At 43.2% G+C, this 144,179-nt stretch overlaps 4 protein-coding genes across 4 annotated transcripts; 2 read left to right on the forward strand and 2 right to left on the reverse strand.

Moving 5' to 3' along the window:
* Positions 1–1,235: 1,235 nt before the first annotated feature.
* LOC107389959 (protocadherin-17) lies at positions 1,236–20,204 on the reverse strand. Its single transcript, XM_015966396.3, has 4 exons — positions 16,633–20,204; positions 15,466–15,524; positions 15,184–15,353; positions 1,236–2,538 (listed from the first exon to the last, which is right to left on the reverse strand). The coding sequence occupies exons 1-4, from the start codon at positions 19,099–19,101 to the stop codon at positions 1,961–1,963; spliced, it is 3,276 nt and encodes a 1,091-aa protein (XP_015821882.1). The 5' UTR covers positions 19,102–20,204; the 3' UTR covers positions 1,236–1,960.
* A 38,407-nt stretch (positions 20,205–58,611) lies between these two features.
* Positions 58,612–63,619, reverse strand: pcdh8 (protocadherin 8). Its single transcript, XM_015966395.3, has 4 exons — positions 60,190–63,619; positions 60,034–60,104; positions 59,707–59,840; positions 58,612–59,179 (listed from the first exon to the last, which is right to left on the reverse strand). The coding sequence occupies exons 1-4, from the start codon at positions 62,554–62,556 to the stop codon at positions 58,857–58,859; spliced, it is 2,895 nt and encodes a 964-aa protein (XP_015821881.1). The 5' UTR covers positions 62,557–63,619; the 3' UTR covers positions 58,612–58,856.
* Positions 63,620–117,899: 54,280 nt separating this feature from the next.
* si:ch211-199f5.1 (protocadherin-8) lies at positions 117,900–122,741 on the forward strand. Its single transcript, XM_015966394.3, has 3 exons — positions 117,900–120,524; positions 120,608–120,806; positions 120,898–122,741. Exons 1-3 carry the CDS (start codon positions 118,062–118,064, stop codon positions 121,209–121,211), a joined length of 2,976 nt encoding a protein of 991 aa, XP_015821880.1. The 5' UTR covers positions 117,900–118,061; the 3' UTR covers positions 121,212–122,741.
* A 5,063-nt stretch (positions 122,742–127,804) lies between these two features.
* Positions 127,805–140,005, forward strand: cnmd (chondromodulin). Its single transcript, XM_015966392.3, has 7 exons — positions 127,805–127,887; positions 128,044–128,178; positions 128,665–128,805; positions 128,919–129,032; positions 129,138–129,291; positions 137,933–138,093; positions 138,640–140,005. The coding sequence occupies exons 1-7, from the start codon at positions 127,837–127,839 to the stop codon at positions 138,865–138,867; spliced, it is 984 nt and encodes a 327-aa protein (XP_015821878.2). The 5' UTR covers positions 127,805–127,836; the 3' UTR covers positions 138,868–140,005.
* The last annotated feature ends 4,174 nt before the right edge of the window (positions 140,006–144,179 follow it).

Genomic DNA, 144,179 nt, shown 5'->3' on the forward strand with positions numbered 1-144,179 from the left:
AGTTATCCAGAGCAGAGTTAGGCTTCAGACGGCAGGTGTTGGAGACTTATTTCTTGATATTTGAACATCACACCTCTGATTGGCTGACAGCAAACACAACTCTATCACTGACTCAGTTTTCTTTGCAATGATGATTTTTAATCTTCAAAAAATACAACAATAATAATTATAACGCAAGCCTGAAGGTGTTCTGCCATTTTGTGGACTTGCTAATGCTAACGGTTAGCTTCTACTAGCAGAGACGTGCTCTGCTCTCTCTTGGATGCTAAATCAACAACAGCCTTCCCCATTACGCGCCATGATGGGTGAGTCTGTTAATGTAAAATTTCAATGTGAAGTAGATCTGACCGGCTTTTCTAATCTGAACATTTCCCTGTCTATTTTCATACTTAGCTTAAGTCACGCCCATCTACTTCCAGACCATGGTTCCCCGGAAAAACGAACGCAAGTCAACAGGGCTAAAACGCTATTTTCTCATTTCCTATGTGCCATGGATTTAACAAGATGTCCGTAAATTTTCCACACAGTCTGATGTCAAGAAAGTACTTGTTTTTGTACAGAGGGAAAAGTTATTTTAGGTGTTGTGTGAAAATAAGAGCAGGACTACAAATACACATTACCAAATTAACGTCATTGAAGCAGACAAGCAGAAAAGCAGAGGGAAATTGGCTGTAAGTTTAGCAAACTTCAAACCCTTTGTCCAGGAGGAAAAAAAACACCATAAATCTTGCAATGTGGTAAGTAGCATCTATGCTCGGACAGGAGATTCTGTGGTGATGTCATTTATGCGACTCTGAGTCATAAAAATTACTAATTTTTACAAACTGATCAATCTTAAAGTACGTGACAGGCATGGTCAAAACACAGCATTACTTTTCATTTCAATTGAAGTACAACATATGTGTGATTCAGGGCGTGAGGCAAAGCGGATTAGAAAATAACTCTTTTAGCCCCCATTTAGCCCACTTGCATTCATTTTTCTGATCTTCTGGGGACCCATGAGCCAACCAGAAAAGAGGGAGATGTTGGCTACATATTTATGGCCAATGCAGGAAATCGGGGTAAAAGTCTTCACGTTCAGCTTTTAAACTCTGAGTGACCAATCATATTTAAAAAATAAGTAAAAAAAAAGTTTCTCAGTGAACTTGGTCTTTAGGACATAAATGCACTTCTCTCACGGACAACATGACAGCTTCAGAAGTTTCCACCACTCAGAAATAACCGCCGTCCATGCGCACAGTGTATACAAATTTAATAAAGTACACAACAAGTACAGTAGCCCACATTACGTGTAAGCACAGCTTATTTTTCACATAAACTGCAGAGGACAACAATAAAATTACAAATACATTCTTAAAAAAAAGTAGTTTTTTTTTCATAGGAACTTTAAATGGTTTTATGAAAAGGGACGCTCCCTGTTGCACCACCATTAACAGTTCATAAGACACTTCACTGTTTGAATGTAACGTCACTGATATGTATTTCGGTTCCCCGCGATATCCAAAGAAATGTTCCTTACACACTAAATGGAGACAGAGAGCTTCACTGTACAAAAGCAGACAGGACTCGTAGCTTAACAGTAGCAATTTGTTCAATAGCCTCACAAAATTGGAGTTTGAAATGTGTAAAATACAGACATCTAAAGTGACAGGTACAGTACACCATGGAAACACTTGAAGTCAGGTAAGCACTGATCCCCCTCCCCCCTTTTCCCTCCCGCTCGGAACCTTCACGGCAGTCAAGGACACATATTTCACCTAAAACACAACAAGTCACGAACTGAAAACGAAGAAAACAAACAAAAGAACATAGAAAGCAGATGGTTTTTGGTTATACAATGTGTGTTTGAACACCTCTGTGGGTCAAAAAGAAAAAAAATCAACTCTTAGTCATCAATCGTGGGTATCATCATCAGACGCCTGGCAGCTGAGAGAGAGAGAGCGCGTGATCGCCTCACCTGTCAGTTACCGGAGTCCCTCGGGTCGAGAGCGCAGTCTGACCCCCCACACTCCTGACTGATGACAGAGCTGTGAATGAGACTGCTTGACAGGGACTTGGGCCTGAGCTCACAGGTCAGGTAGGAGGGCTCCTCCAGCTCGGTGTGCAAAGGGGAGCACTGGCCATCTGGAGGGCCGTAGGCACTGCTGTCTGACGCCCTGTCCCGCTCTTCTTTTGACTCTTGGTTGGCCAAGTCCAGGGGCGTACAGCTCTTGGTGGGACTGCTGGATGCAGATGGACTCTCTTGCAGCGGTGGACTTTGAGCACGCTGCGATTTTAAGTAAGGTTTGACATTGGCCACGAGGACTGTACTGTCCCGCTGTTCTTTTCCAAACGTGGTGAGGGCTTTTCTGCTGCTGCGGCTGATGGTGCCATAAATCTCTGTCTCTACCATGGCATCCATTCCCACAGGGATGAAAAGGTTGGTGCGATTATCTGCGTTGTCTGCTTGGCTTCCTACCCGTAACTTTGGCATCCAGCATCTGTCAGAGTGTCCCAGTGCACGACATTCATCGGTGCAGTGGACTGATTTGTCTTGCTCTGCAAAAACAGTTAAACATTTGTTATTGGAGCCTGCTGGGGTAAGTATAAGCAACTCAGAGGAAAATGGAGATGACATTTTGAAGGATGAGCAGCAATAACGAAACACAGCAAACACAAACTCTAGTAATAATTTCAAAATAAAGATTTATATATATATATATTATATATATATATATATATATATATATATATATATATATATATATATATATATATATATATATACTACAAACCACAGCATATTTGCTGATGTGATTTTTGTCTACCAGCAAGAAATTTCAAAATAAAAGTGCATCCAGATTAAATTTTAGCAATGTTATTTTTATTCTCTTCTCATTATTTATTCAAAAAACACCTCTAATGTGATGCTCTGCAACAACGTTCAATGGAAAAGGTAATTAGACCTTTTTTCTTGTTTTTATGAAAAAAAAGAAAGAAAAGCAAATGAGTGATTTGTCCTACTTATGAAACATGTTCCCTCTGGTATTATCAACAACCTGCGTAGGTGTTCTCTCTCGAAAAAAAGATCATGTGGTACAGAGGAAGTGATGTTTTTCATTTACAATTCCATCAGATGTCGGTTGTGTTAAAAAGCAAGGCTAATCTTAACACCCTAAGATGATTTCTGCCATAAAAAACAGGTGGTGTTCTCTCCAGCTAAGGTGCTATTAGTTAGAATGTTGTTCGTGTTTGTTACTCAAAGTTTAGTTTTCAAGTTCTCTGAGTTTTTCTCAGTTTTATTCCTTCTAATCACCACTGTGTGTTTAATCTGTTTCTTTTTTCAAACAATATTTCTGCAAATGTTTTAGACAGTTTACATGTTACATTTACATCTACATGCTATAAACGATGCATGCACTTTGTAAATACCTAGTGTATGCTGATGCTGCAAAAAAACTCTAAATGATGTCTGCATTGTGCATTTGCCCTGTTGCACCTCTGACTGAACATCCTGTAACAATTTATTGTGCATAAATGCCAGTTAATGCCACAGCACCTCAAACATAAATGCCCCATAAACACCTGTCTGTTTGCCAGCTAGCTAGTGTGAGGAGCAGCGCTCAATATGCATCCTCCTCCAATTGGATGCACATTAGGTGCTGCTCCCTGCTCTTGTGTTATGTAGCCAAGATGATGCTCATTCAGAGTGACAGGTGTACAGCATTACCCACTCCACTTTCTGACGGCTACGAGTGACCACACAGGTACTCACAGCACACTTCATGTAGCAATAAATGCAGTAGTAGAGGTTTGCAATTTGGCATCTGCAGTTTCTTTAGTTTCATTCTTGTCTTTGTGCAATGCAGCATAATAATTTGTCTGCAGGAATCGTGTAGGATGTAGCATTTTTTTTTAATTTTTAGTATTAGTAATTTTGTTTGATTTAGCAGCCTAAATAAGTCAAACTGCATGAAAGGCATTTGATTTGAAAAATATTCTAGCATTCCTTCCATCCCCCATCCATCCACCCATCCATCCAGGCTTTGTACCCATTTATAATGTTGGGGGTGGGGTGATGCTGGAGGCTATCCTAGCTGACATTTGGCGAGAAGCGGGGTATCCTACACCCTGGGCAGGTAGCCAGTTTAACACTAGAATAGAATATCCCCTCAAAATTAGATTTAGAAATGATAATTTATACCACATGCACTCATTAGCCTTGCCCTTATCTTTTTCTGCAATTATTTTAAAAGGAATTTGGTGCATAATCAGGAGCTTTTATTGACTGTTTTAAAATAAATAAATAAATAAATAAGTCATTTTAGGTTATCTGCTGAGGAGGTTGGGTTTACAGAAGCCTGTTGTTTTAAGAGCTGTGTGGGCTTCAGGTGCAGGAAAAATCAACACCAAACAGAACATTTTATCATCAATAAATAAAAAAAAAGTGTTGAAGAAATGGAAAAGAAAACTAAAACAATTAGAAAAATAGTAATTACAATGGTGTGTTGATAATTTGCAAGTATATCATTTTTTAAATGCAGTTTATTTTGAGTAACCACAAGGATTCATCACTTCTAATAATTTTACATCCCTAAAGAGACAGTTCAGATATTTGACTTAGGGTTCTGTGAAAAATTAGAGATCATAAATATCTTAGCTCTTTGAAAAACCTCCTTTTGGAGAAATTTATATTCTGACTGGATTCATGAGCTAACTACTAGTCCAAGCAGAGACAAGACAAAGTGGATGGCTGCTATATTTTGAACGAGTAAAATCTCAGATCATTTTTACAGGTTTATAAGTAATAGTATTCATAGTAGTAAAATATTTAATATAAAATATAAAATAATTAGTTTGTAACAAGGAGTAGGTAGGAGTTTAAACGTATTTACACCCAACACCCACCCCCAAATTTAGCTTATTCTTTTCTAAAAATCATTTTTCACTTTGCAAAAATAAAAACAATGCAATGCCTAAATTGCAAGCAGAACAAACATAAAGCAATCATTCTTTTCAACTAAATAATACATCTAATATATCCTTAATTATCCCAATTTTTTTCAGTTCACAGGAGTAAAAACTAAACAAGAAAGAAAGTAACACATACAGAACACCATACATGCTTTCTTTATATATATATATAGACTGAATTTTCCACAAGGACCCTAACACAGCCTTCCCCGCAACCTGCCTCTGTGGAACCTGTGCAGATTTGACGTGCCCAGCTAACCCCTGAGGAGAAACTGAGATGAAGGTCAGCTTGTCTCTGCCTCTATTGCGGTCAATCTGGCCACATGATCTCGCTCTGTCCTGTTCGGCCAAAAGAATGGTCCCACCAGTAGTTCCAGGGTTACTGGTGGGTGGCTTCTCCAATCACAAACCCCTGTGTTCCATAAACTGTACCGTTTCATTTAATCAAAGAACTTTTCCCACCATTGCCTTAGTAGACTCGGGTTGTGAATGCAGCATGTTGGATCTGACAGTTGTGCAGCAGCTGGATATCCCCACCTTGCTCCTTGCCACGCCCCTACACGTATCCTCTCTGGACGGCAATTCACTGACCACCATCACCCACCAAACTGTTCCCATCAATCTGCTTGTATCCGGTAACCATCGTGAAATCATGCCCTTTTTTGTTTTTCCCTCTCCACAGTCACCTGTTGTCCTGGGCCATGAATGGTTAACTACCCATAACCCACAGATCAATTGAAAGTCAGGAAGTATCATAACTTGGAGTAGTTTCTGTTTATCTCGGTGCATGTTATCTGCTTCCCTCCCTGTTCAGAATCCCAAACCCAAGACCTCAGAGCCTCCTGACCTGTCTAGAGTTCCCCTGAATATCACGATCTCCAGCAGGTCTTCAGCAAGGATCACGCCTCGTCTTTACCACCACACAGACCGTTTGACATGTGCATTGACCTTCTTCCCGATGCCACTTTCCCCTCCAGGCTGTATAATCTCTCCAAACCGGAACAAGAATCTATGTCACTTTACATTTCAGAGTCCCTTGCTGCTGGGATCATCAGGCCATCCACTTCACCTCTGGGAGCCGGATTCTTCTTTGTGTCTAAGAAGGATGGATCTCTGAGCCCATGCATCGATCACCGTGAACTGAACCACATCACAGTCAAAAATAAGTATCCACTTTCCCTACTTTCATCCACCTTCAACCTGGTTAGTGACACTTCTGTATTCACCAAGCTTGATCTCCGTAACACTTACCATTTAGTCGGGATCCGAGAGGGAGACGAATGAAAGACTGCGTTCAAGACCCCTCTCGGACACATAATATTTGGTCATGCCATTCGGACTCACTAATGTCCCTGTTGTTTTCCAGTCCCTGGTTAATTCCATTCTCAGTGATTTCATAAAAAAATTTGTTACAGTGTACCTTGACGACATCCTCATTTTCTCCAGATCCATCCCAGAACACCGTCACCACGTTCGAGCGGTCCTACAATGGCTCCTGGAGAACCGCCTGTATGTCAAGGCCGAGAAGTGCGAGTTTCATTCAACATTAGTCAAGTTCCTCAGGTTTGTTCTGGATAGTGGGTGGTTAAAGGCAGACCCAGACAAAGTAAATGCTGTTAAGGAATGGCCAACTCCTACGACAAGAAAGCAACTACAAAGTTTTTTTGGGTTTCGCTAACTTCCACGGCAGGTTCATCAGGAATTACAGTACCATCGCCACCACCCTCACACAGCTCACATCCATTAAACACTTCTCCTGGACCCCGGAAGCTGACCTGGCTTTCAAGATCCTGAAGGACAGTTTCACCCAAGCACCCATTCTCACTCGACCTGATCCTAGTTCCCAGTTCGCTATGGAGGTGGACGCCTCCGACACCGGTGTGGGTGCAGTGTTATCCCAGTTCTCCTCCTCTAACAAGACGCTGCATCCATGTGCATTTTTCTCCCGTTGTCTTACGCCAACCAAACAAAATTACGACGTGGGAGACCAGGAGTTGCTTGCCATAAAGTAGGCCTTGGAGGAGTGGCGCCATTAGCTCGAGGGCGCCGAACATCCCATCCTCATATGGACGGACCATAAGAACCTGGCGTATTTAAGGGAGGCCAAAAGGCTTAATCCCCGTCAGTCCCACTGGTCCCTATTTTTCTCCCGTTTTAATTTTGCCATTTCTTTCAGACCTGGAACAAGAAACACGAAACCAGATGCCCTTTCCTGTCAATACGCCTCAGACAACGAGGTCAAGCCCACTGCTATTCTTCCTCCCTCCTGCATTGTTGGTGCCATCACTTGGGACATCACAGCTAAGGCTTTGGAGGCCCAACAGATGGATCCCGACCCAGGTACTGGTCTGCCTAACAGAATCTATGTCCCTTCCTCTGTTCGTAGCTCCCTGATTAAATGGGCTCACACTTCCAAGTTCTCCATCTATCATGGACACTCGCCCTCATCCGAAGGTTGTTCTGGTGGCCGATGCTCTACAAGTATATCAAGGAGTACATCAGTGCCTGTTAGGTCTGTGCTAGAAGCAAAGCAAACAATCAGCCACCTCATGGTCTCCTCTGCCCCCTGCCGGTGCCCTCACACCCCTGATCCCATATAGCTTTAGACTTTGTCACCGGTGTACAAATCTCCAAGGGCTTCAACTCCATCCTCACCGTAGTCGACCGTTTCTCCAAGTCCTGCCATCTAGTTCCCCTGCAACACCTACCCACCTCTGCTGAAACTGCCAAACTCCTCATCAAAAATGTGTTCCGCCTACATGGCATTCCCTCAGAGATCCTCTCGGACCATGGCCCGCAGTTCAAATCTCGGGTGTGGAAGGAGTTTGTCACTCATCTGGGGGCCCAGGTCACCCTAAGTTCAGGTTTTCACTCACAGACCAATGGCCAGTGTGAGTGGATGAGCCAAGAGCTGGAGGCCATGCTAAGATGTGTCTGCTCCTCTAATCCCTCTAGATGGAGCGACCAATTGGAATGGATCGAGTACGTTCACAACTCTCATGTCTCCTCTGCTACAGGTCAGTCCCCATTCGAGATCTCTCTAGGCTACCAGCCACCTCTGTTTCCCTCTGACCCCGACCTTCCAGCTATAGCACCCCAGTTCATCTGCTGCGCTCGGCGCACCTGGACCCAGACCTGGGCAGCCCTTCAGCATACCACCGACCGCAACCGCAGACTGGCGGATTGATGCAGATGTCCAGCTCCTGCCTATGCTCCAGGCCAACAGGTATGGCTGTCCACCCATGACATTAACCTCAGTGACTCCAACAGGAAGTTCTCCCCTCGGTACATTGGCCCCTACACCATCGACAAAGTCCTCAGTCCGGTGTCTGTCCGTCAGTCCTTGCCTCCATCCATGAGAGTGCATCCCGTGTTCCACGTGTTCCTGATTAAGCCTGTTGTGTCTAGTCCCGTGTCCTCCTACTGACCCTCCTCCTCCAGTTCAGCTCTCAGACGGCGGTCTCGGCTACCGGGTCCGGCGCATCCTGGATGCTCGCCCCCAGGGTCGTGGTCGCAGTCCCTGGTGGACTGGGAGGAATATGGCCCAGAGCATTGTCAATGGATCCCGAGCTCATGGATCAATGATGTCTCCCTCATCAGGGATTTCGAGGCCTTCTCCTCCTCAGCTAGGCCGCCAGGTGACGGGGGTAGGGGGTGGTGGTGGTGGTGGTGGTGGTGGTGGGGGGGGGGGGGGTACTGTCACGGTTCCTGAGGAATAGGTAGGGAGAGCAGAACAAGGAGAGGGTGGAGGGACCGGTGACGCCTGTGCTCGGCAGCCTCGCCTCTGTCAGTGTGCCCCAGGGCAGCTGTGGCTACATCGTAGCTCATCATCATCAGTGTGTGAATGTGTGTGTGTGAATGGATGAATGATACACTGTAGTGTAAAGCGCTTTGGAGTCCTTACTCTGAGAGGCGCTATAAAAGTGCGGGTCATTATCAGGGTTAAGAAGGTCACACAAAAGCCAGCCTGAACAAGTGAGTTTCAGCTGCTTTTTAAAGGAGACCACTGAGTCCACTGATCTCAGGTTCAGGGTGGAGAATTCCAGAGTCTGGGCGCCTCAGCAGCAAAAGATCTGTCACCTTTGGTCTTTAGCCTGGTGCTGCACAACCAGTAGGCTTTGATCACTGGACCTCAGGGACCTACTGGGGGTGTAGGGACTAAGAAGATCATCAATGTAAGATGGTGCTAGTCCATGTAAGGTCCTATAGACCAGAACCAGAACCATAAGATAACTGTTCATTACAACGAAACACGTTGTAAAAGATTCCTTTAACGATCACCTATTGGTGATTGAAGTGCACCGTCAGCTGGTGTAACAAACAACACCAACGCTGTGTGCATGTGTATTACTGTTAGTAGTAAAAAGGCAGAGAAAATGGCAAAGCTCTATCTCTGTGTCGTAACTCTCTCCTGCAGATTTCACACCACACCTAATCCTGGAGGCATAAAACAAGCACACAGAGAGCAACACGTACAAAAAATAAATAAATAAAAAAAGAAGCAATTTTCATGGTGTTATGATGTAGAGGGTGTCATTTCAGTTTGTTTTTTTCTCAAGACCATTTTACTCAGCTATCAAAATTAATTTGACAATAATGCACAGAGGTGTTTTGTATGTAAGGGCATGAAGTAAAATGTCAAAAATGTCTTGTAAGTTGGTGGGAAAAAATAATAGTTTTCCTTCATTTGTTATACATGAAAATGAAAGAGCAATTTCATCCTCTTGTTGTTCTGTCTACTGATGTGACTTTAGTCTAATAAATGTGTTTTTTTGCTCATATTTCCATGATGCTGGAACCACTTTTTACTAAACACACAGCCATGATCCAACAGTGATCACTGAATTTATCTATTGGTTACAGTCATGTATGTGTTTGTAGTTTTGCACCATTTATTTTATTAAAAAAAAGATGAAATGACTCAAAAATTCTCACAGGATCACAATATATTGTTTAAAATGTGGTAAAGAGCATTGTTCTCCGCACCTTCTCCTCCCAGACGGTTTTAATGGAAATAGCCACAACATTTCATTCACAGCTTGATGCCACTTTGATCAGCTCATCTCTGTTTTGCTCACATGCCTTTTTGTGGCATCAGAATCCACGGGCAAAGTAACTCGCTGAATGAGGCACTTGATCTCATTTTGAATCTGGCTCTGATGAGAAACTCAAAACACTTCCTATTGCGGGTTCCTTTTTGGCAAAGAAAAGAAAAGAAAACAAAACAAAACAAAAAAAAAAAAAAACAGTGGCTCGAGCATCCTGCTGAGGGCACCGGTACCTTCATGAAGCACAAGGCTGCACGAGTTAGGTGAAGGATGCACAAAAACCCAGAAAAAACAACAACACAGATGCCATCTTGCTGCCACAGTTCCCAGGAGAAGTGGGAAATCAGCACCACACAAGCCTGTTTGCAAAGTACATGCCACAACTATCACATACTGCTGCTCGAGTCTATTAACACCTACACAAATGCACCCACACATAACCACAGGGTACCATGAAACTGTTAATTATGCTAGACCGGACAGAGCTAAATTGTGTTGTTAATTTTACATCAAAACTGTTAATGACGTGAAGTGGTGGAGAACAAACATTATTTTTCCTTAAAACACAAAGTCAGTTAGGTTATATTTGTTTCTCTGAAAGGTTTAATCTGTTTGGGTGATCTGCCATTCAAGATCCTAATAGCAGGCATCATTATTTAGCCTGGAAAAGGAGGCTGTTTTTAATGTGCAAAGAAAACAACGATTCTGTTTTCTGCTTTACAACTGGGTGAACAGACAGTTATTGCAATTTATTTTACATAAATACAAGTCGGTGTTTCTGCAGCCTGAACAAAACACCACAATTTCACATTTGCGGTAACAACAGCGATCCATGTAATTACTGTTTTGTGTTTCCTGATTCGTTTTAGTGAGAAATCTGCAAAGTTTTAAGCAGATGCATCTTGACTGGAAAAGCGATCTCTTTCTAAACCTTAATAAGCAGATTTAATGCCAGCCTGAGCTGTCTGAAAGCCAGTTTATGACATTTTCAGTCAGTGATTTCTGACCTAAAATGTATTATTTAAGACCCACCGTATGGCTGATCGTTTCATGTAACGTTTACGTTTAAAAAGTAATGTTAGAAGGAACCGTTTGCCCTCAGGGGGGGTTTACATCATAAAATCTCTTTCTTTGAAAAAGTTTGTTTCCCCTGAACGCCCTTCATGATCCCGCGTTAGCTGTTAGACAGCGTGACTCACGTTCACGTTCTACCTCCTGAGCTGAGCCATGAGTCCTACTCCCAAAGGCAGGACCAACGTCTTTATTAAGTCATTTTAATCGTGCATTATTAAACCAAATATGCAACAATCATGTTTTACACTTACTAGAACATTGAGCAAGTGATTTTCTCCTCACCGAAAATATAGTTTGAATTCAGAGTGAAGTAACCTAACCCTTTTTTGTCCAATTCAACTCAAATGTTCTAAATTATGCAGGAATGTGAAAATCTTGTTTTCTTTGAACGAGCAGGTCAGAGATGTACAGTAACCAGACCTGGGGTCATTCCACAAAACCAGGGAAAAAGTCTTATTTTAAAGTCTTTTCAAATAAATGTGAGCCGATGCACTTGAAAAGGCAAAATTGAAAACAGTCCAACAGTTAATATTCTCTCTAGATTCCAGGAAGAATGTCAGTCAGCTTCATATGAGATGTGAAACCTGCTGTTACAGGAGTCGTCAGATGGTTCAAATTTACAAGAAACTTTCAGGAAACATGAAAGTTTTTATTCAAAATATCAGTTGTTTAAATCTCAGCAATAAAGAATGATTCCAATTAGTGACACACCGATCCACTTTTTTCATATTCGATACCGATACTGATGTCAGAAGTTTAGTATCGATCGGCATCGATTCGATACCGATATGGAAAAACAACATTAAACTGTCTTACATAATGAACTATTTGTTACTATATGAAAGTGTCAGCGCGTGATGGTGAATGACGCGGAGGCAATGATCCATGTGCGGGTGAGGGAAGCAGGTAAGCAGGCACACAGGAACGATTAAAGGTTTTAATAGGAAACACGCCAACATAGAAACAATGATCCATCCAGAGACACAGAACTGAAAAACACGATGCTGTAAAAACCGTATCTCTTATACAGTAACTGGTGAAAGCTCACAGGAAGTCAGTTGCTGTTTTATAGATTAACTCTAAGATAATTATTTAAACTGTGAAGGTGTTATTAATATTTAATTTGCAATACTCACATCAGCACAGCGCTACAAAACGCTAATTGTCTGTAAGTGAACAAAACACGTTGTTTTAAGGGCTCCTTACTATTTTGGTTTTAACGGATTATTGCATCAAGTAAATACTTCCTGTCCTGTTAAACAGGTCAGATTAGATAGTAATTCATCATTCTTAACATAAACCTCTCGGTTGACATCTTATTATTTAGAATTTGTATTTGTAAAAAGTAGGATTAATAATGTTGCTAAAGCACAACACAGTGAAGTCTGTGCCATATGAATATGAATATATTTTCTTCATCTTCAATCAAAAAAGGAGTGTGTTTTTTAAGCATGGACACAAAGGGCAAGAACAGTAGATAAACAAGGAGAAGCAGGCAGATGCTGAATTAATTTCCATGCTACCTTTCTGCTGAGGAGCTAGCAGATGATGCTGATGCAAAGAGATGTATTCAGAAGATAAAGCAACAACAGGCTGAGGTATTTTTGTCATCGGTAGTAGTGTATTTCACTACAAACACTCAAGTAAAGAATTGCTATATCTACAGTTATTGAAATAGATTATATTAGGGTGTTTATTTAGCTTTTTTATATTGAAAAAAATCAGATTATTCTACATTTGTTATTGGATTGTGTTTAAATTTGTCAAAAAATTTGAGCTTTTTAATGAAAAATGTTTATTTGCTAGTTTTCTTGGTCTAATGTAAATGATACAACACCAGCCTGCACTTGTGAGAATCATCACCTTTCCTACCTATCGTTAACATTTAATTTGCATTTTTTACAATTTCAACAAATAAGCCAACACCTGAGAGACTTTCAAATGGTCGTGTTACACGATGACTTTATGTAGTCGTGCAACCGAATCCTGACAAAGTGACAGATATCTGTGATCTTGCGGGCGCCCGTAAAACAGGAAAACAACATGTTTGCAAAAACAAAGGAGCTGCTTGCCCATTATAAATAGAATCAGAGAAAGCCTAGCAACATACCCGCCGTACATCTGGTGTCTGTGAGAGTGAATAAATATTCAGAGTGCATGATAGTGGAAGCTGCACAGGTGCATATATTACCTGTATCAAAGCAGCCTAGAGACTAGAGGGATGGTAAAGGTAAAGACATAAAAGCAATACTACTTAACCTGCAAGCTTTTGTGTTGGTGCATTTGGAACGAAAAAGAGCAAGAAGAAATTCTGTGGCGTCTCCATCTTGGAAAATAGCGTTATCTTGTCTAAATCTGCAAAATAGTGGATTGTTGTTCAATACCTGTGTGTGTGTGTGTGTGTGTGTGTGTGTGTGTGTGTGTGTGTGTGTGTGTGTGTGTGTGTGTGTGTGTGTGTGTGTGTGTGTGTGTGTGTGTGTGTGTGTGTGTGTGTGTGTGTGTGTGTGTGTGTGTGTGTGTGTGTGTGTGTAAGAGGGAACAAGAGACTGAGGAAGTGTGTGGGTAGGCGGGAGATGTTTTTTGTGTGATCGATTCTAGGGCAAAACGCATAATGTGGATCTTCCATCTTCCCGTATGCAGACACCGACACCGTTTAATGTACAACTGACCAACCCCATCAGTGAGAACCCAATTTATTCTACCCATTAGAGAGTTTTTTATAACTACATTTCTCACTCACAAACAGAAAAGACATTAGCTAAACATTCAGATATTAAAAGCATTGCCCCACTTGATTGGATTTCTGTTTTCTTAGAAAACCAGGTCTACACATTTACTGAGATTGCAGTCAAGCAAGTGTCACTGCTGCACGAGTGGATATTTGGTTTCATACGCACACAGCATCTCTTTCAATATCCCTCCGTGTGACTAGCCTAAGAACTTTGGTTGAATCAGATTCTGGAGGAAAAAAAAGTGGAGAGATTGAATTTACACCTCCCACAGAGTCAAGTTTGGTCTGCCATAATTCCTCGCAGCACGCACACACGCACACACACACACACACACACACACACACACACACACACACACACACACACACACACACACACACACACACACACACACATAAAAGTGAGACAGATAGAGAGGGATTTGTGCATCCTTATGCCAGCTTCAAGAGTGTTTCCATCTCTGCCCTCCTGAGCATGCTGCAAACAAACAGTTCATAGCAATGTAAATGGTGTGGAAAATGCCGCATAGGGACATGATGACCACGGCCGTTCTCTTCCGAGACGCAGACGAGGAAATGAAAAACATCACCACTTCACTCCGGTCCCCCATTATCTTTTATCTTACCAGTGAGAGTTGCTTTCATGCTTTCAGTTTATATCCACAATAAGCTAAATATATCAGTCTCTGCCGGGTCAGCCGGGTGGCAACAGATTGACAGTCGTCTGTGATTATGCTCGTGGTGGCGCAGATCGCTTCAGATTTGTGAAACAAAACGTAACATTTCTATTTTCAGTCGCAACGCGAACTCCCTCTCAGAGCAGTGGCAGAAAAAAACCAATAACCGAGAGAAACTTTCCAAGCAAAAAGCAGAAACAGTCTGTCATGTTACACCAGAAGTATCTGTCATTTTGGCATTGCATGTGTCTATCATGCTTTCTTGTCTCTGTTGTGTTATTTCAGACATGCATGCAACAAATCTAAGTTCACACATTGACTTGATCAAAAAATAAAAGTCAGACTGCAGAACACTTTCCTCTGCACGCGAGTCCGTTTGATGGTTAAATCATTCAGAAGGTGTGTGAATTTTTAACATTTCGTCTTTTATCCTTAAACTATCATCTACCTTTCACTTCTGTGCCGTCATGTTATCTCTGAAACCCATCCCCGGCTGTCGGTAACCTAAAACTGAACAAAATATCCTGCTGCAGCTACAGCTTCTAATAACTCTGATGGAAGTCTCTGCACTGGCTGTATCTAGAAGCTGGTAGACGTCTGCTTAAACGTCCGCAATACTGTATGCACGCTTTTCATGGCATTAAGTTCAAACTATGTCCGGTACAAGAGTCAGTTAGGCATCTTGAAGACGTCCACTCACCCCTCTCAAAAGGCTGGCCATTAACTGCTGCTGCTTTCATCTTGAGGGCCTCCCTGGCAGATGTGTCGCAGTGTGAGCCTTTATTAGTATCCTGGTCACTATCAGCCTGGTCACTATCGCCATGGCCACTGTCTCTCAGGCTCGCTCGTTCTGCATCCTTAAATGTTGAGCTGCAGCAGAACAGAAGAAAAAGACAACTAAAACACAACTTGCTGCCGCGTCGGAGTGAGAATCTCCCTCTTTGATAGCCCGAGTCAGGAAGTGTTTGGATACTGCTCTTACCTTTGAACAAATGGCTGCCTGCTGCCAGAATAATTGGGCTCTGAGGAGAAATTTTCCGTCTAGGAATGAAAGGGGGAAACAACAATATGCATTGACCACTTTTGAACAACAAGCCTAAGTAGCATGAGATTTCAGAAAGCAAAATAAATGGATTCTGGACTTTTTAACATGTTTATGGTGACACCCGGATGATATCTGTAAACGACCATGGGCGTCTGCCAGTGAGGACAGCACAACAGCAGCAAATAACCATTGTGGCCATATGTGTTCTCCTTGGCAAGGCACAGAGTTAGCATTAGCTTTTGTCATTAGGGCCTCTATGTTGAAAGTAATGTGCTCGTGCTGATCCCGCCCACATGCCCTAGTGATCGGTGACAGTGCCAAGCCTTGTCGTAGGTCTTATCATCTTGAAATGAGACCGTACTGGATATTTACATCATTTGCATCAGATAATTCTGCTGTGCACAACAGTAATGCAAGCCCATGTTGTCAAATTAGCATGTTAGCTGGCTCGGCACCCAACCCTGCCATCTCTACAAGGCAAGGCTGGAACCTACTGATGGTCCTATCGTGCCAACTTTGGATGCGGATGGGTGAATATGGCCCATATTTCTGGAGGAGGGGGGATGAAAATGTGATTGTAAGGTTATGCTGTGTGCATCTAGCTGTCTGGTGCGCATTGGTTTGGTAATGTGATCAGACAAGCTGCTCAAACACCTGTCCAATCCCACATTTCAGGCAAGGTTTTGTTTTCGCTCTACGGCAGTGAATCTGGCAGGGTTGCAGCAGCCTTGTTCAAGACTCACACTGTTTGCATGTCTAACTGAGTGGACTCTCAGATTACGAAGACCAACTGTGCCATTCTGCAAGGAAAGACTAACAGCGGAGCGATTTGAAAGTGATTCTCAAATGCAGACAGAAGCAAAAGAGTATTTTCAGTGCAGATATTTAAAACACATAATTACAGTTCAACAGGAGGTTGTCATATTGAACTATGCACGTAGAGACTGTACTATAGCTTTAAAACCGAGAAAAACTCTTATTACGAGACATTTTCTCTCTTTTTAGTCACTTTCTTTTCTTTTGACAGATTTGTGTGCAGAAGCAGTGTGTGCAGATAAGTGAGAATGAAGGACAGATAAGAATATAGCGGAGGATCCTCCTTACCTGTATCACTGACATCCTATTTGCTGGAGTGTCGGAGCTCAGCCCAGAAAAGCTGGAGTGGCACCCTGACCTAGGCACCGTCAGGCTGTTCGGGGTGGTTTTCAGGTACATGACCTCTGACCTGGGAAGCGTGAGGGGCAAAGGGCTCTGGTAGTCAAAACATATCGGTGAGGTGATGAGGGAAGGGCTGCTCACCACGTTCATCCGGCTCGCAGAATCTCTTTCCTCCATCTCACTCTGCACCAGCATGATGTCACTCTTGTTGATCCTTTTCTTTTTCCCCTTCCCCACTGGAGGATTGGAGTACTCAGCCATGCGGCAGTTATAATTCCCATTCTCCTTATCTTGATGCTTGGACTTGACAGCGATGGCGGTCATGACGGCTAAGAGCATGACAGAGATAATGCAGAGGGTAACTATGAGGGGCAGGGACACATCCCATTGCTGCTGTTCCCCGCTCGAGCTGGAACCCCCTCCTGCTGCTGTCTCTGTGTTGGCCCTAATGATCAGCTTAGCCACGGCAGATAAGGGGGGCTTGCCATGGTCAGTTACCTTCACCACCAGCTCAACCACTGGGGCGATCTCCTCCCAGAGAGTGTGGGCGATTCTGACCTCTCCTCCCACTGGATCCATCTCAAACAGGTGGTCGTCGTTTCCCTCTGTGATCTCGTAAGTCAAGTGTCCACTTTCTCCGTGGTCATGGTCCACTGCTTTCACTGTAGCAACGATGTACCCAATACCCACGTTTCTAGGCACTGGGATTTCAGCGGTATCATTTTGAAGAAGAGGTAAAATGATAACTGGAAGATTGTCATTCACATCAAGAATGTTGACCCTGACTGTGGAGGTGCTCTCCATGTGAGGAGAGCCTCCGTCTTTAGCCTGAACTTTGAACTCAAAGGACTTAGTTTGCTCGTAATTGAAAGAACGTGACGCATAAATGGCTCCGTTGGTGGGATTAACAGACACAAAGGTGTACACTGAAACGTCCCCTATGTGGGATGGCAATATGGAGTATGACACAGTTCCATTTCGACCTACATCTGGATCGTGGGCCAAAATTGAGCCCAGGTACTCGCCTGGGATGTTGTTCTCAGGCACCTGTAGCACATACAGAGACTTTGTAAAGCGTGGAGCATTGTCGTTCTCATCTAAGATTTTCACAGTAAAAGACTTTGTGTTGTTAAGAGAAGGAATCCCATTATCTCGTGCTACAATTGTAACGTTGAATTCGTCCTTCGTTTCTCTGTCCAGGGGTTTATCGGTGAGCAGAGTGTAAAAATTATCATTGTTCTCCTGCAGTCTGAAAGGTACATTTCCCAGCACCCGACACTGGAGCTGACCGTTACGGCCCGAGTCTTTATCCGTCACTCTGACCAGAGCTATGACGGACTCTGGGGGAGCCGCCTCACTGATGGCTCCCTGTCGAACAGAGACGAAACTTATTACTGGTGAGTTATCATTTTTGTCAAGCACTTTGACTGTGATTTTACAGTGGCCCGGAATGGGATTGGGCCCCATATCCTTTGCTTGAACATCAAACTCGATGATTGGATTCTGCTCAAAGTCAATTTCACCCTGGACCCTGATGACGCCAGTATTTGGATCTATGGCGAACAAATCTTGGATTCTCTCAGATGCATATCCAGTAAAGGAATAAACCACCTGCCCGTTGCTTCCCTCATCTTGGTCTGTGGCATTCAGGTCTATAAGCACTTTTCCTGGAGGTGAATTCTCAGGAATCTCTAGTACGTAGGAGGATTTATCAAATACTGGGCTATTGTCATTTGAATCAGTCACTCTGACATTGATCTGCATGGAGCCTGATCTTGGATACTCCCCACCATCGATTGCAGTGAGAAGAAGGGTGTGATGGCTCTGATCCTCCCTATCCAGAAGTCTCTGAACCACCAGCTCTGGGTATATAGTCCCATCACCCCTCACTTTTAAATCCAAAGAGAACGTATTGTAGTCATCTCTTGTGACCTGATAGGTTTTTATCCCATTTTCTCCTGAGTCGGAGTCATGTGCAATAGTCAGAGGGAAACGTGTCCCAGCTGCTGCGTTCTCTGAAATATCAATATTAACATGATCTGAGGGAAAACTGGGAGAGTTGTCGTTTATGTCCTGTATATCAATCTTGATCATGCAAATTTCCTTGTCGTTGGCAAACACTTCCATGGAGAGCTGGCACTTTGGGTTGCGCCTGCATAACGTCTCCCTGTCGATCCTTTGTTTGGTGAAAATTAGTCCACTCTCTGGGTCAACATCCACCAGGTGTGGTGCAGAATTCTCCAGCACCCTGAAGTTGGATTTTTTTCCCCTCTCGATGGTCCCATAGCCAGCGTCTTTCGCGATATTCCCTATGACGGTTCCAGGTCCTTGCTCCTCTGGGACAGAGTAATTTAGATTCTTCAATGTCAGGGCTTTAACCCAGAGAAGAAGGAAAATGGGAACAGAGAGACGCATCCCTTCAACTAGATATGCAGCAGTGGTAGACAGGGGGAAAAAAAACCCTTTTGACTTTCAACCTGTTGATTACAGCAAAGCTAGAGTACTAAACCCAAAGCAGGCATGTGGTTTACACCGATCTCACACTAATTAGGTATTAAACTGATTCATGAGCCTTCTCTGTTTTAAATAACCTCTTTTTCATGTGCCTATCTGGAACTCTTCTGTAAACAAAGATGACCGCTAGACGACTCCTGATGTATGAATAAAATATGAAACCACGCATCTTACACGAGAATTGCTTTGTTTTTGTTATTAATCCTCTCCTGATGAATAATCGATGACTATAAAGTATTAATATTCCCAAACGTATTCAAGGTTAAAGCGTTTGAGTCGCGTTGTGAAGGTTATTCAGACCGTGCGGCTTACAAAAGCGCATTGCCCTCATGCGACATTAACACCTAGGCTACAGCAAACACTGACATGGCCATTCCAAATGCAGCACTGCCCCCGATGTTACCATTCACAATGCATGGACTTTTTTCCCCCTGTGCGGCACACTGTTGCATACGCGTTGCGTCCGTGCAGCACATCCAGCCTCTCCATGCCACAAAGTGGAATAAAAGCGCTGATCCTCCTGTCCAACCTTTTGTGTTCCCGTCATTCAAGACCATCAACAGCACGGCAGCGACTTTTGCCCGATGATTGTCCTATAATCAGTCCAGTAATCCCATAATCCAGTCCAATTGGACCCAGCGCCCTTGCATCCTTCATTCAGACAATCCCCCTCCTCTCTGACACGCAAAAATGCGTAAAAGAATAAAAAAAGGGGTAAAAAGATTTCAGATAATCAGAATGAATCGCTTCTCCTGCGCTCACAGTTCTCTCCGCGTCAACTGTTGAAACCTGCTCCCCTCTCAGTGAGTCGATCTGACCGGAAACCTCTCGAAGGCTGCACAACACGCTCCTGTGTGTTTCTTGGCGCATTTAACATAGTTTCTGATCGTCTTCCAGCGAATGAGTGAAGAGTGACAGATCTTGCCTTGGGGGGAGTTTCTCCAATAGGTCTGGCAAGATCGCATGAAGAAGGGCTGTTCTAGTGCTACGTGATTCATTTACTGATGCGTGCGCGCAGCAGCAGCAGCATGGGGGTGGGGGGTGGGGGGGGGGGGGGGGGGTGCTGGTGGATGTTGTTTCTAATACGTGTCGATGTGAACTGGGGATTATAGATAGATTGATGAAATGTGTCTGGCATGAGGATGCAGGAGGAGCAGGGAGGACGTGACAAGTGGTCATTTTTTTTCCAAAAGGGTGGGTGGGAAAAGGGAGAAGTGGAACAGATGGCCAACATGGTGTGGAAAAATATAAAAGTGAGACTGATAAAATGTTTGGAGAACTGAGAGTGTTGCGCTCTTGGTGTCGTTGAAGCTCCTTAGGTATTCATTACAAAGAGTCCTTTTAATTATTAAAAACAACAGACTCACACCTGCCTGTTCTGTTGTACCCCATGTTGTCATCACCGGTTTGGAGAAAACTCAATCACGAGATGAAAAGAGGAGACAGACTGTGGATGTTTTCAGGATAATCTCCGTAAAGGACATGAGGCAACTGATCACTCCTCTGAAAGAAACAAGGCTTATTTCACAGCTCAAATATCACAGCTGTTGGTATAACCTGCCTTATGCAAGCCATCACTTTCGCCTCCAACGGTGCATCAATCTCATTTCCTAGACATTATAAAAAAATATATATAAACTGACATTTAGTTCACTCAGCATTTCAACAATATGACATTTGCAGTTTTATTCTCACTTGACCGGATCTCGGTGACGCACACGGGGCCTCCTTGGCGAAGCAGGTACCCCTATATGAGAACAATTGTGAGGGGAGGTTGTGTCAACATGGGGGCGAGATGAGTCTCCTTCAATTCCATGTCGCTCATGGATTTAAATCAACCTTGAGTTACTTCTGAGTTCATTTTCATTGTCTGAAACATGGAGGTTTTCCTCCTCTGGGGAGCATCAACTTTGGCCGGGGTGCAGCCTGCATAAATTGGCCATTTCTGCAGGTAAGAGATAAGGACAACAAAGGGAAACTAATTATCACTCAGTCTATGTTAAAACCTCAGGAAATAGCTTCAATTGACAATTGTGTCTGCATTGTCACAGTCATACCGTTTAATATGATCTGAGCTCAAAATGAGAGGGTGGTTTAGGTCCGTAATAAATAGGACACATCCTAATGTCAGGCCTTGTTCTTCCAAAACGACACCACCTTGTCTTGGGTGACTTCCTCTAATGAGACCACAGCACCTGACCTGCTATCAAATGCAATTTCTGCTGCTTATTTGTGTGGAAACAGAGGCACCCCCAAGGGGTGTCCAGGGAAGGCCAAGGCCCCCCCTGGGAATTGACTGGCCACCCCTCCCTCCATGAAGCATCACCCCCATTTTCATAAATCGTAGTCGTAGCATTCATCTTCTTTAATTAAGCCATAAACGTAAACCCCAATAAATAAATAATGAATAGGTAGATAAAAAGTTCATAAACAAAAACAATAAAATATATATATATATATATATATATATATATATATATATATATATACATATAATGTTTTTGTTTATGAAATTCTGCGTTGCTGCTGCCCAACATTTTAATAAAAAGTATAAATATCAATCATTTTCGTGGACGGTTTTGTTAAGGCAGCAACAGCTGAATTAAACAGTTTAACAGCTCAAAAACTATAAATGTTGAAATAAAAAAAACAAGTAAGGAAAGTGTTTTTCTGATTTATTTTCTCAAGCATGAGGTAAAGGTCTTGCTTCCACATGGATATTTCATGACAAAGAATGAAGAAGCAACACACTCCCAGCAATTTGATGTGCCACCCAAAAGTTTTCACTAGTCCCCCATACGGACATTTTCTAGGGGTGCCACTGTCTTTAAAGCACACCAAACTGATGCATCAGGTGTTTTGTGATGAATAGATTTTTACCTGAAAGCACATATTTGCCACATGTGCCTAAAAACCCATACCTGTTGTTAATTCCAGGTGGAAATGACAAACAGCGGCCATGCTCCATTTAAGCACACTTGTAATATCTTAGCATCTCTCTCATGTGATTCACTTACCACTCGGCGCGAGCGTGATTAAAGGTGAGATTAAATTGTTTATCATTCTGTTTTCGCTCCCGTTGCTGGTTGCGGCGCTCTTCAAGCTGCACACAGGAATACTGATGGCGTGGAAGCGGGAATGATGATCGAGACGAGCCACTGAATCTTTCTGCAGATTAAATGAGCGACAAAATAAGTTCTGTTGTGAACAAATGTCTCCATAAAGCAGTTTGTAAACATATTAATTACATAAAATAGATCCTACGGAGACATAAACATCCAAAAACTTCAGCAAACCCAAAAGAGAATATTCATCTTAGATCACTAAAATGCCATTTCTATCTTGTAATAATCTTTATTCCCATCTTGTAACAATGACTCATATTCCTGTATAACCTCTGTGTCAGGACTTCAAAGTCTTAAAAGGACAGTTCATTAATTTTAGTGCCTTAAAAAACCTTTCTCTTATACTTGTAGCAAACCATGCAGAAAAATGTAATTCAACGTGTCAAGGTTTTGAGATGTCTCCTTCTGAAACGTCTGCTCCTTTTCAGTGGAGATCAGAACACACATCTGTTCAGAGTGACCAGTTTCTAGAGAAATATCTGGAATATTCAAATGCATTTGAAAGGCAAAACAAAACCCAGTGTGCAGAGCAGCTGCAGAGCTGCAAAATAAAGCAGCAGGAGCTTGTGTTGTTTGGGGGGAAAGTGTCAGAGAGATCATATTTGTGCTTAATAAGTGTTTGGAGGTGCCCACTATAAGCTTTACAAACACAAGCAAAAAGAGCAAAACAAGCCTGGAATATATCAGACAATTGGGCTTTCTCTCTCTCTGTAAATGAATAGTTTAATTTGTTTGCCACTTTAGATGAATAGAGGTTGTTGTGGTGAAGCATAAAGCAAGCTCTAGCGAGGTTTTGGTCCCGAGTCCAATCTGAGGTTAGATTGAGGCGAAAAGCACTTTTATTTACAAAGTTAGAAAAGGACTGTGGTTTTATTTAGCATTAATTGCCACACATTTATTTTCTCAAAGTGCTTTCAGTGTCTGAACAAAACCACCAAACAGTTAAAAATTTCAGTAGAATCCCTTTTGAAAAATACACCTCTAACTGGATATGGTGGAAACAAAACGAATGCACATTCTACCTTTTTCTCAACCACTAAATCCATTCTGTTTACATATTCCTCAGAGGTAGATAAGTGGGAAAAACATTTTGTACCCAGCCCATCATTGTCCTGATCCGGCAGCCTTCTGCTTGCCTTAGCTTAGCATAAACAATGGAAGTGAATGGTAGCAGCTAGCATTTAAATCATTAAAATACAAAAGGACATCTGCTTCCGTTTACACAAATGTGTAGTTAAAGGCTTATACCCAGTATGGTTTTTTGAAGGAACAGCAAAATAAGTTGCACTAAAAATAGCAGAATACCTGTCCTTGCAGCGGAGGCTTACAGCAGTAGTGATGAGGCTTAGGACTCTGAAAGAAGTTGTTCATTCAAGAATCGGTCACCCCAGAGAGCTGTTCAAATAAACATCTCTCTTCAAAGAAGCAGGGCGATTTCCATGGTAGCGGAAGGGGGGGCTGTTAGCATTAAGCCGATGTATGTGTGTGTGTGGTTGGGTAAGGGGGGGGGGGGGAGGGGGGGGGGGGTCCGCCGATGTTCATGACGCAGAGGTTGTTAATGGAAGACAAGATCAACGGTTCTCTACAAGGACTCAGCTCTCATTGTTCACTTTGAAGAGCCGTTCAAAAGATTTGATTCGTTCCTGAAAGTCACATCACTATGCAGTGGTGCTTGTGTAGTAATGTCATACTGTAGTCCCAAGTCTAAATCAGTTCCTGTCCTTTGTGTTATTATTTTCATTTACAGTCAATATGATTGTTGACATCAACAAGGAATCTCATTAAGTCATCATTAAGTTATTTTCATGACTTATCCACGCTGAATGCTAGCTGTTACCATTCACTTCTATTGTTTATGCTAAGCTAAAGCAAACAGAATAATGTCAGATCAGGAGGATGATTGGGCTGGTTCCAAAAGGCTTCCCCCCACTTATCTAACTCTGGGGAGTATGGCGACAGACTGAATTTCACTTAGGGGTGAGTCACACCCTGCGTGTCCTGACCCCGCAAAAAAAAGTTGATTTAGGTGTTATTCACTCATTAAGGGTGGAATATCCCTGTAAGCACTATCGGTTTATATAAAATGTTATCTGGAAGGTTTCATAAAACACATCTGTTGTTGTAAACGAAGGGTGTATGAATGCAGAATTATAGGCAGCATGGCTGACACTGTTACACTGGGTGGCATGATGCTTCGTTAAGCTGAACGTGAGAGTTGTTTATTTTAGTCAATCCCACATACACCACCCTGCTGTTTTAATTTGCTCGCATACCAAACATGCATTAATCTGCAGCTGAAAATAGACCCCAAGAAATGCCCTATTTACCAACAAGTCCTCCAACCCCAGCAGCCAAATAGGTCGTTTGTACCGACCTCCTAATAGCAGAAAAAGCACAGCAGCAGCTGCTGAAGGTAGGCCACAGAGAAGACGATGGAAGTTAACCATTTAACTGACAGTGATGAAGGCTTCAGCGTCTTCAGGGATAATTTGTCAAAATCTAATTGTAGAAAAAAGGTGTTTTATTGGTCAAAACCATTACTTCTATAAAATGTAAGCATTAAGAATCTCTGCCATAATAATCAACGTGTGTTCCTAATGATAAAATAATGATTCTGCAGTGCAGCAGGAATCTCAGTGTGTTAATGACAAATGTGGCTAATTGTGATGCAATCAAATAAATCACAATGTTCAAACTTCCTATAATTAAACTTAACAATTAGGGAAGGTCTGATTAATTTTCCTGCATTTTACATTTTTGTGAACATTTGAATATTTATCTTTCCTTTTGTAGTCAGCTCTTAGAGCAGGCGTAGCCCCACCCACCTCTTATTTCACCTAACTAACCTATATTATTATTATTATTATTGGAAAATCTGATTAGCATTCATTTTACCAAAACTCTGCATATCTGGTTAAAATAAAGCAACATTAGAAGGAATGTTTTACTGTGAAGATGACAATGCTTTCAACATTATGGGTATTAGTTAACCTCTCTGATTTACTGTGTAAATATTTATTGCAATACGTGTTTATCATCCAGCCTTTTGGTGCATGATTTTTTAAATGTATTTGCCCTCTTACATCAGGTTTTCACATATCTAGTACACTGTAAGAAATAATCTGTTTAATTTACTTAACCAAGCTATGTGAACTGGTTCCACTAATAGTTGTAATTGTGTAATATACAATGTTGTATATTATTATGTTAAAATTGTTGTATTAGTCTTTACATTTAAAGCTACAGAACAAGCTAGCTGTTGAATGCTAACGCGGTCATGACAACTCACCTCTTCTCGGGTATCTTCCCTGAGACGCTTCTGCTGGAAGTGGAAACTCGTGTTGCTGGAGGAAACGAGAGAACGCCAAACACCACTGTTGTTTTCTCGGTCCATTTGTTGTCCATGATTTCAAATGGTGTGTTTCTTTTTAGCACTCTGGTAGTTAGTCCTACAGCTGGAGTGGTAGCAGCCAGTTGTTTCTCCTTCTCTGATGATATTGAGCAGAGACCCTCTCACACCAGTGGTGTTCTGTTCCTAGATACACGAGTCCATACTGGGTGGGAGACCCAGGTTGGCCAAAACCATGTTATTGGCCGAGGTTTATAGACAAGCCACAATTTTTTTCCTGTATTTTTTTGTTTGTTTTGTTTTGTTTTATCACCACAACATATTTATGCTAGAATGTTGTTAAGAGGCATGACAAAGAAAGATTAAGGTTCTTTGTTTTCCAAATGTGCCATTGTAGCTTTAAAGCTCCTTTCCAGAGTATTTCTCTTATCTGATGGCACCATCTAGTGGCTGACAAGCATATCACACTCCTTCCATTTTTTTAGGATGGCGACTTTACGTTTCTGTTTATAAATGTGCTTCTGTAGCTGACAAACAGAGCTAAAACACGTTGTTTTACGAGTATTATTCTCATGTCATGTTGTGTTCTCATATATTTATATTTTAGAGACGTACTTGTCCATGAAAAGTTCATCAACTCTGCATCAGCTGAGGTATTCCTTAAATTTGAAGAGAGTAAGCGGTAGTCTAAAACTACTGGCTAGTTCTGGTTGGCGCTGAGTTTCCTATTTCATGGAGCTCTGCAAGGCAGGGGGGCGTGCTTGGCAAAAAAAGCTGTGTTGCTTACATTTTATCACAGTAGATGATAAGATATTCACTTTTACGGATTTCTGACAAATCATATATAATTTCTGAAAGTAAAAAACTCCAGAAAGATACTTTAAGCAGTTAGGTTTAGTGGGAGCAGTTGACATAATTTTTATATTTAATTTGGGTAGTGTGTAGACCTGTAGTTTGACAGTCTAGTGCTGGCAAGTCAAAAGCACCACAGGACAGACCAAGGTTCAAATCCTCTAGTCAAAAGTTCCGGGAGATCACAAAAATGTGACTTTTTTGTTTCAGGATCGCTAAAATTATGAAACTCTAACCTGAAAATTGTAATTTGTGTCAATTAACATACCAAGCCAGCTGAAATAACAAAATTTCTAGAAATGCAATTGGGGACCACACAACATCCTTCTGAAGGCCACAGATGACCCCCGCACCACACTTTGGACACGGCTGGTTTAGTGTGACTATTGTCTATTTAGGGCTCGGGAAAAGAGTTGGGCTGGAAATGAGTTCTTATCCATAAACATGTTTTAAATCCATCCATGGCGTCACACCACGGACAGTTCTCCAGACTAACACAGACGATGCTCAGCCCCAACCATAAACTTTACTATTAGTCTGTTTTTGAGGCTGTGTTCGTTTTTTAATTCATTCACAACTTTGCTTCCTACAAAAGAAATCCAACACCAAATAATTCTAATGGTTCTCCCAGGTTTTTAAACACTGCAGAGATTCCCAAGGGAGAAGATATCATGATGGAGCTTTTTCTCAGTTAGTATTTGCAGCACTGTCAAGAACACTGAGTAGCAACAAGCTAGCGGGTGTTCTATCACACATCATGCTAATAATCACTGCGCTTTACAGCTTGTGTATTAGCTACTGCTGCAAGGACAAAGCTGCGTCAGGGTGTCTAGTGAACCACTGGAAGGACTTTAGCAACATTTCAGAATGTCGACCCTTTTGGAGTCAGTCTGATTTTATATGACCACAAAAGCAAACCAACCTATGCAAACAAGAAATAAATGAGCTACAATTTCAGGCGGTAGTGACTGAATGATTCAAAACATACACTGATCATGGGAGATGTTCTTGAGTGGAACAGCATAAGATTTGACCAACACAGCTGTGACTCCATTATTCTGCATGATAGAAAGTCATGATTATTGCATTATTTTAAAGACTGTTTGGTCTTTAGTTTGTTATCAGATACAACACGTTAATAAACATAGATTTGACAAAGGTTGAGTAATTACTTTGTTTCATCTTAAAACTGCAAATTTTGAGGTTTCAAAGTGTGTGATTCCTCCATCTTTTAAAATTCTTTGACAGTTTTTTTTTAAAATATTGGTTGAATCTGTCTCATTTACCTCCGTTTTCTCAAGGTGGCTAGCATGTACTTAAATTCAAATCACACTTGCCTGCCAGAGCTTTAATATTATTCCTCCACTTTCTCGCTTTTTCCCCCTTCCCTAATGTTAGGCTGTCTTCACTGTCACTTGTGGAATAAATGCAAATGGCAAGAAAAACTTATTGTGGGATTCTAAAAACAAGTGACAAGATGAAATATCTTTTGATATTTTTTGTTTGTCTAATTGTAGTACATACAGAGCAGCACAACCAGGTATTAACCCTTCACAGCTCGTTTGATGATTTTTCACCTGCGTCTCTTAAACGCACTCAAACAGTGGAGCTGCTTTCCTGCTTGCATGTGCGCAAAAAAATAAAAACAGCACAACACTTCTCACAAGCCTTGTTATCATGGTACATGTCGAATAAATTATTTTTGTTACGGACCAGATGTGGATTTGAATATAAATGCAAATCCTCAAGGGTCAAAATGCCGGCTCTCCAACATTTCGTTTCTGAGTCGGAAACTCGGGAGTCAGGCTTCGCTCTCCAGAGTGTCGAGGTTAGGAGTTGGTGTTTTTGCATCACATTTTTAGGGGAGCTCTTCTGGTATTGAAGAGTAAAGGAAAATAAATGAAAACAATGTAAAAATCCTTAAAACGGACAATTGGCTGATTTTTTATTGTAGTTTTTATTAGTCATCGGTAATAAAAGAGGCTAAGACAAGTGATTGCGAGTGCATGATTGGCTTTTTTGAAGATTTATGCAACTACCCGCCTGAAACCTCCCAAATTACCTGCTCATCAATCAGTCACAGTTAAACACTTGGCACAGAATTCACATTCAGTTCACATCGGTCCGCTCTGACTGAAATCATGAATGTAATTATAAGAAGTAAGAAAACAAGAACATGACCTTAGGTGGGCTGACTGACAGTTCCGAGTTTCTGCATTTGCAATAAGAGTGAGCCGAGGTCTGAACATTTCATTTTGTTCACTGGCCTGAGTCGTATAGATGTGTCTGAAACGCTCCTGCGTGCTGTTAAATGAGCCAAAATGTCAGTCAGTCAAAGATATTGAACAGGTATTATTAGACTTTATTTGCTTTTGGCTTTTTATAGATCTTGTCAAAGTACTTAAACCAAAGCTATACAGCAGTCTATCCTAGCACATTCCTTTATTCCTTTGCAGATGAAATATAAACGAGCGACGATAACATACCGTCTATTCTACAAATGACTAAACACTCATACATTATGGATATACCAGCAAATCCATACTATTGACTGTTTAATCAAGAGCATTCTGTTAAGGAATCTGAAATTGTATAACACATTAGAGCTTTAATTGTAAACAGCCACAGCTGCAAAGACTACAGTATTGCAAGCATAAGGAAGAATTTCTTCCCAGTAAAGATGCATTGATTATTCATCCCAGTAATGACCCAGTAATGACCTCGTGTCCTGACTTGTTAGACCCAGAGATCTCCTGGACCTACCACGCAACTTGAGAGACTCCAGAAACAAATTACTGCTCAAATTTCAGAACGAGTTCACAACACACGCTCAAAGTCAATACATTTTTGTTTTGATCAAACCCAAACTTGTATTGACTTTCTTTTTCTTTGTATTGTGTGTTTGCGGAATTTTAATTCAGGCTTTCAACAAGACTTGGCAGCTCAGCTGAGGGCATTGTTACTCACTGACACTTTGTTTTAATGCCAACAACATACTCAAAGCTTTCAAGCTAAATAAGGAGTCTACACTTAGGGGACGTCTAAGCGCACCCTAAAGAGTAAGGCTGGCCCCGGAGTTAGATGTTGAAGTGGTGCAAAACATTTTACAGCAGCGCGGCTCTGGGGAGCACCATGTGGATGAAATGACACGGAGCCCAAACAAAAACACTGAACGAATACTGGGAACAAAAAAAAAAAGACTTTGCTGGCTATAGGAAAAAATTTTAATGAGTCAATGATTGTAATCAAGGGGTTTAAATTAAATGTTTTGGACACATACTAGCAAGCAAATGACAAAACTAAACAGCAACAGGATATTTTCTTTTCATATCCTGTATGACCATTTTATCAAACCATCTTCTTTTATCTTCTTTTAATCTTAGTTTACCGACAAAGGTCCAATTGCAAAAAAACTCTCTCTCCTTCCAGGGCTGGGTATGTTGGGAGAAACCGGGATGGAGCCAACATCCCTTCACTTGGTAGTCAGACACTATGTTACTTTGCTAGAGCCACTTTCATCTGGACATTTTTTTATTTGTTTGTGGAAAATAAAAACAAGGATTGGTATTTCTGTCATGAATTGTGTGGAAATGTTGGAATAATCAGTGATGGGAATGTATCTTCCCTTCCCTGGGCTGCCACCTTAATGTGGTGGAGGGGTTTGAGTGTCCCTGTGATCCTAGGAGCTAAGTTGTCTAAGGCTTTAGGCCCCTGGTAAGGTCACCCATGGCATGGTCCTGGGTGAGGGATCAGACAAATTGTAGCCCAAAGACCCCTTATGATGAATAACACAAATGGAAAGTGTTCCCTCGCCCGGATGCAGGCCACCGGAGCCCCCCCCCCCCCCCCCCCCCCCCCCCCCCACACACACACACCTGGAGCTAGGCCTGGAGGTGGGGCACGTTGGCGAGGACCTGGTGGCCGGGTTTTCAACCATGGAGCCCGGCCGCGCACAGCAGAAACGTGGGTCCCCTTTCCCATTGGCTCACTGCTTGTGGGAGGGGCCAAAGGGGTCAGGTGCAATATGTGATGGGTGGTAGCCGACGGCGGGGACCTCAGCAGTCTGATCCTTGGCTACACACACTAGCTCAGGTGGAATGCCACTTCTCTGGTGGGGAAGGAGCCTGAGTTTGTGTGTACGTTGAAAGGTTCTGACTAGATGTAGTCAGACTCACCTTGATGCATGGCTCTGGCTCCAGAACCCATTTCCTTAAGAGGGGTTGGACACTCTACCACGCTGGAGTTGCCCCCACTGAGAGGTGCCAAGCAGGGGTGGGCATACTAGTTGCTCCCCATCTTGGTGCCTATACGTTGGGGTTTGCCCCGGTGAATGAGAGGGTAGCCCCCCTCCGCCTACATGTGGGGGGACGGATCCTGATGGTTTGTGCCTATGCACCAAACTACTGTTCAGACTACCCACAATTTTTGGAGACTTTGGACGGGGTGCTGGAGAGCGCTCCTTCCAGTAACTCCCTTGTTCTACTGGGGGACTTTAATGCTCATTTGAGCAACAACAGTGAGACCTGGAGAGGTGTGGTGGGGAAGAACCACCCTCCTGATCTGAATTTGAGTGGTGTTTTGTTATTGGACTACTGTGCTTATCATGGATTGTCCATAATGTACACCATGTTCAGGCATAAAGGTGTCCATATGTGCTCTTGGCACCAGGATACCTTGGGCTGAAGCTCGATAATTGACTTTGTCATCATCCCATCTGATCGGCGGCCACATGTCTTCACTCGAGTGAAGAGAGGGGTAGAGCTGTCAACTGACCACTACCTGATGGTGAGTTGGCATTTGATGGTGGGGCGGGAAGTCAGTCAGACCTGTCAGGCTCAAATGTATTGTGAGGTTCTGCTGGGGGCGTCTGATGGAGTCTCCTGTTCGAAGAAGTTTCAATTCCCACCTCCAACAGAACTTCCAAATTGTTCCGAGGGAGGCGGTGGGCATAGTGTCTGAGTGGGTCCTGTTCCGTGCTTCCATTGTCAAGGTGGCTGATCAAAGCTGCAGCTGCAGGGTCACTGGGGCTTGTCGTGGTGGCAATCCCCATGCCCGCTGTTGGACACTGACGGTTAGGGATGTTGTCACACTGAAGAAAGAGCTTTATCAGGTATTTTTGGCCTGTGGGGCTCCAGAGGCAGCTGATAGGTACCAGCAGGCCAAGCAGAATGCGGCTCACTGGTTGTTGAGGCAAAAACTCAGGCATGGGAGGAGTTCAGTGAGACCATGGAGCAAGACTTCCATACGGCTTAGAGGAGATTCTGGTCCACCATCCGGCGGCTCAGGTGGGGGAAGCAGTGCACTACCAACACTGTTTATAGTGGGGAAGGTGTGCTGCTGACCTCTACTTGGGACGTTGTGGATCGGTGGGCAGAGTACATCAAAGACCTCCTCAATCCCACCAGCACGTCTTCCAATGAGGAAGCAGAGTCCGCGGACTTTGGGTTGGATTCTCCAATCTTTTGTTTACTGATTTCAGAGTGGAAAATATCTAACTTCTATGAATAAAGAAAGTTTTCCCCAGCTAATCACATCAAACAACAAAACAAAAGGCCTTTTACACTAATACAAGGTAAAACACTAAAAGTAACTCTTTCAGGAGAAAACCCCAGAGACTCTAGAATGTTATTAAAACTTAAGGGAAAACAAGATTAGCCGGGTTTCGCTAATTAACTAAAGATCTGTATTAAAAACAAATGAAATTTTCACCGACAAACTAAACTCACTTAACCCAGCTAATGTCTTGAAAATCAAACTAAAATACAAGGCTGAGGATTTAATTGAGAATAACAACCATAACTAGGTTAGTTGGCACAACAGTAAACAAAAGCTCAAAAGCTTTTCACAAACGATTAGACCATTTAAACAGGTACGATGTCTAATTCACATGAAGTATCTGACAAGTGGTTTAACAAAAGCATAAAGCTTATCCAACCTGACTTCCTAAGATTATGCAAATGAGTCAAAAGACCAGGAGCAGAGGGTCTACAATGCTGAGCTGCGTCCTCACTCTCCCAGGAGCGTGAGTGATCTGCTTCCTTCTATAAGGTGCTGCTCACTCAGCAGCCATCAGGGTGATTCAGCACAGCTGTGCAGGGCTCCCCCAGCATGGAGCTGTCCATGGTGCTGATTTCCCTCAAAGCACAAGTAGAGCAGAGCTGTTCAAGGTCCTGTACGCAGGAAACAATAGCAACCGAAGCATGCAGGTGGAGGCTGTAACACTAACGAATAGCTTCTGGTAGCTGAGATGTTCTCTGCTGTTTTCTGGACGCTAAAACCAACAACAGCCTTCCTGGTCGTGAGTCAAGATGGGTGAGCCCATAAGCATTAACATTGTGATGTAGATCTGTCTGGCTTTTTTAATTTTAGTGTTTCACTGTAAAGGACTATATTTCTGTTCAGCCTGCATGAAAAACTCAAATTCACCAAGTATAATCAGAAATAATGATTGAAATATGGTGTTTCAGAGTCCCACATGTTTAAAACCGTTTAAGTGTTGCTTTAAGGGAACTTTGTTTGAACTTGGTGCTTTCAAATAGCTGCTATCCAGTCATCATCTGCCAGTCATCCTGGACCGGGTCACAGAGACAACAGCTAAAGCAGAGATTATAGACCTCCTCAACAGCTTCCCAAGGCTCCCCCATAAAACTTCTAAGGCACAGGTTCTCTTGAAATGAGCTGCTTAAAATCTACCTCTCACCAAATTGTCAAATAGTATGAAGGGATCATTCATTCACTAAAAAAAGATATTTGAGCTGCCATGGGGGTCATGTTGGTCATGAGCAGGTACATTTAGCAATTCTTCTTCAGGTCAACTACGTCTAATATTAAGTACTTTGCTCCAAGGCATCCCCAAACCCATTGCAAGATAATCTTACCAATGAGTCTTGTTTCTGCCCTAAGATCTTCTCCTTGTGGGACATGTCCAAAACACATCCACCTAAACTGGCTTTTCTTAAAGATGGAGGAGGAGAAGCTCCACTCCGAGCCCACATATCACAATTCATGATTATTTTTGATTGATTGATTTTGCAACCGATTGCAATAAAGGTTTTTAATTGCTGAAAACTTTATTTAATTAAAGGTGTGGAACACTTGTTTGATCAATACATTTGCATTTGTCTCAAGTAGGAATGGATGCCTTGTAAACTGTACTCTGTGGGGGAAAAAAAGCCCCGGTGCACCTCTTTCAGGATCTAGAACATTGCCAGATCAAAGGAGAGCGTCAGATGATAGGATTGTGACACATATTTGGACATCTCACCTCTGATTGGCTAACAGCGATTCAAGTCTAACACTGTTTATTCTGCAAAAATGATGTATCTTCACAAAAAAAAAACAAGCCTGGTGGAGTTGTGAATGCTAATGGTTAGCTTTTTATTGCTAAAACATTATCTGTTGTTTCTTGGATGCTAAACAGCTTTCCTGTCATGAGTCAAGATGGGTGAGTCCATGAATGCTAAGTGACAGTGTGATATGACACTGTCAGGCTTTTCAAACTTTAGAGAATTACCATCTATTTTCTGTCAGTAGCTTATAGAGGAGGTAGGTAGATTTTTTCATAATCAACCAGCATTTATAATCTTCGTTAAGTCTTGGTCTTCCTCTGCTTATCCGGGTCCGGGTCCTGGGGGCAGCATCCCAACTAGGGAGCTCCAGACCATCCTCTCCCCAGCCTTCTCCACCAGCTCCTCTGGCAGGACCCCAAGGCGTTCCCGGACCAGATTGGAGATGTAACCTCTCCAACGTGTCCTGGGTCGACCCGGGGGCCTCCTGCCGGCAGGATATGCCCGAAACACCTCCCCAGGGAGGCGTCCAGGAGGCATCCTGACCAGATGCCCAAACCCCCTCAACTGACTCATTTCGATCCAGAGGAGCAGCGGTTCTACTCCGAGTCCCTCCGAAATGTCCGAGCTCCTCACCCTATCTTTAAGGCTGAGCCCGGCCACCCTACGGAGGAAACTCATTTCGGCCGCTTGTATCCGCGATCTCGTTCTTCCGGTCATTACCCAAAGCTCATGACCATAGGTGAGGATTGGGACGTAGGTCGACCGGTAAATTGAGAGTCTGGCTTTCTGGCTCAGCTCCCTCTTCACCACGACAGATCGGCACAGCGTCCGCATCACTGCAGACGCTGAACCAATCCGCCTGTCGAGCTCCGGATCCCTCCTACCCTCACTCGTGAACAAGACCCCGAGATACTTAAACTCCTCCACTTGAGGTAGGACCTCTCCCCCAACCCGGAGTTGGCAAGCCACCCTTTTCCGGTCGAGAACCGTGGTCTCAGATTTGGAGGTGCTGATCCTCATCCCAGCCGCTTCACACTCGGCCGCGAACCTACCCAGCAAGAGCTGAAGATCAGAGCTGGATGAAGCTAGGAGGACCACATCATACGCAAAAAGCAGAGAGGAGATTCTCCTGCCACCAAACTCGACACACTCCACACCACGGCTGCACCTAGAAATTCTGTCCACAAAGGTAATGAACAGAACCGGTGACAAAGGGCAGCCCTGGTCGAGTCCCACTCTCACCGGGAACAGGTCCGACTTACTACCGGCTATGCGGACCAAACTCATGGTCCTCTGGTAAAGGGACTGAATGGCCCTTAACAGAAAGCCACCCACCGCATACTCCTGGAGCGTCCCCCACAGGGGTGCCCCTGGGGACATGGTCTTAAGCCTTCTCCAAATCCACAAAACACATGTGGATTGGTTGGACAAACTCCCATGCCCCCTCCATTACCCTTGCAAGGGTATAGAGCTGGTCCACAGTTCCACGGCCAAGACGAAAACCACATTGCTCCTCCTCAATTTGATCGGACTCTCCTCTCCAGCACCTTGGAGTAGACCTTTCCAGGGAGGCTGAGGAGTGTGATCCCCCTATAGTTGGAACACACCCTCAAGTCACCCTTCTTAAAGATGAGGACCACCACCCCAGTCTGTCACGCCACAGGAACTGTCCCCGATGACCACGCAATGTTGCAGAGACATGTAAACCACGACAGCCCTACAACATCCATAGCCTTGAGATACCCAGGACAAACCTCATCTGCCCCTGGGGCTCCGCCGCTGTGTAGTTGTTTGACTACCTCAGCAACTTCTGCCCCCGAGATTGGACAGTCCATCCCCAGGTCTCCCGGCTCTGGTTCCTCCTCGGAATGCGCATAGGTGGGATTGAGGAGCTCCTCAAAGTATTCCTTCCACCATCAGACTATAGTGCCAGTTGACGTCAGCAGCTCCCCATCCCCACTGTAAACAGTGTGAGCGAGTTGCTGCCTTCCTCTCCTGAGGTGCCGGACAGTTTGCCAGAACCTCTTTGGAGCCGATCGATAGTCTTTCTCCATGGCCTCACCAAACTTCTCCCACGTCAGAGATTTTGCCTCGGCAACTGCCACTGCTGCACCCTGCTTGGATATCCGGCACCTGTCTGCTGCCTCCGGAGACCCACAGACCAGTCGCGCCCTGTAGGTCTCCTTCTTCAGCCTGACAGCTCCCCGAACCTCTGCTGTCCACCAGCGGGTACGGGGTTTGCCACCACGACTGGAAATGGCCACCTTGCGACCAAAGCTAGCAAAAGCCGCCTCAACAATCGCAGAGTGGAACAAGGCCCACTCGGAGTAAATGTCCCCCACTGCTCTCAGGATGTGGTCAAAGCTCTGCCGGAGGTGGGAGTTGAAGACCGTCTTGACAGGTTCTTCTGCTAGGCGTTCCCAGCAGACCCTCACTATTCGTTTGGGTCTGCCAGGTCTACGCGGCATCTTCCTCTGCCATCTGATCCAACTCACCACCAGGTGGTGATCAGTTGACCGCTCCGCTCCTCTCTTCACTCGGGTGTCCAAAACATATGGCCGCAGGTCAGATGATATGACTACAAAGTCCATCATCGACCTGCAACCTAGGCTGCCCTGGTACCAGGTGTACCGATGGGCATCCTTATGTTTGAACATGGTGTTCGTTATGGCCAAACTGCAGCTTGTCAGAAGTCCAATAACGAAACACCACTTGAATTCAGATCAGGCGGGCCGTTCCTCCCAATCACACCCCTCCAGGTCATGCTGTCATTGCCCACGTGAGCATTGAAGTCCCCCTGCAGGACAATGGAGTCCCCGGATGGAGCACTATCTAGCACTCATCGCAGGGACTCCAAAAAGGGTGGGTACTCTGAACTGATAATTGGCCCCTAAGCACAAACAACAGTCAGGACCTGTTCCCCGACCCGGAGGCGCAGGGAAGCTACCCTCTCGTCCCCCGGGGTAAACCCCAACACACAAGCAGAGAGTCTTGGGGCTAACAAAAAGCCAACCCCAGCCCTCTGCCTCTCACCTGGAGCAACTCCTGCAAAGGAGTGTCCACCCCCTCTCAAGGACTTGGGTTCCAGAGCCAATGCTATGTGTCGAGGTGAGTCCGACTATATCTAGCCGGTACCACTCAACCTCTGCCACAAGCTCCTGCTCCTTCCCCGCCAGAGAGGTGACGTTCCATGTCCCAAAAACCAGTTTCCTTGTCTAGGAATCGGACCGCCAAGGCTCCCGCCTCGGTCTGCCACCCGATCCACACTGCACTGGACCCTTCATGTTCCTCCTGTGGGTGGTGGGTCCACAGTTGGATGAGCCCATGTATCCGGTTCGGGCTGGGCCTGGCCAGGCCCCATGGGTGAAAGCCCGGCCACCAGACGCTTGCTCACGGGCCCCAACCCCAGGCCTGGCTCCAGGGTGGGACCCCGGTAACCCTCCGGGCCGGATACTCCGACTCTTTGATTGTACATCCATGAAAGAACCTCTGAACCGTTCTTTGTCTCACCCTTCACCTAAGACCAATTTGTCATGGGAGACCCTACCAGGGGCACTAAGTGCCCCAGACAACATAGCTCCTAGGATCATTAGGGCACTCAAACTCCTCCACCATGATAAGGTGACGGTTCAAGGAGGAGGCATTTACAATCAAAAATAATATTTTTTTCTAGTGTTCCACATTTTCAATGATATTTGGGTCGTACAAACTTAATAACTTGTCTCATAACAAATATAAAATACTAATAAACCCAGAGTCAATTTATGTAAACAGACTCAAACTGTGTGCATTTTGTTTTAGAGAACTTTTCCTTTGTGTCTGAACCCTGTTATTTATTTATTTAGTTATGTTTTGCTAATGAGGCGAGAGCGTGTGCATTTCTCATTGATGCTGTGAGAAGGTCTATTATGTGGAGAGCAATGCTTTCTTGACCCTAGGATGAAGACATTATCCATGTCTAACCTAGCCGGTAGGGTTTTAATGTTCAAAATGAAATAAAGTGTGAAAAAATATTACATCAGACGGGAGACAAAATCAGGCTTTCTGGTACCGGTGAGTCATGTGTCTAATATTAATGCTTCACCCTTTAGGCTGCAAGAAAGTTTTTTTTAACACATTTGAATTGATTTTGGGACAGTTTCACAAAATGTGGATCGTTTTTGTTTTTCAGTTTATGTTTGGTTATGTGACAAAAGTACCCAAAGATATAGAAATAATTTCTTGAATGAATTGCTGAAGAGCCTTTGAAAGCATTAATTAATAGTCAATAGATTGAGCTGCACAGTGGTGCAATGGCTGCAGTTGACTCAAAATAGGAGGGCTGCCAGTTTGAATCCCAAACTGAAGCTATGGAGTGGCATGTTATCCCTGTGCAAGTGTGGGATTTCCCTTGATCCTTCAGTTTTCTCTTTAAACACATGAACACCAGCTGAACTCACTGTTCTGAGTGAGTTTGAAGTGTGAGCGTGCATGCACGAGGTGCGTGTTTCAGTGTTGGGCCTGCATTGGACAGCCCGGTGGCTTCTGGGATACGCTCCAGCCACTCCGTGACCCTAGGCATGATGAAGCGAGAACAGAAAATGGATGAGTTGGATGGACAAATCGGAATTCAGTCCACATAAAAATGAGCAATAGTCAAGCCTTAAAAAGAAAGAAAAATATGATAGCATCAGCTCAGAAGTCAAGACTACAGAAGAAAAAAAAGAATAGATTTAAAGGCTTTAGTAAAGTGGTGTGAACTTAATGAGTTACATTTTTTCTTTTAGAAAATCCACTGCTTGAAAGTTTGGCAATGCCTGGGATGACCTTTTCATCTTTTCACCTTTTCACCTTGAGCTGATCTAGACAAATACCACTTATTATGTAAAATTATTGCCCTCTTGACTTCAGATCCACACAGATCCAAGGATAGTCTTTCTTCTTATTGAAAGCTCACAAAGAAATAAAAAGTTTTACATCTATTCCTTTAATTAATTTGACCTTTTCAGCCTTTCCTTTGAGGGCCAAAGCTCAAAATGCTAACATTTATTTACAGCTTCTTGAATGCAATCCCTGAAAAGAGATTCATAGTCCTTACACATAAGATTTGTACATGATCAGAGTAAAAATAAAAATAAAAACTGTTTTTGAGCTCATTTCTAAATTTTGCAGGGATGAATCTAGTCTGTGTCAGCTGTCCCACACAGAGCCAGAGAAATGCTCTTAGGGCTGCCAGAAAAGCAGCAGGTTAGAAAGAAGAAAAAAAAAAAACTCCTGGGAGAAATTATTCAAGCTATTGGGGATCCAAAGAGGCGAATAAATTGAATGCAATTGAAAAGAGGAAATGATGGAGGTCATAGTGTTTGATGTTCCTTTAGTGGTCGCACAAATACCTCAGCTGAGCGATGGGAAGCAATCACACCTCAATGTCAGTGAATCTTAATGAAGACGTGTTTAGTTATTTCTTAGAGTGCATTTTTTATAAACAGTGTAAACAACAAGCTGGATCCATAGCTCTAGAAGAATGTGTGATTTCTCTTTTTTTATTTTGGCAGATATATCAGCATTCAGTATTATCTGATATGTGAATTTTTTTCATCAAATGTATTTTTCTTGTGTTTTTGTTGTGACAAGTTAGCACAAGGTCAAAACGAAGTTTATCCTCTGATATCGCCTGCCAGTCCAGACAAGAGAAATGCTCACTGAAGGTGACATTACTTCGGTGTCTGTGTACGCAACGTGCCGCCATCACCGCTTTCATTTCCTGCGAGAAAAAAATTTACAACTTATGCTTTTGACAGGGAGGAGTAAACAGCTCTAATATGACCTGGACTATCATCTTCCAGTAAACAAAAAGTAAACCCCCCTCAGTCTGTGTGACCTTTAAAATCCAAAGAAAACAAAAACAATCCACCACTTTTTTTAGAGTACAAGCCTTTCAAAAATCTTTTGAGCTCACATAAGTGAAAAATATTTATTTTAAGATTCATGATATTATGGAAAGCAAGGCAGAAATGTTTAGTCCCAAATATTCAGTTTATTTCTATTTTTAGCTGACTTTTCTTACATTTAGAATGCATTCAACTAATTTAAGCAGGACATTCCCTAACAACCATGGTAGACAAACATGTTTACGTTTCACATAATTTTAGCAAATCTAAACAAAAATGTCAAATCAAATGTTAAATCTAAATTATCTAGATGGGAATATAAAGCATACATCTAAATGTCAACTTTAAATCTAAATGTAAAATTTAAAGCTAAATGCCTCAGGTAATTGTAATTTTTAAATCTAAAGGGAAATGGAAAATGTAAATCTAAATTTGAAATCTAAATGTTGAATTTAGATCTACATGTGAATAAAAAACCTAAATCTAATTGTCAAATTTAAATCTAAATTTAAACATCAAATCCGAAGCAAGATGCTTAATCCAAATCTAAATGTTGAATCTAAATCTAAATGTCAAATCCAAATGTAAATGTTACATTTATATCTAAATGTTGAATTCAAATCTAATTGTGAATACAAAGCCTGATCATAAATGTAAATATCACATTTAATTCGCAATATGAAAATCTAATTGTAAATTAATCTAAATTTTAATGAACAGGGGCCTCATTTATCAAGCTTGCATACTCACAAAACGGGGTGGGAAAACTGCGTAAGCAACTCTCCACGCAAACTTTGGGATTTATGAAAGAAAACTTAGCGGAAAAAATGTGCGCAACTTTAAGTTGACTAAGGACCTGGCTTATGCACATTTTGGACATGGAGAGCACCTGCAGTGCTGCTGCTGAGAAGGATAAAATTATGAAATCCTGCAGCATTATCACGTGTACCGCTTCGTTTTCACACAGAACAAGACCCCCCACACGCACACACGCGCACACACACACACAGCCTGAAGCGCAGAATACAGACAGGGGGACAGATTGAGACAGAATGTCACGCGTCTATGACAGTGTGTCCTGTCAATGTGACTTGATTGATCATACGCCCTGGCTGCTGGTAAAGGGAAGATCTCCGTTTGGCTGACTGGTTAGCGTGCATGACTTTCACCCTGGAATCTGGGGATCGAATCCCAATTGGACCACTTATTTTATGTCCGCCACAGATCTCCCTGAAGAAATTCACAACATTGACAGCTTCAACAATGCTGTGCCACTCAGTGGATTTTCTCTTATTTGTTTTGCAAAAGCACTTCCTTTCATTTTTCTACCGCACCCACAGGTACCTGAATTTCTGCTTCTGTGAAATTGCGCATCCTTGATCTGCCTTGATCTACGGTCACCATCGTCATTGGCGGAGCGCTGCAACAGCCGGCTTATGTATATGCATGAGATCCACAAGGCACTTTGCATTGACTATTTATGGCAGTAAGTGGGCGTGGTGAGGGCGGGATGTGACTAAAATGCAGCTGAGAAACATTCTCGCTAGTCTCCGATTTATGAAGCGGAGATTGCGTGCAGCTGTGCGTACTCCATGTTTGATAGATCATAAACCTGTTTGGCGTAAGTACATTTTTTTTGGCTGAGCTCAAGTACGGTTTTAGTAAGGATTCTACACAATGTTTGATAAATGAGACCCTTGGGCTTAATTGGAATGTTTACTTTGTGAAGTGCCTTGAGATAACTCTTGTCGCTATTTGGCGCTATATAAGTAAACGAAATGAATTGAATTAAATCCAAATGTAAATTTAAATCTAAATGTCAAATCCAAATGTAAATGTTAAATGTATATCTAAATGTTAGATTCAAATCTAATTGTGAATCTAAAACTTAAATCTAAATTTAATTATCACATCTAAATCTAAACATGAAATCTAAATTTAAATTTTAAATCTAGATGCATCTAAAATCAAATTGTAAGTTAATCAGAATCTCAATGACCTGAACTCAACTGGGATGCTTACTTTGTGAAGTGCCTTGAGATAACTCTTGTCGTTATTTGGTGCTATGTAAATAAACTGAAATTAATTGAATTAAATCCAAATGTAAATTTAAATCTAAATGTAAATGTTGGTGACACTTTACAATAAGGGTCCCTTTATTGAATTACTTAGTGCATTGTCAAGCATTAATAAACCATTAAATAATGTGTGAACAACTGCTTTTATGCAATACAAAGCATTACTAAACATATTAGTTGTTGCTTAATATTGCTTAATAATTCACTAAGAAATGGTAATAAAGACACTGTTGTTGTAAAGTGTTACCTAAATGTTTAATCTAAGTGGAAATGCTAATGTAAACTAGTGATGGGACTAATGGCTCTTTGGAGGAAGTCGTTCATTAATCAGTCATTTACCTCGAAGAGCCGTTCAAAAGAGCAGGTCTTTTGATTTAAGCAAAGTCATGAGAGCAGGGGGCGGAGCAACGGCAAGGACTCAGCTCTTGTTTGCTTTGGAAACTCGTTCAAAAGACTTGATTCATTCGAGAACATCACATCACTAATCTAAATCATAAATCAAAATAAAACATTTCATCTAAATAATAAATGTAAATGTTGAATCTAGATTTACTAGATGTTAAATCTAAGTTTTAATAAGTGAGCTAGATCTTTTGCACAAAACTGCATCCCATATAATGTTAACCTCATTCATGTGCCAACATTATTGGATGTTAACAAATAGCCCCAGCCTGATTTAGTGGAGCTTGTACAGATTCTTCCTGCAGTGGCGTATTATCACAGGCCTGAAACATTATTTAGTATGCACTGGATCAATCAACCATCCTCAAAAAGTAATTTAAATTAACTTCTTTGGCAGATAACTATCCAGAAAAGTGGCCCACCGAGGCAAAGGACTACCAGAACATTAAAAAGGGCACTTTTTTCTCTTAGAAATGGACTGAAATTGAACAAGGCACAGCCACGTAAGCATGTCAAGATGTCTCTTGATATACTGCATTTTCTTTCCTTTGTTTTTTTTCTAATACATTCAAACAACATGATGCTTTTTTCTCCTTACGTTTCCTTTCTGACAACATAATTTGCCTTTTTTTGTGCAGTTTTATCATTGCGTGTCACTCATGCAGCAGCCATCAACAAACATGACAGCTAAATTCATTTTTCAGCAAAACACCATCCAGATTATTAATACTTAATCAGAGGAGAGGTTTAAAACAACACGTGCACAGCCCTTCCACTGTCTCTGCATTTTTTCAAATTAAGAGGAGTCCCAAGTGAATGTTTGATTCTCACTAAACAAAAATAAGCTAATCTCTGTGCAGTGCATGCCTAATTGCAGATGAAGCATCAAATTAAAATGTCAGGGGCTGGCTGGAGGAGCAGTGGATGCAGAGAGGCTGCGTGGTTAAATTTATGTTTCAGATTATACCATTTTAAAGGAAGGTGTAATTTGTGCAACAGCATTACCACAGCAACACCGTGTTATTAGTTTAGACAATTTTCAGTCATGTTGATGCCGGGAAGGAAGGAAGGAAGAAATTCGCCACATGCCACCTAGTGGGATGAGAATAACCCATATATCTCTGCACCAATTAGTATTAGGCTGTACTGTAAAATGACAGGATGCTAATTCATAAACACTGTAGCGACATGAAAGAGGAGGGAAGCCATGCACAGAAGAAAAATAAACCGTCAGTCCAATACAGATAGGCGCACATCAACGAAGCCGTTCCAATTACGTCAAGGTTAACTATAAAATGCTAATAACTTGGGGGAGCTAAAGAAAAAAAACATTGTTAGCTAATAACACGAGCAAGTCATTTAGACTGATTGATGCAACATATTACTCTACCCTTCCTCTCTTCTCAGTCTCCTTCCATATTTCTCCCCTCCTAATTTGCTCCAAATAGCAGAGGAACAGCAAAAAATAAAAAATAAAAAGCTGTTCTTCCTTTGGCAGCTGTCTCCATGGCGGCCCACACTGACACAATAAGACACTCTCCCTTCTCAGCTGTAAACCACAATCAACTGGTGAACAACTGGCACATATTTATCATCATCAGCTCAGGACCAGAGCCCGTATGTGCATGCTAGCACTCTCTACGGATACAGAACTGCAGGCGGCAGTGCCGTTACGGTTTGAGACTGAGGTCAACTACTCTGGCACCGAGGTGGAAAAGCAGCAGCCAGTTCATGCATGCGTTCAGTCAGCAATGAGCTCATTTAAAACGATGGTTCGGCTCTTTAAAAGTGAGGTTCTGTGGAAAGGTTGAGAACATTGAATGTCTCGTCTGTTGCAGATAGCTCTATGAATGACTTCAGTTTAGAGAACTTAGCATACTGCATAAGACATAACCATTATAGGATTGGGCCAGCTGGAAGAAACCTCAAAGGATCAAATCTCATGATCAGAAACACTAGAAAATAACGACTTTTGAGAAAATCATTGAACATTAGCAGTCGTGACAATGTTTCTGCACTTTTTTATGTGCTAGTATGTGTTTTACCCAGACCTTGAAAAGCTTTTGGCCTGTCTGTGTGGTTTGGAGGTGGGTATTAAACGGATGTATTGAAAGGGTGGGATGGTTTTCAAACACATTAGCAATCAACAAACAAACCATGGCTGTTACGGGGGGGGGGGGGGGGGGGGGGGGGGGCATTCTCTAGGCCTAAAGGAGACAAAACTCACTTGTGGCCATTCCTCTGTAGGGCCATGGTGGTCCCATGTTGATCCCATCCATGCATTTTCAGTGTTTGGGTTTTTAGGGTGGATCTGCCTAAAACGCAGGGGCGGCTCCAAGTTGCCTGGTCAGTGTTGGGGGTTGCTGCTTCCCGTCGGCGCGGACAGAGGAACGGGGAGCAACATGAAATTTCAATTGAATGACATGAAGTACAGAAATAGGTGAACATTTTTATCCTGCCTTTCAACATCACTACATACAGTATATAAGTCATTATTGTTATTATCATTATGTATTTCATATCTATTTGAATTAAACTTAAACAGCAAAAGCTTTCATACTATCTCACAGTTCCAAGTGAACTCAGGCTCCTCTACAGTGGCTCTGAGTGACTTTAGCTTTAATCATTTTTAAACAGTGAAATCCGCTTTTAAAATTTAAATCAAAGTCAATAAAAAGTGCAGGTTTAACCTGTTTATCAGAATTTTCATATAAAATTTCAACTGAATTCCCACAGCAGAATGAAAGTAAAAGTACCAGTAATGTTTTTTACCAATTTTCCACTAATTTCAACATGAAAAAATAATAACCATACCCTCTTCTGACTTTAGAAATAAAAGGGTAATTATTCTAAAATGACAAAAAATTCTAAATATGATAGATATATACGTCATTGAACTAAATCGCTGAAAACAATCGGATCTAATCTTAGAATTCTGACTTATTTTCCTCAGATTTCTGAGACTAAGTCAAGGCTTCTGTTCATCCTCTCAGCATCTCTGTAATGTACGTTAACAGGGTTTAGCTTGACCCAACACAACCCCAGCACCTCATTAATTTTAAAACTTTTGGGTTTTAGCATGAACCTGTCTAATTACTGGAAACCTGCTTTTGACCAACATGCTTCATGTGACTCTCAGATATTCTGCACTGCTTCATATCAGAATACTCACAGTGACAAGAAGAAATGACGCAGAGAAACATGGCAAAGACTCTGTCGGAGCAGACAAATCTTTTTTTAACAGCATGTTCGCCACCGAGCTTGTTCAACTCATCTATTTTGGTGGTTCAGGAGCGCGCTCTGCACCCTCCAGACCTGCGTAGAAGTCCCGCTTTCTGGTTTAATGTCAGCCAGGGCTTTCCCGCAGTTTATGAAAGATTTAAAAACACAATGGGAGACTGTCAAAAATGCGGGACAGAGCCTGGTCAAGCTGCTTGAGCACGCGTGGGGGAACGTTTAGGATTTGGAATTGCTAAGCCGTTGCTTGGCCAAATCTTGGGGTTGCTTTAGCAACCCCTAGCTACCGCATGGCGCCGCCCATGCTAAAACGAGCCCTTTAAAAAGTCCTTTATTGAGACGACACAATAAGAGATTTTAGCATGGAACCATCCCTCAACTGTTTATGCTGGAGGAGCAGTGGCTCTACTCCAAGCCCCTCCCAGTTATCAAAGCTTTTCAGCTTATAGCAGCCTGAAAAATAGAGGGGTGGATGTGGCCAGTTCCAGCTTTTTTTCTTAAAGTGACAAAGACCTGAAACGACTCATTGTGGAAGGCACTGAAAATGTCAAGATTAAAACAGCTGAAATTGCTTTATGTGAGAGGAATTTTATGCACCATAGATCTCTTACCACAAAATACATAATATGTTCCATTTTCATGTCAGTTACCTTTGTTTAAACAGCCTTAGCATTGATGTTGATTTCCTTTTTTGTCTAAAGTCATTTTATTTTTGGTTTCTCCGATACTGAACATTATGGCGTATTTTTTTCTGCTTTGGTTGTTTTTAATTGTAAGATAGAAACATGTTGCTCTATGAGCCATTTACCATGCTGAAGCATATCAGAATTAGTCAGATAAGCTGAAGATCATCCAAATGGGTTGTTTTTGTGCATAATGTAATCATTAATGGCGCGTCTGTTTGAGATTTTACAATTGTACAAAATGGGTTAGCAGAAAGCCATCATGTTTGCAGGTGGTTTACTCACCTCTACATAGCTTGACTACAATGACTCGTGAATGGTTTTGACAGCTGTGGTGAACAGGAATGTTCAAAATCAATGGTTTTCTAAAAAAAGGACATCTATTTTTAAATGCATCCAATCAAGAAACATAATTTAACCCTTCTGAGTTTCATTCTGTTTGGTGCATGCTCACAAGACTTGCATGATTTATGAATCTTGAGAAGACTGAGGAGCTAACGGTTAGGCTTAGTGAGCCAAAACCAATGTGGCTTTCTGTAGCTTTAAAACAACTTCAAACATCATAAGATTCGACATAATGCATGTACATACAATTCTGATATTTGTGGCATAAATTTGTAGAAGTGCTTTACTTGTGAATTGTTAGCAGCAGGTAGCCATTCTCAATCAACTGTAATGTGAAATTACTGGAACTGTGAATGATTAACACATTTTCTTAGCAGGAATACTTATGATTTTTTAAATTTGATTTATTTTAAGATAACATAACTCCGTGTTGTCTTTGGCCTCTCCTAGACGAACCATTAGCCTGTCAATCATTTCAGAGACAGGAACAGGCATTCAAAACCAGTCTTATTTAAACTGAACTATTGTTTGTTAATATGGTTGTAAGCTGCAGATTGAAAACATCTGTTTCAAGAGAGTTTTTATTGTTTGTGTTTGTCACAGAGGCACCATAATGTACTCCCTCTGTGGTCATGCAGTCATATTTGTTAAAAGTTGGATAATAGCGACATGCTTATAATCTGTTTTATTCTAAATATGCTCACTAAGAATGTTAATTAGGTGTCCCCACTGTTTCCCACTAAATTATGCATTTGATTTCAAGTTAAGGCAGAAAGATGACTTTATTTCCACGCCAAGCGGGGCTCTCGTTCCTGGTTCTGTTTGAGATAAAGATGAAACAGCTGTACGCTGAATTCACGGCACTGGATTACTCGCAGATGTGCTTCAGCTGAAAATGAACACTCCAAAATCTGATTGCTGAAGCCTCTCAGAACGTACTCATCCTTTGTTTGTTCATCAGACTTGAATGCAGCACATCCTCAGCTCTCCAGATGAGGCCGCATTGAACAGAGAGATTTAAATCTCCAGACGCCCCCCAACAAATCACATGAACAGGACAATAGAGCTTTTGGGCGAACTTGTCGTTAAAAGCCCAAACGGAACACGGAAATATCACATCTGAAAAGGCAGCGAGAAGGTGAGACTACTGACATATTATTTCCACTCTGCGTGATGCTGCTGTTGAACACAAGCTTCCTGTGAGACTCAGGGAGCTCCATTAAAAGCTGAGGGTTTGTAAAAGCACAGCAAGAGCTCATGAATAACCTCTTTTTGCTGCAAAAAGCTCTTCTAGTTCCAGAGAACCAGTCACAACATCACCACCCTAAAAAAACTGTTTATTTTATTATATTGTGGCTTTTATTTCATCCTAAGTCAGACTGCTGTATTTAAAATGGTGCTCTACAAGTGGGAATCATGTTGTACAGTCTGTAGTTTGTCAAAGCCTTTGTAGCTTGACGTTTCCCCCTAGTGGTAAGAAAACTAGAGGCTCTGCAGATTAATCAGGCTGCAAAACAGGGCTAAATAATTAGCAAGGGTCTAGATTCAGAAGTCTGCTGGGAACAGCACGCAATAAACAACGGGGAAATTTAAGATGTTGCACTTTTACAGTGAATTTTTAAATATTCCGTTTTTTAACATATTAATTAATATGTTTTGATGTATTTTCTTTCAAAGAAGAATCAAAATGAGTAAAATTTCTCTTACATAGGTTTTAGCTTATAACTACAACATTTTTATATATGTTTCTTATATGATGCTTCTGTAATTTGTTTAGTTTTGAATATTCTTGCATTTTTTTAGCTCAAAAATTCTGCATGAGATAAAAAAAGTATATTTGATTGTTGGTTTTCGATGTAAATAATTAATGTTTTATTGTTAACTAACAGCAAAGACACAACAAAAACATAATCTAATTAATTTTTACTGAAAAATGTTTAATTCTGACAGAAAGCTATATAAGCACACCATTAAAGTACACTTACATCCCTCCGCTTCTCCTCCAGCTTCACTGGCTGCCAGTCAACTTCAGGGTTCATTTCAAGATCCTGGTTCTGGTCTATAGGGCCTTACATGGACAAGCACCATCAAATATTGGTGATCTTCTCAGTCCCTACACCCCCAGCAGGTCCCTGAGGTCCAGTGACCAAAGCCTACTGGTTGTGCAGCACCAGGCTTAAGACCAAAGGTGACAGATCATTTGCTGCTGTGGCCCCCAGACTCTGGAACTCTCTCCCCCTGAGCCTGAGATCAGTGGACTCAGTGGTCTCCTTTAAAAAGCAGCTGAAACTCACCTGTTCAGGTTGGCTTTGGTGTGACCTTCACCACCACCCTCTCCTTATTCTGCTCTTTCTACCTATTCTGCCTTTCCCAGGTGTCATGGTCTGTGCTGAGCTAACCTCCATCTCCTGAGTTTTTCTGTTTGCAGGTGGGCGTATCGGGGAGAGCAGCTGCTGCGGATCTCCTCATCAGTGGTCAGGGGATGTTAGGAGCGCCGTGACAATTCAACAGCGCCGGATGATTGCTCTTACTGGGTAGTATCTTGACAGCTCTAGACCAGTTTCTAGCTTATTCCCACCTGATCTGCCTGCTAAGGCTTGTACTCACCTGTCCTGTTCCTCCGACCTCCTCCCAGGTACCCTCGTTCGTCTGACTGCTCACCACAAGGAAATAAGGAACTTCTGGATCTCTCTGTCTGCCAGCCACGCCACTTCCCCTGACCACCTGCTCTCCAATGCTCACCTGTCCACTCAACTCTTGGACTCCTGTTGCTCAGCTTCCAACTCTCGCCTACACCCGCGGATCATCGCGCTCAGCCAGACCTGACTTGCCTCCCTCTCTAAGCTTCCCTGTCATACTGGAAACCATAAGCTTCCACTTACCTTGTTCATTCCCTGCCTGTTCTGTTTCCTTCAGCCAGCAGAGATCCCCGCTATAGCCCTTGTGGATTCCGACTGCGAGAGGAAGCATTTGGACCAGACCATTGTGGACCAACTACGGATCGCCACAACACCACTCTCCACCCCTATCAGAGCGTCATCGCTGGACGGAAACTCACTGACCACCATTACTCACCAAACAGCACCCGTCAAACTGCAGGATTCTGGCAACCACCATGAAGTAATATCATTTTTTGTTTTTCCCTCACCTCAATCACCGGTTGTTTTGGGTCATGACTGGCTTGTCACCCAAAATCCTCACATAGAGTGGAAGACCAGCTAAATGTTGTCTTGGAGCCCCTATTGCTTGTCACACTGCCTCCTGTCTGCTAACCTGTCTACCCAGGTTCCCATTCACAGTTCTCCGACTCCTCCCAATCTGTCTCTGGATCCCCCCGAGTACCACGACTTGCAAACCGTTTTCTGCAAGGACCGAGCCGCCTCTCTGCCACCTCATCGTCCGTACGACTGCTGCATCAACCTCCTCCAAGGAACCACTCTACCTTCCAGCAGGTTGTACAATTTGTCTAAACCCGAACGAGAATGTATGGCCACCTACATTTCAGAATCTCTGACAGCTGGTATAATTTGTCCGTCCACCTCTCCACTCAGCACAGGATTTTTCTTTGTTTCTAAAAAGGATGGGTCCCTGCATCCCTGCATAGACTATCGAGGCCTCAACCAAATCACGGTAAAAAACAAATACCCCTTACCACTGTTATCCTCCACCTTTGATCCAGTCCAGAATGTCACCATCTTCACAAAGTTGGACCTCCATAACGCCTCCTACCTCGTCAGAGTTTGGGAAGGCGACGAATGGAAGACGGCTTTTAAGACCCCCTTGGGCCATTTCAAATATTTGGTCATGCCCTTCGGTCTTACCAATGCACCCGCCATCTTCCAGTCACCGGTAAATTCCGTCCTAAACGACAACATTAATACGTTTGTCACAGTGTACCTGGACGACATAATAATATTCTCCAGTACTCTTTCAGAGCACCGCCAACACATCTGCGCAGTCCTGCAGCGTCTCCTAGAAAACCGCCTTTTTGTTAAGGCAGAAAAGTGTGAATTCCATGTTTCCTCAGTAAAGTTCCTTGGGTTCATTTTGGAGAGTGGGCGGTTGAAAACGGATCCCGATAAGGTTAACGCAGTTCGTGAATGGCCAACCCCTTCCACTCTCAAGTAGTTGCAACGGTTCCTCGGCTTCGCCAACTTCTACAGACGGTTTATCTGTAACTACAGTCAAGTAGCATCCCCCCTCACTCAGTTAACTTCCATTAAGCAGCCTTTCATTTGGTCGGACGTCGCAGACAAAGCCTTTTTGGACCTAAAGAACCGTTACACTCAAGCACCTGTCCTGTCTCGCCCCAATCCCTCTCTTCAGTTTACCTTGGAAGTAGACGCTTCCTTATTTTTTTGTTTCTTGTGAAGCACATTGTGATTTTATTTTGAGAAGCGTTAAATAAAACATCATTTTTTTCTTTCATTTTAGGACATTTATAAAAAATGGATGTTTTTTCAAAAATTTTTGGCATAAATATGTACATGTTATTTTTTTAAGAATCTTAAGCATTTCCCCAAACTTTTAACAAATTATTCAATCTGACTGATTTAATCTAGATTTAAAAAAAACTTTAAAAGGAAAAATTAACTGAGTCCTTTTTAGTCATATAAATCATACTTACAAGAAATAACAAAACCAATTCTAAACATTAAACAATAGAAACACTGAACTAGACAGTGAAGACGACCACACTGTTTCCCCTAATTTAATGTTATGATTGTTATTCTTTATTTATGAATTGTTCTGGTGTGAAGTCCTGATTAATTTAGTATTCTATATTTATTTGCTATTATTTCCCTGGATGGTCTAAAATTCTCTTGATTGGCTTTCTCCATCCTGTGTTGGTCCATCCTTTTACCAACACTGGTCCTCATTTTAGTTTGCATCTAAGCATCTGCAGCTTTCCTCTGCTTCCAGATGTTTAATCTCACTGAGCTGAGAAGGTTCACAACAAAGAAGAAACATTCAAAAATATCTCAAAAGTTTGGTGAGGGTTAACACCCAGGGCCTTTTCCTGGCGTCCCTTTAGATTTAGAACTTGCAAAACAAATTTTCTCCCAAATTTGACTTCTATAACTTGCTCTGAAGGCATCTCAACTTACTTTGTGAGTATAAGAAAGCTCTGGGAGTGGTTAGAGACCAAATAGCAAATTCGATGAGAGCAAATTGAAACGTTGGAATTTGTTTGCCATTAAAATTAGAGCAATGTGGAACCTGTAACTTTAGACCAGTTCAGTATGTTTCCAACAGTAAACTGGTCTATTTTCTCTTTGGTCTCCAACTAGCTGCCAACTATCACAGCCATATGAGATTCTGGCCTTATGTTTGAGTTTACCCAGCTGAGAGTGTGATCCTGCCGTGTTTTTGAAAGTGTGTTTAGTTCTGCATAAATTAGGCTTGTTTGCTTCATCTGTTGCCTCCTGAGTCTCACCTCCACCCATCCTCTATTAATCCTGAACATTTCTAAGGACCAGCATTTCTACCCCAAGACCTTTTCTCTGTGGTAGTTTGAATGTTTATTTCAGAGGGGGATCGGGTTTAAAAAAAAAACAACCTGATTGAGACTTTTGTCAGAGTTCAAGGAAGTGAAAATTGGATGCAGCTTCTGTGCTGGCACATTTATTTTAAGTCATTGCCAGCAGCCATGTGGAAACAAGAGACAACTCCAAAAGTAGGGCAACACCTTTGTCTCATTTCTGATTCACACACTATTTGATGTGATGTTAGATGTGGTGTTTATAAATAAATGGATTAAACTATTTAAAATAGTCAGTTTATTTAGAAAAACATGAAAAAGTCTGAGATTAAAGTCAGAAATCTGATAAAAAGTCTAAATTTAAAGTTTAAATCAGAATTTCTGACTAATTATGATTTTAATCACAGAAAGCAGATGTCATAAATCAGAGAAATGATCAGATTTCTTTTTATTTTCTGTTTTTCCCCAGTTGCCCAAATTCTCTATCTTACTGTGCTACGTATGACCCTTACACACTAGCATCAGCTCCACTCCGCCTGGAACAGGTTGGGAGTTTTCTCAATTTGGCATACTTGGACTTTCTCGCGTGTAAACAGACGTCTTTTCAGCCCTCTTCCCGAGGAGGTCTGCTCGGTGACGAACAGGACTGACACACCCACTGCTGACTGATTGGCTGGCTCAAAAGCATGCCTACCTTCTGAGGGAGCCTCCGATTGGTGGCTAGAATCAGCCCACGGGGCTTCTCATGTGTATGAATATTATCATTCTAGATGTTAACGAGCCTCTGACAGAAGCAGTTTTTCTCTGTCTCTCACTGCTGTGAGGAGGCACACACACACACACACACACACACACACACACACACACACACACACGCACGCACGCACGCACGCACGCACGCACGCACACACACACACACACACACACACACACACACACACACACACACGCACGCGCGCACACACACACACACACACACACACACACACACACACACACACACACACACACACGCACGCACACACGCACGCACACACACACACACACACACACACACACACACACACACACACACATACACACACACACACACACACACATACACACACACACACACACACACACACACACACACACACGCACGCGCACACACACACACACACACACACACACACACACACACACACACACACACGCACGCACACACGCACGCACACACACACACACACACACACACACGGCAAAGCAGAATGCAAAATCAGCATCAGAGAGTCTCCAAAAGTAAGACTGCTCAGGCCGCTTATGTCTAATAATGGAGACACTGCGAACTTCTCCGTGTTCCTTTTCCCCGCCCACGTGCTCTGAGATACGCTCATGACATCACAGACCACAGACTGCTTATGTGCTCAATCACGTCCGCATTCCTAAGGCAGTGTGGAACGAACATGGTCGGGCAGGGCGGGGCGGAGTGGAGTGGCGCTGATGCTAGTGTGTAGGTGGCATAATCCAATTTGACTGAACAAAGTAAATAACTTCAAACTCTGATTGGTCATTTTAATTTCTACAGTCTATGACAAGCGAGCGAAAGCCCGAACAGACAGGTGACGTGCTTCAGACTGTATCCACAAAGGGAAATTACAGAGGGGTGGCACAAAACATGATAACATCCTGTAATTAAGTGGAAATTGTAGCTTTTGCCCGTGCTCACTCCACATCTCAAGTTTTAACTCACAGACATCTCTGCAAGATTAAACTTGTTCAGTTAAAACTCACCAACAACAACACTGACATCTTAATGGTAAATGAGCATAAACAAAGCCTCGGCTTCAAGACAAAACTGTCAAGTGAAAAACAAATGGTGTTATTTTTCCAGACCAGCCCCACAATTCAAAGCATCCAAAAGTCAATAATCGCACTTGGCAGCTCAGACGAAGATGAAGACGAGGTGCGAGAAGCACAAAACATTGCATTGTGGAAGGGGCCTGGAAGCGCCACATGCCATCGATTCAGAAAGGGGCTCCATCTTTACATGCAGCGGAGAATGCGTTCCAAAGTTGAGACGCTAAAAGACCATTACAGCATAATCACTGTCACACCGTTAGCTATTTGTCAAGAATAAACTTAACACCACAGGTGCAGGAGGAAACTAAATGACGCAAGCAGATCTGACTCATTTTTCGGAGGAATAGTGGCGAGCTGAAAAGCAGAGCAGTGAATGCTCATTTTCTGTTTCCTTCCAAACGTGCAACATGAGCTGCTGCTGGATATTAATATAGTGTCCATTTAGAAATAATAAAAACATGCATGATGTCTGCAAAACAATGAAGAGGCACGTTTTTATTCCAAAGTGCGCTAATGCATGTACCTTTTGGCATGAATGATCAGGTCAGTGTACAGCTCATTTGACCTACAAGAAGAATATAAAGCAATGACAGAGGGAACCACATTGTATTGATTGATAAATGCATTTTCTCTCTGTGTACAATTGGCTATCTGTCAAAGCCGTGAACATCACTAGAGGCACAAATGTGACCTTCTTTCTCAGTGCGTGTGTTTCATTCTGCATGGCCTTGAATGCTCAAGTTAATGTCTTGGCAATTTTCGAACCGCGTCGACTCTGACGAGTAGAAGCTTTAAATGGTGAATTTTTTTTCTAAGTGTTGCGGACAGCTTAGATATGGAATTAGTTTTATTCATGAGGAGCATTGTAAAATGTGAGAACTCTGTTTAGTGCCTTACAGTAATGTAAAAGGTGCCTAATCCACTCAATTCCAGCTTTTATCACAGCTATCAAAAGCTAAAAAATATGTATTTATGATCATGCAAATGAGCACTAATCTTAGACCACACTTTGTCTGGATGAACAAGAGGAAAAAAAATAAAAGGAAGAAGGACAAGTGACTCCAGAGCCATCAGATTCTGCTGATAGCTTTCTTTGTTCGCCGTGGTTTTGGGAAACTAGCAATTTTCTGTTCTATCTGTGGCTGTTAAGCGATTTGTAACAGCTTTCTGTTCTTGTTTCTCTTGTTCTCACAAATCAAACATTTATTTAAAATGAACTGACCCAATAAAAAAAGGACAGAATCCAGTCATACACATTTGTATGAACCAATAATTTTCAGCAGGTCTTTAATCTTTAAAATTCTTAATTCCTGTTTCATTCTCCGTTACAAAAAAGAAAATGTTGATAAAAGCAATATTAAAGCAAGCGGGGGTGTTTGATGTTGTTGATGAAGAACTCATGTTCTTCCCTGGGGATACACACTGTTGACTGAGAGATGCGTTTAATTGATATTTTCTTGGATCGTTTGGTTGTAAAACTTTCACGGTTCTTGAGAATGTGCGTCCTAAATTTACCTCCATAATTTCTGAGTCTGTATCAAAGGGACAACTGAGATCTTTTGAAGTGTGAAGATGATGTAAATAAGAAGTATCTCACCTGTTAGCTATTTGTATATGTGTATATATGAACAATATATAAACTTGGTCTCAGTCACAGGTCACGGGTCTTGCAACAGGACAATGACGCAAAACACACAGCCAACAACACCCAAGAATGGCTAAGAGGAAAACATTGGACTATTCTAAAATGGTCTTCTATGAGTGCTGACCTCAATCCTACTGGGCATCCTATTGAACTGGAGCAGTTTCCTCATGAGTAATGGACTAAAATACCTGCTAAGAGGTGCAGAAGTCTCATTGACAGTTACAGGAAGCTTTGATTGCAGCAATTGCCTCAAAAAGTTGTGCAACAAAATATTATTTCGGAGATCTTTTACAAATGTTTACACTATTCCAATTCCAGCATGTAATGGGATAGCATTATTTTATTATTTAACTAATTATTCACATTTTTACTGGTCCAGTGAAAGAAGATTGATTTACCAAATGCAATGTTCCTGAAACTATTATGATTTTTGCCTCTTTCATTGTCACGTTGTCAATTTTGTTTGTTTTAAAGTTTGTGCAGTGATAATAATGTCTTGTGTAGGTGTTCCTCTGCATTTTATGTTTCAGCTGCTTCTGCTGCTGTTTATGCCTCATTCATGCCAAATGCAGTGAAACGGACAGCCATGGAATACACCTCATCAACACTCACTAACACCATACTGGAGCAGGCGGAGGGAGACTAGGGGTCTTAGCACACCTCTGTTGTCGCTTGGCTTCCTGGAGCTGGAGGCTAGGAGGGAGATCCGGCCGTCCGGTTGGGATCTGGGGTGGTGGGTTGCTTTGCTCAGCGTTGGGCAGGGGAGCCTGCTCATCAGCACCCCAGCAGAAAGGGTCGAAATCTGGGAACTGGTAATGGTTGTACCCTATGTACAGCAGTACCGGGACCAGAGTGAATAGGGTGTGTATGGGGAGCATGAGTGGGTGTCCGGCGTGCATTTTTGTAAGTCTTTGGTTGTATGTGTATGTGTGAGCATGAGGGAGGGAGTGTGTGACTGTGTTTGTCAGGTGGGGCCTTTGACTCCTCCCTTCTCCTGGGACTTCTTTTGATGATATAGATCTTTGTCTCCCCTCCCCCTGCCACACCTGGTATGGAGTGCGGTAGCTTGGTCTGCCTGGGTCGTGCCTCCCGGGTCAAGGAGTTTAAGATTTTTGGCGTCTGCCTGATCAATCCCGGTGGCTGCCTGGTGGGATCTGGGTCCCTGGGCTCTGCTGGGTCCCTGATGGGGGTGGTCGCCCCTGGGTCCCGGGCTCGGCCGGCTATGGGGTGGGAGGCTGCGGGCGGGCCTGTGGGCTTGCCGCTGATATCTCCCAGGACTCTACCGGCTGCTGGTTGTTGCCCCCCGGGGCGATCCTCTGCGCCTCTCGAGGGGGGCGGAGACTTTTCTGGTCGCAGTCTCCCTGGGGTTCCTGTGCTCTGGGGCAGCTCCTGGACCTCTGGGACTTGGAGCTCCCTCCGTCTCCTACACATCTTTAGGGGCAGATCTGTGGCCCCTCACACTCTATTGGACGCTCCTATAGAGAAACCTTACATATACAAGTGCGTGTACACACACAGGTGCTCACATTGTGCTCTCATAAGTATGGACTTGGACACGTTCAACACATGTCTTAAGGCTGTGGTTGGCACTTAATGCACTGTGATTTATTATCATGTGCTTGTTCAGTTAAACAATGTTGATTTTATATTTCCTCATCAGGTTGACGCAGTGATAGCTTGCTCCTGTTGTATTGTTGTGTGTCCCTTTTCTGCAGGTCTACTGTACATGCAGACTCTTGTTCATCAGCATCAACCCCCCCCCCCCCCCCACCCCCCCCCACCCCACCCCACCCTGTATTTACAGTCTATGGCTCAGTTAAACAATGTTGATTATATATTTCTTCATCGAGATGATGCAGTGATAGCTTGATCTTGTTGTATTGTTGTTGTGTCCCATTTTTTTTCTCTCTTGCTGCAGGTGTAGAAGCAGACCCCCCCCCCCCCCCCCCCCCCCCCCCCCACACACACACACACACACACCTTTTGTCTCTTACTTTCTCATTCACCTCTGTCTCCATGTCTGGTCGGAATTAAAAAGCATTCAAAAACAATAACAATAAGGTTTTAAGTATCAGGCGTAACATTATAAGCAGAAGCTTTGATGCTCCACCTGAGTGTAAATCTGTAAGGCTTGTCACCAGCATTCAGACATCAATTCTGTTTGCTTCACAGACAGACAGGACACACACACAAGAAAAAAAAGAAAAGAAAAAGAAACTGACAGTTATGTAAATCTTTATAAATAAGTCTTTACATGGATGTTACATGAAGTTGATTTGGCCAGGCTAAAGTTAGCTATTAGCTCATGAGTCTGGTCAGAAATCATCTTTATTCCTCCAGTCAAAAGCTGTTCAAATAACCATTTACTGTACAACTAAGAATAAATTAAATGGCCAAATTCTCCCTACAGAGACTGTTGCTTTAGGAAGATTAACTAAAGATATGATGGTGTAAAAAAATAATAGAACAATAATAATAATATTTTGTTAGTATTTCACTGTTTCATAAATAACTGTCCAGATTCCAGGGCGCTGTTAGCCAGCAGTGCTGGTTGTGGATTGAAAACTCATCAGCGGCTTGTCAATAAATCGTTGAGGACCAGAAACAGTTTGCACTTGCACTGCTTATTCACGGCTGGATGGAACTCAGGAATATAAACCGATTCTGCAAATGAAACACAGTAAAGGCCGAGTTTTTATCACTGTCAGAGGAACAGAAGGAATTACATGAAAAAAACCAACATATTTTTCCCGCACGTTTATTTCCACCCTCACTTTTCTAAGCAAAGAAAAGAATTCATGAAAAACTTAACATTTGCACCTTTAAACAACGGGTGACAGGGAGGGATTTGTCAGGCAGCCTAATACGTTGTGCCGTGTTGTGTGCAGTGATGGAAATTATTTTAAAGAGCAAGACGCTGACATGACGGCACCCAGGCAGGTTTAGTCAGAGTATTCTACTTTTATTTTCCAGAGTGAGCTCCACTCTCTGATTTGCATGCAAGAAACTTACTTGAGCAACCTTGGGAGTCTTCAAAGGAGCTCTCCCAGGTAATGGAGGTGCTTCAGCTTCCACATCTGACTGGCACTGACTACAGTTTTGATCATGTAGATTCAAAGTGGAGGAGGAGTTCTACATGAAGGCAGGGGGATACGAGGAGCAGGGGATTATCATTAAACCTTCAAAATGTAATATTCTTTACTCCCAGAGGGTTTGTTGTTAAAGTTTATTAGGAAACATGCAGCAAAGAGTGGCATTTATTTCTTATTGCAGTCAATACCTTTATTAGAAAGTAGTAATCATAATAAAAAAATAATGAAGTTCAAATAACACAACATGAATGCAAAAGTGGATTTTGCGATAACTGTGTTCATGAAGATAAAGGGAATATGTACACATGCTGAAAAAATATGCACATTTCTACATATTTACATGTTTCATCTCAATGATTCCTGGATTAAAATATTGTTGCAACTTCTACATCTGTTGCCACGGTTACAATATTCGGACTCTGATTTTGGACCTCAGCCAGTCCAACACCAGTGTCGTGCAGCTGCTGAGGGAAATACAGGGGAAGAGTCCCGGATCTGGAAAAGGTCTGCAGGTTGCTCCTTGGTTTGGGCTGGTTTGTAGCATAACCACAGTCCTTCATCATCCCATGAGGGCCGCTGAAGACAGGAACCGGGGAGAAGCCGATGGTGTAACCGTTGTCCCCAAAGCTCCTCTGTGGGATTGCGCAGTAGCTATCGTGGCAATCCCTTGATAGGCTGTTAGCAGCACCTGAAACGTGAAGATGGGAGATGTTCGGTTATGGCTCATGGTTGTTATTTAAAGGCACACTTGGCTGTTTTGCTTGCTTTAGCACCCCCTAGTGCCCATTATTAATTATCTGTGGTCAAAGAAAAAGTGAAACTTATCTCCACGTTGTGCATTCATCTTTTTACCACCTTAATCTAACAGCTGAAATGTTTCCCCAGCCTTCATTAGTGTCTACAGGAGTGATGCATCATTAAATTAAACAAATCAGCTGTGTTCATGATCTAAAACATGCAGGGATTATGTGCAGGAAGCAGATTGGAGCACCAGGTGTCTAAGCTCAATTTTTCTATGTATAATAGTTGTCGGTTTGGCACTCTGAAGTTGCAAATGCAGTATTCTGGGCGCAGAGGGTGGTAGGGGTCTGAGTGACATTTCATCAACCCTGTAAATGTTCATTTTAGCACTTAATGGCTCAAGGTAATGATTAAAAAAGGTTAAAAAAAAGTTGCATAATATCACTTTAAGGTGGAAGAATGTGGAAAACCAACTTTTTATTCTGGGCTGGAAGGTGCTGAAGTTCTTTTTGCCTCCATCCCCGCTGAAATCGGAGTCACTGTCATTGAAGTCACTGTCCCCTTTGCCGCTGTCCTTCACGCTCAGCTGGTCATTGTTGCTGAGGCCGCTGCAATCAACAAATACAGTATGAGGTTGGTTATTGATGCTTTTTCACGTGCAAAGTCTGGGTCTTGTGGCCTCTTTCCATATACGTGCCACATGAAGTAGATGCACGTTGTTTAGGTTCTGTGCTTTGTTCCGATGTGTTAATGAACAAAGATTTACATTTTAAAAAATGCCAATTTTTTGGGTTATCTTACCTCACTTGCAAGCAGTATCTGTCAGTTTGCCACAGAGATGCTGGTTGGAAATGCTTGGAGGGCAGGAAGATCTAAAGAGTAGACAAAGACAGCAATGGTAGAGAGGTTAGTTTCCATTTCTGGATCAAAAACACACTGAAAGCTGTGAAAGCTCACCTTGGTGTCAGAGTCTCTGCTCCGCTCCTCGTACAAACACGAGTCATCCAGAGACAGGGATGTTCTCTCTTGGAAAAACCCCTGCTGGCCCATGTAGATGTTCGGTTCTGCAGAGCTGAGCCTGGCCAGGGGCCTGGCGTCGAACAGGCCCTGGCACACGTCTCTCTTCCTGCCGTGGCTTCTCCTCACACGGCTCTGCTTGCATCTGACAGCAACGGCTACTATTGCAATTAGCAGAAAAGCACACCCCCCACTGAGCATAATGATGATAATTAGTGATCCATCCAGAGCAGAGCTTTCTTCCTCGCCTGACTGCAGCACAATGACGACCCGGTCTTCGGGGGGCTCTGTGTCTGAGACCACAAACCTAATCGTGGCTCCGCTAGTGAGCGGGGACCTGCCGTTGTCGCTCACGGCAATTTTCATTTCCAGCACGTCTCCAATTTCAGCTGTCAGCCACTGCTTTAAAGCAATCTCGCCTGTGTTTTTGTTGATGGTAAACAGCTTTGGGTCACCTTGTATAATGTGATAGGAGAGCTCGCCGTTCACTCCCTCATCCACATCTTCGGCTGACACTTGAAGGGCGAGGTAGCCGGAGGGTACATTGTAGGGCAGAGGGATGTCAGCGGAGTTGTTGAGAAGGACGGGGAAGGTGAAGTACGGGTAGTTGTCGTTCTGATCCACAACTCTAATCCTGATTGTTGAAGCGCTTGAAAGGGAAGGGGAGCCTCTGTCCTCGGCTTGGATTACCAGCTCAATCTGTTTAAGTGTCTCATAATCAAAGGACCTTAAAGTGTACAAAGAGCCTGAAATTGAATCCACAGAGACGTAAGAGGACACCGGGGATCCTCCTGGCACCTCGGAGTCCAGCAGCTTATAAGACACCTTTGCATTCTTTCCCACATCTGGATCTCGGGCAACAACTGTCATTACATACGAACCTGGGATGTTATTTTCCAGCACTGACACTTCATAAAGGGACTTGCTGAAGAGCGGGGGGTTGTCGTTCTCATCTGTAACACTGATGGTGTACTGTCTGAGGGTTTTGAAAGGTGGAGTTCCCAAATCTTCTGCAACCACCGTCAGGTTATACTCCTGGATCTTCTCTCTGTCTAAAGTGGTGGTGGTGATAATCATGAACGTGTCCCCATAGGCCTGCTGCAGGCTGAAATGCTCGTGCCCGAGCAGGCTGACGCGCACGTACCCGTTGGAGCCGGAGTCGCTGTCCGAGGTGCTGATAAGAGCCACAAAACTCTCCGCGGCAGCAGCCTCCGTGATGAAGGCCACGCCGTCGCTGCTGGACGTCATCGGCTTGATGTGGATCACGGGCGGGTTGTCGTTCACGTCCACGACGTCGACCAGGACTTTACAGGTGGACGGGACCGAGTTCTCCCCCAGGTCCGAGGCTCTCACGAGCAGCTCGTACGAGCTCCTTTTCTCAAAATCAACAGGCGCCTTTAACGTCAGCACACCGGAATTCGGGTCGACGTGGAAGATGCGCGCAGCTTCGGGCGACAACCCTTCCGCGAACGCGTACGTCACCTCACCGTTGATGCCTTCATCGGGGTCGAAAGCGTGAACTTTGAGAACTTTGTGACCCACCGGCGCGTCTTCCTCCAGCTCCACTTTCAGAGAGCTGTGCTCAAACGTCGGGCTATTGTCATTAGAGTCCAGAACTTTGATGTTCACCGTCATCGATCCCGACTTTGGAGGCGCTCCCCCGTCATATGCAGCAACTTGGATCGTGTAGGAGTCCTCCACCTCCCTGTCCAGCTCCTTCACCAGCACCAGCTCCGCAAACTTCCCCCCATCCTCCCCTTCGTGCACTTCAACAGCGAAATGGCTGCAGGGTGAGATATTGTAGCTCTTAATGTAGTTTCCACCCACATCCTGATCCAACGCGATCTGCAGCGGGAATCTGGACTCCAGGGGGACGTTTTCCTCTATCTCCAGATTGGTCTCGTTGCGCGGAAAGCGGGGCGCGTGATCGTTGATGTCCTTCACTTCTATCTCCACGTGGATGAGCTGAAACTTTTCTCGGGAGAGAGCCACGACGTCGAAAGTGATGAAGCAGCGGGGGGACCTGGGGCACAGCTGCTCCCGGTCGATTATTTCGGCCACGCTCAGAAGTCCGTCGTTCTCCCGCATGTGGAGCAGAGAAGAGATGCTCTCTTCCTGCATGAAGCGGAATGATGTCTCCAGGTCATCAGCCGGATCAATCTTTAAGTCTTGAGACAAATTGCCAATCTCAGTACCGGCTGCGTCTTCCTCATATGTGACATATCTAGTCGTTGTTCCGTGAGCAGTGAGTGAAAACACGGCAAGCATCAGGGGCATTCCAGCTGAGAGAAGCTTTAAAATCCCCATGTTGAAGAGTCTGGAAAATCCAGATCGAAACAATCATAAATGACGCAAAAGCTGCGCTATTTGTGCTAAGTCAGATGGAAACTCAACTCTGACTTATCTGGGGGACTGACTTTAAGCCCTGGCGTATGCAAATGCCTCCCCAGCCAACCAATGGTCTTCAGTTGGTGCACCAAAAGAAAAAAAAAAGAAAAAAATGTGGCTCCAACTGTATGTTGGGTGCAAATGGTTCATTAGATAAACTGATTGTGCAGCTTTAATCGGGCCCCCTTGAATAAAACTGCACGTGGCAATCAGTTAGCTAACTAAATTAGTTAAGAGACTGTTTAATAGGAAAGCACCACTAGAGGTAGTTGAGATCTACCTGTTAAAAGCTTCAACGGATTTGTTGTCACCCAGCAGGAGGTGGAAACAGACACATGCCTCTGTTTTTAGAACTGTTGTAAAAATGTACAAGGGTTCAGTAATAAAAATAAAATCAGGGAAAAGACTGACACTAGGCTGATAGCTTTGGCGGTATACTTAAAGTATTCCAACAGAAAATAGCTCCTAAAAGTACAAGCATGTTAGTCTAAATAGTATGGGGTGCTGTTTATAAAAGTAAACTAAACACATTTCTACACAATTGGCTTAAAATATTTAGAAATTAAATATATGGAATTAAATCAAAACTATAAAACATTATAACTCAATATTTACAGTTAAATCCAGACATTTAATAGTGCTAAAATCTTAGAGTCTACATTTGAAGTGACATTATTGAAGTAAAATAATTAAATACAATCTTTAGAATTAAGCATAAAAATTATTTCATTATAAATGCTCAAAATGTCTTGATTTGCTACAATCTAAACATGTTCATTAAAGTGCTGTCTAAATATTTTGAGTGAAATCAGCAAAGACAAAATGACAATTTTCTAATTTAAATATTTCTAAATTAAATGTTACCATATTAAGTCAAACGTAAATGTTATGGGTAAAATCTGAATAATGTTGTGTCTTACGATGAATAATCATATATGAATATAAAATGTGGTCTTAAAGTTTGCATTTAAAAGTGGCAGTTATATGTGTATATATATATATATATATATATATATATATATATATAATTTCAGTCTGAAATATATGAAGTTAAACAAACACAATCAAATCTAGCTTTTTAAAGTCAATATGTATTTTGAATATACAAAATGAATTACAATCTTAAATTGAAAACTTTGAAAAATATTGCTCACAAATTAAGGATTTTAATATATAGAAGTAGTTTATCAATGTACATTTAGAGTGAAGCGATCCGAACACATCAGTCAATTTCATGGTACGATTAAAAGAGGGTAATTTTATAATACCAGTTTTAATTGTGAATATCTAGATTTATTTAGATATTGACAGAAAATATGGTATTTTTATTTGTCTTTTGATTGGTGTTTTAAGTCTTAAATAAAACATTGCAATTTCAGAAATACATGTTATAACCAAATGAAGCTGGCAAAATAGTTAATATGGTATGATTTCATGTTTTATGATTGGGTTGAATGCGAAATTGGCTTCAGTAAAGTTGAGACAGTTATAATCTTAATCCAGAACCAGAAAAAAATCATTGAACTAAAGTTTTTTTTCCACCATGAAATTTTGTGAAATTAAAAAGGGACACAATTAAAAAAAAGTGCTCCTATTAAATCAGTTCACCATTAATCAAAAACAGAAAATGTGTTCAGTAAATAAATAACACATATTTAACTAAGTAAGAAATCTGAAATATTTTGGTGTCATTGAAGAGAATATGTAAAATTTAAACACTGAGCTTGACAAAAGCTATTAAAGGAGCTACATGGGATTTTTTTGATCTGCAGCTCATAATATCATTAAGAGATTTAGGAAATCCTCTTCAGTTAAATCACAAGGCTGAACACCAACACTGATTAACTGTAATCTTTGAGCCTTCTGACCTATAAGAGCAATAATAGTTACAGACTGGCAGCAAAACACCTCTAATAATCATTTTCAAACACACACATATGAACAAAATGCTGCCTCGTTTTCTGGACTAGATAACCTCTGCTCTGTGGGTTAACAAGGTAAAATTAGTCATCAAGGAAATACTGAGGAAGTGCAGGGCTGGAAAGGAGAGGGACTGTTTAGTTTCTTATTCAAAAGTCAGCATTCATGAAAGAGTGGCAGTGCATTAGTACAACAATAGCTTTTTTATGACCTTCTAATTCTCAGTAATTATTGCCATTCAAGTCTTTATCAAGGAAAAGCACAGCTTATTTCAGGAGAATTGTGAAACAAAATCACACACCCTGTCCATGTTGGAGAAGCATGAATCTGCAAAATAAAACAATCAAACAAACCAACAAATTGTGGTGGTGGTGGTGCGGAGGGGGTCTTTGTTTCTAGCTGGCCTCATCGTAGTCGATACTCACCAAAAAACATTTGGAACGTAATTAAATGAAATGTGAGACAAAGGAAATCCCACATTGGGAATTGGGTCCCTTCCAAAGCTGCAGCATTTGTTTAAAAACCTCAGTCCCCAACACCTGCTGTTGGAGCGATATTTATTAGAGGTATATGATCAAAAAAGGAAATGTCTCAGTTTTTGATAGGTGTTGTGTGATATTACATTTTATTTTTTCAAATATGTTGAACCGGTGTATGTATTTGGAAACTGCCTGGAAGGGGCCATGGGGGCACTTGCCCAGGCTGAACTCTGATTGGCCCACTGAAGTGCCCCTGTTCTGTCACTCATCTGATGACCTGATGTGGATGCAATTCTAAATGCAAACACTAGTGGTGCTAATGAGTCCAATAAGGATTTCCAGAGTGAAATCTTGTGTACGGATGTTGGACTAATTCTTGGCCCCTTGATGGCTCCATAATCAGAAAAATCCTGGATTGTCCACTGACTCATGCTGACTGGTTATAACTCAGCTGAAAATTAGTTGGCAGACATGGACAAACAGGCATTGGTAAAATTGGGAGAGCTGTTGGTAAAGTACAATAGACAATAAATAATGTTCAGTTTGAAGATTGCTGTTTCTAAACTCCCAACAACAAAACTGACGGACATCCCCCCGCAATGCAGTATTATTTGTTGGATGGATGAAATTAGGTTGTATTTTGACAGAATCAAACTTTTATTGACGTCATTGTCTGTGGATGCCTTTCGGAGCTGATCAGTGACATCCATCACTGCTGAAGCATTCATGGTACGCTATTTGTATGGAAACCCAACGGATGAGAGGACAGATTCAGTGCATTTTCCAGCATCTCTTACCCCTCCCAGAAATTTCCTGGAACTCCTATAGTGGAAACATCTATTATGTTTTGGGCATGTTTTTATTATCTTTATTTGAACAGGGAAAATCCATAGAGATTAGAAAATCTCTTTTACAGGGATGTCTTGGCCAAGATAAGAAGCAGCACAAATCTGCACAAGTGCAAAACAAGAGAACAATTTAACAAGTGCAAACATGTACTTAATTGCTTACAATTTCCATTTATGCAATAGCAGTTTATGTTGTACTCGTAATTCCCTCTGGAGGGTCTCCATGGCAAACCAGTTCTAGATGAAAGGTGAGACAAAGAGTTATTCAGAAAACCTTTCATGGAGAAACATCATAGTACCAGGCCCACAGGTTTACCATGAACCATACCCTGGAAGCAGACCTGGGGTTGGGGCTGGTATGCAAGAACCATGGGGGCCAAGCTGGGTTCAGGTGAGCATGTCGACCTGTGGACTGATCACCTGTAGGACGAGCATGACGGATGAATTAGGCAGCTGACCAATGTGGGAACTACTGTGACTGTTTTAAGCTTTGACCACAAGGTACCCAGCGGTATCTCCTGGACCTGTCGGTAGACACCACAGATCGTAAGCGCTATCAGGCTTAGGGGGCGTGACTGGTAGACGCTGCACCCTGACGTAGAGAGAATCCAACTGAGGTGGTTCGAGTGGTTCGAGCTTTTGTTAGACATTTTTAAAGTCTGATTTATACTTCTCCGCCAGCTTCAGTGTGGAGTCACATTGACAGAGATGTTTTCCCTTCAGACTTCTCCATCATCTGGGGAGTGTTGCAAAGCAATTCCACGCCAACTGAAGGCATAGCGCCTTTCTGGGGTATCCTGTCACCATTACAGTCCTGTATTTGGTCCAAGACGGTGACTTTACTAGTGTGTTTTTATTGTTTAATTATTTCAGAGACTTTTCAACACAAACAAATTTGTCCCTCATTCTCCTCCACCACTTTCTGTGATCTGCACCTCCAAACCCACGTTTCTCGTCATTAACGTCCACCAATAAAATGCTTGCTGCATATCTTATACTCTTCCAGTCATGGGTGAATAAACGCTCATATTTTCTGACATGTTCTGCGAGGTGTCTGCCATTAAATATCTATGTTTTTGATTGTGCAAAGGCGGTTCTGTTGAAGGAAGTAGTGTCCTGACCAATGACAAGCTTGCGGTCTCCGTCACTTTTGACACATAGAAGTTGGGCGTGTCCTTGTTCTGACGCATGATGGCTTTAGGGGGGGTTTTCAGGCATGGCGTGCCGACAGGAGGTCTCTTGTTAAACCAGAACATATTAGATATAGTAGACTGCTGGGATGCTCAGGAATGCCTTGGAGTCCTACAGAGAATAATCTGGGCTCCACTGCAAAAGCTGCTGCCCCCATGACACAGCTCCAGATAAGTAGAAGACAACAAGACTAGACAAGATGTGTGATTTTCAACTACAGCTATTTAAAGGACTTATAAAAGCACAGCATCACTACTATTTAGATTAATAAATAAACACCCTCTAAACTAAATGCGTAATAATTATTTCGACCCAATTTTATTATTTATATTTAAATATTACTAACAAATTATAGGAAAAAATTAATAACAAGCATGCATGCTTTTTTCTGTAATGCACCGCTTCAGTTCGCAGAGGAGGATTTTCTTTTTTCTTCCATTTTTTTCTATCCAAGCAGCGTGGCTGAGGAAACCCACACAGCCAGACAAAAGTGATTTGATTAGCGTTGTGTTTTGGACACCCACAATGTTAATTACACGTGGAATGTGATTGTAGACGTGTGTTAGCGGAACGAGAACCTGCCAGTCTAATCAAGATCATCGGTGGTGTAATAAAAACCCAGTCGCACTTAATTTACCACTTTGAGTTTCGTAACTTGGAAGTTGAAAAGGACACACACACACACACACACACACACACACACACAAATCAGAAACAGCTAATAACAAAATAAAACCAGTCAAACAGACATTTGTTAACCATATGAGAGATTCAAAGCCACCCGCCAGGATCCCTCAAAAGGCTTTTGACACCTCACAAAAGTTTGGGTTAAATCTCTCTGAGCCCCCCAAGGAAGCTGCATACAAGAAGGTGTAAAAAATCACACAACGAAGACCTGGAGAGACCAAAGACACCAGTGAGGAGTGATAAGGAGCGCTGTGTTGCCAAAGTGTGAGACAAGCTCAGTTGTGCTCAAATACTAAATTCAGAAGTTGATTTTTTTTCTTGTCAAACATAAGAAGTCTGCTGTTGTTGGCAGGAATGCCAGACAGAATTAGAGGACAACAACAATAGCAAAACGCTCAAACACTGCAGCAGAGGAGGCCAATTTAGCTCCAAAGCTATTGGAAGCTGCAGTATTTTCATATTGAACTTGGAACATGTTTCATCGAGACGACGCTGCAGCTGAAGTGGCTGCTTGGTTTGTTCTGAAATCCACGGGAGAACCGAGTCAACAAGTGTTTTTTTTTTCTGCGATACATCACACTGAGTGGTGTTTGGGGCTGTGCTTTGCAGCAGAGCAACACGAAATCCAGCCTAAATCATCCGTCCCTGCAGGGCTTGTGTTTTCTCCTGTGTGTCCTTGGTGAATTTTCTGATAAGTAAAAAAAAACTAGATATAATCTCATCTTTTAATGCTCATTTTTAGTTATTTTCATTGTTCTTCTATTTGTGTTTTTGCTCCTTATCAAAAGCAAACCCATGCTGAGCTCAGAGCCAGCAGAAGATCCAAAATAAGACTATTTTTCAGACACATAAAGCCGTTAACACAACAGTCCCATGCTGGCTGAAGCCTAAGACTGTATGGCAGCGAGGAGTCAGAAGGTGATGCTGAATTATTAGCCAAATGAGTTGCTTGCCACTAAGAGGATTAGGTTTTAATCTTATCAAATGTCTCACACTTCCCTCTATGTGCTGCAGAGGTTGCGAGGGAACAGCTGGTGTTAAAAATATCAGACAATTAAAAGAGCAGCTCCTACAGGTGGAGATGAGCTGCATGTTTGGTTTTAGTGACGGAGCCACAACATGGATCTCCTTCTGCTCTTGTTCAGAATATTCCTCTCATCAACACATCACCTAAAGGTCAGCAGGGGTCGGGCTGCAAACAAAGCAAGGCTAACACAGGAGTGATACTTGTTTGCCACCTAAGTCATGTGATTAATGCAGATCACGGCCTGATTAAGACGTGTGTGGTGGCAGTAAGAGCCTTACAGCAGATTAATGGCCTCCGCCATCTGTTCTTGCACAGTGGAAATTTTTAATTAATGTTAAGAATTTTGTTAATCTCGCCTCGGCGGGTCAACATCACAGCGATCAATACAGTGTTCAAAAATCAGTCAGACATGCATTCAGAAGCCATTTGGATCTGTTTGGTTCTGTTTTTAAACCTAAAGGTATACAGGGAAGGCATTTGGTAACACTTGGAGCAGTAATCCTGACATATGTCACCAGGAACAAATGTCTAAAAGCCGTTCTTCTGGAAAACAGCCGCCAGGTCACCCACTGCTGCAAAAAAGAGCCACTTTTATATTGATGTTTGGACTTTCTATTAAAAACCATCATAAAAAAAGCTTTTTCACTCGTATGACCTATAAAACTGCTGTAAACTATGAATAATATAGGGCTGCATAATATAAACATGTAAAAGTAGGTTTACCTCAAAGAGACATACATATAAACACAAAAACAATTAAAAAAACTGAGTTTATGTTTGAAATACGAAGAGCTTTGCAAAGAACTTGCCGGCATCAAACACATTAATCAGCTTGTTTCATTATATATTCATGAAAACTAATGAAACTTTGAGATGTAATTTACACCACTGTAAAAACTGAGTTTGCATTCAGATGAATAAAAACGTTTTGATGTTGACTTTTGAGGTTTTTGATCTCTTTAGATTAATCTGTATACAATCAAACGTGATCCGAAGCTCCAGTTTCCATAAAGATGTAAAAAGGAACAAAACAAACGATTTTTCATGAATAGTTATTTTATGCATGGAGAATTGGATTAAAAATACAAATCTGTAAGGGGTAAAACATTTAGATTAGATTAGATTAGATTTACACGTTAAAAATAATAATTATATGGATGCAAATTATGTTAGGTTGTTTCCTGATTGAAATTTCTTTCTCTTAAATATAATAAGGTTAAAGAGTTTTGTAATGTTCCACTTTATTCTGCAACAAGAACATTGCTGTTGCCATTTTGATGAGGTTTTAACTTTGCTGGATTAAAAACAAAATTCAAAATAGAGATTTATTTAACATCGGACCGTCCGAGTTGTATAGGAACAGAGAAAGGGAGGTTTTGTCTAGTTTCATCACCTACTCTGTAAAATTATGATTTTATTCATTTGTGATAAAACTGAAAAATATACTCATTGTAATCCTAATCCCTGATCATAATCCCCAACTATACACTGAAAGAAATGAACTGTTGGATCTACTTAACCAAGTTAGATCCTCTGGTTCCACCAAACCTAGCTGCTTAAATGTAAAGAACATACTTTGTTGAATACATTGTTATACATTATGTTAAAAGTAAATGTACATTATTATTTACAATTAAGAAACTAGGATTGATGAACCAGTTGACATAACTCGGTGGAGGAAACGCAACATTTCATCTCTCACAGTGTAGATTCAGTGACTTAAAAAAATGCAACTAAACTCACAAAGTTAGCAGAAGTAAGGACAAAACAGTGACTACAATTTTAATTAACATCCAAAAAGATCATCAAAAATGGAGAAATGAACACGTGTATGTGTAAATCTCCACAAACGTGCTTTCTTTTGACATTTTGTTCCCCCACGATTCCAGCAGCTCTTTTGAGATCAGGCTGATCGAGACATTCGGTGTAGGCGGCAAAGTAAGAATTTCATTGTGCAGGAAAAACACATTTCCTTCAGCACATGTGACAATAAAGCTTTGAATCCTTGAATCATTCTGAGGACTTTAGAAAAAAAAAAGTTGTTGATGCTACTGTGGCTGAAAATGGTTTCTGAAATGTTTCGACCAACCTGGTTCAAAATCAGGAAACGGGAACAAAAACGTGGCCGAAACTAAAAAAAAAACATGATTGCGTCTCCAGAGGGGTCAGCTGGGTAACTGAAAATGAGGTACCTTGTAGTTCTTGTTGTCATAAAGATCAGAAAAGATCAGCATAATTGGTGAAGCATTGTTGAGGTACTATCATGGTTTGGGCCAGCATGGCTTTGTATTCCTGTTTGAGAATGAAACCATCCTGGAAAAAGGATCAGAAAGCACAACAGTGTGAATGTGTAACATTTGTACACATAGGCTCAAATATATATAAATATATTTTAATATTTGATTGATTGATTTATTCTACTTTTGCTAAATTTAGATGATGTATAAACATCTTATGTTTGTGCAGAAAACAACAATTTGGCTCAGAAATTCAACATCGCATCAAAGTATGTGTGTTTAAAATAATTCAAATAAGAAGACAAGACAAAACAGCTTTATTTATATAAAACATGTCCTACACAAGGCAACTCAGTGTGTTTTACAGCAATACAGACAAAACAAACACAAAAATGAACTACGGGATTACAAAACAGCCTAAAACTATAAAATAACATATCAAATAACGATTGTGAAGAGAACTAAATGTGGTTAGTCAGGAATTTCCAGGTAGGTGAAAACATGGTGTAAGGAGAACTGCAGACCAGAACTAAAGCTGTGAAGCTGGTACCAGAACTAACAATTAAAACTAACAGAGATCAGGTAGGCTAACCAGGACTTACTAAGAGTAAGGATACTAATGGGCCATTCCCATCTGTACCGGGTTGGCCCGGGCCGGGTAGCCCCAGTCGGCCCCAGCCTGGCCCGGTTGATTCCACACATCCTTGCCTTAAGCCCATGTGGGCTGATTCTACCCACCAATCAGAGGCTTGCTCTAATGGAAGGTGTGAATTTGCTGTCAGCAGTGGGTGTGTTGGCCCTGGTCGGCCTGAAGCAGACCCCCTCGAGAAGAGGGCTGAGAATGAGCCTTGGTTGGCCCGGAAAAATACCAGGCCACCCAGATATGTAAACAACCTACGCTACCCGGCCCGGGCCGACCCGGTACAGATGGGAATGGCCCATAAGACCAGAGCAGAAAACTAATAGAGTATAATGAGGCATTGAATAGATAACAAAGAGGTCAGCCATGAATTACTAAACAAGTGAAAACATTAATTAGGCTGAAGGTAAACCAACGCAGTAAAACTGGTACAATGTACTAAAAACATTGATGACTGAAATTAGTAACTAACAGAAATTCTGTACTTTGAATGGGTAGGAAGGCTAACCAGAAGTTACTAAATGTAAGGTGACAAAAACTAGAGCAGAAATCTAATGTAATATTGCGGTGTGAGAGATAACAAAGTGGTCAGCCGGAAATAGCTGAGTATGTGAAAGAATTTATTAAACGGATACAACTGTGAAACAGGTACAATGAACTACAAAAAACGACATTTGACTAAAACTGGAAGACTAGAACATCAAATAAACACGGAGTGGTGAACTAAAAACAAATGCATCAATTTGAACAGCAGGCTGTTGAGTGTGCATGACCACCAGTACACTGCAAAAAGAAAACAGATTTTCAAGAAAGTGGAAAAGCTTTAGTTTCATACATTTCATCTCATGTTTAGTCCAGCAAACTGTTATCTGCAACAAAAAAGCCCCTTGAAAAAGTACGAATATTTTTAAATATCATCAAATTGACAAAATCTACCAATGGGGTAGATTGCAAAAACCTTTTTGAGGATAAATTAAAAAAAAAAAGTTTTTAATGGTATTTTCTTACTTCAGTCTAAAACGAAAACAGTACTTATCTGCAAAAACAGCACTACTTCAAATATGGTAATTATTCTTAAGTATGATCAGATTTTTTGTTTTAAGTAAAAAAAAGTTTGCTTGGCTAGAATTCCCAAACCTGGCATAATAACCAAAATTGATTCAACCTTTAGTTAGATTTATTTGCTAGTTTTAAAGAAAATATTTAAGACTGTTTACATTATTTCAAATGCTGTGCTCACAAATGACATTTTTTTAGTTTTTAGTCTAAAAATAAGATGAAACCTCTATATTTTTAACTTTCTTTAAAACCAGTTTTTTGCAGTGTAAATCTTCTGTCTGGTTGCTGAAACCGTCCCACCTCCTGCTGAATGTCTTCAGCAGCTTCTGAAGTGATTTGTATTCATGACACAGCTGACTTAAATTCAGATAGGCAGAGGCGTTCTGCTACGGCTGCAGACTTATCCACCCATTCCAGGCCGGACTCTTATCAGTTTCCTCATCTCACTTTAACCTCAGGTGCACTAATAAACTGGAGGTGTACATGTCAGCGGCCCGGCCATGAGGGTCATGGGGAACGTTTAATCTCAGCCATTTGGGCTGTCTGAGAGGCAGATAAAACGAGATTATCCCATGCTTGGTGCTGGCCCTCGGTGAGACAAGAGGATGTGAGCATGTGAGCAGCAGCTGTGGAGGTGCCAAATACTCAGACTGGTTAGTGGTCTCTGTTGCTTTTGGCACCTCCTGCGGCATCACAGACACAGATAACCCCTCCTCCTCCTCCCTGGCTGTAGCTTCCTCCAAATGTTTAACATACTGTCCCTAATCACACCTAGCATTCTGCCCCATCTGCCCTTTAACAGCTTCTAGGGCCTTAGAAACCACTTTGATACTCTCAGCCTTAATGTCATTAGGTCTCGGCTAATTGTTCTCTCTTCCTGTTGGTTTGCTTCCTTCGCCTTTGGTGTTTAAGTTCAACATATTCCCAAGATGTCATTGGGGTATTAAAAACCTCTTTTGCGCCCGCCGCTGAATCCAGGACACGTGAGGGGCGACTTCAAAAGATATATTTGTAAAACAAAGATCGCTTATGGAAATAAATGCACAACATGAGATTATCTGAGAAAATCCCCACGATTTCACGATAAATTAATTAGTCTATTAGGGCAAAGCATGAATAATAAAGGCTTTTCTTGTAATTACATCTCAACGGACCCTATGTGCTTAAAACAAATCCAGAACATTAATATGGATGCTGAGTGGAAAGGAAAAAATGTTTCCAGGATTTTTTATTTTATTGTTTTTATGTTGGCCACAAAAGGACCGAGTTTATTAAGAAATTTTGCAAGACAGATTTTTGTTGTTTAAACCTTCTAAAATCCAAAGCAGATCAAAAGAGTCATTAGTATGCAGAGACAAATCACGTTTGGCTGAGGTTTCTCTCTCTCTCTCTCTCGACTCCAGCCTTTCCCTCCTGTGTAGTAAGTAATGGTTGCTGCCTCACGACGACTGGAACAACAGTTGCTAGCTGTATTTCATTATGCATGAGTATAATTCGGACTACATGTGAACATAAATAATAAAATTGAAAAGAAAGTAAAGAAAGCAGGTATGTTGCTTGTGCACGTGGCTGCACTCAATATGTCATTCTGATTTAGGCACGGCGTGAAAAAGACAATTGTCTGTCTCATCACTGCTAAAAAAATATCCGCTAAAGGATCAGAATGAAAAACAGCAAAAGGAGGTTTGAAATTGAGGCCAGTCACTTGAAAATGGGGAGTCACCCCTGCAGGTCTGGATCACAAGCAGGGATGAGACTGCCATCTACAGGCTGACATTTAATGTCAAGCAAGCAAAAATGAACCTCTCAGATGTTTCAGCACATTTCTGCAAAAGAAGAATCCCTCCTAAAGTGAGTCTAAATGAAACAAAATGTGCGTGATGCTTCAGTGTTCCTCTGACTTCTTCGTTTTAATCCAGCTGATTTTATGTCTCACATTGGATTTTACTTCTATCAGCTCAGACAAGAGCTCCAAGGTATCAGGAGGCCTCCACATCCATCTCCAAATCATCATCTCTGCTGTCTGTAGGTACACGCTCCACCTTGTACATCCCTTTCAAATGCTTTATTTTTATTTTCCTCAAAAATGCTGAAACCTTCCAGAAAAGATTCATTATTTCAAAGCATATGCAGCACAAAACAAACGCACGTTTCCACGGCTTGTTGGCCTCTAAACGAACAGGTGAGGTAAATAAGAATTATCCTTTATAGGTCACGGTGTGAAGAGATCTGATTTTCCTTTTGAACATTTACCCAAATCTCTGCAGATAAAGCACATCCTCCTCACTTCTTGTGGATGATTGCACGTGTACGTGCCTCCATCGGTGCTAATTTGCACCTTTTTTTTCAAGGACCGCGTCCCCCTTTTTCCTGCTCTTCCAAAACATTTCACATCTCCGTGTTGCCATCGCAGAATGTCAGCTCCTCCAAGCAATTTCCTCTCAGCCATTATCTGATGAGTGAGAACGCTTTCCCATTGGCAGTTGCAGATGATACCCGGGCAGAGCCGGAGCTGGCTGTTAAATGCACGACTGGCTTCTCACCAGGATCTGGTCCCGACAACCCCCAGAGGGGCTGGCCACCGGGGGCAGATTGTTGGGCCAACTGGCCACTGAGGGGTGTTATCATTCCCTCTGGCACGTTTGGCTCCTGCTATCCCTTTTGCTCCACAACAGAGAATCATGAATAGGTGAATTGCTTAATTCGGTTAGGCCAGAAGATGGCAACATTGAGGTGGGCTTAAGGCCTGTGAAATGCAAACCTCATGTGTGGAGATTAAGACCGACTCTTTTTTTAGCTCAGTGATCCTTATCACATTGCACAGGAGTTATTTTGTTCTCTGTGTTAAAATGTTTAAATGTTTAATGAGATTTCTTTTCCAAACCAAGAGACCTCATTTCAAGTCATTATCATACAACCCACTGGCAGACGTGCACCTTGAAGCAGCAGCAGATAAAGATTCTGCACAGAGACGATGTTCTCAGCTTTTACTCATGAAAGTTCACAATTAGGAACGCAAAACTGTAACAAAGGTGCTAAATAGGAGTCCTACGGTGTGTGTGTGTGTGTGTGTGTGTGTGTGTGTGTGTGTGTGTGTGTGTGTGTGTGTGTGTGTGTGTGTGTGTGTGTGTGTGTGTGTGTGTGTGTGTGTGTGTGTGTGTGTGCGTGTGTGCAAGTGGAGCAGAGAGACAGCTTAATTTTGAGGGGCATCAGCTTAGAGGATGTTTTGTTTCCCCACAGCGTGCCGAGTGCAGAGGGGAGTTAAGGGATTCCAATCTGGTCGTCGAGTCCTGCGGTGCGAGGAATGCTTGGAGTGTGCTCGGTGATAGCGGACTCCATTACAGGGCTGAGTCTCAGGGTAGCCTGCCTTTGTGTTGCCAAGCTAGGAGGTTAATCAGATCCTGGCTCCATTATGAATGCAGGGTTTTTCTAAAGGCGCCTATGAATAGAAAAGTGTAAGCTCTTGTGGAAATGAATCTGGGCTGTGTGCATTTTTTAAAAACAGAGCAAGGCCTGATAAAGTCTAGTGTCTGTGTGCATTTGGAGGGATGCTGCGTCCTCCAGAGGAAAACCAAATGAGTGTTTTATAGAAGCCTGGTTATTAATTATCTGAGATTAAGAAATTCTCTCCCAGTTCCACAGCTGTTTCTTTGTTTGCTGTTAAGGGCAGATTAGCTTAATTGATTTTTCAAGTATTAAATTAATTTCACATTGTGAGTCAATGACATCTGCTTGCACAAATACGCTGGTGTGTTATCGGTCTCTTCATAAGAAAGCGGGACACACTGAAAGGACAACCTTTTGTTTCCTTAAAAAACTGTTTGTTTCTTTTTTGGGCTAATCATGGATTTTCACAGTTCTGCCTCGTGCTGGCCCCTCAGATTTATTTTTAATGTATTCTGTGATTTTTAGGAGGATGCAGCAGTCATGAGTAATCACTCTCAGGGTTCACGATTCCTTAAAGTTTCAGCGTGCTTAAAAGCAGTTTTTTTTCTTGGCTTGTTGTGTGTCAAATATCTGATAATGGAGGCACTGAGCTGATAACACCAGCAACGTATCTCCACTCAGCTCTCTCAGCTGAAAATCATCTTGATTAGGAGGCTGCTGGATGGTGATGCTCGCCTGATGAGCTGCAGACTTGTGATGGGAGCTGATGTCCCATTTGTTAAACATCCCAGACTGAGCCGCTGATTACTGTCTGGATAAAGCCAGAGAAAGTCATATGTTAAGACTTCCTAGTGTTTTAAAGCTTTGACTTCTGTAACGATTTCATTACCGCCTTCTGCTGGAAAACGGCTCATAATGTTTTTGCCAGTGAGGGAGAGTGTGTGTGTTTTAACAGAATATCTCCAGAAACGTTGAATAGGCTGAGATGAAACACTTTGAGTGTAATCACAGGGTTTGTGTCTACATGAGAGTTTAAAAACGCCACATCTGACTTCCTGTAGGAGTTTTATGTGCTGTAATGTTAACGCTGACCAATGTGTGGACAGAAACCATAAATAAAGATCAGCTACCTGTCTTACACACCTGTTATTGGGGATGTTTTGCTTAAACGGAGTTACGCATGCACAGGATCTGCTGAGCATGCATGTGCAACTGAGCAGGTACTGTAGCAATAGTGTAGATATGGCTGTAAATTAGATTTTGTTATTTTTGAATATTTGATTTCCAGATTTGTTTGCACTGTATTTATACAACTGTTTATTCAACTCAAAATCAAAGGACATTTTTGGGTTGGTTTTGTTCATAAAGTGGAAGTTCATGATGTTTATGATGCAACATGTGACAAATTCATTCATCCATTCAGAGATAACGGATTCAGAATGGATTAAATGGTCTAAAACTAGGGGAAAGTGCTTAGGAGTCATTAAAGGAAGATGACCAGGAACTACCCTAATTAGATGCCTAAACTCCCTCAGCTGTCTCCCTTTGATGCAGATGGGCTTCTACTCTGTGGGCGATGGTGGCAGAGGAGTCATGTGCCCACCCCATAACCAAAGGGTTGCAGGTTTGCGCTGTCAGAGTCATTGTGCCCTTGGGCGAGACACTTTACCATAGTTGCTCACTGGTGGTGGTTGGAGGGACCAGTGGTGTCTGTGTACAGCAGCTTCGCCTTTGTGTGTCCAAGGGCAGCTGTGGCTACAATGTGGGTTATTACCACCAGCGTGTGAATGCGTGAACAATTGGTGCGTGATGAAGTGCCTTGGGGGGTTGTAGGACTCAAGAAGGTGCTATATAGACACAGGCCATTTATCGTTTTACTGTGAATTCCATTCTGGATGAAGAGATTCCACATCTTATTCCTAAAATCCGCCATCTGGATTCCATATCCATCATTGAAAAAACCAGCAGTTAGTACCTAAATATCTAGTCCCTCTATTGGGTGCCGAAATGGCAAAGGGCACATCACTGCTGTCAGTTGTAACAGTTCTATGCTACATATGAAAAGTGTTTATAACTTTCTTTGCACTAAACCCTCCTCTCATGAAATGATTTCAGCAGTTTTATTCACGACAGTTTCAGTACCTGAGTCGTTTCAGGGTTCTGCCACTTTAAGGAAAGGAGTTGCTACTGGCCACGCCCACCCCTCCCTGCTCAAGCTGTTATAAGCTTAAGAGCTTTCCATGGAGGAGCTCAAGTATTTGTGAAGTCACTAATGGGGACTTTTTTTAAACCACTTGTTTTAGGCACATCCATTCATCGATTCTCTTCCGCTTATCCGGAGTCGGGTTGCGGGAGCAACAGCCTCATTCGAGAGGCCAAGACTTCCCTCTCCCCAGCCACTTGGGCCAGCTCTTCCTGGAGAATACCAAGGTGTTCCCTGGACAGCCGAGAGACATAATCTCTCCAGCATACCCTGGGTCTTCCCTCAGGTCTCCTCCTGGTTGGATGTGCCTGGAAAACCTCACCAGGGTTGTTTCCAGGAGGCATCCGGATGCTGGATCCAACTCAACTGGCTCCTGTCAAAGGAGCAGCGGCTCTATTTTGAGCCCCTTCCGGATGACAGAGCTTCACACCCTATCTCTAAGAGAGAGCCCAGCCACAAGCAGCCGAAATGAGTTTTAGGTGCATAAATCTTTAAATTAAACACAATCTTAAAACAAATGTATGGGTTTTTCATGTTTGGACTCAGTAGAGACCCACATGGCAGCACAACAGATTTGCACAACCTGTCCCCGTTAAGTTGCATTCTATACAGACATGGCTTATTTTGAGCTGATCCTGATTGCCCGTGTGGACAGTTATAAACAACTTGTTTGCATCTCCTCTTAATAAAAAAATGCAGCTGCTTGAGTAACGTTACTGTTGAGTTAAGTTGCTCCAGTCTGTAGCTTCAGCTGCAGCAGCTAACTGAAGCAGTGGCAGCAAAGTGGCGCCCCCTTGTTATGGTGGTGGTTAGTGTTGCTGCCTCACATCAAGAAGGTCTCATATTACTGGTAAAGTGGGCATGAAAGTGTCTTGTAAAAGAATGTAATGAGTGGAATTTTATTACAAAGGATACAATTTCATGATGTGCTTTCAGGGATTTGAAATATTTGTCATGAATCAGCATCTAAATCACAACATGTTCATGACTGAGAAGTGCAGTGAACAGGGTGGATGGGACTTTTGGGAAAAATAGCTTCAGCCAGGAAAATTCAACTGTGTGCCGTCAAGGCAAAACACATTAAGCGTGATTGAGAGAGCAATCGCTGTAATAGTGCAGTTCACATTTCATATAGTTTGTCTGAAATTTAATTTTCCCTGTGAGGATCAGACGCTGAAATTCAACTAAGCTTTGCAGAACAACAGAGCACTTTTATGTGAGGAAATGTGTTAACGGGCTAGACAGCCCCCATTCTCCACAAAGAGATACTGAAGTGTGGAAGATGAAGTGAGATAGAAAATCTCTCATTTACATAAAAGAACAGGAAAAACAGTCAGAAGGGCCTCCTTTTCTTTTTTTAAATTCTTTCTTTGAATTCTCGGAGCAATCATGGCCGAGCACAGCCGGGGCATCAGACTAAAGGAGGGCGGGCTGGATGGGGTGAAGCGGGTGGGGGCTTAGCCCCCCCCCCCCCCCTTCTCTCCCTCTCCTCCAAAATGCATACAAATGAATTTGAACAATCACACACACACACACACACACACACAGTCGTGGATACACATGGATGCAGGGATGCACAAACATTGCTCGGTCTCCGAGGAGCAGACGGTGAACACATTATGCAAACAGAGGCTTTGAGTGTGTGTGTGTGTGTGTGTGTGTGTGTGTGTGCGTGTGTCTTGCTGAACGTGCCTGTGAGTTGGAGAGAAAAATTAGACTGATTAAAAATCAGGGAAAATCACAAACTGTTAGATGAATCTCCTAGGGGCTAATTAGGATGTTGAATCATGTGCCAGAAAACAACACTGCTCAACAAATCTGGGTGTGTAGGTAAAATCCTGATTAGTTCCATGAAATCTGATTTAAATAAGTTTGAATCCACATTGTACATGAATGCGTTTTGCTGCATGTATTTTAATGGCGTAGAGCTTGTGTTTTACAACAGCCTAGTGTGAGGTGAAGTAGAGGGTGTGGACACGCATCGGGGTCAGTCAGTGTGTTGTTTTCATGTGGAAAACCAGGTAACAGCAGAGTGCATTTTTGCTGGTTGGAGTAGGAAATGAACCATTGTTAGCTTTTCTGTTGTGAGCGACGTGAGCGGAGCACCGCGGGGGCAGAATTGAAATGACCCTCAACACAAAACAGTATAAATATTTAATTCAAGTCAAAGAATGGACTATCATCGAACACCTTGACTGTACACGCCACAAGGCCAGAAGATCTTAGCTCAGGTGAGAGAAACCGCGATCATTTGTGTTCACCTTATTAAAACGGAGTCGGAGTCACTCCCTTTTTTGGAATCTGTCGCTCAGAAACTTCCAATTTTCATGCACCTGCCATCAGCGCAGTCAACCAGCCCACATGAATAGTCAACCACACGCTGAGACGCCGAACAGAGGGGTGTCTGTTTAATGTTCTGAGAGGAGGCAGAATTATACTTTAATATTTAAACCAGCTTCCACCGTGGAGGTTTCGTTATAGTCCTTTTTTGTATGTGTTAACAAAACAATGGTGACATAACACGAAAATCAACTGTGCAGACATGTAAGCGAGGACATCAGATACATAATCCACTCACGTTCTGCTTTAATTCTCCTTTGCTGCAGACGTAAAATGAAATGCATGGCTGTGAAGTCAGTAATACTGATTAATTCTGTTTTTGCTGCAGATGTTGTTTCAATTTCCTGGAAAAGTTGGCTACTTACATGTATGAATGCATCAATACAAATTAAGGTTGCATTTTGGATTATTATACGTTTCTGGATGCCCAAAAAAGAAGCTTTATTTCTGCAGAAAAACAAATATATTTGAAGAAAAGGATTTTCACCAGCTGTCTCGATCTCTGCTGAGAGCTGGAGTCTTGGGTTAAAGTTTTATGGCCAACAGTGCAGAGACTGAGCTTCGAAAAGAGCCACCAGCAAACCTTTACCTAATTAACCTTTGTGCAAGTGTGTCTGCAAGTGTGTGAGTGTGTGCGTGAGATGGCAAAGGAGCAAACCAGGCATGTGTGTCATTAAAAATAGTAAAACTACACCACAAAACAAGCATTTCATTGCAAGTTCTTGAGGTAATTAACATCAGGCTTGAACACATTTTGCACAAGCAGGTGATATTTGAAACCTGGGCCTAATAACCCAGAATCTAATGCATTCATGAATCAATACTGAAATCGAAAGACAAACTGGAGTGTTGTCACATGAAGTTTTATTGATTGGACGACAGAAAAAAATCTCTAGCTTCTTCTGTGAAAAGGGGCTAAAAAAGAAGCAAAAGCCAGGAGATGTACAAATACACACCAACACTTTATGCACTGGAACGCAAAACTCTTTCGAATCATAAATGGAAACAGTCCTCGGCACACCCACGGTCTACCCACAGGAACCCCTACAGAAAAACTTGTTTTAAAATATTTAAAACAATCGTGCCGATAAAAAAAATATAAAAAGAAATAAAAAATCCACCAGATAATGATCTGCGCTTGACTGGAAAAAAAAAATAACACCCTGACAGTTAGACAGGAGAACAGCAGAAAAAGTAAATTATTTCACATGCCCTCAGGCATGTACATACTGTCTGTTTCACAGATATTCAGCCAGTCCAGGCAGCTACTGGTCCATGTGTCCCGGAGGCACAGCTCCGCTCTGCACAAATCACTGCACAAGAACCGAAACAATGAAGGAACCAACGCTTGATGTTAGCCACATGCTTCCACGCATTAGCCACGACCGAGCTACTGACTCGTTCTGCCTGTTTGATATGGAGTTTGCATCGTTGCTTTAGGCTCTCTGGAGCTAATTATTATAACCACAGCTAACAAGACTTACAAGGAGCTGCATCAACAATTACTCTGGCCTTATAATCAACTGGCTGAAGGGAATTCTTTAGCTTATGTAAGGCATCACATGAAGGAGGTTTAATTTACTGTTACTTCTGTACAACTGACCCACATGGCCTCAGCAGTTTGAACTGAGTTTTGGGCTGACCAGAGAGATGTACTGTGAGAACTACAAATATCGTATTTGTATTGCCATTCTGCTCTTGCGGAGCTTCAAATTGTTGCCAGACCTTTGAACACAAAGTCAGTACTGGTAATAGAACTTTTAGAAGTCCTAAAGGAAGTCTGGCGACAACGAACACTTTTCTTACAAATGGAATTCCTCAAAGCCAAAAAAAGAGAGGGAGAAGGCACCTGACACAGTTTATCACCACAGAAACACTGGGAAATAGAAAATGGAGCATAAATTATGTTTTTTTTTCAAGGTGCTATTTTTTAAAACGTATTTCAATGACCTGAATTCAGTTCTGGAGTAAAGCTTTGCCGTTATACTTTAAACCACAGATATGTTTGCCTTAGTTGTCATTTTAGAGTGTTTGAAGCCACATGAATGTCTTACATGAGCTCATACAGTAGGAATCCTGCATTTGTCCATGCTTCCATTATCTTAGAAACAAAATCAGTGTTCAAAGCTGAAAGGACAGTGGTGCCATCAAAAGGCAAGAGGTTGGTAATAATTGTTATTATTTAGAAAATTTCTCGTGAACCAGTTAATGGATTATGGTGAAATGTTCACTAAATCTTCAATGGACGTACCTTTACAACTGTCTCTAACTTTCAGAGTCAAATGATTCCAAGAAGGCTGTTAAAACCTTGGAAACCACAGCAATGGCAATAATTCAGTAAGTTTGACAAGTATTGAACTATGTCCAAATCCAGGGGCTGCATCTTTCCAAGTCCACATTTTAAGGCCGAATACATTGCAACAAAGCAATAGGAATACTCAAAATGCTTCCACATTTCCCCAGGATTTCAAGGATGGGCTTGGTGTATCTACCCTATCCCATGATTCATTGCTGGCAAATACTGTATATGTGTTCTTGGTGGATGAAGCTGGAGAGAATTATCATTTTAAATGTTAATTAATTGGCTAATATTTGATGTTAACAACTCAAGCTTAATTGCCTGTGTTGTTACATTATTTTTGTTTGTATATTTATTTTTTTAAAGACCAAGTTCACTCAATTTTTTCAATACATTTTGCATACATTTAGTATAAATTCATGTGGGGACATAAAGCTCTGGTGCTCCTATTTCAGGAAGTAAAATGGCTAACAGAAACACAACTCTACCATTGACTCTGTTTGCTCTGCAAGCCTGAAGGAGTTCTGGTGTAGAGTTGCTAATGCTAATGGCCATGTGCTGACTGCTAATGTGACAACATAACTTGCAACTGAGTGGCTTTCTGTCTATTTTCTATTGGCAGCTAATGCAGGAAATAGCGGTAGAAAACTGTGTCCATGCTTATCCTGTATGTTAAACCCAGAGTGGCTGATCATATTTTAAACATACAATAAAAACGGTTTCTCTGTGAGCCTTTAACTGGACATACTGGAGTCTAAGATGGCTGCTACAGCTAACCAGTGGCAGAGAACATAATTGCCAAAACTCTGACATTTAAACTCCTGGGACCCAAACTTGTGTTTAGTGTGATTTAAAAGAAAAAACTTAAAAAGAAAGAAAGGCAACAATTTTTTTTTTAATTTAAAGTCAATATCAGATGTTTATGAACAGTAACCAAAAATGTCTAAGTAGAAGAGAAAAAACATTTAGGGCAAGGAGCAAATGTCCACATATGTAGACACAGGGCCCTGGGAGGTTAAAGCTAAGCTAAGATTTGACGTGGATTTAGCTAAGAGGCATTCACCACACATTTTCTAACTTTTTTGAAAAATCCAGATATACACAGTTGAAAATGGAAGAGCTGATGTGTCGTAGGATGAAACTTGAGGAGTTTTCGCCCACAAACCAAAAGCATATATTAGGTTAATTTGTGCTTTTAACTGAGTGGTTTACTTGTTTATTCAATACAATTGCAGTGTTCTCTAGTGTAAATGAATGCCTTATGAGTCATAAAAAAAAACTATGATGCAGTGAATGAGAGGGTAGCCTCCCTCCGCCTACATGTGGGGGGACAGGTTCTGACTGGGGTCTGTGCTCATGCACCAAACTACAGTTCAGACTACCCACCCTTTTTGAAGACCTTGGAGGGGATGCTGGAGAGCGCTCCTTCCGGTGACTCCCTCTTTCTTCTGGGGGACTTTAATGCTCACGTGGGCAACGACAGTGAGCCCTGGAGAGGTGTGGTTGGGAGGAACGCCCCCCCGATCTGAATTTGAGTGGTGTTTTGTTTTTGGACTTCTGTGCCAGTCACGGATTGTCCATAATGAACACCATGTTCAGACATAAAGGTGTCCATATGTGCTCTTGGCACCAGGATACTTTAGGCCGCAGCTTGATGATCAACTTTGTGTTTGTTTCATCTGACCTGTGGTCGCATGTCTTGGATACTCGGGTGAAGAGAGGGGCGGAGCTGTCAACTGACCACTACCTGGTGGTGAGTTGGCTCAGATGGTGGGGGAGGATGCCGGTCAGACCAGGCAGGCCCAAACGTATCGCGAGGGTCTGCTGGGAACGTCTGGCAGAGTCTCCTGTCACAAAGAGCTTCAATTCCTACCTCCGACAGAACTTCCAAAATGTTCTGAGGGAGGCGGGGGACATTGAGTCTGAATGGACCCTGTTCCGTGCCTCCATTGTTGAGGTGGCCGACTGGAGATGTGGTGGCAGGATCATCGGTGCCTGTCGTGGTGGCAGCCCCCGAACCCTCTGGTGGACACCGGTGGTTAGGGATGCTGTCAAGCTGAAGAAAGAGTCCTATCAGGTTTTTTTGGCCTGTGGGACTCCAGAGGCAGCTGACGGGTACCTGCAGTCCAAGCGGAATGCGGCTCGGGGGGTCGCTGAGGCAAAAGCCCGGGCATGAGAGGAGCTCGGTGAGACCATGGAGCAAGACTTCCGTACGGCTTCGAGGAGATTCTGGTCCACCATCCGGCGCCTCAGTGGGGGAAAGCAGTGCGCTACCAAGACTATCTATAGTGGGGACGGTGTGCTGCTGACCTCTACTCAGGATGGTGTGGACTGGTGGGCAGAATACTTCGAAGACCTCCTCAATCCCACCGACACGCCTTCCAGTAAGGAAGCAGAGTCTGGGGACTTTGAGTTGGCCTCTCAAATCTCTGGTGCTGAGGTCACTGAGGTGGTTAAAAAGCTCCTCTGTGGCAAGGCTCCAGGGGTGGATGAGATCCGCCCGGAATTCCTTAAGGCTACTGATGTTGTGGGGTTGTGTTGGCTGATGCGGCTCTGCAATATTGCATGGACATCGGGGGCAGTCCCACTGGACTAGCAGACCGGGTTGGTGGTTCCCTAATTTAAAAAGGGGGGCCACAGGGTGTGTTCTAACTACAGGGGATCACACTCCTGAGCCTTCCTGTTAAGGTCTATTCAGGGGTTCTGGAGAGGAGGGTCCATCGGATTGTTGAACCTCAGGTTCAGGAGGAGAAATGTGGTTTTTGTCCTGGCCATGGCACACTGGGCCAGCTCTATACCCTTAGGAGGATCCTGGAGGGTGCGTGAGAATTTGCCCAACATGTGTTTTGTGGATTTGGAGAAGGTGTGAGATCGATAGGCGGATTGGTGCTGCATCTGCAGTGATGCGGGTGTTTTACCAGTCTGTGGTGGTGAAGAGAGAGCTGAGTCAGAAGGCGAAGCTCTCGATTTACCGGTCGATCTACTTTCCTACCCTCACCTATGGTCATGAGCTTTGGGTAGTGACCAAAAGAACAAGATCGCTTATACAAGCGGCCGAAATGAGTTTTCTCTGAAGAGTGGCTGAGATAGGGATAGGGATAGCAATAGGGTGAGAAGCTCAGCCATCTGGGAGGGGCTCGGAGTAGACCCGCTGCTCCTCCACATCGAGAGGAGCCAGTTGAGATGGCTCAGGCATCTGGTCAAGATGCCTCCTGGACGCCTCCCTGGTGAGGTTTTCCGGGCATGTCCAACAGGGAGGAGGCCTAAATGTAGACCTAGGACACGTTGGAGGGACTATGTCTCTCACCTGGCCAGGGAACATCTTGGGATTCCCCCGAAAGGAGCTGGCCCAATTGGCTGGGGAGAGGGAAGTCTGGGCCTCTCGACTTAGGCTACTGCTCCCGCGACCTGACTCCGGATAAGCGAATGAAAATGGATGGATGGAACAAAACTATGATGCTTTGGTTCTGAGATACAGAAGTTTGCTGGTGCAGATGTGGGCTGAAAATAGTTGGATTGCTCATTATTATTAATGTGTACACACCTCGTTTCTGATTGGTTAACAGAATGCATTCAGCCATTTTGCAAAGTTAATATCACCAAGACACTCTATGCTCTCTGTTTCTCTTCGTTGCAAAAATATAAACAAATAATTTTTTAAGACCTTCCTGTGTCCGGGTGCGAGCCAAGATGGGCGGGGCATGAATGCTAATTCAGTGTGACATTGATATTTGATGATTTTCAAATCGTTTCAGTCTACTTTACATCAGCAGCTAATGAAGGAGATACTGTAGGTGTAGAAGCCTGCATAAAAAACTCAGAGTGACTGAATTATAATCAGAAATAATCCTTAATTTTTTTTTCAGTCAACCACATGCACCTTTAGGCCCTAGTGATTTTATGTGTGAATGGATCTTAATCTTCATCTAGCCCATTGATGGATTTGTGACCTGCAAAGTGTGCCTTTGATCCCAATAACCACTGGAGACAAAAGAAAAACAGCTCTCCATAACTCTTCACATAATACAATTACAAAGTATTGGCATTTGTTGGGTATTTTTAAATCCTGAAACTTAACCCTGAAATGAACCCTGAAACGACCCACACAGGAGAGGAAATCAGTAGTTTTTTTTACGCTGTGGATAGAGGTAGCGGCGAGAGAGACTGAAAACTCCGCTGGTGATCGATTCAGCCCCGGGGGTGTAAACCGTGGGAATTGCAGCAGGAGGGGGAGGAACCATGGGAAAAAAATCACTGCTAGCAGGGGGGTGGCCCAACACAGCCTCAGTGGCAATAATAATGATGATGGCTTGGTTAGTTTTGGAGAAGAGTAACAGTATTCCAAATGGATCAGGCATTTTGATGAGCTGGATACTGTGGAGACAGGGATCTGTCAAATTCAGAACACATTGATTTTCTGTCAGTTTTTTGGATGAGGAATTCTGGACCCTCATCACAACTGAAACTAACCGATATGCCCACCAGTATTTAGAGAGGGAGGAACCGAAATCTAGCTCCAGATATAATGACTATTACGATGTAACTGTCCCAGAAATGAAAGCGTTCATTGCCATTCAGTTCTGCATGGGGCTTGTGGAAAAGCCTGAGATTGAGGATTTTATATAAATTATAAACAAAATAAACCAAAGAAGGGATGAGTGAAATATGTTCATGACACAGAAGCACCAAAAACAGTGTTCTTGATATGCAGTAAACATAAAATACCAATAAAGTTATGTATATATAAATATGTATATATATATATATATATATATATACATACATACATTGTTATATATGTCTACATATGAATATGTATAGATGTATCATAAACAATAACAACACTAAGAAAATAAGACAAAAACATTTTAAAAAATCTGCAAATGTGATGCAATCCAATATGGCTGCCACCTGATGATGCCATAATATGCAAATTATGTGAGTGAATTTGTTCCTATCACAAAATTTGGCTCATACTGAAGATTTTTCTAATTTACAATATTCCTCTATCTCTAACCAGATTAAAGCTACAAGCTCTTTAAATAGTGATATAAATAATTTACTGAAAAAACTATGGCTCCTAAAGGGTTAAGACAGTAATACATTAAAAATCTCCAACGGCCTTGAAATATTTTTAAATTTATTGTATGGTCCAGGTTTTTTTTCCACTTGTTCGTGTCATATTTAGGTTAAGACATTGTGCATAAAATGCAGTCTTTTGAAGTTCTGAGCCATTTTGACAGAGAAACTACATTTTTTTTACCTGTCTTCACTTTTGTAGAAGCACAAAAGGTTAAGAGTGTATCTTGCCGACTGCGATGACCTCAGAGGTGGTTGTGTGAAACAAATCATCTGGTGAGTCAGATTCTACAGCAGTGTAAAGAAGAACCAAACAGCAGTGGAAAAGCAAAATAAAAGACAAAAAGTAACATTCAAAATGAACGCCACGGCACAAAAAGCCTTAGCAAAAGCCCACCACCGCATTGACCTTCGAAAGTAGATTTTTTTTTTGTCTCTGCATTTTGGAAAATAACTAAACCTTGTCCCACAGTTTTAAAGGAAGGTAAGGAAAACTGACCATCTGGAGATGCTCAGTCAGGTTGTGTTTTACACACCGCACATGTAGTGTAAGCAAACACCTCCACTGCTGTGTCCTACTACCTGCATGCTCTGAGTCCTGTCACAGCCTGTCACCACAAAATCAGCCACAGAACGCTCTTGTCAGGCCTGATCTTTTTCTGTGATTCTTCCTCGTGTTCTCCGTCTTTCCCTCTCGGATGCACGCTTTCATACAAACTGCTGTGTGCAGCTAGATGCCACGAAATCTGTGCAGTTTGCTGAGGATTCATGGACACTCTGTCAGTAGAGATGTGCTGAATCAAAGTGACAGTTCAGACGTACCAAAAAAGACCTTAAGGCCGAATGGACGAAGGGCTGATCATCTTCAGGTTTGGTTGGTGTGAACTTTGAGAAAACACTACAACAGTCGTATGAACTCATTATCAAGGACCCTCGGATGTTTATCTTTTTTCTTTTTTTTTTTGCTCGTAGTTTGTTGAAGTGCATGCAAATCCTTTCTAACACCGCAAGACATTTCAAATAAATTCTTCATTGAGCTGTCAAAATGCTTTTCCTCTCCCATCAACACCAGCGAGAGACTCCCGTGATCCACTCTGAAATGACCTCATTGTGCGGGGCATCAAGGATTCTCCGGTTCCATCTCCGAGTGTGCTCTGAACTGTGAATTCCAGATTCAGACAGCCTCGGGGCCCAAGGCCATGAGCCGCCAGCGCTGCTGAAGCACTCTGTTGCTTCACACATTTGAAATTGGCTGACATGTTTAAATTCGCCGCACCTTGGCTCAATCCGTGTGCGATCCTTGAGCGGAAGCCATCCAAAGCCAAGACCTACATGTGTCAGGGCAAATGAAGTCTCTAATTTTAGTCTGCATTTCCCCAACTGCCACACAAGCACATTTTGATGAGATTTACGGCGTACACATAGGGGGTGTTAGACACATCAGCGGTAATCTTAAAAAGGATTTTTGACAGTGAGTTTTCCATTCAGTCGCTGGATCCCACGAAGCTGTAATCCCTTAATATCTCACCAATAACTATTACGGGTTTAATGTCACTCGCTCTGCGCCGGGGTTTTTACTGGATTCGCTCTAGTTTTCCTCATCTAGGGACAAGGCGAAGGTTGACTGAGCCTGTAAAAGCCTTTTTCTCACGGGTCACAGAATCAGCAAAGGCAGGATGTTCAGATCTTGTACAACAAAAGTCGAGGTGACCATTTCAACCTGAGTCTGTGTATCCATGTCAAGGTAACCTCCTCTGGCTTCCCTCGGAGGAACGAGAAATAAGTTCCAACTGTGTTATACGAACAAACACAATGATCTTGTCTGGAGATAAAAGTTTTATTAAATTTGCTTGAATGCAGCTGATTGATCCACCATCTGTTCTGCTAATTGCTGTGTTCCATACGCAGACAGCCACTGAGTGAACGAAATGTGGATCGCACCAACTGAGACGGATGAAAAAAAAAAGATTCTGCATTTTAAGGCTTCTCAAAAATCCCCCAGTTAATTTTTCATGGCCGCACCTTTTAAGAGACATGTCAGCTTGATTTAACGTCGGTCTGACAGTTATTGGTTTTTGGTGTTTACCTCTTACCACTTCAGCGAACTAGGGGAGGCCAATTTATACTCTGGATACACATGAAGCAGCATCAAAAATTAAGATCTTGACGCCCCAGAAGCATTAAAAAAACGCCTTCTATAATGCCACGCTGTGTGTAATTGGTTATGCTGCTTTTTCTAAGTGTGCTGAGAGGATATGGCCAGCTTGTTAAAATTTATCAGTATTTTTTTCTTATTCTCTGTTTAGAATGACACATTTCTTCTTCTTCTTCTTCCAGCAGTCTCATCTACTCATTCGGTAGATTCTGGACAGTTTGCGTCTGAGTGATGAAAGTGTTATTTATTTATTTATTTTACTCCATTACCGATCCCAAGAGTTTGCTTCTGTCAAGTTGGAATTTTCATGATAAACAACCAGGCAGCAGTAAAGTGTTCACTGACACATATTCTGGCACATTTGATAAAGAAAATCTTTAAAATTGGGCTTGCAGTGGAGGAATTGTCTCAAATGGTTCAAAGGATTTGAAGTGGAAGAATAGAGGATTGATGTTTTTGCTGTGAGCCCCTGAGTAGAACTGGCCCAGGGACTAATCAGAGACCAGCAACGCGGGTACCCCTCCACCCCCGCCCCACCCCCTCCTTCTACACAGCCACAGGATTTTCTCTCACTATTCTGGGGCTGATAGATGAGCCTCTCTTTGTATTTCAGCCATGCACTTTCTTAAATCTGAAAAGCCAATTCATCTTGGGCAAAGGCATAAGGAGGAGGGAGTATGAGGAAAACTTCAAAACTCATTTTTTTCACTCCCAGCCAGCATTCAAATGTCATTCACAGCCTCCCTAAACACTTAGTCTCTCCTTCATTAATTGTCTCAGTGCCTCTCTCTCTCTCTCTCTCTCTCTCTCTCTCTCTCTCTCTCTCTCTCTCTCTCTCTCTCTCTCTCTCTCTCTCTCTCTCTCTCTCTCTCTCTCTCTCTCTCTCTCTCTCTCTCTCTCTCTCTCACACACACACACACACACACACGCACGCAAGTCACGTGCCTTGACTACAAGTGCAGTAGAGACTGCCTCGGTTCTTCTTCTCTGCATTGTATGGTGGCCCAGAGGTGCCACTGCACATGACAACGTTGGACAAACACCCAACAACAAATTTCAAAAACTCAAGAACAACACGACAGAGAAAGAAAGCTGAAACCCAGAAGTCAAGAGCAAAAGTGTTATTATGTGGTTTAATGAAACAGCACTAAGAATGATTTAGAAAATACGATAACAACTTTAGGAAAAAATTTCACAATAGGCCTCCTTTAACAGCAAAACCAATGCACTGATTATTCGCCTTTTGTTAAATTGCCTTGATCATTTCAGAAATCATCTAGTTTATTTAGATGTGTTTTTACTTTTCCAGCTGTGTTCATTGATTTCAGTTCCTCTTTCTAGAAAGTTTACTAACATTCAGTTGTGCCAACCATGTCTAGAGTTCATTGTCTCATTCTCCCTCATACATTTTGCAGCAAATAAGGAGAACTGAGTAAAAAAAACATGACACAAAAAATGGGAGTAAAAGGTTTTCTAGTTTGTGATGGACTGAATTAATCTTTCTGTTTCAGGCACGGTGCTTTTCAGACATTCAGATGGAGCGGTTTATCTATGCCTGCTGTCAAACAGAAGTCAAGCCGTTAGTGGGACAGACAAACAGTCAGTGTAATAAATCATCCGTTCACCTCTGTGGTGAAGCTTTAGAGAGCCTCCAACATGGACAGGCTGTTTGAAGTTTGGGCACTTTCATTACACACATCAACAACACGCGTGAAGTTTAATGGTCGTGTAGTAAACTCGGGGGCAAATTTTTTCACACTTCACGTAGCAAAATGAAAGCCTATTTGTCAGCCAGTAATACAACGTACAGCAGTGTGTGTGTGTGTGTGTGTGTGTGTGTGTGTGTGTGTGTGTGTGTGTGTGTGTGCGTTTCTTCCTAAATCCCAGAGCATCTCGTTGGGCCCATGTGTTGAGGAAGAAAGGGTGTCGAGTTTAATTAGCAAATTCTTACAGTGAATGTGGACACCTTGTTGACACATTCATTCCACATGAGCTATTGCCGATTCCTTTGAATGCAATTTGCATAATTATCCCTCATCCAGCTCTGTGAAGCGCACGCCTCAAACACCATGTTGCTCACAGCAAAACCACGAGGAAATGCAGCCATATTGACGCTCGTGGCAAGAAAACACTAAACGCCGAAGCTTCCATTCCTTCCGTCTGCATTGTGCGAGACATCATGGTCTCGCTGCATCGCCGTGACCCCCTCCCACTCCCTCATAAACCTACTCTGTGAGCACACTTTGTTGTAAAATATACACAAAAATAAAAAGAAAGACATTTTCAACGCCTGGCAAAGATGACCTACATTTCTGTAATGCTTTGCACCTTCTGTACAAATTTATGTTGATCTATATTTCAATTGTTTAGCGCCCGATTCCAAATCATAAATCCTCCTTTGCATGTGCAGTATTTTGCAAATGAGGCACACTACCAGTAAGTAAAGTATAAAAATGCATGTGGTCCCAGCAGAACAATGAAGCGTGACAGTCTGAATTGCCTGAACATGCTGTCAAAGGCCTCCTTCGAAACTCCCAGCAGCAAGCTTCCACCCGAATCATGTCTTGCTTCATCTAATAACTTTGTTTATGTCTGGCGTGTGGCAAGTCTACAGAGAGACACCTTGAACGCCGGGATACAGCTCTCAGTCCAAACATAAAAAGAGTAATGAAATATTCACCCGCCTTATTGTTTCCAAACTCCAGGAGAAGAATCAATAAAACATAGCACCCGGCTCTTTCTGAGTTTAAGACTTCCAGTGGGCTTTCTAAACCCCCGTGTGACGGTGCAGTCTTTCTTCTCACTCGTGCAAGCGCCAGAGTTTTTTCTTCTTTAGTTTGATGGTTGAATTAATCAGTAGAGACCATCTTCAGAACAAAAAGATCTGATGTAGCCTGTGGGATCTGAGGCCATCGGAGATTTCACAGCCTGTTTAAAAGCATGTTGGGAAGAATATATTTCAACAGCGGCATAATAGGCTTCGACAATCCATAGCATGTCTCATTTGTGGTTTACAAAACATCATCTTTTTTTTCCCTCTTAGCCATTATAATCCACATTTCTGAGTGAAACTGATTGCCTTCAAAGGACTTGTTGCAAAAGCTTGTTGACTTAAGCAACTTTACTGCACGGCGTGTTTGAACACGGTTTACAGACAAAGGCTATAGCCTTGTGATGTGTGCCACTTTTACCAATTACAATAGCTCATTTGTACCCAACAAGGTCAACATGCATAGACACCACTGAGACAATGGATCCAGATAAACAAAAAAGCACTGTGACCCGATTACCTCGTTATCTCAGAGGTAAAAGTAATCCTCTCCAAACAGAAAAAAACAGGTCAACAGGAAGACCTGTGATGTGAATTTAAACAAAGATGATTGCAAAAGAAAAATAGATGAATTTATCTGCTTTGTTGCAGAGATTCAGCGAACACCAATGCAGCGCTCACGTCTGTTAGTTAAACGTGACGTTACTTCCTGCAGATTCAATCGTTATTTTTTTTGTCTAATCAATACGAACTGTGTAACCAAAGCTGACAAATTAGCACGTCCCTTCGCATTGTTTAGGCTTAAAAGCAAAGCAACTACTTGTAATTTCACAAGTTCACGTGTTAAAACATGTTTATTTCATTGTCACAGTGAAATAAACAAAAGAAATGAAATAAACAGTAAAATGAACAAATAAAATGAAATGAACTGTAAAACAAACAAGTTAATGAAATAAACAGCTAAACAAATGAAATGAAAAATAAAACAGTGAAATAAACAAATGACACAAATAGAGACAATAACTGGGCTTTGTTTTAAACAGAGGCAGATAAGATGTTTCCATGATGTCATGGCATATTTTAAGTTTAGCAAATTAATGTCAGAAATTTAAACTACCAAAATATAAGAACTCTTACAATCCGTGAACCCGTGAGGTTGCTGAGTCCGCACTCTGCTGGTAAAAAGCTTCAGGGTTGTGGACGGCATCTTAACCACAAAAAGAAAATACCTAGAAGTTATTTCTCGCACCCCTAAGAGGTCCACAGCATTTTTTTGTTTTACTAAACACAAAACGGGATTGAAAGAGGCTCTCGTGTTTAGAAAATGGACTGCAGTACCCACATTTGTCCACACGATTTAATTCTTATTTCATTCTTACATAATGCACCTTTAAGTGATTTGCTCAACATAGTGCGAACAGAAAAAGAAGCAACCAAAACATTTGCAAGAGTTCTCAGTTTAGTTGCATGATTTGCAGAGGTTTGTTCTTGTGTTGCTGGAAGTTTGAACACGTCCAAAAACACAAAAAAGGGTGATAAACTTCTCTAAACTGTTGCATTCGTCCCAAAACAGTCTCAAATCATTTTGGTTTCCATGAGTCAGAAAAAGTGATGTAAGCGATGTCACTGGTCAGTGCCAAAGGGCGAATACGGACAAAAAGTATTTTTTTCATGTGCGCCGTAATTTTATCCATTGGTGCTCTGTGACTTACAGTGTCGACAGTGGAATTGCACTGCCTTTTCTGGTGTTGGGAATTCAGAAACAATGGTTTTAAATGGTTTCATTCTGCTTCACCAGCAACTCTTCCAGTTTTACAAATGCCAGATGTTTGGCAACATCTGCTGATATCATTCCCCTCCGAGCTACAGCCGATCAGCTTGAGTTAACCTCAGCGACCTTTCTGAGTACACACCTAAGTTCAGGTACTCAGTTGGCCCTCGAAATTGCCTGGAGGAGGGTCCTTTCTGACCCGACTGGTGAAATGGAAACGTGCACACTGCAAAAGTCTGTTAAACTGCCCGGAAGCTCCAACAGTAGAAATGGGCCTAATGTGCACGTTCTCTGATGGTTTTGTGTCTCCAACCAGCCCCCCACAGCTTTAAGTGAAGACATGGGAGATTCCTGTGGAACTGGGTTAGACTGATACCCACTTTTTAAAAAGTAGTGGCATGGGGGAATAGAGAGAGAGAGAGAGAGAGAGAGAGAGAGAGAGAGAGAGAGAGAGAGAGAGAGAGAGAGAGAGAGAGAGAGAGAGAGAGAGAGAGAAGGCTTTCAAGCCGGTGATCTCCCACCAGGGCGCTGTTCAGCTGAGCCGAGCTTCACCACGGTGTAATTTGCCCCTGATTTCTAGTCTTTGTAAGAGAATGCGAAGCTAAATGCCTCGCACAAATGCAGTCTATCATGGCATTTCTTAAGGCACATTATAGACCAGAGTGATTAGAGAAGTTAAAATGCAAAGGCATCCCTTGAAACTGAATGCATTTACAATCCCATTAAATATGGAATTGTGTCTGTGGGCCAACACTAAATTTGAAATATCTTTCCCTGCCACCATTTTTTTCTCCCTTTTTCTCCCCAACCCCCCCCCCCCCCCCCTCAGACATTTCTGGTTTGCCGCTCGCTCCCTTTACTCTCTTGGTAAATGTGTTTGAGGCTGTGAATAATTTGCCAGTAACTTTAATGGAAGTAGCTCTGGCCCGGCACAACATTAATCACAAAATGTGGCCATTTGTTATGACTGATGATTCAGACAGTTGATTGCTTTTACCGTGGATAAATGTAGTTATAAATTGCCACCTGCAAAAGATGTAAATGCACAAGCATTTAAATAAAATGTAGCTTTGACTTCAACCTTTCAGTGCTGACTACTTCTCCTATGTGTGACCTTGAGCTCAAATATTAGAATAAAAATACATAAAAGCAGAAGTTCAGTTTGAGTCAATGGTAGGTGGGAATGAGATAAGTTTTCTACATGCAGTGTAATTAATTAGAAAACTCATTTAAACATTGATTGGTTAATTAACAGAATATAAAATATAAAAGAAGCAACGGTAAACTAAGAAAATGTTTATAACACAGTGTAATCAACCATCTGCTCAGTAACCTGTCTTACCATAAATTCATATTAACTCCTCAATGTCCCAGTTCAAACCAGTTCAAACTAATGCTACTTGGTAGCATCGTAATCCATCTTTTACAACAGCCATTTGACCCGGTTTCATGTAATCCAGACAGAATTACATATGGATCACCTCTGCTCTCATTAAAGCGAGAATCAGACGGCAGAATGCTGAGATTAAAAGGTGCAATCGCTGTGAAAGGAATGCTTAATAGTTTTCCACTCTTATTTTAGGCAGCATGAAAGTGAAATTATTATCTTATGTGCAACAAAGAGTTGAGTGTGGTGAAAAAGACAAATATTAGTGTTTAAATGCTGCAAGACTCATGTGATATTTTGTATTCCACATGGACTGCCCTGACTTGAGTCTCTTGAATTAAAATGTGTCTTTCATTGCTTTAACAATAACAATAACATTTTATTTAAATGCTTTGCAAAGCATTTCTTCAACCCCATGCTTTAATGTAATGCATTTGAAGTTTAAAGAAAAACTAGATGGAACGATCACGTAGTTAAAACATGAAAACACTGTACTTTAGCAGCGGGGATCATTGCTAAGAGCAAGAGTGACCATGAGAATGAGCGAGTCAAGATCTTGTGGAACTTCCAGATTCAGACCCATACCAAGAGATCTGAACGGGGTTCAAATGAAGGCAGCTGGACTTCTTTGGTTCATTTATTTAACAACAGAAACTACCTATTAATGCCTTTCCTCCACACCTTCTGAGGAGTCGTTGGAGTCTTTAGCCTTTATTGTAATTGTTTTATTGATTGGATGCTGGATGGTTTGACCTATACTGAAATGTTTTAAGAATTAGCTTCAGAGCAGCTCATTAAACAACAACAGAGAGCTAGTTTATAAGCTCGACTCTCCCATATTCCGGTGAGAATTGACGAAGCTCCTCAGCTGAGAAGCGAAACGTCTTCAAGAAACCAAAGAACTCCAGTTGCCTGTATTTGAACCCTTTTGGGTTACCATGACCTGGATGGCTGAAAACCTTCATCAGCAGTACCAAGTGAAGGCAATATCAGGAAAAAAAAACACGAGGAGCTAGAGAAGTACCTGGGCCTCAAAGAACTTGAGAAAGCCTGGAGAGTGAAGGCATCGATGGTGCCCGTGGTCATCAAAGCAGTAACCCCCAAACTGGAGGAGAGGCTAGAGCAGGTCCCAGGAAAAACATCAGACATCTAAATCCAGAAGAGTGCAGTTCTAGGAGCAGCTAAGATACTGTGCAGAACCCTCAAGCTCCCAGGCCTCTGGTAGAGGACTAGAGCTTGGAAAGATGAGACCACCCGCGTAGGGTGAGGTGGGATTGGATCGGATTTATGAAGTGCTTTTCAAGGCAAAGCATGTACCAGTATGCATGCACTCATTGCTGGTGATGGTAAACTACATCATAGCCACAACAGCCCTAGAGGAGTCTGACTGACCACCACCAACATACGCTAGTTAGGGTGAGTGTCTTGCTCAAGGAGACGATTGTAAAATTCCCTGGAGGGAGCTGGGAATGATCCTGGCAGCCCTTCGACTCCTGGCCAACCCACTCTACCTCCTCATCTACACATAGATACATCCAGCCTGTCATGAAAATACATATTTATGATTAATTAGAAAGTGTAAGTTATCACAATGGTGGTAATTATTGAAAAAGACTCAGAATCAGACTAAATTGCCAAATTAAAGGGCACTCGAGGAATTTTGTTCTTGCGGTTGGTAGAAACTGTCTTTGTGCCCTGATGAGAACGTACAAACACCAACTGAGTAGGTGACTTATTTTTTATTTTGCTGTCTCTGTGTCCGTTCAAATGTACTGAAATATCTCCTAAACCATATATTGTTCCTTTTTTACTTCAAAGGCCTCCCCTGTGCAGAACTGTCTAATTTATATTTGTGTTCTTTTATCAGCACCCTCTGTACTATCACACATGCATCATCCAGCAAATCAATAACAGTAGGAGTAGCAGAGCTGAAAGATCAAGAGTATGATTCTCCTACTGGAAGCTTGCCACTCTACTGCTGAGGTGAAGCTGCTGTAACACAGACATGCAAACAAGGAGTTATGGCTGCTGAATCCTGAACCATTTCCTAGCTAACGTTAATCCAACAGTTGTGTAATATTCTGTTTTAATCTGTTATGTGATTTAAAAAACAATAACAGTTATAAAAAATAAAATTGGAGCTCCCTATTCATAGATCCTTCACCATAGGGCAACAAAGATACATAATATATGGTAGGTTTTTCATGACAGTGCTGATAATAACACTCTATCAAGAAGCTTTAATATCAGATGTGATTTTAATGTGAATTTATGAAAATAGGTTCCATGGCTTATAGCAGGGATTCCCAATCCTGGTCCTTGAGGACCAGCATCCAGCATGTTTTAGTTATTTCTCTGCGTTAACACACCTGATTTTAATCAGCAGATGAAAAAAAAGGCTTCTGCAGACCCTGATGACCTGCTGAACAGGTGATATAACCAAAGTGTTCTGGAGCAGGGAAACAACTAAAGGTGCTGGGTAGTGGCCTTCGAGGACTAGAGGTTTCCACTCTGGTTAAAGGATGGCTAAGATCCTTGCAAGTAGACTTTTGTTGAAAGGTTATGAATAATTATTATCATACCTGATGTAGCCGTAAAACAAAGTCTCTTATAAACCCAGTTTGGGAAATGTTTACTTCAAAAGTCCACTTCAAATTTCCAACCAACCACTTGCTGCAAGTGCCACCTATTCATCCCCACAATCATTTTCATATTTAAATGGGAAATTCAGTGAACATACTCAATACTTGGTCTTTGTGAAATTCAATTGGTCACCTTGGTCACCCTGAGTTTTACTTGCATGCTGAAAGTAAAAATAGTCTTCCACTATTGCTTACATAAGCCGCCAAAAGACAATGAACAGGGACAACGAAAACACGCGTGTCATCAAACGTCACACAGCTCTATGTCACACTGTAGAATTTGCATCCCTCATCTTGAGTTAAAACTGTGCAAGAAAGCAGTTAGCATGTTAGCAAGTTGTTAGCATAGCCTTGTCTTGTCTCGTCTTCTTCCGCCTATCCTGGTCCAGGTCGTGGAGGCAGCATCCTGTTGGGGTTATTAGGAGCGAACAATTCGTAAGCTTTAACTTACTTTTGGATTCTTCAATAAATTCTGTAAATATGGGAATATTTACTGATTTATTAATTAATTAAGATATTCTTAGATATAAGGGGCACCATTCCCCTTTAACCGGGGAAAAATTGAATCCAAAACTCTTATCAGTCTTTCTTGAAGTTCGTAGAATCCTTGGAGCAGAGACTTCTCTTCGACACAACAAAGCTACTGGAGACGAAAATCTGAATTTTATAACGTTTAATTAACAATTTGTCAAATGATTAAACAGTGGCATAAATGAATAATAACCATGTGATATAATAAAAGGATGTATATTCAAAATAATGTTCAAGGTGTTTTGTGTGTATGTATGTGTGTGTGTGTTTCTAAAATGGAGTCTGTATGCAAGATGGCTGACCCCTTTGTCTGGCTAAAGTGTGAGTGGCAACTTGCACTTTAACTTCCAAGGCACTTAGAATCATCAGTAACTTAACCTTAAATTCACTCAAAACATTTCAAAGGATCATGAAACAACACAAAGGATTAATCACGAATAATATCTTTTAGTTTAACCACGTGGCCAAGCAGAAAACATTTAAAGATACCAAACAATGATCAATAAGCAGTTTATTTATTCAAAATGACTGGGCGGACGTGTTTTGGGAGCGAAAGAGGAAGACACGAAGCTACTTTTTAAGCAATAGCACGGTTTTATTGCTTATTCTGGACTATAGAGGAAACGGGAGGAGAAAAGGAGAGAGAAAAATGAGTTTTCTGATCACCAGAAGAGCAAGGCGTCCCCAGCTGTTTGATTTGACGGTTCTCCGTGTTTTCTCCGCAGTTTGGCGTCGTCCGTCGGTTTGATGCTTTCTCCGTTGTTTACCTCCACGAGTGTTTCTCCACGGGCTGGACACAAAGAGAACGAAGTTTCTTTTGTGCTGAGTTTGACAACTTACAGCGTCTCTGAGAGCTGGATGGAGCTCCGCTCATTCCCAGTCAGGTCCTGATGGAGTTCGAGTGGCTTTGTAGCGGTTTCGTGGCTCAACTTGGGCACTTAGAGCTTCCGCGTGCTCAAGTTGTCGGAGCGTTCGACAAGCGTGTCCTTACCGCCAGGTATCCTGGGCAAAAGAACGAGGTTTCTTTGTCTCTGCTGAAGATTTATGGTCTTAGTTCGCGGGAAAAGCTCCACGGCCTCCCGCACATGCGCAGAACGTGTTTCTGGTATTAGGCGGTGACATCATCCCAATGCTTCCGTGTGCAAAGCATCATGGGAAATGAAGTTTCTTGGCGCTGATGTGGTTATTTGCTTTTCAGAGCAATTTAAGCACAGTCATTTTGGAGAAAATCACTGCATAGTAATTTCCTCATGAGGTCAGACCCTCAACATTCCCCCTTTTGGTTTCGGGGATCGCGCCCAAAGCTCGATCGTTGGAAGCACAGATGGGTTTGTTCCTCATGAACGTAGGTCGACTTGATTGTCGGAAGCACAGGTGGGTTTGTCCCTTAGGACGTTGGTCTCCTTGGACGCCTTTGTCTTTGGTCTTTGTCTTGGATCCTGGCGCCTTTGGTCTTTGTCTTTGTCTTGGATCCTGGTCAGGCACAAAACAAAAGAGGATAGGAAACGGGATAGTCCCCAACGCGCATAACGAGAAGAAGCCACTCACGCAGGTGGTACGCAATGATGATGTCGTCCATGCGAGAGGTAGTAGTGTAGAAGGAGGAAGGTCGGTGGGTGGTTAACTCCACGAGGGGACACAAAGGCATCTCACCGCCGGCCATACAGTTCAGTTTATGGAGCACGCGGTGATGTACGAGGTCCATAGTTCGCAAACGCGCATTGACCTATGTGGTCCCAAGATTCCCCCCTTTTTGGTCCAAAGGGTGGATCAGGACAGTCTTTGGGCTAAAACAAGGACCATAAAACTAAGAGGTACTACAATGTGCTGGTGCGTCAGACAGAGTCATTGACAGACTGAGCTGGGCCGGCACATAACCACTAGTTAATATGTGACCAAGTAAGAAACAAAAAATACAGAAAACCCAAAAAAAAAACCATATAACATCCAAGAAAATTCATAGCAACCTTGAGGTCTCATAAAATACATTCTTAGGTCATACATTCAGTGTGTAGCTTATAAAGAATGTGACATAATGCAACACTCAGATAAAAAATGTGAGGTAGACTAAAGTGAGAACTACTCTTAGGGTTACAGAATAACAAAGAAAATGTTGCTCACCCCCTTTAGACAGGTGTGGTACATTCACGCTTGGAGTCTACCCGAACGCGGTCACGAGGCACACCGTAGGTGAGCAAGTGCATCTTATCTTGGAGTTTATTAACACGCCTGTAGGCGGAATAAGCTATCACGGCCGTGATGAGCCATTCCATCCCCAGGGCGACCAATGTGCAGATTAAGGTGGTATAATCTGTGTCAATGTAGCGTCTTGGGCGTCAACGTAAGTTCACGCGGGGTTTGTGTGAACTTAACAAATTTGGTTCCTTCAATCAGTAATTGTTGGTCAATTTCTAAATCGAAGGCAAAGTTATAACCCTGGAAAGCGTCCATGATCTCAATCTCTGAGTCATGCTGTTCGAGGTTGAGGTGATGGAGTGCCAGGTTTCTAGTTCAAAGTGGAAATGCCTACCGTCCTTTCAAATACCAAAGTTCAGCATCGACTTAAACCTATAGATGTGAGGTGTCACAATTATGGGAACGTTTAACAGGAAACCGAGTTCTAATTTTTTTTCCAACGTGAATGGGCATTGCACTACCTAGGCTGTACGCTAGGTGGATTTGTGAAAGGTGCACAGTAGAGGGGTAGCAGCTGTCAAGCTATCTTTGAGCAGGTCCAGTGGTACCAAGTACGGGGAAATACGACTTTCAACCAAGCTGTCCAGCGTGGAACTTACTTCCCTGAGCAGGTCCTGCATCAAATCTCTCACCACTCGTGTGTACACAATATCCTGATGTATGGTTTCAGACAAAGTCTTGATTGCACGTAGAGATTCATTAATCAGAGCAGAGTGTAGGTTGACAGTAACAGGAGTACCCTGTAAGGTTTTAGTGAGTACATCCTGTTAGCGGTCTAGGAAGGAGTTTCTCTTGGTTAGTGAAAGTGACGGCGGGGGGGGGGGCCTGGTTCTTTGTCGGTTAGTACATGTTAGTGGGTTAAACGTGCACTTCCCCCCCTTTCCATTTCCATGCATAGAACTATGTAGAGACTACGTCTACCTCCTGCGGGGAGTCTGGTCTCTGTACCCGCGGGGATGGTTTGACGTAGGGTTTGATTTGGTTTGCATGCACCCATTTGTAGACAGGCTCCTGTCTCGCTTTGGTGATGCGTAACCTGTATGCAACTGGAGAGAGTTTTGCCACGATCTCAAATGGTCCTGACCAGCAGGACAGGAACTTCTTAGCTTTGCGTGCCGGTTGGGCGAACCGAAAGTAGAATACTTTGTCACCCACCTCGTATTCGCGGCTGGTTGTCTTTTGGTCGTAGTAGGCTTTAGCGCCTTCTACGTTGGTCTCCAGTTTCTTCTGAGCGTGCGCGAACGTAGCTCTGAGGTGTGTTTTCAAGTCTGCCACATACTGATGAGCGGTATAGGCAGTAGCAACACTGACATCCTCTGGGTGATACAGGAGGTGCAGTGGTAGAGTCATCAGTCTGCCGGTCATCATCTCAAAGGGCGTAACCCCCGTGGATCGCTGTGGAGTGGACCGTATGGCCATCAGGACCAGAGGGAGCTTGACGTCCCAGTCCTTCCCAGTGGAGCAGACGTACTTTTTGAGCATAGAGACGACCGTGCGGTTCATCCGTTCGACCTGTCCGGATGACTGTGGGTGATAGGGGAGGTGGAATCTCACTTCCACTCCCAAAAGTTCAAACAGGGACATCATTACACTGGATGTGAAATGAGTTCCTCGGTCAGAGTCAATGCAGAGTGGAAGTCCCCATCGACTGAAAACGTGGTTAATCAGCAGTACAGCGGTTGTGACGGCTGTATCGTTTGGCGCTGGAAGGCACTCCACCCACTTTGTGAAACTGCAAGTTACAGTTAGCATATATTTGTTTCCTCTTGCCGATTTGGGAACCGGTCCAACCCAGTCGATCTGCAGGTGGGACCAAGGGAAGGTTATTCCCCTGTGTTGCAGTGGTGCTCTAGCAAGTGGCTGGGAGGGTTGAAACTGGGCACAGATGAGGCAGCCTTGGACATAGCTGTGTACGTCCTTGGACATCGATGGCCAATATGCTACTTCTGTCAGTGACGCGAGCGTAGCTTTTGCTCCGCGGTGACCTCCAACCGGAGTGTCGTGGGCGTAGGCAAGCATCACTCCTCTGTGGTCGAGTGGAACAACCCAGCGCGGCGGGCTGTAATCGTCACGCATGTAAACTAACAAATCGTTTTGTAGTTTCAGGTGCGCGAGTTGACGATGCAGGTTTACCAAATCTCGGCTTGCGCCAGTAGGTGGTGATGGTTGTTTAGACATCGGGCCCTTTTGGAGAAGATCACGGATGAGCTTCAGGTCAGGATCTTGTTCCTGCATGGTGACTAGGTCCGCGTCCTGTGGTTTTCTGCCTAGAAACACGGGTACCCCAACGGTCCGAGGTTCGTCTGCCTGTTTAACATGGCGACGAGTAATCGCGCAGACCTCGTGAACGGCCTTGGGTGGAAGCCACTCGTCTTTGAATTCCCAACAGGTTCCCTGGTCAGCACCGAGCTTAGCAAGGCGGTCTGCTTCGTCATTACCATCTTTCTCCGGACCTAGGGTCCTGGAGTGACCTTTGACCTTTTTCCAGTAGACCATTATGCCTTTCTCAGTGGTGAGCAGATCACACGCTAGGAATAACTCAGAGTGTTTCACATCTCTGTTCCTGGCGTTTTTCATGTGGTTCTCCTTCCACATGGGGAAGTGAGAAATGAAGCTGTGTCTAGCGTAGTTTGAATCTGAGCAAAGGACGATTTGAGTGATGTCCAAGGCTGCCGCCTGCTGGAGGGTTATCAACACTGCAGCAATTTCGGCGTACTGACTAGACTTTTGGCCCAACCGGTGGTGATTTGGTTGCTTAGTGTCACAGTCCACCCAAACGACTCCAACCCCAGCACGGAGCTGGCCTTCGTGAAGGTAGGCACATCCGTCAGTGTAAACTTTCGGAAGCCCTTGGCAAACATTCTCATCAAAGTAGCGATGATTGGATGCGGTTGGGTAGACTGCGGCAGGTGTGTCCAGGGGGCCCCTGACGGAGTCAGAGTCACAGTGCTGGCAGCCTGCTAGCCCTTGTCCTAGTGCTAGCTTGGTGTTATGACCATACTTGACCTCAATGTCGTATCCTTGGAGCACCATCATCCACGTCGCAATGCGGCTGTTTGACACTCTTCCTTCACGCAGACGCTGGCTGTTTAGGAAGGTGACAGGCTGATGGCACGTTTCAATGATCACTTTCTGTCCACCGATGTAACTACGAAAGTGTTCAACGGCCCAGACTGTAGAGAGGAGAGCTCTCTCGCAGTCTGAGAACTGGAGTTCCACCTTGCTCAGAGGCTTGCTGGCGTATGCCACAACTCTCATGTCCTGATCGTGTTTCTGCTTCAAAGCAGCGCTCAGGCAGTGAGAGGAGAAAGTAGCCTCTATGTAGAACTCTTTATCCTTGTCTGGGTAAGCCAGACAGGGTGCGGACGCCAACTTCTGTTTTAGAAACTGGACGGAGAGTTCTTGGGGTCTGTCCCACACGAAAGGTGTGTCGTTCCGAAGCAGCTCAGTGAGGGGCCTTGCTATTTCAGCGTACTCCTCAATGAACTGCCTGGAGTAGTTGCAGACTCCGAGGAAGCTCCTGAGTTCAGTCAGATTAGCTGGGGCTTTGATGTCCTGAATGGCCCTAATGCGTCCTGCTTGGGGCTCGACTCCATTAGGGCCCACCAGCAGTCCAACATACTCCACTTTGGTTCTACACCACTGTCCTTTGAGAATCGCCAATTTAGCTCCGTCGTCAGCGAGCTGTTGAAGCACGTGACGGAGTTCGGCCAGGTGCTCCTCGAAGGTTCGACTCCTCATCAAGATGTCATCGACATATATGAGGTTCCCTCTGGAAGCAGCATCTGACATGGCTTTGTGGAGGAAGATGTTGAACTCGGCAGGTGAGTTAGAGTAGCCAAAGGGGCAACGGTTCCAAGTATATTGGCGATTTCCAAAGGAGAAAGCCAGTTTATACTGGTCTGCCGGCTCAACCTTCATGGTCCAGAAGCCGTTGGCTACGTCAACCGTAGAGAAGAAACGAGCATCTCTGACTCTGGCTAGCTCCTGATCTAAATGGATCATAGGCCACCTGGAGAGAGGTACTCGTTTGTTCAGTACACGATAGTCTATGGTGAGACGCCATTTCCCAGTCGGTTTCAGAACCGGCCAGATGGGAGAGTTGTAAGTGGAGTTACACTCTCTGATGATGTTTTTCTCCTTCAGCTGATCGAGGATCTCCTGGATCGACTCATAAGCAGCGAGGGGAATCTTGTACTGACGTACAAAAGTAGGAGGGGCATTCGGGTTCGTCGGAATGCGAACCGTGTGCAGGTTTGTGAGTCCACAGTCCAGGGAGTCCCTGGATAAGACGGACTGAAACTCATAGAACAGGCTTCTAAGCTCTGCTCTCTGCTCCTCTGACTCCAGCGCATCCGCTTTGTCAAGCTGCTGGCTGACTTCGGCCTCGAAGCCGTCATAAGGTTCAGAGGAGGAGGGTCTCTGGTCTTCCGGGCTTTCAACCGGTGACTCAGAGGGTTGAGTATTTATTGCAAAAACCGTTAGACACTGACCGCCGTCAGTATCTAAGGTTGCACTGCAAATGGGTTCCTCAGGAAGGGCTTCATGCCGCTTGATGGTAATCATTTGTGAGGGGAAAGTACTGAATGTGTCTGCACCAACCTGTCGGTCGTTCAAGAACAACGGAAGTTGTCCGATCACGGGGACTGAAAGTTCAAAGTCATGGAATGAGCTATCTATCAGCATGCCCAAGGGCTTTCCTGCCGGCATGTGGATAGGACTCTGGGTCGGATTTTCGACCAACAAGTACGCAGAACGATTGTTCAGCTCCAAGAGTGGCGTGCCACAGACGGCTAAGTTGAGCTCCAAGAAGTGTGGTGATGGCTGGAAGAAGGCTTGGGTGCCTGGCAGCTTCTGATGCTTCATCAGAGTCAGACGAACAGGCACTCCTTTGACCAGTGGGGGCAGAACCGTGCTGGCCTCAACCACTGCACGGCAGGCCTGTGGAATGGTCTGTCCGGACAGCAAGTGTTCAGGGCCTTCTGAGCGAGGCTCAGAGGATGGTGTGGCACGGGCCCAAAGGACTTGATTGCAAGTGTCCAGCTGGGCACCGAGTCGAACCAGCAGATCTGCTCCAATGAGTGCAGGTGGATCAAGCTGTGGTATGATGCTGAATGTATGTGTGAGCTGTCTTGCTCCAAGCTGGATAGTCAGGGAGCAGACCTCTGGCGCTTTCAGGAGCCTCTGCGGCCAAGTAGCTGACAAGAGCCGGTGGCTACGTGTCACGATGACCAGAAGGGGGTCCTTCTGACGCAGGTGTTCAAACGTCTGCTGGCTGATGGCTGACTTTTCCGACCAAAGAGCAAGGCGAGCATCTGAGATGTGGGTGCAGTTGATGGTAAGACCACCAACTATGTGTGGTGCATATGGCTGCAGGCTGACGTTCTTCAGCGAGCAGAGAAAAGATGAATGTGTGCGGAGCGGAGTTCCAGGAGCGGTTTCGTGCCTTTGCAGGCAGACATCGTCTGTGGGAGCTGTAGGGAGGGGCATGACCTTGGAACAAGGGTTTTGCGGCTCACTTAGGCTGACTTCAAGAATGGAGGATGGTCGGCTGCTATCTGGGTTCCAGGGCTTCGGTGTGTCCACCTGGGCCCACAGTTGACCCTTCTGGCAGTCGATGAGGGGAGCTAGATGTTCAAGCAGGTCCTGACCAATGAGAAGTGGTTCAGTGTCTAGCTGGCAGACATAAAACGGGTGAACCAGAGTCATGTCTTGGAAGGTGATGTCCAGCCACGCCCGGTGAGTGATACACTCCCGGGTCTGGGTGTAGCTGGTGATTTTCAGGTCACAAGGTTCAACCTGGACTGGTTTCCCGAGTGACCGCATGGTGTCAGACACGCGATGGAACAGTGTGGAGCACATCAGGGTGATTTCTGAGCCGGTATCCAGCAGAGCATCAACCTGTATGCATCCACCTACGTTGGTGCTACAGTACAAACGGCGAGCATGATCAAGGTTTGTTAAGTCACCAAGGAACTTCAGAAATTTAGTATCAGGTTTCTCTGGGGGGTAGATTTCAGGAGACTCCTGTGATCTACCAGTAGTGTTCCCCCAGCTGATCAGGTAGGTCCTGGCCACGCTGGGGGTTTGAGCCATGCCTAGTCATGCGGACGTTGGCTCTGGGTCTGGCTTCTTAGAAGAAGACTTTGGTGCAGGGGTCTCTTCTGCAGATCTCAGCTGTTCCTTCTGTTTAGCTAGGAACTGCTGAAACATCTCCTGGAGGTCGGCTTTGGTCAAGTACTCACCTGCGGACTTGCGTTCAGGACTTACCTGTTGGCGGCGCTCCTTAAACCTTCCACTGTTCCGACCTGCCTGCCGTTGGTTTTGGTTGGGCCACTTCCTGTCTGATTGTCCAGACCTAGGCGGCCAATCAGCACCCCCCTTCCCCTGTTGAGGAGATTGGGACTGCTCTCGCGGTTTAGCAGGTCTAGGTTTAGCAGATTTTGGCTTAGTGGGTGGAGCTTCTGTGCCTTCGAGCTCCAAACGCGGCTCGGCGTCGGGAGCTAGGTGCATGACGCGGTGATGTGCGTCAGGCTTTTGGGGCTTTCCGCCGGCTTCCCAAGCCTGTTGAGCGTATCTCCTAATCTCCTGAGTTGTCAGTTTCTTCATCCGACAATACATTGAGACTTCGGAGCGAACACACTCGTGCAGGTTGTGAATGAACAGGGATCTGAAGGCAGGGTCTTCCGCGAGCCCAGGGACGTTTCGACCTTGGAAATAAGCACTTTTGAGTCGGCGATAATACTCTCTGGGGGGTTCGTTCCTCCCGTGTTTGATGGAGAAGGCCCCCATTGTAGCTGACGCAGAGTCTGCATACGTGGCGTATTCATCCCTCAACGCTCGGCAGAGCGAGGAGTACTGATCTCGAATGTCAGGTGGTAGAGTTTCCATGAAACCGTGCACCGTTCTAGATGTGGTTTTCCAAATTAGCTTGAGCTTTTCCCTTGAAGAGGGTGCTGGAAGATCAAGCAGACAACGTTCTATCTCCCTGAGATAATCGTCGACGTTGGATTCATTGGTGTTAGGATCAAAGCGTTCTATGTCTTTAGCTAGCGATTCAATTTGACGTACACGGAGCCCTGACTCACGGTACGGCGCGTCATCCTCTGACTCTGACCCACGGTCTGTCTCAGAGGGTGCTGGATATCGCTGGTGTGCTCTGGGCTCCCAATGTTGACTCCTGGGGCCCAAATCGGGGTTCGGCATGCTGTGACGGGCTGCTGGCACGTCACGTGGGTGTCCTGGGAGGTCCTCCTCCCGGGGCACGTCTGCGTAGTGCAGCCTGCGTCTTTCAACTGGGGCTTCTGCGTAATACGCTCTGTCCGGGTACGGACTGGCGTATGATGCTTTGTCCTGCAGCTGGTTGCTGGCATGCCAAATACCGGAGTAGCTAGGATGGGTGGATGGTGGAGGTGCAGGTTGGGCTTGTGCATAACCCCAGCCGGCACCTTGCACCCTTCGTGGACTGGGGGAGCGGTCTAAATAGAGATGCCGCTCAGCTGGTCGACTTCTCACTGATTGAGAAGGCCGTGAAGATGAGGGTGGTGGTCCAACCTGGGGTTCGAGGGCGAACTGCCCTCGGCCCCTAGGTGGTCCTGAATGCCCTAGAGTGTGTGTAGGGAACGGGCCCGAAGGTTGGGACAGATAAGCTTCATCTCTCCCCTGTGGCGTGCGTCCATCCAGAGAGTCCCACACTACATACTGTTGATTATCGTATGGAGATGTATCAGGAGGTGGCCTACCTTTACGGCGGGACGACTGTCCCTCGCTTCCTCGGGTGGAGGAAACCAATTGCGGTTTGCCGGTCGTCCTGGGCGGACCCTGGTTGGCTTTGCCGGCTTGCTTTCGTACCGGTGTGGGAGAGGACTCTGGCTCAGCCTCAGCGTCACGGTGTTCCCCCCCTTACCACTGTCTGTTGTCATCAGCAGAAGGGGGCGGGGTCTTCTTCCCATCTTCCCCAGAATCGGTGCTGTCTTCCTCCTCGTCATCCTTCTGCCTTCCATTTTGCTGCCTTTCAGCTAGCATGCGCTGGAGCTTCATGATCTCTCGATCATGTTGGAGTTCTCTCTGATAGAGGATCAAGGCTAACTTAGCTAAGTGAACCTGGATTGGTTTTGTACCATCCGGGTTTTCTATTTGATCAATTACAGCTTCTAGCTCGACGCTACGCTGTTCTTCAGTGAAATCCCTAGAAGGGTAGTCGGGTTCTCGAGCAACCGCGACCAGTTTGGACAATATTTGTCCAGAAAGTAGGCCAGGTTCATAGTCGTGGGCCGCAGCGCCACCTGGTTGCTGGGAGTTGGTCAGTTCACTACTCTGTCCCTCCATTTTAACAACCGAACCAAAAATAGCCTAGTAGAGCTTCTGCAGATAGCTCAAGCTGCACTTTTTGGGCAGCAACTGCTAGCTTTGTAGCAGAAAAACACTAAATTAACCTTTGTGCGCACAGGTTTTAGCGTTTTAAATTGCACGGAATGCCGTGACTGACGCTTAAAATACTATTCCTTTCAGTATTTTAGCAAAAGCTGGTGCGTTGCCGTAGCAACGTCTTACAACACTTGCAGTGTTAAATGTGCTATTATTCCTTCAGAATATTAGCAAACAGGGTGTTATCAGTCTTTGAGTGAAGGTTTCAGTTAGTTATAATAGCCACTGTGAGTTAAAGTCGCTAAATTAGCAGTTAATTTTAGCCTAAAAGGGTTAGTCAGAATTACTTACACGCTGCACCTTTAATGAGTAACTGAATTTTAACCTAAAAGGTTAGCCAGAATTAATTACACGTTGCACCTTTAAGGAAAAACTGAATTTTAACCTAAAAGGTTAGCCAGAATTAATTACACGTTGCACCTTTAAGGAAAAGCTGAATTTTAACCTAAAAGGTTAGCCAGAATTAACTACACGTTGCACCTTTAAAGAAAAACTGAATTTTTAACCTAAAAGGTCAACCAGAATTAATTTACACGTTGCACCTTTAAAGACGCACTGAGTTACTGGTGAGAGTTCGATGCAGCTTCCTGCTCAGCGAAATCAGCACCACTCTGTTGCTGGTTCAAGGCTGAACAACTGATTATTTTTAATTCAAGCTCTTTGGATTTATTTGTTTGTTTGTGCCGGATAGAAAATCTCTGTGTATCCAAGCCTCACACGGGGCACCAATTAATGTTGGGGTTATTAGGAGCGAACAATTCGTAAGCTTTAACTTACTTTTGGATTCTTCAATAAATTCTGTAAATATGGGAATATTTACTGATTTATTAATTAATTAAGATATTCTTAGATATACGGGGCACCATTCCCCTTTAACCGGGGAAAAATTGAATCCAAAACTCTTATCAGTCTTTCTTGAAGTTCGTAGAATCCTTGGAGCAGAGACTTCTCTTCGACACAACAAAGCTACTGGAGACGAAAATCTGAATTTTATAACGTTTAATTAACAATTTGTCAAATGAATAAACAGTGGCATAAATGAATAATAACCATGTGATATAATAAAAGGATGTATATTCAAAACAATGTTCAAGGTGTTTTGTGTGTATGTATGTGTGTGTGTGTTTCTAAAATGGAGTCTGTATGCAAGATGGCTGACCCCTTTGTCTGGCTAAAGTGTGAGTGGCAACTTGCACTTTAACTTCCAAGGCACTTAGAATCATCAGTAACTTAACCTTAAATTCACTCAAAACATTTCAAAGGATCATGAAACAACACAAAGGATTAATCACGAATAATATCTTTTAGTTTAACCACGTGGCCAAGCAGAAAACATTTAAAGATACCAAACAATGATCAATAAGCAGTTTATTTATTCAAAATGACCGGGCGGACGTGTTTTGGGAGCGAAAGAGGAAGACACGAAGCTACTTTTTAAGCAATAGCGCGGTTTTATTGCTTATTCTGGACTATAGAGGAAACGGGAGGAGAAAAGGAGAGAGAAAAATGAGTTTTCTGATCACCAGAAGAGCAAGGCGTCCCCAGCTGTTTGATTTGACGGTTCTCCGTGTTTTCTCCGCAGTTTGGCGTCGTCCGTCGGTTTGATGCTTTCTCCGTTGTTTACCTCCACGAGTGTTTCTCCACGGGCTGGACACAAAGAGAACGAAGTTTCTTTTGTGCTGAGTTTGACAACTTACAGCGTCTCTGAGAGCTGGATGGAGCTCCGCTCGTTCCCAGTCAGGTCCTGATGGAGTTCGAGTGGCTTTGTAGAGGTTTCGTGGCTCAACTTGGGCACTTAGAGCTTCCGCGTGCTCAAGTTGTCGGAGCGTTCGACAAGCGTGTCCTTACCGCCAGGTATCCTGGGCAAAAGAACGAGGTTTCTTTGTCTCTGCTGAAGATTTATGGTCTTAGTTCGCGGGAAAAGCTCCACGGCCTCCCGCACATGCGCAGAACGTGTTTCTGGTATTAGGCGGTGACATCATCCCAATGCTTCCGTGTGCAAAGCATCATGGGAAATGAAGTTTCTTGGCGCTGATGTGGTTATTTGCTTTTCAGAGCAATTTAAGCACAGTCATTTTGGAGAAAATCACTGCATAGTAATTTCCTCATGAGGTCAGACCCTCAACAATCCCAACCAGGGAGTTCCAGATCGTCCTCTCCCCTGGCCCGGCATAGCATAGAGGAATCAGCATTGAACGTCCTGACTATTATAAGCTAACCATTAGTATTAGCAACTTTTACGGCCTCCAGCTCGTCTAGGAGATGATGTAGTTTAGGGAGCGTAAAGAAAGGTGGTTGTGAACAGAACAAACCAAGTTTACCCTCTTAAAAGGAGTTTATTTAACTAAAAATCACTGCTTTATGCAGGTATGGGAAAAGAATGATACAAAACAAGAGACATCCAAATCTGGGGTTTTAACAATCAATAATATCAAACACAAAGCGCTGGGGAATAAAAACGGGTAAGGAACAAGTGGGATTAACACAAAAAGCTTCACCAGAAGGGTGAGCTAGATCTCTTTAACAAGAAAGCTAGACAAAACGCAAACAAGCTCTAGTAACGAGGAAGAGTTTTATCAATACCACACAGGTAATCGAAGCAAGACTTTAACGTCTGTACGAGGAGGGAAAGAGGAGAGCAAACTCTACCGCTTGTTCTCTTCTGAACTCCCCCCCCCCACCCCCCACCCCCTTCTGCATCACCTGACACTCCCTTTTAACCGGGAGCCTCACTGATCGAAATCTATCACACCTGGCATAGGTAGAGCCAGGAGAGCAGGTATTGGCACTGAGACCACCTAGTGGCCACAAAACAGACGGCGGCTGTTACAGCAACTTCACCACACGGCAGAACATTCATGGACTAACCCGTCTTGGCTCGTGACGGGGAAGACAGTTGTTCATCTTAGGTGTGTTCTTGCTGTGTCTTTCTAAATCCATGCTTTCGTTCTTTTTTAAACACAGAAACAGTTTTGTTTACCTGTTTGTAGCTACAGTTTCGCCGACGGCTGCCGGCTTCTTCAGGCTGACGCTGATGGTGGCGCGTCACTTCCTTCTCCATTTATCTGCGGGCAGCAGAGGACGTTGTCGCCCTCTACTGCCCGCTCTCCCCTCTCCGACGATGCAGTCCCATGCGTCGTCCAGCGTGTAAACTCCGCCGTCCCTGTTCATGGTCCCACATCCACGTCTCCTTATCTCGATTGCTTCCTTGATCCATCTTTTGTATTTTTGTTGTTCGGTGGTTATGATCCGTGTGCTGTCCCAGTCCATTATATGGTTTTCTCTTAAGCAATGATCTGTTACGGCTGACTTTTTTATTGTACTTTCTGCTTCTTCTTTTGCTGCTCTTGTGTGTTTACGATTTGCCTCTTTCTCGCACTCCTTTCTGTGTTCTATTGTACGTGTATTGAGTTGGCGTCCGGTTTCTCCTATGTATGTTTTATTGTATATTTTGCATGGGATTTCGTAGATGACTCCACATTTTTGTCCAGCTGATATTTTGTCTTTTGGGTGTACTAGTCTGTTTCTAACTGTTGTGTACGGTTTTGTTGGTGTGTTTACCAACAAAACCGTACACAACAGTTAGAAACAGACTAGTACACCCAAAAGACAAAATATCAGCTGGACAAAAATGTGGAGTCATCTACGAAATCCCATGCAAAATATACAATAAAACATACATAGGAGAAACCGGACGCCAACTCAATACACGGACAATAGAACACAGAAAGGAGTGCGAGAAAGAGGCAAATCGTAAACACACAAGAGCAGCAAAAGAAGAAGCAGAAAGTACAATAAAAAAGTCAGCCGTAACAAATCATTGCTTAAGAGAAAACCATATAATGGACTGGGACAGCACACGGATCATAACCACCGAACAACAAAAATACAAAAGATGGATCAAGGAAGCAATCGAGATAAGGAGACGTGGATGTGGGACCATGAACAGGGACGGCGGAGTTTACACGCTGGACCACGCATGGGACTGCATCGTCGGAGAGGGGAGAGCGGGCAGTAGAGGGCGACAACGTCCTCTGCTACCCGCAGATAAACGGAGAAGGAAGTGACGCGCCACCATCAGCGTCAGCCTGAAGAAGCCGGCAGCCGTCGGCGAAACTGTAGCTACAAACAGGTAAACAAAACTGTTTCTGTGTTTAAAAAAGAACGAAAGCATGGAAGACAGTTGTTGCTTTAGCAACTTCACCACACAGCAGAACTCCTTCAGGTTTGAGTTGTTTGTGGAGATAGCACATCAATGTTGCAAAGCAAAATGAGTCAGTGGTAGAGTTGCATTGCTGTTAGCCAATCAGAGGTGAGATATCCAATTATCTGGAAATAATACCCCAAATCCTCTCGTCTGTAGCTACTTTCTCTTCCAGCTGAATTCTCCATGTTTTAACAGTCGCACCAGAGCTTTTTAATTCACCCGAGTACGACTTACAAGTTATTCATTCCGACTAGAGACCATTGCAAATGTATTAAAAATTACTCTGTTACTGTTCTCTGTCACCTTGGTGCTCACCATGTGGTTTCCAATAGTAGAAGTCCACTTTGGTCCAATTTGGACCAGCCTTTAGTTTATTCTACCAGTCAGAAACATTCAGTCTCTGTAAACAAAAGGTAGGATATTACTGTTTCATAACATTTAAATGAAACTTGCCTTAAAAACTGTGAAATGGTCCTTTATACGGTGTACTTGGCACAGGAATTAAGTGTTCGCCCCGTAATTGGAAGGTTGCAGGTTCGAGCCCAGCTCAGTCTGTCGCTGTCGTTGTGTCCTTGGGCAAGACACTTAATCCACGTTGCCTGCTGGTGGTGGTCGGAGGGACCGGTGGCGCCAGTGCTCGGCAGCCTCGCCCCTGTCAGTGCGCCCCAGGGCAGCTGTGGCAACATTGTAGGTCCTCCCCACCAGTGTGTGAATGTGTGTGTGAATGGGTGAATGACTGATTGTGTTGTAAAGCGCCTTGGGGGGTTCCAGGACTCTAGAAGGCGCTATATCAAATACAGGCCATTTACCATTTTACCATTTACTTTTGTATATGGAGATGGATGATTGGATGGATGGACTGTGTTATTTTTTTATTATAGATTAAAAAAAACTTTCCACTTCATTATTTCCACTAAAACATGATAAAAACTTATTTTTTTTAATTCACAAAAATAAACTATTTGCGTCACAGCTATTTCCTACATGTTGGAAAGCTTAAAACCACAAATCTGCTCACCCCTCTTTGTTGTTTACTACAGCCGTTGTATTTTGAATGTGTCTTTGTGTCTTTGTCATCAGACCGTTTCAGATCATTATTGCTATTGTTAGTGTTATTGCATCAGACTGTTGTTTTTATTAGGAGCTCCAGCCACAGCGAGCTGCGGACTAATGAATCAATATGAGTGGAGCAACAAAGAAGTTAGACATGAATAGTCAAAGATAAATTGTCAGCAGCCAGATGCTGAGTGAGAGAACAGCTACGCTCTCTGCTTCTCCTCTTCTCTCTGCTGCAGCAGAAAAAAGGCGTGTGAAAACATTATCATGCTGGGGAAAAAAAGGGAAAAATCTAATCTAATAAGGAGCACGGGGGATTTGACAGAACATCTTAAAAGAACAAACTTGCATGCACACATAGTTGATGGAAACGAAATCAGATCTCTGGAGAAAATCTAAAGATTTGTTTTCTAGATTACTGCCAGGATTCGGTTTGCTCAGCCAGTTTCTACTCGCACATTTCAAATGATAGTTGACTGAAACGTGTGCTAGCACTTTAACGAGTCAACAGCACAGAGTAATCCTTCAGCCCTGCAGAAAATATTCCAACATCGGTGAAGAAAATGATACTTCTTTTTGCCGGTTAAGGGAAGGACTCAATTCTGAGGAGAAATTGTGACGTTGTTGTATTGTGCTCAACCAAACCACCTAAACTGTGCAGAGTTCACTACAAGGCTGAATGTTCTATTGAGTCTTACAGAAAATAAGTGGCTTTGATCAAAAAGCTTGTGAATTATTTTACTGCTGTTATCTTCCCCTGTCCTTCAGGGACAACACATAACTGAATAGAGAGAAGATGGGGGCTGGGGGCGGGGGGGTGGGGGGGTGGGGGGGGGAGAGAAGATGGGGCCTGGGGGGGGGGGGGGGGGGGGGCTCTGTTTCAGCCACACAACCATCAGTGGGGCTAGACACAGACACTGATGTCTCGAATGCAATGCTCCATATTAGCTGATAGAGGAGTGATGAGGTGTCTGTGCACAGGACAGTCACGTTGCTCCATGTCGAGTGGAGAAAAACAGCATTTCCTTCATGTTTACATCAATTATGTTGAAAACTGAAAAACTCTCAAACTGTATGATGAGGAACTAAAATGTCTGAGAAAAACAAATACAAGTGAACTATGAGGAGTGTCTAGTAGTAGTAGTAGTAATAATGATAGTAATAACAACAACAACAACAACAATAATAATAATTATTATTATTATTATTATTATGACAACCATAATAATAATAATAATTATTATTATTATTATTATGACGATAATAATCATAAAGCTATATTGATGTAAAGCAGTAAAGTTAAACGTTTATATTTTAGCATCTCTTTTGAACATATTTATTTAATTTATTTAATATTAAGTGCAATTCAGTTGATGCTTCATGTGGCTGAGGTGCACCACCAGCAGGCAAGGTGGGTTAGTTGCCTTGCTCAAAGACACAACAGCAGCATTCTCTGGTCAACCTGCAACCTTCTGGTTACTGGACAACCCGCTCTATACCTCCTGAACTACTGCTGTCCATAAAGTAACACTAACTAGGTTTTTGAACATTAAATTGGAGCTTTAACATTGGTCTCAGTGATTGTTGGGTTAGAAACTTGACCAGTTTCATATTTGACACCACTCTGCTGGCCAAATACTGCACCTAACAGTTTGTGGAGGGGTGTTCTAGGGGGCGCTCTTATACATGCATTACGACTGTTTGCTTTCTGTGCAGTTAGCTTTTTCAGTTTGCTGATCGTCAATAAAAAGCACAAGAAGAAGAACAAGTTTGCCTTTCTGTTGGCATCATGGCAAAGCCTGGAAGTAAAAGTAAGAGATTAATGTCTTTGGAGGAGACGCAAAGAGCCAAAACCAGATTAAACATCCTACACTAGTATGAGGAAGCTGATAAAGGCTATAAAATCACTGACTGATGATGACATGGCTTTGTTGTTACGGGACTTTTTGATTTGTGGCTTATTTAGTAAGCTAATATTTGTATTAGCTTGTTTGTAGCGCTAGCGATAGCAGACTGCTGCTGGGTTGTTTGCTGGGGGGGTATTAAAATAAGTGCGCGCACACACACACACACACACACACACACACACACACACACACACACACACACACGATTACATCTTTCAGTGACTCTTAGATCGGGGAATATTTTGACACTGATATTTTGCACCTGCCCAATTAGTAAAGGAATGAAATATGCAGCATAAAACTGTGCCCTTGTACTGGATTTTTTTTTAGATTTGATCAGTGAAACGCTTAACTAACAAGTATAATGTCATAATTTAAATTATTATGTGATCCTAATTAACCCAGAGATTAAAAATAATCCAGCCATATGGCGCCACTGATCTTTAAAACACAAAGAGAGCTTTTGTCTCAAGAGACATGATGATGTCACATTAGCCCAACATATACAGTTGTTCAGCTCACTGACAACAGAGGTGGCAGCGCGCGTGCACATTTTTCTCCCGTGCGTGTAGCTGTTCTCCCACCAGCAACACGCGCGTAAAGGGCGTTATTAAAAAATATATAAAATAAATTCTGATAAATAAAACCATTACTTATCGATGTGATTTGATGATCAACAGTTCGGGAACTTGTTTGCAATACAGAAAGGAAGGGAAACGGCAGATATGTGCTTGGAGCATGGACGTATTTTTAATTCTAAAGCGAGGGGATTGGTCACACTTGGTCTCATTAGCATGAGGAGCTGTATAAACCCCGCCGCTGCAGAATTTGGAGCTGTGTTGAAGGCGAGGCTTCGAGCGCGTCTGGCTGGCTGCGCGTAAAAGGACCCAAACTTTCACTTCCCAGTACAGCTCTGTTGTTTAAAGCAGGAGGCTGCGCGAGGAGCTCGCCCCAGATGTGAACTGCTCTCGGTCACACGATGAGGCTCACCGAAGGAGAAATAACCACCAAAATGATGAGGGTCACTTTTCTAACCTACTGGCACCGGTGGATTGTTATTTTCTCACTCTATCATGCTTTATTTGCCTCATGGGCTCACTCCGAGGGAAATACTGTGAGATACCAGACTCGAGAGGAGGACGCACCGGGGACTGTCATCGGAAATCTCGCCAAGGACATGTCCTTGAGTCTGTCTCATGCGTCCAAGACCAATTTCAGAATGATGAAACAATTTAATGACTCGTTTATTAGGGTGCGGGAAAGCGACGGGCAACTGACCGTCGGGGAGCGCATAGACAGAGAGAGGATCTGCAGGCACACTCCACAGTGTCTGATCACTTTTGACGTGGTTAATTTCTTCAAAGATCGCTACAAATTGATCCACGTTGAGGTGGAAATAAAGGACATCAATGACAACTCTCCGGAGTTTCCGAGCAAGGAATCTGTGGTGGAGATCTCCGAGAACGCACCGCTCGGGTCCCGAATCCCCCTGGACCCCGCAGCAGACGCGGACGTCGGGTCAAATTACATCCAGAGCTATCAGATTTCTGTAAACAGTCATTTTACTATTGATGTGCTCCTGAGAGCGGATGGGGTTAAATATGCGGAGTTGGTGCTGATGAAGGAGCTGGACAGAGAGACTCAGTCTTCTTATAATTTGGAACTGGTCGCCACGGACGGGGGGAACCCTTATAGATCCGGATCAACAAAGATCACAATCAAAGTGACTGACTTTAACGACAACAGCCCCGTGTTTGACAAAAACAGTTTCTCAGTCAGCCTGCCAGAGGACGCGCCGGTCGGCACCGTCATCCTGGACCTGAACGCCGTCGATGCCGATGAGGGACTAAACGGAGAAGTCGTCTACGGCTTCGGGAAACAGGTTTCTCACGAAATCCGAGAACTTTTCCAAGTGGATAATAAATCGGGCCGCGTGACGCTCAGGAACGTCGTGGATTTTGAAGACAAAAGCACCTATGAGCTGGACGTGCAGGCAACGGATCTGGGACCGAATCCGACCCCCTCCGTGTGTAAAATCATAATTCACGTCACGGATGTTAACGACAACGCTCCAGAGATCAGCGTCACCCCGATGACCTCCGTGGCGACCGGCGTGGCGCACATCAGCGAGGCGGCAGACAAGGACAGTCTGGTGGCGCTGATCAGCACCATGGACAGAGACTCGGGGATCAACAGTCAGGTTCACTGCACTTTGTATGGCCACGACCACTTCAAACTCCGGCAGGCGCATGAGGACAGCTACATGATAGTCACAGCGGCTGCTCTGGACCGGGAGCGCATCGGTGAGTACAACCTGACGGTCATGGCTGAGGACTTTGGGTCACCTCCGTTGAGAAAAATCGCACAGTTCACCATCAGACTGAGCGACGAGAACGACAACGCCCCCCACTTTGCTAAATCCGTCTATGAAGTTTCAGTGGTGGAAAACAATGCCCCGGGCGCCTACATCACCACGGTGGAGGCCAGCGACGCGGATCTGGGCAACAATGGGAAAATCACCTACAGACTTTTGGATGGTGCCATCATGGGATCCCCGGTGAACACATTTGTGTCCCTTAATTCCGTGTCCGGCTCCATTTATGCGCTGAGAAGTTTTAATTATGAGGTGATGAAACAGCTGGACGTTCACATCCAGGCCAGCGATGGGGGGTCACCACAGCTGCAGAGCACAGCTACCATTCGATTAAAAATAATCGATCAGAATGACAACCAGCCTTATATTATAGAGCCCCCACTTTATAAGGGATCTGCTGAGGTGTTCCTTCCCAAAGACGCCCCTGCAGGCTATGTGGTGACTCAGATAAAGGCCACAGATGCTGATGAGGGCATAAATGCACAGCTGTCCTTTAAAATCACAGAAGGGGGGCACCTGGGTTTCTCCATCAACAAGGACACTGGGAAGGTGCTTGTGAGTCGACAGCTGACGTATGACATCTCAGACAATGTCAAAGTCACAGTGGCAGTCAGCGACAATGGATCCCCCTCTCTAACCTCCACAGCTATGATCATTTTCAGCTTCATCGAAGGCACGCTGCCCAGTTTGCCCTCATTGGCTCAAAATGACAACGAGGAGCCCTTTGAATGGGACACGTCTATAGCTATAATCATCGTCCTGGCAGGGAGCTGCTCTGTCCTCCTGCTGGCCATCATTCTCATCACCACCATTTGTAGTCGCCGAAAAAGGGAGACCAGGGAGGGGGGGTTTGATGAAAAGATGGACATACCAGATGTGGAGAAGGTGGAAAGTGGCCATATTGATTCATTGATAGCCAACCACAAAGGCAAAACGTTTGATACGCACCCGTTTCCAGAGGGTCTCCCGGTGGCCAGCAGCAACACGACAGAGGCCAGCTGTGAGGAGAGCAGACAGACAGCAGGGGTCTTTGAGTCCAACAGCAGAGCAACAGAGGGAAAGTTAAAGGTATTTTCTAATGAAGTTAAAGGAACTCTGACTTTAATTTTATTGAAATCTGACACAAAATGTTTGTTTTTGTATTTTTGCAGGGTTATTCCACACTTCCTGGATACGGGAAAGAGACCATGAGACCCATAACCATATGGAAGGGTAATTCATTCACAACTATCTCTGCAAGAGATCCTCAAATCAGTGGCAAGGACAGTGGGAAGGGGGACAGCGACTTTAACGACAGCGACTCTGACATCAGCGGAGACATTCACAAGAAAGAATCTCCACCGATGAACAGTGAGTGTCACGCCTTTGGGCATGAGCTCACTTTGATTTTTAGCGCCAAACACAATGCTCTGTTTGCTCTTGTTGGTCTGTTTTCCCACAGGTCTCTGGGCGTGCACGAGCGAGTGCAAAGTTTTGGGCCACTCAGATCGATGCTGGAGTCCATCGGCCACCAGGCCCAACACCAGTCTGGCCTGTGGACCACATCTGTCAACGTTCTCCAAAACAGCAACTCTCCCGCGGGATGCAAGGAGGGAAAACTACTACCCAGCTCACTTACCCAAAACGGGTGGCCTGCAAAGCGTATATGAAAAAGTTCAACACCAGGAGTTTGATTATATTCTCGTAGGCCCTCCGACGCCAGCCAGAATACAGGAAACAGACGAGATATCCATCCCAGAGTACACAAACTCTTAAGAGACACTAAAGAACAAAAACAAGTGTAATTTAAAGACGTTGTACAGTACTTTACTCCAATCTGACTGTGTTGGATTGTTGCCGTGTTTCAGTACCGTGTCGTGTGTATTTTGGCTCATATATGACTGTTCATTGTTTTATGCGTAATATGCAAGATTTTCTACATTAATAATATATTTTTCATAAGAGTCCAATGTACAGAAAATTTTTATTATGACTTTTTAAAAAGCATGTGTCATTATTCAAGGGCATGACCTTTGGAAAGGACATAAGAAACAACGACAGGCCTTTTTGCTGTGGAAAACAATCAACATGAACAGTGTTTGTGGTGGATTTTATAACAATGTTGCACAAATAAAAAGCTGAAATAATTTCTGCTTTGCTGTTTAACAACATGAAAACAAAAAATAAAAAAATAAAATCAAGGCTTACTGGCAAACTTAAAGTTTCATTCTACATTTAGTCTGCAGAAAAAAACTCATGAAGTCAAGAGAATAAGCTCAATTACCCAACTGTATGCATTTTATTTGCCTCAAAGGCAAATAAGCTGCAGTAAATAAAATAAAGTTCTCCAGCCATTACTGTTAAACTGATAGCAAGCAAAAACCAATCTCATTGTCTTCTCATTGTTCACAGTGTGGTTACCGTGCTGCCTCAATTTGCATGCAAATATGGCACCGCTGTTCAAATTCTACAACAATTGCATATTTTTCAAAGGTCAAAGCATCCCCTCACCTCCTGTGATTGCCTCCCAGCTTACCAATTATCCCAAAAAACGTTATTTAATCTTGTTTCCAAGCAACAGCAGCAGCACACATTTGAATCTCTTTCTTAGCTATTTTTCTTCTTTATAAGTTTTAATAAAGACCAGGAAGCCTTGACCACAAGTCTTGAAATCACAAAATTCATAATTAAGCAGAGGATTTTTTTTTCCCTTCTGGGTTGCTGTATTATTTCAAGTCCTTGCTGTCCTCCAGCATATTGTGTGAATCCATGGAGCTAGAATAATGAAACCGAGTTTGACTTCAGCTTCCATTCCTGCTGACACGCAGGCAAACAACTTACGGAAATCTGCAGCACCCACATAAAAAATGTATGTTAACAGTGGCGCTTGACAGTTTGGGAATCTTTAAAGAAAAACAATCTGCATTTCTGCATAAATATGACCTCAAACTATGTCGTATTGCAACAAATATTTGAAAGTAAATAGAAAAACAACTAAACAAATGATGCAATGATATTATACATGCTCATGTGTTTGTTTAGGAATATTACACTTCTAGAATTAACGGTTAATTTGAAGGCGAATATAGAGTTGACTGTTGCCATCTGCTTGGCTGATTACACCGTCAGGATAGAACTGAACGGTGTGCAGAGCAGTGCTGCGGGAAAAGAAACAACTTCTCCAAAAGGAAAATGCTGCCTTTTTGTATGTTGTGCTGCGACGATATGCCAATGTCTGGAAATTAAAAAAATGTCATGTTAAAAAAACTGGAATATTTCCAAATAAAAATAAATGGGATCAAACTGCTTTAAGCCAAAGTGAAAGTAAATATTTACCTGCAGTTATTTTCTACTGTCATGTTCTGTGTCCCTCTGTCCACAGCCTCCTCCTGTTCTCACTCCAGGTTCTCCTCTTGTGTCCCATTATTATCCTCAGCCCTCTCTAGACTTCCCTCAGGTGTCCTCCTAATCACTTCCTAATAATTCCTAGTCAATCTTATTTTAGTCTTCCTCATCCATCTAGTTATTAGTTGTTTATTTTTGCCCTCAGTCTTTAGGTTTAATTTTATCCGTGTTTTTCTGCCGTCCTGCTTGTTTCTTTCCCCTCATTTAGGTTATTGTATGCACCTGCCTTCCCTCCAGATCTCCCTCCTCACACCTGTCACCTGTTCCCCTGATCACCTCCCTCTGTGGTTAAAAACCCTGTCTTGTCCTTCAGTGTTTGTCGGTCCATCGTTGTGTCTACGTTGTTCTGCTCCCTCCCGAGTTTTGCCCGAGTCCGTGCTCAGTTGTGAGCTTCTGTTTTGTTTTTGGACCGCTGGATCAAGCCTCCTCCTTTAAATAAAGGGTTTACTTATTTACGTCTGCTCCTGTCTCGTGTGTTCTGCGTTTTTGGGTCCAAACCTCGTGCTCAGCGTGACATATACAGAGAGAATTTAAAAGGCAAAGGTTCACAGATTTCTGGCCTTGAGCTGGTTTAGATTGTATTGTTTGGACATGATGGTATGTGTGGTATATTTTTCTTCTGCCTTTTAATATTTGACTTGGGCATCCCACAGGGTTCGGTACTGGGACTCCTGTTTTTCTATTTATATTCTGCCATTGGGTGACATCCTGTGGAAGAATGGAATTGGGTTCAACCTATATGCTTATGATTACCAACTATGCTTACCCTTGGATTACTCTGGAGATCACCCATTCAGAAATCTTTTGGATTGTTTGGCTGAAGTCAACGCGTGGATGCCTGAGACTTTCCTGTGGCTTAATGAAAACTGAACAGAGGCAGTGTTGTTTGGGCCTAACGGCCATACTGATCCTTCCCATGTTGACAGTGGGGAATTAAATTCCCACCTGAGTGTTTCAGTGGTTAATCTTGGCATGAAGATTGATAATGATGGTATCTTATTTTTATCTTTTCATCTTTGTCATCATTTGCGATGCTTGGCTAAGGTAAAACCATTCTTGACTAGACGGTACTTTGAGACTGCTGCTCATGCCGTCATTACTGCAACTTTGTCTTATTTGGTTTGAGTTAGAATAATGTAGCTCACTTGCTCACTTGAGGGTAGCAGTAGCTCAGGAGGTAGAGTGGGTTGGCTTATGATCAGAGGGCTGTGGGTTCAATTCCAGCTCCTACTAGTGGTCACCTGCTGTTGTGTCCTTGGCAAGACGCTTTTTTGTATTTGTATTTTTTATATTGTATTTATTTCCATCATAGCAAATGCATATAAAACACATGAAAAGGAAAATAACTATCTAATAAAGAACATAATAATTATCACAGGTACAAATTCCTCTTGTAAATTAAACAGTTTCTTTATGTATAATTTATGAGCAAAAAGGTATAGGCTGAAGTTAAACTTATTTAAGCCTACCCATTAATTCATTACAAAAAAAATCAACATTGTCATAAATATCAAAAGTAAATGAACATATAAACAATACAGTTATTACATGTAACATCCTAATTTCAACAAAATCAGTCAAGAGATATAAACATGAATAAAACAAAACCAATTGCAATCAATCAAGAGGTATAAATGTGTGACAAAACTAATTTTGGTGCACTTGGTAATTACGTAAGGCATTATTTTTAAAACTCTTTTTGAATATTTTCAATGAGCATGAATTCTTTAATCTATCCTCGAGGTTATTCCATAAACTCGCTCCTCTTACTGAGATACATCTTTGGTTTTTATTGGTTCTAATATTCTTTTTTTTTTTGAAAATCCCAGTTCCTCTTAGATGATATCCTCCTTCCCTTAGTTCAAACATCCTTTGGAGATAAGGTGGAAGTTGAGCCTGATATGCCTGATATACTACAACCAGTGCATGCAGGTCAATAATATCGTAAACTTCTCTGTGTTGGTGGTGGTAAGAGGGGCCAATGGCACAAAATGGCAGCCTCGCCTCTGTCAGACCACCCCAGGGTAGCTGTGGCCAAATAGTAGCTTACCATCACCGACTATATACTTACAATCCATTATTTATTTAATTTTGTTCAGAATGCTGCAGCGAGATTCTTGGAGGGCAAGTGAAAATATGAACATGCTTTACAGCGGTTAATTGTATTTTTTTTTTTGCCTAGAAATCGAGATAAACAGTAGCCCAAACTAAGAGATTTTGCTTTGCATATCAGTCTAGCCACGCTCCATTGTAACCTCAGCAGGCCCGAACAGTCTTGTGCCTTGCCTCTATTGGTTTGGTGGGCCAATCACAGTGCTCATCGGTTTGGTGGGCCAATCACAGCGCTCTATCGGTTTGGTGGGCCAATCACAGTGCTCTATCGGTTTGGTGGGCCAATCACAGTGCTCTATCGTTTTGGTGGGCCAATCACAGTGCTCATCGGTTTGGTGGGCCAATCACAGTGCTCATCGGTTTGGTGGGCCAATCACAGCGCTCTATCGGTTTGGTGGGCCAATCACAGTGCTCTACCGGTTTGGTGGGCCAATCACAGCGCTCTATCGTTTTGGTGGGCCAATCACAGTGCTCATCGGTTTGGTGGGCCAATCACAGCGCTCTATCGGTTTGGTGGGCCAATCACAGTGCTCTATCGGTTTGGTGGGCAGGATGTTACTGCGACTGAGAGAAACTAAGAGGGGGACAGTTCATTTGAAACAGCTTTGCCATCAGCTTTTGACTATTTAAACTTGGGCTTTTCTTTAAGTTAAAGTTTTCTTTATGTGCCCACCTCGTAACCGAAAGGTTGCAGGTTCGAGCCCCACTCAGTCTGTTGCTGTGTCCTTGAACAAGACACTTAACCCACTTTGCCTGCTGGTGGCGGTTGGAGGTGTCAGTGGCACCTGTGCATGGCAGACTCGCCTCTGTCAGTGTGCCCCAGGACAGATGTGCCAACAATGTAGCTCATCACCAGCAGGGTGGGAATATGTGTGTGAGTGAATGAATGAATGATTGATTGTGTTTTAAAGTGCCTTGGGGGTTAGGACTCTAGAAGGCACTATATCAAATATAGGCAAAAAAAGAGCAGATAGAGGTATTTAAGTATTTTGTTTAGAAAAATGATGTGTTTGTGTCTTCTTCAGCAGTGTATGGTGCACTGCCCTGTTGACTGACATCAGTAGCGGTGAGTGTGTCACGTTGTTTGTTGTCCAATAGTATGTGGAGACAGTTTTGAAAGACAGTCATTGATTCAGCTCCATGACTGAGCTCTGTCTATGGATCGTGGCCAGACCATTAATTCACATAGGTTGTGTGCCAGGCTACTCAATTTTAGAATAGGTTTGAAATGTCTTTTATTGGTGTTCAAATCACTGAATGGGTTGGCTCCTATTTGACATATTGCAGCCATATGTCCCTGCTGGCTCTGAGAACCAGTTGTTGCTTTTGACTCCAGGGACTCGGCTGAAGACGAGGGGGGATTCTCGGTAGCTGGAACGAGCTTCACTTATCTATTAGGCTTCCTTCATGTGGCGCTCTTTAAAACTAGGCTGAAGACCTGCTTTCATGATCTGGCTTTCAACTCTGTGGGTTAGCAGTTTCTATTATTTTATGCTTTTATTTTGTAAACTGTACCGCTTTGTTGGTTTTATCTGTTTTTTTAATACCTTTAAAGTACTTTGGTGACATGATTCATGTCAGTAAGGTGCTATGTAAATAAAGGACGAGTTGAGGTGAGATTTTTTGACGCTCAAAAATATGTCATTTAGAATCTTTTTCTTAATTAGTTATTGTTTATTTTGATTGTATACTCTAGAATATGCGAACGATGAAACCATATTTATGCATTAATACAGGATAATTCTGAAGGAGAAATCAACAAATGCACATTTATTATTATTTTTGCCAAATATGGATGATTTTTGTTCCCAATGGCTTAGTTTTTGTTTTACAAATGCCATAATTTAAATTTCATTCTCCTCCCTAATTTAAATATAAATGTAAAATGTGATCTCAGATTCGTCATTTTAGCCTCATAGCTTTACTGGGGTCAGTACAAATCTCAACATTTATTACTAAAAGATTAGTTACAACCATAAAGTTTTTCATGAATTTTCTCTAAAACATTTGTTTTACAACTAACCTGTAAATACTCTAAAAACCAGGTTTAGACTCATAAATTTCTCTGGTAATTGTTGTTTTCAATGTTTAATATTTTTCACATTCTTTTACTTTGTTGGCGTTCCACCGTAAAACAACACCCCTGCTGTTAAAGGCACCATGGGAGATGCATAGACAAAAGGGCATGTGTCAAGTGAAACTGCGCAGTGCAGCCTGGGATGTGCTGTTTTAATAAGCTAAACAATCTCAGATGTGTCTGATGATAAATATTTCCAAAAAGACCAAAATTCATTTGTTTCTCCTCATGCTGACAGAATATTTCAAGAACCCATGTCCAAAAAAGTCACTGTTTTAAAGTGTAATCCAAAAAGTTATTGTGTGTAACATGAAGTGGGTTCCCAAAGTTGGGGTTGAGACTCCTCTGTGGGTCACCAAGAACAACATGAGGGGTCTTGAGCTGATTTAAATAAAACTAAAATTGAAAAACAATATCTGAAGCTATATTTCTGTCATAAGTGTTACAAAATCTCAATCAAGAGGTCATAAATGGATATGAGTGGATGTGAATAAGTATATTTTTCTTGTGAAATCAGAAATATATAGGGTCATGTGGCTTGGTAATTGATATTTTTGTGGTTCTAAACTAATCTCCCTACAGACTTTAAAGCTGCTTCAAGTCTTCCATTTATTTCCATGCCACAGGGTGGCCACCTTGCTTTGAGAGGCTTGGAGACAAAGATGACATTCAGATGAAGAATTTTGCAATTTTATATCAACTTTACATCATTCGCGTCCACCTGACGAATCACCTTCTGGAGGATAAACCGGCTCCTCAAAGTGAGTTAGCTAGGGAGGACATCACAGACATCAGCAAGGAGAGATCATGGAGAATTCAGCTCACAGTTCTTGGTGTGTTGAGCTCTGCAGACCTGAGGTAAGACGCCTTTTGATCAGAATCAAAACTGACATCCGTGACGCGTTTGTAAAGCTGTCAACTCTGTGAAATCTCAAATTTCCCCATGATGTTACTTTCATCTTGGAGATTGTTAAACACTCGTCACAAATATTTTTGTTTTCTAATATGTCCAAGGGGCGAATCCCATCCAGTAAAGCGGCCTCTGCTGTGGTCCATCACCTCCTGAGATTTGGAGTTGTGCTTCTCGTCGCTGCAGCCGTTTATATGCTGTGTGCTTCTTTCTACCTCTGGAAAGCCGGTGACAAAAACGTAGGTGGTTGATTGTTGCTGGCATTTTACGTTTCAGTTGCAAACATCAGGCAGGCGCTAATTCTGAAACTGCAAACAGACATAATTGCTTGCAATTTTCCAAAGATTGTCATGAAACAGGAAGAAATTAGTGTAAAGATATCAAATCTTTGCTGCAATCTTCTCTGTACAAGTCACACAAATTAATCCTGGAGTCATTCTTCACCTTATGAGCAACAGAGTGATGTTTATTTGTGTTCTAATGAGCACGCATGTGGGGCAAACCTCCTCCTCCAGCTCTGCAACAGCCTCTCCTGTGGTGCTTTACGCAAATTCTCAGTGTGCTACAACTACAGAGGATTTCCTGCATGGAAAATGTCTGCAAGGGGGGGAAACAACACGATCAACACGGAGCGTGTTTCCATCCTCGTTCTTGGGTTTACCACTTTGTGATTTATGCGACTTGACTAATCAGTCGTTTGAACGTCTTATTTTGAATCCTGCCAGGTTTACAACGTTCGTTACAGCGTGAACGTCAACGGGGAGGTGAGGGGGGGCTCTGTGGAAATCGATTCTGACAACAATCTGGGGAGGTTTGAAACTACCGGCAGTGCTGGGAAAAGTGTGGAGATTCATGACTTTCAAATTGTGAGTAAGTTTGTCCTTGTTCTCTCTTCCTGGGCTCAGCAGAGACCTTCTGTGTGCTTAACAAAGTAGCAATGCTGTGAGTGTAAACATGACATCTCTGTGATTTGGTGCAGGGAATAACTGGAATCCGCTTCTTTGGAGGAGACAAGTGCTTTATAAAATCCCTTATCAAAGCAAACCTTCCACACATGAGAGCTCACAACAAAGAGACGCAGATGTTTGACCTGGTGTGTGCACAGATTCACACACAAAGTCAAGAATTGGAAATGAAGAAATATATTGCCATGTTAATCTGAGTAATTCTGCATATTTTTTGTTTGTTTTCTTGTCAGACTGATGAATTAATGCCAGTGAGGTTCGACGATGAGTTCCTCATATGGGTTGCAGAAGAGAAACCGGTGAAGAATGTCACGTTTCTGACAAGCAAAATTCTGGATTTTTGTGGAGATCTTCCTGTTTTCTGGCTGCAGTCTGTGTATCTCAAAGGTCACATTTCTTATGCTGTTTACACAACATGTATTAACTTTATCTAATGAATATAATGCTTTAGAATGCCACAAGATCAGCTTATTTAATTACTGTTGCCTGGTTTTGAATAGAAAAATGCATTAGCTTGCACTTCAAAGCCATATAATATGTCTGTCTGTTAAAGGGGACATAATATGACTTTTTTTCTTGAGTTATAATAGTTCTATGATCAAAACCGAAACTGTTCATGAAGTTTTTTGCAGCAAACTCCTCTCACATAAAACTAGTTCAGCTGTTTTATTCTTGAAAGTTTCAGTAATTTCCAGAATGAGTCGCTTCAGGGCTCTGTCACTTTAAGAAACTAAGCAAAATTGACCACGTCCACTCCTCTCCTTCCTGCACAGGCTGCTGTAAGCTGAGATGCTCCAACATCCGGGAAATGGCTTGATTAGAGCCATTGCTCCTCTAACAGCAGCTCTCTCTTACACGTGAAACGTGGTTCTGTTCCAATTTTCTCATTTGTGATGCCACAAAAGGGGATTTTTTGAAACAGCTTGTTTTAGGCATAAAAATCCTCAAACCGAACACTGACAGAAAACAAATGGATGTTCTTTTTCACATTGTGAGTGTTTTTAGAAGCAATAGAGACCCACATGGCAGCTCAAAAGGAAAGACATGTTATTCTTTTAAACCTTTCACACTATACTTTAAACTAAGATCTTCTTCTGTTGAGAAATTATGGAGCTAAATCTATTAGCACCCACAGTATGTGCTGGGGATGACTCAACCATTCTATTCTGCTTTCCCCACTTGTGCCATCACAAATGGTGACTGTTTGAAAGGACTTCTTTCAATATTTTTTCTAAAACCACACTGACAAAACAATGGATGAGCGATTTATTTATTTATTTATTTATTTGTTTGTTTGTTTGTTTGTTTGTTTGTTTATTTATTTATTTATTTATTTATTTATTTGTTTGTTTGTTTTTCAAATTTGGAGTGTTTATTTAGAAGGTAGAGCCCCACATGGCAGCTCAAAAGGATGCAAAAATTAAGTTTTTGACATGGTTTGGGGAATGCGTTTAACCCAAGACATGCAGAATCACACACTCACAGATCTTATGGTACAAAAAAGAATCTTTATTTTAAAATGGGAACTGAAGGTGCACTGGAGAAGCCCAGTGGAGATAGAGAACGGGAGTGCAGCGTCTGAGGAGGGGAGAGCAGATAGAGGTGAGTCCAAGAAGGTAAGTCTAAACTAGTTATCCTCGGCTCTCTTTATGTTTTTGGGGACGCAATGCTGGCGGTGTAGACGACAGTGGCATCCTGACCAATCACAAGCTTGCGTTGTCCGTCTCGACTGACGGATGTTTAGAAAAGAGAGCTCGACTCCATCCGTCCTTGCGGAGCTCTCCGGCAGGCCCACAAGGACGTTGCGTGTCTCTGCACTGACGCAGACGGAGAAGCATGAATCAGGCTTTACTGGGAGTAGGGGAGTATAGGAATGTTGGGTGCCGGGGTGAATTCAAGTGGGGTGTCCAGGAGAGGAAGCGAGAGGAGAGCAGGAGAGCAGGCCGGCCGGCAGAAATGGAGAACAGTGAGAGCTGCGTCCGGAAATCCTATGGGGCACAGGTGAGTAATCCTGAGGAGTCGCAGAAATCCAAAGACGTAATCCAGAGAAGTCACAGAAGTCCAAAAACATTCTAAAACCTGGTAACGGGTAAGCACAGGGAAAAGATCCAAAGGTTCACAGAAAATCCTAGAAACACTAGAGCACAAAATCCAAGAATCGCAAGAGGGCAGGAAACTACCAAGCTGTAGTAATCTTCTGGCATCGAGGAGTGTTCTCCATCCTCCTTTTGCATCCAGACCCGCTGATTGCAAATCAGCTGCAGCTGGAGCCTCCCTCTCCTGAAACACACAACTCAAAGATGGGAAAATGAGAGGAGTACTCACCCTGGCACATGACAGTCTTCCCCCACAACCCCCACACCCCCCAATGGACATCCTGACAGCAAACGCGGCCTCGTAGTCCCGGATCAGGGACGAATCCTCAATGAAGGAACTGTATAAACCAAACCACCCTTGTAGAATCGCGCAGGCAGCAGAGGAGCCGGCATAGGGCAGAGGAGGCTCGAAACCACAGACTTAACTAAGGACATGTGAAATACAGGGTGAACCTTAAGGGAAAGTGGGAGCTCCAACTGAACCGTGGAGGGAGTAGGGATGTCCAGTATCTTGAATGGACCTATGAACCTGGGATACAGCTTATGGGAGGTTGCCTTTAGCAGGATGTCCTTGGATGAGAGCCAGACCTCCTGACCAGGGGTGTAATCCAGAGCCGGGCGCCGCCGGCGATCCGCCAGCCGTTTGTTCCTATCAGCTGTTCTGTCCAGAGCCGCCCGGGTGGAGGTCCCCCCCGGAGGAACTGCTGTACCATGGAGAGAGCCGAGGGCTGCTGGGGAAACAGGGATGGTTGATACCCTAAGGAGGCTTCGAAGGGAGACTGACCTGTTGAAGTTGAGACGTGACAGTTTCGGGCATATTGGACCCAGGCGAGGTGGGAACTCCAGGAGGATGGGTGAGCGGAGCAGATGCAGCAGAGCAGATGCAGCACAGCATTGCCTCGAGCTTGTGGTTCATGCACTCACATTGTTCATTAGTCTGTGGGTAGTAACCAGACGTGATGGCGATTCTGTCTCCTAGAGCCTTGGCTAACTCCTTCCATACTTTAGAGATGAACTGGAACACAAGCTTAATGAGCAGTTTTGCTGTAACTGTGGAAGAAGGAAGAGATTTTAACGATATGAGGTGGCAGGCTTTAAAAAAACGGTCCACAATGGTGAGTATCGTATTGAAACCATGGGAGTCTGGCAACCCGCAGACGAAATCCAAAGCTATGTGAGACCAGGGGCAAGAAGGATTCGGAAGAGGATTTCATAATCCCGCCGGAGACCGATGGCCCCCCTGTTGCTGGGCACAAATGTGGCATCCTGAGATGTCGTTCTTTACATCCTTGTACATTGCCGGCCACCAGAAAGTTCATCTTATAAGGGCAATTGGGCGTCCTGCTCCTGGGTGTAGAGAAAACATGCCAGTGTGTGCCCAGTGGATGACTTTGCCCCTCATAACTTGTGGTACATAGAGCCGGCCAGAAGGGCCCTTACCTGGACCTGGGTCAGTCTTAAATGCATCCAACACCTGATCCCGGATCTCCCATGTGACTCCACCCACCACACATGCCGGGGGAGAATTGTGGAGGGCTCGACCTCCTGATCTGGAGCGTACTGTCTAGAGAGGGCATCTGGTTTGGTATTCTTAGGACCTGGGTGATAAAATCTGGAAATTAAAACAGGAAAAGAAAAGAGACCACCTGTACTGCCGCGGGTTAAGCCTCTTTGCCTCTCTTAAGGAGACCAGGTTTTTGTGATCTGTCCATATGATGAAAGGTGTTTCAGCTCCCTCTAGCCAGTGTCCCCATTCCTCTATTGCAAGCTTCACGGCCAGAAGCTGTCTGTCGCCCACGTCGTATCTGCTTTCAGTGGGGGTTAAACGGTGAGAGAAAAAAGCACAAGAGTGAAGTCGATTGTCCGAGGGAGATACCCGAGAAAGCACTGCGCCTACACTGGTGTCTGAGGCGTCCGCTTCGAGTGTAAACTGGCGTTGGGGATGATCAGTTCGGTGGAGCACAGGGGTGTTTGTAAATCTCCTCTTTAGTGTCTGGAAAGCAGCCTTGGCTTCTGGGGACCAAACAAAAGGCCGATTAATAGAGGTCAAGTTTGTCAGAGGGGCGGCTGTCTGATTGTAGTTCCTGATGAACCTCCTGTAAAAATTGGCGAATCCCAGGACCCTCTGCAGTTGTTTACGGGACGTCGGTGTGGGCCATTCAGTGACTGCACGGACCTTCTCAGAGTCTGCCCTCAACCTCCCGCTCTCAATGATGAACCCTAGAAATTTTACCGTAGGGACATGAAACACACATTTCTCAGCCTTCACATATAGGCAGTTCTCTAGGAGGAGCTGTAACACAGACCTAACAGGCTTAACATGTTGTTCCTCAGAACTAGAGAAGATTAAAATATCGTCTAAGTAGACAGTCAAAAACTTATTCGAATAGTCTCCCACAACAGAGTTCACTAGGGACTGAAAAACAGCTGGGGCATTAGTCAAACCAAAAGGCATCACCAGATATTCAAAATGTCCGATGGGTGTCTTAAATGCAGTCTTCCACTCATCCTCCTGACAAATCCATACCAAATGGTATGCATTTCTAAGGTTCAAACGACTGAAGATGGTGGCATCCTGAATGGGCTCAAAGGTAGAAGTTAACAATGGCAGAAGGTACTTATTCTTAACAGTTAAGGTTGGTTTATGCTTGATGCGTCCGCGAGGTCTGCACGGCTCCGCGCGGCAAAATTGCATCATTTTAACAACCACGCCCCTCCACCGCTCCTCCGCACGGCCCAAAATTTCAGCACAGCGCACCTAGGAAATTTTCTAACCACACGAACGGTCGGACGTGGAAAAACATGGCGGACTGGCAAGAACTAGTATGGCAGAGGTTCGTAAATACAGACATTTGTGTGATTCAGCTCTCAAAGATCACCGTGATCAACATGTTGTTAATAATTCTTGGAGAGAAATAGCTCGCACTGTCGGAAAAGACGAGGACGCTGTTAAAAAATGCTGGAATGCCATGTTGTAAACAGTAATTTCTACTTCTACTATGGTGTAGTGTTGGATGCATGCCGTAGAGCTCCATGCTGCCCCGTTCAGTTTGGGAGAATATTGGCTCACCGCAGAGACAAGCCGCATGAACCATAAACGCTGCGAGTTGTGAAGCGCGTTCCATCCGCGAGCCGCATCACCAAGCGGAAAGTGAATGCGTCAAGCATAATCCAAGCTTTATCTGATTAAGAACCCTGTAGTCGATGCAGGGTCTGAGCGTTACCTCCTTAGGAAAAAAGAAAAAAGTAGCTCCCAGAGGTGAGGAGGAAGGTCTGATGAGTACGGCGGCCAGAGACTCCTGAATGTAGCTCTCCATGCTCGCTCTCTCTCTCAGGCTTCGAGAGGTGATAAAGGTGGCTGGAAGGAAGAGGAGCTCCGGGCAGCAGATCTATGCTGCAGTCGAAGGGTCTGTGAGGAGGAAGTGAAGAAGCCCGTTCCTTACTGAAAACTTGACTGAGGTCGTGGTAGACCGGTGGCACTGCAGATAAGTCAATCTTTTCCACCGGAGGGGCAGCGGGACTGCGGAGGATCGGAGAGGCTGGGCGGAGGCAGGTCTGTGAACATTCGGTGCTCCACTCCTCTACTCGGATCGTTTTCCAGTTCACGTGGGGGTTGCGGAGAGACGGCCAGGAGTGACCCAGGACCAGCGGAGACTGAGGAGAGGGAAATACATTAAAAGCCAAAGTCTCCGTGTGGTTACCTGACACCCGTAACTGCAGAGGGATGGTCTGGTGAGTGATGGTGGATAGGTTCCGGTCATCCATAGATGACACAGAGAGAGGAGTAGGTAGCCAAACAGTAGGGATCTTCCATCTCTTCACCATGTCAGGGTCCATCAAAGATTGCTCACAGCCAGAGTCAACTAGTGCCTCAAGTGTAAACTGCTCAGAACTAAAAAACAGAACACTGGAGCATGCAACGGGAGCACGCAGAGGCTGAGTGACTGCCCACCAGTAGTCACGTCTTTACTGGTGGGCTCTGCCTTATAACAGTACTGGGCAGGCTCTAGCGAAGTGTCCAGACTCCCCACAATATAAACACAGATCTCACCTTACACAATGTTGTCTCTCCTCTAGGGTGAGGCAAGCTCTTCCCACTGTTCTGCACGAGTTCAACCAAGGAGGTGGGCTCTGCGGAGGAGCGAGGACCCGAACCATGATTATGGTCAGGAGTGAAGGCGGTTCTGGCTCTGGAACTCTGGTGCCTCAGCTCATGATGGCGCTTATCGATGGATATAGCCAGGCAAATGAGTTCCTCCAGCAAACGGGGTTCCGGGCACAACGCCAGCTGGTTCTGGACTCGGTCGTTGAGGGACTCAGTGAAAGCAGCGAGAAGGGCATCTTCATTCCAGGAAGACCGTGCTGCCAAAGTTCAGAACTCCACCGACATATCCGCCACCAATCTCTGACCCTGCGATAAATTCCATAGCCATTTCCTGATATCCGTAACGGACTCAGTACTGCCAAAAGTCAGCTTGAAATCAGTTAAAAAGTCTTCAAAGGGACCAGATAGGAACATGGAACAGTGACTCTTCGCTTCCGCCCATCTCAGGGCTCTTCCACGAAGTAATCCAACAATATACAAGATCTTAAATGAGTCTGTGGTGAAAGCTCCTGGTGATCGTTCGAATGCGAGTTGACAATCTAAAAGGAAGCTGTAACAGTCCTCAAACTCACCGCTGAAGGTCAGAGATGGCAGTGATGTGGCTGGACGGAAGTGGGTGATTTCCGTGGTAACTGCTGCTTCTGGTCCGGGGACAACAGGAGTAGCAGAGGCAGCCAGCGGGGGTTCCGAAGCGGAGGCCTGAGTCTGCGGTTGGGACAGCCTGTTGTGTATCTGACGCACCAAGGCCTCCAACTGCTGGTACTGGTTGTTTGCTGTGTGTAACTGCTCCATTAGCAGTGACAGGGCTTGTTCTTGTTGAGATAACCTGTGGAGCAGATCAGTGAGAGGTGTGTCTGCGTGGTTAGCGGTTTGGCCGGATGATTCTGACATGGTTAGGGGATTGCATTTAACCCAAGACATGCAGAATCACACACTCACAGATCTTATGGTAAAAAAAAGAATCTTTATTTTAAAACGGGAACTGAAGGTGCACTGGAAAAGCCCAGTGGAGATCGAGAACGGGAGCGCAGCATCTGAGGAGGGGAGAGCAGATACAGGCGAGTCCAGGAAGGTAAGTCTAAACTTGGTGGGGGCAGAGAATAGACTTACTGGGAATAGGGGAGCGTAGGAATGAGGGAGGGTAGGTTGGGTGCTGGGGTGAATCTAAGTGGGGTGTCCAGGAGAGGGAGCGAGAGGAGAGCAGGAGAGCGGGCAGGCCGGCAGAAATGGAGAACGGTGGGAGCTGCGTCCGGAAATCCTATGGGGCACAGGTGAGTAATCCTGAGGAGTCGCAGAAATCCAAAGACGTAATCCAGAGAAGTCCCAGAAGTCCCAGAAGTCCAAAAACATTCCAAACCTGGTAACGGGTAAGCACAGGAAAAAGATCCAAAGGTTTGCAAAAAATCCTAGAAACACTAGAGCACAAAATCCAAGAGTCGCAAGAGGGCAGGAAACTACCAAGCTGTGGTAATCATCCGGCGTCGAGGAGCGTTCTCCATCCTTCTTTTGTAACCAGACCCGCTGATTGCAAATCAGCTGCAGCTGGAGCCTCCCTCTCCTGAAACACACAACTCAAAGATGGGAAAATGAGAGGAGTACTCACCCCAGCACATGACAGTTTTGCACAAAATGTCCCCTTTAAAATTTGACAAACTACTTTACATAAGCAGAACCACCTTTTGTTTTTATGGAAAATTTACTTTTACATCATTGTTAGTTTTCTGGAGAATTTGAAGTGACATTGTTCATCGTAATGCAAATGCTGCATAGAAAAACACGGAGCAAGCTGAAAATATGAACTCTGATTTTGAAGCACTTTTTTGTGGAAACATCATTACTTCATTCAGTATTAAGGGGGGCAAACAATTTTCATTCTTAGTGTTATATTGCTGTAGATAGGCCATTCTTTTATTAAAAGATAGGCTATTAAAATGTTAACACAACACTTATATTAATCTTAAAGGTGCAGTATGTAAGAATATTATGAGAATTTTTCTGTAAGAAAATCCCAAAAGAGCCTAATGCTTCAGTCATTTTGGAAGGAAGGTTATACTGAAACATATCTCATATATCCATCTGACTGCGGAGATTATCAGTTTAGCTCCTTTCAAAACAAAAGACGGAGGGACTGTTTACCACCAGTGAGTGTCGTAGTGCCGTGCCTCCTGCGAACTAACACTGCAGCACCAACAATTGTATTTTGACGACGGCCGGCAAAAGCTCCAGAGTTGTTTAAAGTGGTTGCAGTAACCAAATTTTACCACAGGATGTCATTTTTACTTCATTTCCACATAATGCACCTTTAAACATAGATCATGATTCAGATTCAGATCAGTTTTGGTCCGTTATAAGAAGCCACGTCAGACGGGTTTCACTTTTGAACAACAACAGCAGGCAGAGACGTCGTGTCTGTTATTAATGCTTTCAAATAAGAAAAGCCACAATTCTAAAACTCACCACAGTCAACTCAAAGCAAACCGCTTTCATGTTTTTTTCACAGCCTATTAAAATCTTAGCTGTTCTTCTCTGCTGACACACGTGTGAAATTTTACATCCTCGGCTCAGAAGTTGGTGAAACATTCGAACATCTAGAACATACACTAAATTTAGAGCTGAACAGCAGGAGGGGAGAAAAAGACTAACAAAGTCTTGTATTAAAAAAGAATGAACTTGAAATATGCAACGCTGCGTGATATCACTGCTGCTAAGTGAATTATTCAAGACGTCTGAGACAGCTCCAGCTATGTAGGATTGAGCTCTGAGGACATGCATGGCGTCTCGTGGATGTTGACCCAGTACTCTCGCCTCATGTGGATGCCTGTAACAGATGGGGAGAGGAAAGAGAGAGGCGCACGGCGAGCCAAACGGCAGTTAGGCATGGAGGAGATCAAGGCGGATGCTGAGGAGAGTACCGCGGCGGCAAGAGTTTTGGACGAAGAAGAAGAGTCAGCTGCAGGGTCAGCGTACAATCCCGAAAACCCTTTCCATGTGAGTAACAACTTCATCAACAGCCCTGTTTACAAAGAGCACGACTCCGCAGTTGGTGAATTTTTGATGAGCTATCAACAAACACACTCTGTGCCCTGAAGCAAGGCTCAAAGTGATGTTTTAAATCAAGGCTTTGCTTTTTTAACACCCACAAATAACTTAATTACAGCAAATTTAAGATGCCAGCTTTGTTAAAAATGGATGCTCGCTCAAATAGAAGCATAGAGAGAGGAAATGTGTTAACCTGGATCAGCTGTGGGTGGTTCATGCTGCTGCTGGTGCTGCTATGGTGAAGGTGTCATTCTGGCAGCTTAAATTACAGGTCACCTGGGAAAAAGCTGCCATTTCAACTTGATGAACTTATAAACTGATGTAAAAACTCCCACCGGCTATAAAAATTCATGCTGCCTGGAACTAATCACATTCCTTGAGAGGATGGGGAGGTTGTTTGTAGCCATTTGAATTGCAAATAGTTGCAGATTTAGAAGATGTTTCAAACTAAAACTGTTGCTTGTTGTAAAAGAAATGTGATTTTTGTAAACGCAGCGCAGCGGAGACAGCAAAGACGAGAGCGCCCTGACCTTTGACAGCATTTTGGACCGCCAGGGAATCTGCTGCTCGGAATGCCAACGCAGTTACACACACTGTCAGCGAGTGTGTGAGCCTCTGCGCGGCTATTGGCCGTGGCCCTACAACTACAGAGGGTGCCAGGTAGCCTGTCGAGTCATTATGCCATGCCGCTGGTGGGTGGCTCGAATTATGGGTGTTGTTTAATGCACCAATCTCTTTATCTGGAAGGAGACATTTGTTTGTGTTTTTCTTTTCCCATACGAAGATCCTTACAGACGTCAAACCTGTTTCAGATGTCTCAGAAAACGTTCATTTAGTTCAGACCAGAATGATAATGGCTACTTTGAGCAAGGTAAAAACTAAACAGAAAAAGAAAGCAAATGCATCGTTGGTGCTAGCTGCTGCAGCCGCAGGCTCTTCCTGTGGGAATTTCATCAAATTCCTGCCAAAATGACTTTGTGATTGGAAACCGTCAAAAGAATAAAGATTAATAAAATAGCTGTCACATAAAATGCTAAGGATTTTAGTGATTGGAGTTGTTTTAAGATGACAAAATGCACTTTGTTTTGGCTGGTCGTTAGCTTGTCAGTCTTGTATTGTAAACTATTTTTCTTCCAGCTTTTACTCAGTGCACACATGGAGTTCCAAGGTTAATGCTGCCATAATGCCAGGCCTGATGATGAGTAGATTGTGGACTGGTAATAAAATTATCCTGACTCTTATAAATCGTCTGGTTTGCTTGTTTTTTTTCTTTCTATATTGAAACTAGAATACAAAAGTGCTGGTAGGATGTTGAGTAGGAAGCTTGGGACTAAGGCCCTGTCCACACGTAGATATTTTTCTACGTTTTGGCCTGTCATTCACACGAAAACTGAGTTTTTTCACACAAAAACGGATCTTTTAAAAATCTCCGGCCAAAGTGAAGATCTGCGTTTTCTCCGTTTTGGGTGTCTGCGTGTGGACAGACAAAACCGGAGTTTTAAGCTCCACAACGTCACTTTCCACGACAAAAAAAATGCTGACATCACGTGTGCGACCTGTGTTTACACTAGCCGACAGCATGGATGCCCTCAGAGCTGCGCTCACTTTATCAATTAACCAAGCGCTTTTTGCTTGTTTGTTTTTGCAAGCGGAATTACTGCTCCTTGCAGAAGACCACAGACGAAGGACGAGGTTAAGAACGGGGGAAGTACTGCCGACTACAGGTCTGGCATGTCCTTAACAACGTATTTATCCGGGTACGTGTAGACAGAGTTTTTTTTTCTTTAAACGAGGTGGTGTGGATGCAAGTTTTTGGAGGGGCGGATATTCGTTTAAAAAAAAACCCGGCTACGTGTGGACTAGGCCTAAATCCAAAGACGCAGCAGATCGTGTACCTTCTCTTACTGAACCAGCTTCAATAAATTCTAATTAGTGTCAGCTGGCTTTGATGTTTTTCTTGTCACATGTTTCCATGGTTTCACTGGGTGTTTTATTTTATTTTTCTTAATTTTTTTTTTTTTTTCTACTTTGACAAAGCTGAAGTGACAGCAACAGTTGCCGTAACTTCCATTCACAGCTAGGATTCAGTTTGAGGGCAACACGATTTGTGCAGTTTGACATCTGTATTGATGTGAACTAACGCGACATGAGTGTTGTGGCAATGATGGAAAACGTTTCCGTAAAAATGACAGTTTTATTCAATAAACTTTTGTTTTTGAAGCAGAGAGAAAAGTGTGAATGTTGCATTAAACAATATAGTAGAAACACTTGAATTGTGGCACTGGCGAGTCTAAATACCTCCCAATCTAAAGATACCAGATTAGTATCTCTTCTCAAGGCACGTGACGACTTTTAAAATAAGCAAAAGGAGCCATGTTGTGATCAAGACGATTTCACACAGGGTTATCCAGGCACATCAAATTACAACAGATGTGAAATTGCACCATATCTGCCTCTAAAGCTGCATTGAAACTCTGAAGCAGTGCAGAGAAGCAACACAAAGAGATGCTTGTCTTTTTTGCTCGGAGATTTTTCCTGGTTTTCACAGGGGTAGAGGTGCTTATCACATCTGCAGTGCCGATAAGACGGCCTCCGTGCTTCCGTAGGCTATACAATATTAATCCCTCTCCCACGTCTGCAGATACACTTAAAGGAAGGTGACAAGCATGACATATCCAGGACCTCCTGATGGCTCGTGCTCTGGAGTGCAGCCGCTAAAAGAGCCCCAAGTACCCTCAAGTGATGTAAATTTGCAGGGGGAGTCCAATTTCCATCACAGTGCTGTCACTGCCATGGTCATTAAACTAAATCATCCCGCTGTGTGTCACACAGCTCCCATTTTAAAGTCCCCTCAATAATGGAGTTATACTTGGACTGCAGATTGCAGCACAGCAGTGAAACGTCCGACCTGACATCACCTGTAGAACTAATCGGAACAGTATTTCATCTTAAGAAATCGGAAGTAGACGGCATCTATGGATGTGAGGCAAAAATCAGAATTTTTTAATCACTTTTTCACGAAAATCCCGCCTACTGCAGTTTAACAGAAGAGGGGAAAAAACGATGCGTGCGTGTTTATTTGCTACTGAGACGTAAATTGGTACGTGCGTTTTCAATCTTGGGACTCGTTGATCTAACGGCACAGCGCAAAGAGCTCCCAGTTTAGACAAACAGATTAAAACACACTAACAAAAAAGCCTCGCAACAGCAGCAACGGGTATGGCATTTAAACTGTGGAAAAATACATATACAGCTCAGATCAACAGCAGTTTTGTTATCCCGAGGCCCTGTTTGGAAAGAACTTGTCTCTTTTTGCCATCCCTCTGTTTCCTATGAAGAGAAATGCAGCCCCATTGAGTAGAAAGATGAATGACACTGTCTCCCGTCTGGAGCTGAGCTTACCCTGGGAGCCCTGCAGGCCAGGGAACAAACAGGGCTTTGTGAGCACCGACCCACTGTGCCCAGCAGCCAGACAGCAAACCTCCACTCCCGTGCTAATAAGAAGCCACAGATGAGGAATCCGTTCAGCTTACAGGGGAGGGGAGCTTTCTCGCGTCCACCTGTGCTTTCATCATTGCCCAACAAAACAAGCAAAAGACCAGGCGGGTTTGCTGTGCATGGTGAAAGTTCCTGCAACACAGTCTGTGCAGGAAAGTGTGGCTCCATTGTGATTTATTCGATTGCAGGAATTTGAACTAATCAAGGCTACGCAGTCACCCGAGTCCCCCGTAAACACGTCAGAAGCCTGTCATAAATTTACCCGTTTTTTCCCTCAAGAGGCACGAAAAGTGTGAACAGCAGTGAGAAGTGAACCACTCAAGTCGACGTGTCCTACATTTGATTGCATGTTTTCCATTACATCCAGACATGAATGCCATAAACAGTAGTGACAGTCCATTTTGCACCTTAACGATGAACACAGAAACCCTTTTAGGCTACCTCATTATGTTTGTCTGCAAGCAAGCACTGCAGTACATTTATAGATGCTGGCACCGGAGAACCTGTAACCCGCAGTTTTGCACCAGCAGCAACAACTCCAGCTCCAAACATTTGTCTTTTTCTTTTCTCTTGAACAGGCAGAAATGCACGGCTGGATGAAGGAGTGTTCTGGTACAAGGCTCAAATGCTTTTTAATCCCACGGTTGAGTGACCACTTGCAGTTCTGTCCAGTTCTCCGCTTGATGTTTGCAGGTTCCTCTGAAGTTTTCCTGCCATTTTCTCCCTCTCAGAACTCCCTCCTGTTTTGTATGCAAGCCTCAAATGGTTGTTAATCAAATGCCTGCTAGTGTTGCACAAAGAGGTGTGACTTGTTTATTTCACTGAGTTAAAACTCCTGATACCAGCTATAGACCTGCCTTGCATTTGGTAAATTATTTTCAACGTTATGAAACATTATAGCAATTACTCTGCACACGCTGTGGGGACTTTCTCTTTTTTACCCTGTGTATTGCACTTGGTTGCATGGTGTCCTTGTTACACTTAAATAGAAAACCTGCAGTGAGGTGTGGGTGTAAATTGGACACAGTTCTGGAATTTGCACCACTGCTCTCCTAAGGAACTACTGTATGTGTGACAGTTAGTGTGGTGGAGGTGCCCAACCTCCTGTGGATGTCAAAAGTTCTACTGAAAAATGGTGGGCAGAGGTCTTTGAAGCATGTGTCTCTAAAATGATTCAGTATTTATTTTAGTTTCAACAAACACTTGTTAAAAAAAAATCCCATTTTTACTTGAATCATCAGTAAATTTCCAAATAAGTTAATTTCTTTGTATGTAAGAAATCTTGTGTCTTTGAACAACCTTGATTTAGGAAACTAAAAAAATTTTGTATTGCATTTGTGTTTAGCATGGGTACGATCAAGGTTGATTTTTGCTGTCACAAAAAAAATCTGTTTTCATAACCATAAATATAAAAGTGCTTCTATAAAACTGAGCTTCTCTGTCAAGTTTGCATTCCAGTTATCCTTGCAGAAATGTTGTGACACTCCTTCAGGAAGTGCCTCAGGGCTGCACAGGAAATGCTGCAGCAAGGCTGCTGTTGCATTTTCTTCTGACAAATAATGATAAAACTTTACATAAAAAACACATGTAGTGCAAAATGAATGGCAAATATTTTTATGGTAGACATGAAATACTATGAAAGGTTTGAGATTGGAGTTGCTTCATGCTACCACTACATATTCCAAAGCTTCTTTTGCATTCTTTACACTGTAAGATATTATGTTACAACCTGTAGCGGTGATAAAATGAAGGATGGGGTGTAACACAAACGGCACGTGCAACGTGGAAAGCTTCAAACAAATGTTTAATATGAAAAAAATTAAAAGTATTGGGGCTCCCACAATGGTAAAAACACATTTATTCACGCTATTTGACTCCTGAGTTTTTAAAATTTCAAATAGAATACTTTAAACTCACCACAACACTTTTACAAACAAAGATTCTTTGACCATACACACCTATTCTGTTTAAAAACAAACACAACTAAGGCCCAAGACTATAAAACAAACATATCTCACTTTAGCTCCTCAGTAAAAACCATTAAAAGCCAATTAAACCAAAAGTGGGGTAGCTGGGGGAGACAATACAAATTTGATCCCCTGCCTTGTTTATACTCAGGTGAAGCTGTTTCTGCTGAAGTGAGGAGGAGGAGGAGGAGGGGCAGAAGCCCATACTGGGTGTGTCTCTGTCCTGTTGAAGGACTCTGGACGGCAGAAGATGGCACTAATTTGAATCCACGACAAATATGGAGCAGCTGTAACTAAAAAAGGTTGAGAGAGAGAGAGAGAGAGAGAGAGAGAGAGAGAGAGAGAGAGAGAGAGAGAGAGAGAGAGAGAGAGAGAGAGAGAGAGAGAGAGAGAGAGAGAGAGAGAGAGAGAGAGAGAGAGAGAGAGAGAGAGAGAGAGAGAGAGAGAGAGAGAGAGAGAGAGAGAGAGAGAGAGAGAGAGAGAACTTTTCCTGAGTAAATAAAAAAAACTGCCACAAGTAAGTAACGGTCGCTTGGCTAGAATTTTTTTGCTGCTTGAGAATGTTGCTTG

Source organism: Nothobranchius furzeri, chromosome 14, assembly GCF_043380555.1.
Source record: "Nothobranchius furzeri strain GRZ-AD chromosome 14, NfurGRZ-RIMD1, whole genome shotgun sequence".
Lineage (NCBI taxonomy): Eukaryota > Metazoa > Chordata > Actinopteri > Cyprinodontiformes > Nothobranchiidae > Nothobranchius > Nothobranchius furzeri.

Coding starts and splice junctions, on each gene's coding strand:
- LOC107389959 (XM_015966396.3), bottom strand. CDS start 19,101: ATGCGTCTCTCTGTTCCCATTTTCCTTCTTCTCTGGGTTAAAGCCCTG. Junction 15,525..16,632: donor ATAGGATGTCAGTGATACAG/GTAAGGAGGATC, acceptor TTTCATTCCTAG/ACGGAAAATTTCTCCTCAGA. Junction 2,539..15,183: donor TGGCCAGCCTTTTGAGAGGG/GTGAGTGGACGT, acceptor CTGTTTTTGCAG/AGCAAGACAAATCAGTCCAC.
- pcdh8 (XM_015966395.3), bottom strand. CDS start 62,556: ATGGGGATTTTAAAGCTTCTCTCAGCTGGAATGCCCCTGATGCTTGCC. Junction 60,105..60,189: donor GCAGAGACTCTGACACCAAG/GTGAGCTTTCAC, acceptor TCTACTCTTTAG/ATCTTCCTGCCCTCCAAGCA. Junction 59,841..60,033: donor AGATACTGCTTGCAAGTGAG/GTAAGATAACCC, acceptor TGTTGATTGCAG/CGGCCTCAGCAACAATGACC.
- si:ch211-199f5.1 (XM_015966394.3), top strand. CDS start 118,062: ATGAGGCTCACCGAAGGAGAAATAACCACCAAAATGATGAGGGTCACT. Junction 120,525..120,607: donor CAACAGAGGGAAAGTTAAAG/GTATTTTCTAAT, acceptor GTATTTTTGCAG/GGTTATTCCACACTTCCTGG. Junction 120,807..120,897: donor AGAATCTCCACCGATGAACA/GTGAGTGTCACG, acceptor GTTTTCCCACAG/GTCTCTGGGCGTGCACGAGC.
- cnmd (XM_015966392.3), top strand. CDS start 127,837: ATGGAGAATTCAGCTCACAGTTCTTGGTGTGTTGAGCTCTGCAGACCT. Junction 127,888..128,043: donor TTGAGCTCTGCAGACCTGAG/GTAAGACGCCTT, acceptor AATATGTCCAAG/GGGCGAATCCCATCCAGTAA. Junction 129,033..129,137: donor AGACGCAGATGTTTGACCTG/GTGTGTGCACAG, acceptor TTTTCTTGTCAG/ACTGATGAATTAATGCCAGT.